Source organism: Halichoeres trimaculatus, unplaced genomic scaffold, assembly GCF_033239565.1.
Source record: "Halichoeres trimaculatus isolate MK-OKI-2021-1 unplaced genomic scaffold, fHalTri1.1 fHalTri1_scaffold_4, whole genome shotgun sequence".
In the NCBI taxonomy this organism is placed as follows: domain Eukaryota; kingdom Metazoa; phylum Chordata; class Actinopteri; order Labriformes; family Labridae; genus Halichoeres; species Halichoeres trimaculatus.
In genome coordinates this window covers 19,950,849-20,087,455 of record NW_027437182.1, presented here as the reverse complement: position 1 = coordinate 20,087,455, position 136,607 = coordinate 19,950,849, and the positions used below count along the sequence as shown (strand labels likewise).

The window sequence follows — 136,607 nt, the reverse complement described above, 5'->3', positions numbered from 1 at the left end:
TAAGAGTGGGTGGGGGCTACTTTTACGTAAAGCACTTTTAATGTATTAAAAGTGCTTTATAAATGAAGTTTGATTAGATTTAATATTAAGAATAATTTTTTTTTAATTGAAAAAAAAAAATCCGTAATCAGCTGTCCAAAAAATTGCAAAATAATTCAGATCAAGACAAAAACAGTCATATAAAGACAGCTCCATAACTACTTTTTTTTTTTTCATTTACTGTGATTAAAAATGCCTCGGTCAATAATTTTGCTGTGCTCAAACTAAAAAAAAAACACACATCTTCTTCTGTAACCCTAAATCACACACGGTGTTAGAAGAGCTCTGGAGGCTCCTGTTATATTATTCCTCAGGGATGAAACCACAAATAAATCCTGCTGACAGAGGGGGCAGCAGTCTGAGGGGGGAATTAATCCTGTGGACTCTCTGCTACACAGAGTCCAGACCATAACTTTTTCAGGACCCTGACAATTCTTTCCCATTTCAGTCCAGTTAGAAAAAAAAATGAACGAATACACATTTATTCGTTTTTTTAAATAAAAAGTGTTTATTCATAAAAAGATTTACAATATTTATTCAACAATCAAAAATGACTTATCGTTAGCATCTGTACCATTGCTTCATTGTTTACATCATCACTCTCCACTCCCCGCTGTGATGCTCATCACAGTCTTGCTACAGTACCCTGGTGACAAAGTGCTTTCTCAGTTTTAATCTGGGTTAACTGACACAGTAAGAAATCTGAAAATAACTTTTCTTATCTTCTTGTTTGGTGAAAAGAGCTGTAAGAAAAAGAGGTTGAACTGGTTCTGAGTAAATCGTAGTCTGTTTGTTTAGTGTGTGACCTGGTTTTAAAGCTTTACGGGCGTATGTGGGAAAGTCAAAAAGAGAGCACCTGAGAGGACTAGATCTTTGCCCACGAAGTAGAAAAGATTCCCACCAAACCGGTGACAAACTAAAGCACAACCAGCTCTACACTAACAGTCAACATGAATACGTGAGTTCCATTCATTAACAAGAAACAAACGTTGGTGAACATCTGACAGAACTGAAGTAAACTTTGGTTAATAAGAAGACGAGTATGATAATGCACTTCTGAATGAACACTGGTGAGAAAAATAGAGTCCGACGCAGGAAACACAGCTTCGAGTGTTCTATTCATCATGCAAGTGTGCCTGAAACACTGTTAGATGCAAGGCTGCCACTCTTCATGCATAGATCCTTCTGCCATTGATGTGCGTCACAGGAAGACGTCAGATAGCCAGCAGATTGTCAAAGCAACCAGCAGCAGGAATCATTATTCATCATTATCTGAAAAGAAGAGACAGAAGAGGAGAAAGAGGGAGAATTATATGTGAGCATGGAGTTCCTTTAAGGGTCAAAGGTGATTGGTTATTTGTAGATCTTTTGTAGAGAATGTGTTCGTCAAATCGTATAAGATTCCACAAGACTGTGACACCACACCTATTAAACGGGATAAATGTCTTTGATTCAGGACTGGGGAGGCTTTGACACAATAAGAGCAAAATAGACCAAAAACTAGAAGCTAATTTGGACAAACAATCAGAAAAGAAGAGCCCTGAAACAGGCCATGACCTCTGATCACAGAGAGGGAAAATTAGGCCCAGTAAAAAGCCTGAAATGTAACAACGACCCATAATGTAATAAAGGCTGAAATATAAAAACTGGTCCGTAATGTAACAGAAGTTCTGAACCCGCAATGTAATCAAAAAAATGTAATCAAACCAAAAATGTATTAAGTGACCCAAAATGTAACAAGCTGTTAAAAAGTCATTACATTTTGGGTTTTGTTACAATTTTTAAAAAAATTTTTGGGTGGTTGTTACATTTCAGGCTCTAATTGGCCCAAACCCATAATCCTAGAGGAGCTGTCTGTAGTCCGTCATTCCTTTCTATGTCCAGACCTAGTGAGATACCCCTTGTTGAGTCAAAGTAAGTCGCCGCTTCACTCCTGGTGGTGACCTTCCATCAACTTTTCTTCAAGTTTCTGCTTTGCAACCATACTCCCCTGAAACCCCAAAACTTGATTTCCCAGTGCGCTAACAGAATTTGTCTTTTAATCTTTGTTGTTTGGATGGACTGATGCTGTTAATATTTGAGTTTTATAGACCTTTTTTTCTTTGGAAAATGTCCTCCTTTGTTTTTCCTTAGTAATGTTTCCTAGTTCTGGTTTAAAATTGTCTTGTGTGTTGCAACATTAAGTTTCTGATAAAATCACAGAAACACCCTTTCAGAAGCAGACTTTCTTACAAGGATGGCTGTGTTTTTTTTTTTTCTTCGTAATGCTTTTAAAACCCATCAGTGGGCTCTGATTTTACTAGTGCTCTTTGAATTATCTCAACTCCGTCAATTTTTGGCCCGGCGAGAAAATTCCAACAGCGTCTCAAAGAAGAAAAGACAAGCTTTACGGTGATACCTGGGGTGTCACAGTGCTGCATTCCTGACGTTTCAATCACAGGGAATATTTGGTTCAAGCTGTTCTCATTACTGTAACTGTTCAACCATATTGACAAGAGAAAAAAAATCAAAGCATTCCTGAAAGACAAGAAGATAAGGTTCCTGGGCGTGACCCCTGAGTCTTAAAGGTAGGGTCTGTAGAATTTTCATTAAAAAATAAAATGTCAGCTTTTACAGTAATAATCCAGTTTAATCGTCTCCTATGGGCTTCTATAGATGTGCATCAGTATCTGTGTCTGCTTCAACCCCCTCCTCACTCTGTATGATGATGTTTTGGTTATTTTGGGACGTTCCTGGTCAGAGAGTTAATGTGGTTACATCAGCTAATCATGCCCAGTGTGCAAGTGACTTTGCATGTTGATACTAGCGAGTGGAAGAAGCTAATCAGAGCAGTTAAAATAGTGGATGTAGCACGGAGGAAGAAAAACACAGCCAAAGTGAAACAAAGTGCTAAACAGAGAAAGCTTTTTACTACACAAGGGTGAAGCTTGGCTCGACTCTCACTTGCTTTCAGGCACTTGGAGAGCAGGACAGGAAGAAAAGCGACATTAGTTGGCTTTCTGTAAACCAGGTATGTGCCAAATACCCGTGATTAGCTTGTGCTAACGTGCAAAGTCAGGTGCATGGCTCTCGAGTCTCTACCGCGTAACAATGTGATGCTACAAGGTGGTTGCTAGGCTAGTGAGTATGTTCACGTAAGAGGCTGTGGGTGTGCGCTGCCGCTGGCACTGAGCCAAGGAGGAGGAGCCCAATTTGAATGTTGTATTTACTAACAACTAAAACAAATTCCTGCAGACCCTACCTTGACGGACAAAGTTACACAAAAACAAATCCAGGTGGCCTTTGTGATGATTGGGTTATAAAGGGTTGAGAAACAGTCTGCACACTGCCTTATTCAAAGTGACCACTCCACAGACCAAGAAAGTCATTTTAACTAACAGAACTTGGAAGTTGACAATCTACCACTTCAAAGTATGACACTGACACCTGTTACATTTAGCCATGAATATGAAACTCTCAGAGGCGTATTGACAGGACCAAGCTGTTCCACTGCTGTGCCACCATCAGAAGCAAAAGTTGCTCACAGGGGCTTTAATGTGACTGACACTTTGGTCTGTAACCAGATATTTGTAACCATTACAACCCCGTTGCTATGGCCAGCTGTGGTCCATGATATTTAGAAGATACCAATAAAAAGTTGTATAGAAGATGATGATCACAAGGCCAACATTATTGTTTCTAAACATCATCATCTTGGTATTCTCCTGGCACTTAAAGCACCAGTGTGACTGAAGAGCAGGACTACAGTATAAAAGCTAATTTTAAAATAGATCCAGTGTTTTTGCTGCACAGATGGAAGCTGTAAACTCTATCTATCTATCACAGATCTGGAGATAAATCCTTTGGGGAGATGTGTGACATTTACATCCCCTTTTTCTCCTGCTGAAGGCAGTAAAAATAGAAAACAAAAGAATCTATCAAAAGAGAGTTTATCTGAAGCCTGCTCTCTTCCTCAGGGAAACCTGTCAAACTCAGCAGAAATACTCCCCCCTCCTTCTTCCTCTCCTCCTCCTCCTCCTCTCTCTGTTTCTACTGTGACCTCGCTCTGACTACTGAGTCAGAATCAAGCACCAACATTCAGCTCACAAAGTAGTGAAGAATGAAAATGTATGTTGGAAAAAGTGAGGGAAAAGGTTAGGCTTTCACAGTGTGTGGTACTTCAGACAAATTCAAGAGAAAAATCAACGTCGTAAAGGTTATACTTTAACTATCATCACTAACCTTCTTGATAAGCTCCATCTGCCATCACTAGATGAAGGATGTTAGGATACAGATGCTGATGCTCTGTTCCTAAAATGCTGAAAACCAAACTGGAGCCCAGGTCGATATTCTCATCCTCATCCTCATGTATCGCCTGAAGTTATTAAAAACAAACACCCTTTGATCAGTCGTATGTTTCAGCAGTGAACTGTGTAAACAGAGAAACATCTCCCACCTTTATCTTGTTGTAAGCTTCAATGAACTTCTCAAAGCCCATCTGCTGCTCCAGGTTGAAGCGGAGCTCTTCCAGGCGGCTGAAGATGCTGTCGTGATGTGCAACCTCAATGCCTTGGTCCTCTCCACTGCCATCTGTGAAGCAACAGTTTGTCAGGTAAGACGACGTTACAGTCATCTTTCTGCACAGTCACAATCAGGAACAGAAGCCATGAAGTTGAAGGACTGGCTCGTAGCTTTGCTCTCACATTGGGAGTAAGAGTACTATCATCTGGCTAAAATAACAAACCTTTCAGAAATTCACTTGACCTGACAGGACCACCTTATCTGCTGCAGCTGACCCTTGATGATGACGTTGAAAATCAGTCTTGTGACTTAAAAAGTGGGTCACAGTGTGTACCAGACTCTAGAGAAAATTTTCACTGTTTATCATTCCTAGACTATCATTTTATAATAATTTCTCTGTGATAATTATTTGACCCAAGTAAATGTGTTTAGATCAGAGGTCTTTAACACAGGGTCCGTGGAGGAACTGTAGGGGTTCTGTGACATTTTTGTTTGAATAGGCAATTTTTGGTATTTTCAAGTAATTATTCCCCAAAATTTCAGTTTTTCTTCATGTTACTGTCTTTGAACACACATCAGTGGATACATGGAGTTTAAAGATGTTATCTTTCAGTCAGAAATGAACACATTCAGCAACACGGCAGCTCTCCCAAACTGCATACTGTTCCCTCAGCGTTCACTTCTTGCTCAAGACAGAGGAAGACCTGCCTCTGTCACTGCTCTGCCAATTACGCGGTTGCATGTTAACCCTAGTTTAGATGAAATAAGCATTGATCAATTATATTCAATCTAACTCTATCACATCAATTAACGATTCATAGACAGAATGTATTGTATTTAGTAAAATATGTATTTATTAGGGCTGGGCAACGATTAAAATTTTTAATTGTAATTAATCGCATGATTTCCCTGATTAATCATAATTAATCGCATTGTGAAAGTGCCACAACATCTGTCATGCAAACACTAAATCAGTACTTGTTATACAGTAATAGTTAAATCACATATTTAGTGCAAATCAAATTTACAAAATGTAAATACAAAATTAAAGCTTATTGCCACTGTCAGGGCATTAAAGTGATACTCCGGGATGGAACAAGTTGGGTCCTATTACAAGGTTTAGGGCAGAAATTACCCCTACAGCAGTGTTTTTGTGCAGCAGAAGCCCAGGGCGCTCGCACCAAACACCCCCTCCCTGCTCCTCTGCTGGTTTCCTCTGCACTCAGACGGGGCCAATTTTTACTTGACCAAAAACACAAATAAACGGACTCCCACCGAAAAAATCTGATATCGGTCTGCATTCACGCTTTATTTTAAGAATTTTCAGTGCGTTACTTTCACACAAAAACACCGCTAAATAAGGCTCTAGTTCTCATCGTGTCTCTTCGCCCTGGCAGACTACCTGCGTTTGTTTATATCTGGCACGCCGTGCGCGCGGACTGATACACAAAGCGGCGAGTGCCTCTAAGTTCCGTGGCGTTGCCCCTCTTTTCCATGCTTGTTTTGGTTACTCATTGTGTTTTTCTGCCAATTTCACTTCCGGTTCCACCGCGGTCATCAACAGACATTTACAAAATAAAAGCATGTGAGCAACATGCACTAATGTGCGATAAAATATTCAACGGCGTTCATAGATTGATGGGTTAATGCGAAAATAACGCGTTAGCTTGCCCAGCACTAGTATTTATAGCTCAATCGATTAAAATGTTGGTGTTTGTGTTATGTACTGCTATCACTACTGTACTGTTAATGCCAACAAAATAATATGCATTTAAGCACCGCACTTGATTTCTTAAGACCCTGAGCGCTGTCAATACGCATGTTATCTTAGTGACAAACAAGTGTAACAAGTTTTCTGAGTAGTTTGCTTCAGACCTCATTTGTGAGTCCTGTGAAGTGCAGTCTGACACATTCAGATCCTCTCTCAAAGTGTCAGAAAACACTTCAGAATAAATCCAAGCAGCAACCACAAACTCTCAGAAATGAAGTCCATGCAGAAGTGCTAAAACTGCAGTTCTTTGACAGACCACTTGAAGCTGGCTTCAGAAATACCAGAAACCACCTGCACACCAAGCGAGAAGAAGCTGATGTTACTGCAAAAGTAAAAATGTGTTCACAGCCAGGTTAAAAAAAAAACAAAAAAAAACACTTGGATCTTATTAGCTAATATCTATGCCAGCACCATAGACTGTTAAAAAAATGGACGTCCGCTTGCTCGGCTCGAAGTGAGGTCTCCACGAGAACTGCTCTCCCTGGTGGCTGGCTGCAGTATAGGTTAAAAAATCTGGCCTTCCAGTCATTCCAGATGGACTGCGGTCAAACTTAAAAAATTAATACTCCTCATAGAAATGTTTCTCACGTCCAATTGTTGTAGTGATTTGAAGATATCATTTGGCTGTCTTGTATTCAAGTCCTCTGTTTTCTGAAAAGTTTCGTTTACATTAGTTATACAAAGTTAAAAACAAGGATTTATGTAACATTTAACGATAATTGACAGCTGCCGTTCTCGTTAAGTTTTCCGGGGATTGTAAAATATGTCGGGAGGTAGAGTCAAGAAGTGATTAGACTCTCGAAAGAAAAAAACAAAAAAAAAAATTGTCACCCAGCTCCACTCAGATTCTCCCAGAATCCCTCACACTCTCTACTGCGCAGACTCTGGCTGCAAACTGCTACAATGGCTGCGCCTGTGAAGGGGGTATTTTGGCTTCAAAACCGTACAATGATAAATGGCGGAGCCATGCTGTCCACTCTATATACAGTCTATGGTCAGCACACATTGAACTGGAATGTTTAAAAAAAACAAACAAAAAAAACATTATTTTTGAAGATATCAAACCTACTAGTTAAAAAATAAATAAATAAAATGTATTATCATTACTATTATTATTATCTCTATCAAAGTCTATCATGCCCTTTATTGGCTCCTTTTTGTGTAATTTTGTTATCCTGGGTCCAAATGAACCACTCAAATCAGAACAAAAGTTAAGAAAACTACAAAAACGAGCCAAAGCATCAGCGGGGTGGCAGAACAGCAACTCCTGTGTTGTAAAATCATTACTGCTTACATCAAGGGAGACATTTTTAAAACAGTTTGTTGCATCAATACTAGCATTAAAGCCTTTTAACTAAAGTGAAAGCCTTACTGTTTAATTAAAATCCAATGGAGTAAAAACTCAGAGTGAGCCGGAGGAAGAATAAAAACACTTTTTAAAGCTGACTTCGGGTTGATTTGGCACTCTTGCTGCGAGAGTCCTCTGCAGGCAAAGCAGCCCCTCAGTGGTTAATCTAACTTTATGTTCCTGTTAGTCATTTAGAGCCCAAAAATATGCAGAAGTGGAGTTCAATAAATTCCCTAATAAGGTCTCAATCACTGTGATGGAGCTTATTTTATGACATGTTCCCTTATTAAAGATATAAATCACTGGTCATAAAGTTTTCAGTAATGGTGTTTTTTTATTAGGAAATGAAGTAATTTGCAGTTTCTCAGCTCTATTAAATGTTAGGACTAAGAACCATGGTTATTACAGAAGAAAGAGTTATGTCCCCACAATAAAGTTGTCATGTTAACTGAATTGAAAGAGTTAAATAAGTTTCTCAATCAGCGTACCTGAGTGCCACTCCTCGTTGAGCTGGCTGTGGTTACTTTGGTTCTCCTCCCCCACACCGTTAGAAATCAGGTCCCCTCCTTCTTCATCTCCAGGGCTCCCATTAGAGCATTCCTCCTCCTCATCATCCTCCTCGTCCTCCTCACCTTCATCCCCCTCATCCTCCTCCTCATCATCGTCATCATCTTCCACAGCCATCTGATTGTTGTCCTGATTGATCTCTGCTGCTATTCTGTTGAAGAGCTCCTGATCTTCGCTCTCTGGAGGGTTTCCATTAAAGTCTCCGGCACCCATCTCAGCAGAACTCCTCATCAGGTCTCCTTCTTCCTGCAGGAGTCTTTCCATGGAGGCCCTGATGTCACGCAGGTCTTCATCTTCATATGCACTAGAGCAGAAGGAGTGCTATTTTTAAACACAGCATGAAATGAACTGACTGCTTTTTTAAGCAAATGCAACTGAGCTTTAAAAATAGTTTCACAGAATCCGAGAACAGGAAATATAACAGTTGGTATTAAATGATCAGCCATCCTCAGCCTTCAGACGTCAATGATTTACCAAAACTGTGCAGTACATCTTTCACGTCTGAGATTTTTAATAGTCTTACTCCTCAGCCTCTGACTGCTCGTCATCTTTGGCTGCCTCTTCCAGGTCCTCAATTTCCAGGTTGTTATCAGGGGCCGCATTAGTATCACTTGTCACTGCAGAGTCCTGCTGGGAGCTGAAGAGGCGGCTGAGGTCTGGCAGGGAGCAGGTCCTCAGCATCTGATGGAACAATGCAAGCAGAAAGACACCAAATCACTGTATTGTTTATCAAAATTGTGTTAGAGTTATTTGATACCACTGGAATGGGCCCTGTTTTGGGATATTTCTTTAAGACATTTAAAGCCATACTGTAAAAATTTGCTCTAATGATTTTACTCCACTCCTCTTTGAAGATCACAGAAACTCTATTATTCCTTCAGTTACCATTGGGTTTAACACCGAAAGCACAAACATACACTCCACTTCCTTTACACTTTTGCTTATTTTTTTATTTTCCAGGGTATATGCTAAAATCCTGAGGTTGATTTCAATACCTTTTTAAGACTTTTTCAAAAACCTTTGAAAAAGTTTTAGACTTGATCGCAACTTTCAGTTGTTGTTAGTATCCACTTTTTAACAGTTGTAGTTTACAGTTTTACAGAAATGATGTAAGCTAAGGAGGAATAAAGCTTGAAAGAACAAATAAAACTAAAGGCAGCAGTTATTCGAGGCCAACTTGCTGAAGAAAATGAGAAATTATTTAATCATTTTTAAAATTTAGGACATGTGCCCGAGATAGTGTGATTAGCTTTAGTGTTGTATTTAATTTCTCTTTATGAAACTAGAAATGACATTATTTATAGCTGGTGTTTATACCGCTCATAATCCTTATTGTTGTATTTTATTGTAACTAGAGTCTTTATGTATTTTTTTGATTCTATTCTTTTTAATTTTTGTATTTTTCTACTGACTCCATCTATTTCTGCTGTTAACACAACATTTTTCCAGTTTGGAATCAATAAAGTAACTCTATTCTTTTCTATTCTATTCTATTTTAGAACTTTATCGGCTGAATCTTTAATGTCCTAATAAGGGGACAGTTGCAAGGAGGAAAATAAATATTCATGGATATTTTTTGGGTCAAAGCTTGAATACCAATGAAACTTAATACCTCATAAAACCACAATTATGACTTTTTAATACTTTTTAAGGGCCTTCATTTTCCCAAAATTGATTTACCAACTTTTAATACTTTTTAAGACCCCGCAGACACCCTGATTTTTTCATATTTAGAGTTGGGATTTCAGTTCTACTGTGACACAGCTCCATGCAACACATCTATTGTCACTGGCATGTCTAAATGTGTTTGTTTTGATGTTTTTTTAATGTTATATGGTCCCTCTGGAGTAAAATTAGCTGTCCAGATTTGAATCCTTCACAAATCTGACTCCTATTTGTAGTTGTTGTAGTACTGCTATTGTAGTGAAATTTAACAAAAAATACATTACCCCATAAAGAAAACAAAAACAAAAACTATTTGTAGAGGGTTATGAGTCGTAACGGCAATTTGGTCTGAACCGCAGACGTGTGAAAATCCCTTGCGACCCTGCTGCCCCCTTCCTCACCCTCAGAGGTTTATTATCGACATTAACAGGTAGGGGTGTGAATAAAACAACGTTGAAATAAATTTCAAAGTTGCACAAAATAAAATCAAGCAAAAAAGAAAGTTAAAGGGCTCAAGTTTAGCATGTGACTGTGAGTACTCTGCACAAAATATTCACTTTCTGCAAGCCTGACACTTATATGTGGGATACATTCATCATCTTCTCATTAGCTTACAGTCGTGCCAGCTGAAGCCAACGTACTTGTGCTACAGAATTGGCCCCATCGTGTTCAGCGCTGGTGTTTAACAGGTGGTTTTTTTTGGTTTTTGTTTCAAGTTGTTCAGTTTAATTCTGAGGGTCTGAACATGAGATAAGGCAAACTTCCTGGTTAACTGCTGATTCAAATCAATCAATCAAGACATTTCTCAGCTGTTTGGGGCTATACCTGCTGAGTTTTTCATGCAGTGCTACATCAGACTGAAAAGCATCAGCCCTATTTCACTGTGGCCCAATGGCCTAAAAAAAAAAAAAAGATGTATAATATCCCTGAACATAACATAATGAGTAGGGAACACCACATTGTGTCACTGAAAAATTAATAAGCCAGAAGAGAGGTATAGTTGGAGAGTTAAGTCACAAGTTTGTGTGAAGTTTCTAAGATAAGGGGAACAAAAATAATAGTATATATCAAAACATCAAGTTAGATAAATGTACGTGCATTTGGAAATTTGCCCTCATCTCAAACTTCTTCAAACAAATTTGTGACTTAAATCTTGGAGTATTACCCTTCCTCTGTGGCCCTCTAATCTTGCTTCATTGTCAACTTCATAGGTTTTTATCAAAACAATAATTCAAAGCTTTTGTGAGAAAGTTTTAGTTGAAAAACTGACATTACTCATGATGTTTTCTTACGAGTGAAAAATGCAAACACGACCATCAGTGACTAGACCAGGGGTGGGCAAACTTTTTGATTCGTGGGCCACAATGGGTTCTGACATTTGACAAAGGGGCCGGATCAGGAGCAGATGGATGGAGTGCTTTGGTAACTATCAGGTAGGGCTGCAACTAACGATTATTTTTAGTGTCAACTAATCTATCAATTATTTTTTCGATTAGTCGATTAATCACGATTATTTTGAGTTTCAACCTAATTTGGCCTTTAAAAGGTGCAGACCTTTATAATTCAACCTGTGTTTTGCATTTTCACTGCATTTACCCAGAGTTAGGTTCTCACCTCTGATTGGTCAGCCCTGTGTCACGTTTGTTTGTTTGTTTGTCTTTATTTCATTCATGATGACGTGAAAAATATAAGTACTAGGCTATACAAAAAATAAATAGGCTAAATCTCAAACTGAATGAAGCAGGTAACAGGGAAATTAAGTTGTTGTACGCAGTGTTGGACAGACCGCTTATTAGTGACTTTGGGCTTGTTTTCTAATGTTTATTTGCTCATTGGGGCTTTGCTCTCTGTATGATCCCGTCTGACTCTCCCCCAACTCTCCATGACAACGCGTTAAGTTTCGTTTCTCTACATGCGCTACTTCCACTTCGCTCATGCACACTCCGCCCCTCCTCCTCCCCGCTGAGTGTTACCGCTGCAGTGTGAGCTTGAGAGTGATAAATTTCCTCTCTTTTCAAAAGTTAGGGGAATTTTTTACACTAGTTTGTGGCTCAGATCCTGAAAAACTGTTGGTAACAGAGAGTGAAGGAGACTCTCTAGATCACATAATCAGACGCTAAACTCCGGGAGCTGACAGGCTCCGTCAGAGCGTCCGTCAGCGCACAGCGCTCTCTGGAAGTGGAGATTTTTCCTCATCAATATTCCTCACGTATGAACTTAGTGATCTTTTCCCATAAAAGTATCCAATAACACAGCACCTCATGCTGTGAACTGAAGTTACAAATGAGTATTACCCCCTGGTATTTGATTTCACCATGTGACAAAAACAATAAAAACAATAATACGACGCGTCGACTATTAAAATTTGCGTCGATGAATTTTTTTCGTCGACGTAGTCGATTATGTCGACTAATCGTTGCAGCCCTACTATCAGGGTATCATTCGTTCATTCCATATCCGTTTTATCCACTCCATCTTATCCGCGCACTTCCATGTGTTTCAATGAGTTTTGTTTTGTCCACTTTCCTTTTCTGAGGTCCGTTCATCTTTACAGAAGGGCTGATGGGTCAGAGGGTAAAGTGCAAACGTGGAGTAATAGGCCTACGGTTCACATCAACAAAGCCAATGTCTCTACAGTGCGCCATCTAGTGGGAAAACATCAGAATTGCAGGGAAAATAAAACATTAACAAGGTTTATTCATTTAATTTTTTCAAGTTTGGCGGGCGGAATTAAAACGTTTAACGTAGTTTGCCCATGCCTGGACTAGACTGACCACTTCTTTAATGTAATTTATGATGCCTGTAACACCTGCTACTGCTAAAGGGCCAGTGTCTGACTAGATAACATGCAGGATGCTGTTAAGACAGCTTTAGTTTACCATTCCATATCAAAATTTGACAGTAAGTGATAGGATTGATTGTTTACAGAGAAAAAACAAAACTTACGCATGAACAGGACAATATCTGCAAGAAGATAAGAGTCACCACTTTGTCTGTAGGGGTCACAAAATAAAACCAGAGAGTTCCTCAAAGAAGCTTTAAATAGATTAAATATGGCAGGGGTGTATGCTTGGGAGCCTGCAGGAAAATATAAAACAGGAACGGGACAGACATCAAATTGACCTTTGCCAAAATCTAAGCCATGCATCCTCGACAGCGTGTGGAGTTCTGAGCCAAATTTGAGACACCCCCCAGGCAGTGCCGGGTTTATGGAAATTAAATGGAGGAACAACCATAAATCATGATGCTCTCGCCGATGGCTGTTGCTGGTACAGAGACATAAAAACATGCTGACATATCCTCGCCCATTCATATTCTACCAAGCTCTTTGTTTGTCACAATGTAGAGCCAGCTCTGTGCAGTCCTCGGTGTCCCTGATGAAGGTTATGAAAGATATAGGTTGATGGATGCTCTCTCTGTCCTATCAGACCCACTGCAGGTACAGAGCATGTGATTAATGGCTCTGGCTCTATTCCAGACCCCCTCATTAATAAAAAAGACGAAAGTCTTACTAAAAATACCTCACAAGTCCCGACACGTCACCAGGCATAAGAATAGGTCTGAATTTCCTCAACCTCTGCTACAGCTGTTGTTCCCTGGTTTCCTGATCAATTAAATAAGGTCACAGATCACGCACTGTGGGTTTTAAGCTACAGTTTAACTATTCCTCACATACTGTCCTTTTCCGTAAATGAAGTGTGTTTCAAGTCGTCACCTTGGGGTTGTTGGCGTCGAACATGCCCGTGGAGAGGCCGATGAGGAGGGCGTCGTGGTGTTTGGAGCGCAGAGGTGAGACGGAGCGTGAACGAGAGGCCAGAGAAGAGGATGATTCATCCATGGAGGACTGAGCTGAGAGCATCGCCAGGGCAGCAGTACGTCTGTGGGCCGGGGAACACAACTTGGTGAACAGGGGCTCCTCGCTCTGTGCTGGACCTGAGAGGGGAGGGGGAGAGCAGATTTAATTAAGATAAAGTGGAAAAATAAGTGCTTTTGACTCACTAAACATGAAGCTCACCGGAAGACTCTGTCGGTTTCTCTGCACTCTTCTCTGCCTCCTTTGCTCCTGCTTGTCCTGTGACACCCTCTGGTGGCCTGCAAGAAAAATACAGTTCATCTTTAAAAACATTCATGGTGCCTTTAAATATTCTGAAGACTTGTTCTGCCTGACTAGAGCTGTTACATGACTTTTAACTTAGAGTACGCTGAGCATATTGGAGACAGATATTTGTGAGTTCAAGTACAAAGGAAGATAGAAAATACATTTGCTGCTGGGCTTCCTTCTCCCATGCCTGCTGCACACCAGCTGGTGGAGGCAAGGCCTGTTTAGTCATCTCGTCCAAAACCAGAGACTCCAAATCTGCTGGATCTGGGAGAAACCAGAACAGACAGGATTGTATGACACTAAAAATAGTCAGACTCAAAAGTGAGAGGCTGAAACATCAAATCAGACTGACCCTGAGTCTCAGTAAGGACAGGTGGTCGTGACACTCTTTGTATCACACCATCCACAGTCACGCCCTGATGTGAGGCCTCTGCAGTGACTACACTCTGCTGCTGAAGGTCTGAGTCCTCATTGTCAGCAGATGGCGTTGGCTTGCAGGGTGATGCTTCTTTAGGCTCCACAGTCTCAGCTGCTGCTCTCTGGATTGGCTTATCTGGGAAATCAACATCATCATCAACACTTAAATAAGAAATACAACAGTCCACACATTCAGTGAATCAGCAAGTTTAGAGATAAAAATTAGAAATGATTCTTTACCATAGTTTGCTTCCAGATAAGATTAAATGTTAATGCAAAAACACTCACAGCTACCACCTAATTTACCTTCATTCAAATGGTGAAAACAGATCACAACTCTTTGCTTTTGCAGCTGACCTGTTAGAGAGTTTAAAGCAGTTTTACATGTAAAAGCTAAGGAGTTTTTCTGAGTTAGAGTCTAAATGTTATTAAAATTTCTAACCTAGTAAAAGGTCAAGGTGTTTTATTTTTAGACACAGTAGGTGGTTTCATTAAAAAACTAGTTTGGTATAGTTTTCTGTTAAATTGATTTACTCTTCACTACTGCCTTTGGTATGATCATTACTTGAATCTATTGTAGGTATATTTGGTGCATGGCAACATCATATACTAGCTCTAAATATTTGCAGAAGCATTTGCTCATGTTTTGTTTAATCTGTCTCAGGTGGTTGCACATTTCAAGACAAACAAGGATACTGTGACATTTGAAAACCATTTCAGCATTAATGATCATACTTAATAGCAGAAAACAAATGATGACCCAGAGATACTGGTTTCATGTTTCCTAAGTCAGCACTATGAATAAAATTAGATCAAAACCAGAGGAAGGCTCACAGCCGCGATCTCCTATCATGTCTCAGTGCACGAAGTGATCAATAACAACGATCTTTGGGCAAGTGTTTATGAATGTACTTGGTGCTAAAGCATTTCCCACTTCTTTGAGTGGCTTTTATATGCTATGAATTAAAGATGCTGTGAGAAGGATCTATTTTAATTGGACTGCAGCTCCACCTTTGGGTCAAGAGGACTTGCACACACTGTCGTGAAGACGTCACTTTTTACAAGGTGTGTGTTTTATGGATTTAAACTGAGATCAGATTGAAACACGTTTTCTTTGTTCAAGACAACTTTTTACTGGATACAATGGGCCGAGGAAAGGTATTTATCAGTACAGTTACGTAGCGCTTATGGTTTGAAACGTGACATCAAGCAAACGTTGCAGCAGCTGGCTACATGTTAGAGACATCCTCAGCTCGGTGCTCTGATATAACTTTAGGCTAACGTGACAAAAAGTAAACACTGTTAGTTTGTAAGTAGTTTAGTAGCTGTTTATACTTAGCGCAGCTGGTAGCCTCAGTGCTCCAAGACATGTCTGTAATGTGTAACGTTAGTAAATCCTGGTTATGTTCTGCCAGTCATCTACCAAGCAGAGCTAACGTAACCTCACTCTTCATTTTATTGATAGACTCTCAAGTTTGAACAGACCACTGCAGAATAACTGCTGACTGTGGGTTGGAATGAACATTATCACAACCAGCTTAGCTCATGTCTTATAGAGGGATACAGCCCGAGCTAAAGGCTAATTAGCCTTTAGCTCGGGCTGTATCCCTCTCCCATTTAGCTTTCTTCTGCTTTTCTGTCCTTTCTGTGTCTGACAGTTAGGCTCCAGTGTCAAACATTACTACACAATTAATTACAGAAATCGTTTTTAGCAGAGAAAAAAAACCATATCTCTTATTTCCCTACAAAACTTCTGCTGGCGTGGTGTTGTCATAGAGATTTAAACATGTCATAAATCAATCGTCCTGCTCAACCTGATTGAGAAGCTACAAAGTAGCTTTTTCAAATAACCTTTATTAGCGCTGATAATTTAATTTTAAAGTGTGGATTATGATCAGGCATATATCTAGAAGGGAGACTTTTTCAAGATCACATAAGCCGCGTTTCCACCAAGCAGTCCGGGTCGGTTCAGTACGGTTTGGGACGGTTTGGTACAGTTAAGTCTGATCCCGTTTGCGTTTCCACAGCAAACTGTGCCCTCTCGTGGTACGTGGCGTGTAAGCTGGATGCCAGAAGCCGCAGCTGTAGCGTGACGTTGTAGCAGCTTACCCAGCTATTAAATCTAACAAAGAAGAAAATCGTGACACAGTAAACAAAGAGCAACGATGGAAGACATGCAGCATTTCGTCCTCTATGTGATTGTCATGTAGCTCTCTGTTACAAAGTGCAATCAAGCTTTGTTTCAGAGAAGTCTGTGTGCCGCCAGGAGAAATGCAGCCGCTGTGGGGGTAAGTGACGATTCTTTTGACCAATCAACGGTCTGCAGTGTTGTAGCTCCACCTTCTGAGAGCAGATTGGTTCAGTCTGGCACCCATGCGGAAGGGTCCCAAAAAAGCAGGCCAGCTCATTTTGGTTTTTAGGGATCTGTCCCGGGATTAGTCAGTGGAAACACTGCAAAAAGCGCGCCGTACTGAGACGAACCGGTCTGCTTGGTGGAAACGCGGCTTTAGAAACTCCTCACAGCCCCTTTAAAGTTTGCATTATTTTTTTGTGGTTATTAGATGAAACCTTTTCTATTTTATTCAAACCTAATTTTGTTTGGCTGTGGCAAAGAGGTCTGTTAGTTGCCTCCTTTGGTTGTGAAGAACAAGAGAAGGTAAAGAAGACTAACCAGGGCTTGAGAACTCCACGTCAGAGATGGTAACGCCCTCCAGCTGCTGAGTGAGAGGCTGCAGCTCTGCTTCCTGAAGCACTCGCAGCACTTGAGAGTCTGGACTCGCCCCCCACATCTTCCGAGCAGCTTCTTCATGCAACAGACCCATCTGTATGACCTCACCTGCTGTTTGCTCTGAGATGACAAAAACACATGCAGAGAGAGAGGGAATGAGAAAGAAAAACAACTTAACAACATTTTTTAAATGTCTTTACTGTCGGCTGCAAATCAGCAAATCTTTAAATGAGTTTTCACTCACCGATGGTCGGGATGCTCGTCTCCTCCAGAGTTTGTCGGGCTACAGAGAGGACAAGTGGAACCCCAGCTTCCCACTTCTTCCTGTCTCCAGCAGAAGAGGGTCTATCATCTGGAGACACTGAGAAGGCTGGGGAGAAGATGTTGGACAAAGATGAGCAGTTTCCTTAAAAAAACCCCAAAAACTTTAAAGAGGAAAGATGCAGATGTTTACTTTTCTTGAGAGGTAAATTTCTGTTTATCAAACTGTTGTCTGTCCTGCAGACGGCTGGACTTACTGCTTGTTGAGACACTGGTATCAAAAGTTTGCTGAGCAATAGCAATTACAGGAAGTTCTGCTGCATCCCACTTTTTCCGGTCTTCCTTTGAGGATGGACGCTGATCTGCATCAGCCTGGTTCTGCTGAGGGGCAGGACTTGGCTCTGCAGGCTGTTGAGGTGACTCCTCCTCCACTGGGCTCTGGGCTTTTAAGTTCTGGTTTAGTCTGCGCAGGATCTGCTTTTTCTCACTCTGTGACAGTAGACAAAACAAGTATTATCAGACTAAAATGTAATCAGAGGAGCTGTTACTTGACATGATTTGACACAAACTCACCTGTATGGCAGATGCAGGCTCTTGCTCAGGCAGGTTTTCTTTTAGAGGAGACATCTACAGGAGAGAACATGCAGTACATAAATAAGAAAAGAATTCATCCCTAACATACGAAAATCTTGGGTTTTATAAACTTTAGACACTGACGGCTCCGACATTCTTCAGAGCAGCGGTCATGGATATGGCTGAGCTGGAGGGTTTGGTTTCAGGCAAGACTGGAGCTTTGGCAGGTGGGTCTGGCTGAGAGGGAGTGGGCACTGGGAGAGAACTCTCAGAGGTAGATGATCCTGTTTCTGCTGCTGCTACCACCGCAACGCTTCCTGCTGCCATGCCAACCTTCATCCCCCGAGCCACAAGCTGAACAATACACAATAACCAGGAGTAGATTAAACTTCAACCAACGCGCCCGTATGGTCGTTAAGGAGCATTAACTGGTGAGGCTTACGTGTTCCTCCCACGCTTTCTTTTCCCTCTCATGTGCTTCTCTCCTTTTCTTCTCTAGCTGCTCTTTGAGCACGGCAGCTCGGGCATTGGCTTGGGCCTGGCAGAGACAGAAGAATGGAAGGTTAGGAGTCCTAACCTACTGTTATTAAAAAGTCCCGTTTGGCTGCAGTGTTAGCCACATGCACGACTACAAATAATCAGCCACTTTACTTATTACACCATGAAAGAGACGCGGGTCCATATTACGTCATAATTCCAGGAAACCTCCTGGAAAATCCCATCAAACAAAGTTGAATTGCGCATTTCTACCTCTCATAGACAGCAATAAACCTAGCAAGCGGTAATGGTGTGACTGAGAGAAGATCAAGAAAAACTTTTTTTTTCAGCAGAATAAATGGACACTTAATAGCAAAAATATAGTAACAGCTGTTATCAACCAGTCAATCAGATAAAAAGAGAAAGGGAACATTTAGATTGAGATCTCAAACTGAGGAAATGTTAGGGGTGGGAGAAAAAAATCGAAAAGCGATATATCAGGATTTTTTGTTTGACAATATCAAAATCGAGATTCTTTGTAAAAAAAAAAAAAAAGAAAAAGTTTTCTTTTTCTTCCCACATCCAGATTCTTGATTTCAGTCTTTGTTAATAAACTGGATTGGATAAAAAGTTACCACTTTTCCCCAGCTGAGGGTGAAATGACTCTTGTGATGTGCATTTTGGGGAAAATATGGCTCCTGATATAGTCTGTAGACATCATCATTTAACCTTTTCATGTGGTCTGCTGTAAAAAAAAGCAAATCAAAAATCGGCATCCCAAAAATAGCTATTTAAATTGAATCGCAAGAGTAGCATATCGGCCCAGCCCTAGTAGATGGTGTTTCACAGTAGAAAACCTCAAAAATAAAATCAGTAATATGAAAGCTGCTTTGCGGAACAAGCACCGTACCAATGCCTCGGTTCCCCCTATGAAAAACTCTACAAGCAGTTTGTGAACTCCAACATTTCACACATCTTGCAAGGAACCAGATGCAGAAAAGTGAGGAGTGAATCAAACTTGTTAAACCGACAGCAGCGAGCCTTGCTGGTTTGAGACTTTGATTGCCTTCCCTTTCTCATCTGGTAACTGAAAAATGTTGTGTCTCCTAAATCTTTCATTTGCTGTATGGCTACACATCTCCAACTTTCCAAAGGATTGTCCACTCTCTTTGCAAATTTTGCCATAAACGGTAATGCATTGAACGGTTTCTGCCTTTAAACATCCAAACAGGCGCTGTATGCTGTAAACTTGCCGTTAGTGCCTGTAATAGTGAGGTCTACCATCATTTGATTTAGTGCTCTTTAGCTGGCTCATGCATACCGCTAATCTATATTTTATTTGCTTTAGTACAAATTAAAGGTCGACCGATATGGGTTTTTTGGGGGCCTATGCCGATGCTTTCCAAATTTGGGCAGCCGATGCCGATATGCATAACCGATTTTTCCAATTTGATATTCAGGCCGATTGTTAAATAAATATATATTTATCACATTTTTGTGAAACGCAGCAATTTCTGAGCAACTAAAAGAAATCTATTACAACAAGTCGTGTCCAGTCCTCTGAACATTTATTCAGCTTTCAAAACAATGAAATATTTTGTCTGAGTAAACACACAATGGAACAAGCAGTAGTAAACATTCACACTCTTCTTAAAATGTCAAAAAAGAAATTTAAACTTATTAATATAATTTGAACAAAAGTATGTAATGTATCCAAGTGGTTCCACAAGTTTGAGGTACTTATCTTTTTTGTGCCTGATCAAAAATTGCGTCATTTCATACAACAGATCAAAAATCGGCTTTTTAAAAGAAAATACGGCCGATGGCCGATAGGGACAAATGTCCAAATATCGGCCCGATATATCGGCCGGCCGATATATCGGTCTACCTCTAGTACAAATGGTCCGTTTTCCTCACCAATGGCTGGTCATGCATACAGAAAAGACCTGGTCTTTAACTTTGTACTGTTTAACAGTAGATCTACAGGTGAATTTACCAGGGACTGACACTCAGCCCACAGGGATTACATTGTGGTTATTGTGGCAACCAGGTACAAGCTGGAGCAGAATGCAGCAGCATGGACATGGTCTCCCAAAGATGCAACAATAGAATCACTGTTTTTTTTTCTGGTTGCCAGGTAATTGTAGAACTGTTTTTTTGGCTAAAGAGCACATTCTTGTTGTCAAACTACAACTCTGACTAGATTAGATTTACAAAAAGAGGCTAAGGTAGTGTGAGGGGAAAAGGTAGTGTCTTTTTCTTTGCTGTCATTTCACACCCTGCACTGCAAAAAACTGAAATCTTATCAAGTGTTTTTGTCTTTTTTTAAGTAAAAATTGTCCTATTATACTCGATATGAGCCACTTTCAGCTTATCAATCCAGAAAAATGTCTTGTTTCAAGTTATCAGAGTACAAAAATGAGGTTTGAATCGCTTGTAACCAGTAAAAAAAATCTGCCAATGGAACAAGAAAAAATTGCTTGAAAATTTCCTTGAGACTAGAACAATGTCTTAATACAAGTAACTTTTCTCTTGTTCCATTGGCAGATTTTTTTACTGGTTACGAGCAATTCAGACTTCATTTTTGTCCTTAAATAACTTTAAACAAGACATTTTTCTGGATTGGTCATGTGAATTTGGCTCATATTGAGTCTAAAAATGAATTTTCTACTGAAAATAAGACAAAAAACACTTGATAAGATTTCAGTTTTTGCAGTGTGTCCAGTTTCCTCATTTTGTCAAGAGTTTCAGGTGATCTGAGCGTATGTTGTGTGTCATATTACAATGCAACCTTTAATCCCCCAAACACTCACTTTTAAGGCCTCTATCTTCTTCCTCCTGAGCTCTGCCTCCTCGCTGGACTCCTGGCTGTCAGAACCATCACTGTCGTACTGAAACACATAAACAGAAACCAGGAAACCACATGTCAGACAAATGTGAGAACAATGTAAAAAGCTTTGTTCAAAATAAGAAAGAAGAGCATTGCACCTTCTCTCCTCTGAGTCGCGCTTTGATCTGCTGTCTCTCATTGAAGTTTTGCAAACGGATCTGCCTCAGCCTCGACAGGTATTCCTGAGAGTGAATACAGAAAAGTTAGAAACTGGATTGTAAAAAAACCTGCACAGATGCACACAGAAGGCTTTGGTACCTGTGCACGCAGGGAAAAAAAAACATACACAGGTAGAAGTTTTAAAAGACAGCTTTACACACAGTTTGATGGTAACCCATGACATCAGCAATTCAACAAAACAAAACCAAAATATTTCTATGTCAACATACTTCATATAAAGCAAATAATAATCAGTAAAACACAACTTAAATCCAATGTAGTGACATTATTTGAAATGGAAAAATATACACAAACTAAATGTGTAAATAAAAACAGCCATTATTAGGAGGAAAAATAAACAACAGAGCAGCTCAGACTGGACAGTGGAACACCACACACGTTGTGCAGGGGGTGGGCATGGGATGCTGGGCTGAATTATGGGAGTGTTGGAGGGATTGTGTGCAGATATGAAGGAGGACCAGCCAAGCCAGACGTGCGGTGAGTGTAAGGCTGGGCATCCAGGCCTAAGCTCCTACCTCCTCCTCTTTGTTGGCTTTGGGCCTCCTGCAGCGAATCGAAGCGGCACGACTTCCATAGATAGTTGCCAGGTTTTGTCGAGTGCCCTGTTTACCGTTCAGTTTAACCACATTATGGAAGGAAAAGAGCCCTTAAGTGTGACTGCCACAACATCAGGAGCAGGGGCGGGAGGTTAAAGGGATAGTTCAGCTTTTTTGAAGTGAGGTTGTATGAGCTCTATGTGACCACTAAGGACATTAGATACAGTAGAAAGGTGTCTCCTCTCCCTCAGTAAGACACAAACTGTAATCGATGGTGATGAGGAAATAGACGCTAACAGGGAGAGACCGTACCAAATTCAAAGGCTATTTTCTCTGCCTACAAGAACTAAAATCAAAAAGTAATACCACAGTTTAAGAGTACGCTATATAAAATAATTTTTAAGTGCATTAAGTCTTCGGAAATATAAACATTTATCCGGACCTAACTAACTGGTCATGTGTCCTTCCGCGCAGCGCTAGTGCGCTCCGTCCCCCTCCTCCTTTCAGCTGTAGGGAATGTAAACAAGCTATGCTTCGGGCGCTGGTTGTAGCCTCGTGTAAGTTTGATTAAGTATCGTAATTCTTTTGTTTGTACTCTAAGGATTGTGAGGCAGCGTAGGAAATTCAAAATGAGTGACTATGACAGCGACGATGAAGTTCCCTTCACTTTGGAACCAAAAGGATACCTGTATGAACCGGAGCACACAGAAGAGGAGCTGCTACGGATGGCGACCGAAAGGAATACAGAGGAAACATCCACGGACACTGGACACCAAGATAGATTCGGAAATACTCAGTGGTGTAAATGTCTGAGCTGTGACTCAATGCCCACAGATGCTGAGTGTTACTGCTGCCACGAGTGGAACTTGGTTACAGACACTCTTCAGGATTTGTCTGAGGACACTGCTGGCTCTCAAGCCGTCTGTATAACTCATCACACAGATTTCCCTGCTCTTCTGAATTCTGGAGTGTCCTGTAACAGCAACAACAACAACAACAACAACAGTCGTGGCAGCAGTAACACTCAGCATCTTGATGTTAGCGCCTATTTCCTCGTCACCAGCGATTACAGTTTGTGTCTTACTGAGGGAGAGGAGACACCTTTCTACTGTATCTAATGTCCTTAGTGGTCACATAGAGCTCAAACAACCCACTTCAAAAAAACTGAACTATCCCTTTAAGGTGCATACCAGGAGTAAACCCTCAGAGCTACCAACTTCAAAGTTCGACATCGTAATTTATTCCTTACGTTTTTATGGCACACAGATTAACTCTCTGATTATTTGACTTCTGCAGTAAATTAAAGCTCAGCACTGTACAGTAGAAAGATAAAGTCAGCAGATAGCTGGCAAAGAGAACTTGTCGTATTATGGAACAAGCCAAGCCAATAATTATTGGACTAAGAGCCCGTGGGTGGCCAGAAACAGAAACCTCAGTGGGATGCAGCTCAGTGTCTGTGAGCATCACAACACATTAGCTCCAACAGCTTTGTCAACTTCTGTTGAGCTATTCAGCAAAGTAGCAGCCATTAATGAATAAATTCAGTGTTAACGCATTATTATCACTGTACATTAACTTATTTTAATGACAAAAGGCTCAACTTTATTCACTGTAGGCGTGATCAGAAGAGTTGTCATCACTGTGCTGGAAATAATTCAGCAACTAGATTAAAAACTAATCATCTTATGTTTTAAAAACTTATGCGAGTCACACTACATACCAGCTGTCCTTCAGCACGAACTTTGTTAAGCATGGCTTCCCTCTTCCGCTGGAGAAACTCCTCCACCTGATAGGCCCGTTCAGGAGCCATCTGTAGTCGCTGCCTGTAGGACAGACGGTGGGGATCATTAATCATACTTTGTTCAGAGTGGAAGGAGGAGTTTCAGTTCATTGATTAGAGAAAAACTGTGCGGCTGACCTGCTTATGTGGGCATGTTTAGAAGCATGCTGCAGCCTCTGTAGTTCCCTCTTGATAACGTCAGGGTTTAAGGGTCGGGATGGCCCGTTGGGCAGCACTGGGCCAGCAGCAGGTGGTACACTACTCACACACAGAGGCAGAGCCATTAAGGTAATTATCTACCATCCATAATTCATAAAAAATCTAGAGACATCTGAACACACCGCCTGGGACTGCCTGGTCCTGATGTGGAACCTTCTCTGCTGACTGCTTTAGGCTGGGGTTTACACATTTGGTCCAGAGCAGCGTGGTAGTGTTCATATGGGCTTTTACTTGGGACTGGAGCTGGACCCTGAACAGAGCTTGGGACGACCCTTTTTCCAACACCAACAAAACACTGATGAAATAAGAAACAATGGCTGTAAGAGGAAGGAGAGGCCAAGTACAGAGAGAATACAGCTGTGGGGGTGTACCACAAAGCGAGTGCCACGTACCCCAGCTTTCTTTGAATACTCATCTGTTCAGGGAACACTTATTGGGCACTTAATCTGACCCATCTCCTCTTTGTCCTCAGGAGTAGAATGAGTCAGAAGGTCTCAGACCCAGCTCTCAGTGAATATTTGGCACTGATTACTGAATGTTGTTGAAGGTTGAATGATATTGTTTAGGTCGATTTTTAATTGTGGTTAGCTGTGGCTACATTATTTCAGAGGAAAAAAACAAAATAAACAAACACACTTCTTTTTGCTCTTGATGGCAGCACCTACAGCCAAATAACTTGAAGCACTTTGTCACACTAACTAAGGTTTCCCCTCTAAATTCTTACTTGTGTTGTAGGTAGGGATGGGTACCACATTAGGTACTTTCATAGCTACTGACCAATTTCTGTCAAAAGTACCCAGTATTGATTCATGTAAAACCAAAAGGTACCATGTTTAGGTACCTAAATGCATCCTTGTGACTGTGAGGGAGTGGAAGAGTAGGTGATTTTCCTATACTGGACATGAACACAGCATTGCAAGGTTATATATTGAAGAACAAATTTGTTAAATTGATTTTTTTTAATATTTCATTATTAAACAAATTGATATTATTTACCACATAAACACAAAAAAGTGAAACAAAAGCATGTAGGCTCTTGTGATGTAATGTACTAGTTCAATACTTCTGTGTGACTGAAAATAAGACAGTATGGTTCCACACGAAAATTACATGAGCTGATTACCTACTGTATTACCTACGAGAGACATGATCAGATGTCAATAAATGAAAGAAGTTTGAGTTTTAGGTGAAGTGTCCTGGTAAAGAGAGAACCAGCTTCATGACACTGTAGACTCAACAGACCTTACCCCCTGGTTTGACTTTGCAGTGACTCCTCCTTCCTGTATCTCTCATAATATTATAATTTATTCATAAAACCATGTAATAGCTTAAACTGCACAAACACTTCCTATTATTGAAACAGGAAAATGAGCATCTCTCACCTTCCTCTCTGGGCTGCTGCCTCCACTAGAACTCAATACATGCTTCCAGCCTTGTTCTCTGGCCTGGTTTATTCGATTGATCTGTGGAAGACATCAATAGTCCTTTTCAGTTTCAGAGACACACAGTACAAGGACTTCAAAGCTTAATCACTTTGCAAAAGGTGAAAAGTAGTAAAATGTAGTAAAATGACACCTGGAATCAAGGGAAAATGTGCTCACCAGTGCCTTACTGCATTATTCTTCATACCAGCACCAGATACAGTCTTTAATCATCTCCAAACTCTCATTTAACTTTTTCATTTACTAAGATATTTTACTAGGATTTTAGTCCTGGGTTTGATTAGCTGTTCGTTGAAACCAGAATACTCAGAGTTAAAACTGAAAAGGACAAAGCAGTGCAAAGGTGATCTTTTTTTTTTTATCTCATCCTATGTAAAGACTACAAATGGAATCCAAATTTTTATCTTCATTCTGACACTACAGAACAGTATGAGCATATTCTAAGAGACTAGCAGATAGAAAACAGTGAATCATGTGAGTCATCTGACCTGCTGCTCATTTCTGTTACTTGTCTGGATGGTGCTAAATTTCAGTATTTTTACGTGGACGTGACAAGTGATGGATGAGAAATGACTCAAATATTTTTCTTTGAGCAGAACAATCTCAGTTAAATTCATGGGAGACACAAAGCCAGGGTCAGTGTTATTGCTGTCCACGGTTCCAGCAGCTGCTACATTTGTCCAGACAGGTACCTGTGCTTTCATTTTGGATGGACAAGTTTGAGGATCTTGAGGATCTTAATCTGGGAATTTGGTAGGTAATCCAAGTCAGGTGTCCTGGTTGTAATAAGAATCACAGTTTTCTCTCTGGATAACTGAGTATATAACCCTATTTAAGCATTTGGCTCTGAAGCTGATGCATTTACTTCAAACAGATACATTTGTTTTGGTGTGAACACTTCAATAGTTTCAATAATTCATGCTGGATCCTTTATTAGGCCATGTACTGACGTAGCCGGGTATTTACAAAAACAAGTGTCCCCTTCCTCGTTCGTTTTTAAAAATACTTTTGTCCAGACGAAGCGGGTAAATCTGCCGGTGAGTGCAGTTCGAAGCATGCCAAACCCATAATGAGCAGTGTTTTTCAGATGTAACACCCATGCCAGCCAGTCAGAATGAGCCCCCGTCATTCAGCTGTGACATTTGAGAACCAAAAACTCCATTTGCCGGCATCCACACAAAACCATGACACCAGAGTTTTCCAAACTCTTCACTTTGGCCGGAGTTTTCAGAAAACTTTGTTCTTAGTGACATAAAGCTGCGGTTTCGTGTGGACGACTGGCGTAAAGGTGTAAAAGTACATGCCGTTTCCCAAATACCCGGCTACGTGTGGAAATGGCCTGAATAGACTTTAGCGCTTCTAAACAGGCCCGCTATCGTCACACCTCTGTTCATTGATCCTGCATCAACATGATGTTGGTGCCCAAGCCTGTATTTTCACATTGCGTCACACAGCCGGGGCCTTGAATACACATGCAGCTATTTTCTATACTGCATAGCAATAATCTGCCCCACTTTAACAACTTTGAGGCATTGATCTTAAGACATGAATTTATATGGGCATAAATTTTACGCCTTGTACTGGAAATTAGAAAGAGAGCTCATGTTTTTTAAGTGTTAAAAACATCTTGGAAAGGGTTTTTTTTTTTTGCTATGCAGGAACAAGTTTTTCTCTTTCTCTGGATTTTTGAGTAGTTACATTTTGCTAGGGAAGCACCAATACTGATCCAGGTATCGGGTATCAGTGGATCGGTGGTAAGGAGCCGATCCATGGTGTCGATCCAGGCAACCAGCTTTCTCCCTTTTTTGTTTTTACCAGCACTCTTGGACACTTGATTTGAAATGTTACCTCTGATGCACTTTTATATTTTTTGCTAAATTACCAGTCTACAGGGTAAAAACATTACAACTGAATATAAATTTCTGCACATTCTGAAGCATGGTTTTTACCAAACTGATGGTAAACATTTGAATAATTTATAGTTAAAATAAATATGAACTTCAGTAACTCTGTATACTTTTACTTTTTTTTTGTCCTTTACCTGAAACATTAACATTCTTATACCTCAGTAGGGCATGCATGGTATTATCAAACACTTGGTAAAAAATCCCAGTATTTCAGACCTACTTTTTCCTTTTCGTATCTCTTCATTTGCTCAGCTTTTAGCAGGAACATCTAAGGGAAACACAGTTCAGGAATGCAATTAATTGTTGTTAAATAATCAACAACAACAACAACAAAAAAAAACACTACAGTGAACATTACAGTGGGACTAAAGGGTGCACCCACCTGCTCTCTCTGTTTCCTCTCTTTCTCAATCAGCTCCATCCTTTTCTTTCTGACGCCTTCCTGCAGGAAGAAGTAAAAGCATCACAATCAGAGAGGGAGAGACATATCTTTAAGATCTCCACGTTGGACAAGAGGCAGCAGCACTACTGTCACCGGACGGGCAGGTGAGAAGAAGAAATGAGGCACGACACTCCAAAGGGGCTAAGAGCCGAAGATGGGTGTGAACCGAGATCGAGCGTTATGAGAGGGAGGAAAACTAAAATTGCTGGAGGGAAGGGACTTTTACGTTTGAGTAAATGTGGAGAAAAAATGTAGGAAAGTCTGAGAGAGATTTCAAATTATGTGAGGCTCTCAGCTGTACCTCGTGTTTTTTCCTCTCTTCCTCCACTTGACTCACTCTTCTCTGGGGGGCTGCTGGGAGGGGGGCCTGGGCGACATATGACACTGGGGTTCAGAGGTCGCCAACACACAATGACATAAGCAGCACAGACTCACACAGACAGATGGAAGAAGCTTCTAACACGGCTGACCGGGAACTCAACAACAAATACAGAAAAAAACAGGTCATGAGTGGAGCACAACAAATATCTACAAACCGGTTTATGCTTCACAGCCGGTTTCCTCTCTGCCAGCTTTTTGGCTGCATCTGGCACCTTCCTCACAGTTAAAGGCACTCCGTATTTGCTGGCTGGTTTGGTGATCTTCTGGGCTGGGGTGAGTGGTATGGAGCCAGGGGCAGAACGCTTGGCTGGCCACACAAGAAAAAAGCATTTATCCAAGTCAGCAGCAGAGACAATGTGCAAATGTGCAACGCAAACAAGTATTCTTGGCACAGAAAGTGGTTTCTATAGTATAATGAAAGCTTTTAGCATGAGATTAAATTCGGTCATGCCAATTAAATGCATTCGCACTTCAGGCTTCCAGCATGCATTAAACCAAAGGCATTGAATTAAGAGTGACAAAGGAAGCAAATGAAGAAGATTTGAACTCTAAATTTATCCGTCAAATAAGAAATACCTTGAGTGCTTACAGAGAGTATTTACAGTACATTACAAGGATTTTACTCACAGTAAATCACTAGGATGCAAACTTCACATAGGCAATAAACTGAAAATTTCTTTTACTGTTGACCTTTATTAGTTCACATTTTTTAGTAAATCTCTAACTCTGAAGTGGTAATAGGATTTTATTCAGTTCATCTCAATGTAAGAATAGATTAAATGGTTGTGATACTCCCCAGAACAGATTTACACAACCATAAATGGACATACTCATTCTGTGCTGTTTGGTCAGTCATAAATATTGCAGAAAGGAAAAGTACAGACACACTGCACTACTGTCTGTCTGGCAATATGCTGCGGCCTGTGAGGACAACAGGGTAAACTCCTTGCCTTTGCGTGCATGGTGCAGCTTGCTTCTATGAAAAAGACATATTTACTGACCTGGTGGCCCCTGAACTGCACCCACTTTAGGCTGCTTGTGTAGAAAAGTTTGATGGAATTCCTGAGCAATGATCTGGAAACAGTGTCAAATACTGTAAGTTAGACTGAACACTCTTATAATACCAGAAAAATACCAACAACATTTCTGTAGTGTACCTGTGGTGTAAGAAATCTCTCAATCCTACAGGTCAGGAAAGGTTTGTCCAATACGCTGTTGACTGAGGGCCTCTCTCGAGGGTTGCGTTTAAACAGTTGAGCCAAGAGAGAGCGCAGTTCTTGGGAGTAGTGCACAGATACAGGCGGGTATGAGCCACGGATGATCTTCAGGACCAAATTCTTCATGTTGCCAGCCTCAAACTGGAGGTAAATAAATGTCAGAGGAATTATTAAGTCCAACAGCATGGTCATAGGGAAGAGCAGAGAGAAATGCGATTAGTCTGAACCTGGATGCTTTTTTTGTACGTACTGCTGTGTGGATGACTGGTGTGCTAATATCATATCAGAGCTGCTCTGGTGGCTGCTTTAGTCAGACTTCGAGTGGGCTATGATGGCAGCAATATAATCTTCAAAGGCCAATACCCTCTCCCATGATACACGTAGGCCTGTCACGATAATCAATAAATCAATTAACCGAACGATACATAAAAACGTCCTCAGTAAGTTTGCCAGCCTCGATAAACTGACACGTGCATGCATGTTTGTTTTCCTGTGCATAGGTTCTGTAGCGGATTTAGCAGATTTTATAGCGGAGTGAGCATCTGTCAAAAATGCGATCTTTGGGGTGAAAACGGGGCTGCTTGCGCGTACACACGGAGAGAGCTGAAGAGAACGTCCTGGGGGGTAAGGAGGAAACACACGCTAATATGAGTGATGGCACAAAAGATACGGTTCTTAAGCCGCCTGCCACAGTCCCAGTGTGGGAATATTTCGTTTTTTATCAGAATGAACAAAGTGTGAGCTCATGAACACCAACGAGCTGATATGTCGCATTTGTTTGAAAATAGTGGCGACGAAGAAGAAGAAGGGGAGGTGCTGCGGAACCTTGTTCTTTGACAATCCGCTCTTACTGAGGCTTTTGGTCTGCAAAGTGAATAGAAATAAAAGCGCCAAATGGTGGGCACTCAAAGACAGATACATTGCCAAAGAAATGCAGCCCTTCAATACGGTTGAAAGCCAGAAATGTTAAAAATGTTTGACAGACAGTACGGATTGACTGGGAGAATGTACATGTTACAAACAATTCAGGAACTGTATAAACTCCCTTTTATTTAGGCAAGAGTTTTTATTGTTGTGTTTTTTTTGGGGGAGTTTCATTTTTTCTTTAGAGACAGGGTCTATGTTTCATTGTTTTTGATTAGTATTAATTATTTTCATTGACATGTATTTTTTTTTCTTTCTTGTTTGTTAAATTTATTATATTTTTTGTTTAATTTATTTAATTCAAAAGATCCTGACCTTTTAATTACAGTTAAATACTCTTAAGAAATTAAAGTTTCTTGCTTTTGATATGGTGTACTCACTTTATTATCCCATTTATCATAATTACGTCAATGAAAAAGTGGGAAAAAAAAACCCAAAACAAAAACTAAAATTGACAATAATATCGTTTATCGGCAATAATATTTGGGGAAATTATCGACTAGCAAAATTTGTTATCGTGACAGGCCTAGATACACGTACTTCATATGATTGTTTTGGCCACTGCCTTACATTTTTCTGGGATAGGATCCTTTTTGCAATAATGTCAAAGCCTAAGAATAGCAATTTAAGCCCATCTGTGGTACCAACAAGCCCTTCCAATGGGAGTTCTTTGAGGGGTCCAGTCACTGTGAAGGAGCACAATGCAGCCAACACAGCCAGTTTTGCTGCTGCATGCCTAAGCAATCTAAAAATGCAACTCATAAACTTCTTCCCTGTCAGTCTTTTAAAAACCCAACATGTCGAACATATCAATTCATTCAAAGATCACTCCCTGTTAAACCCTTCCTTTAATCCTCTGATTGTAGGGTTGAAGATTTCATTGTGAGGCCCCAAGGAAAATAAAATGCTTTGAACTTAGTTTGTCAACATTTTTAGAAAGACAAATTACAGTAACCAGAGGGCAAACATTGAAATCAGTATGTGAGAGTGCATTGCAATGCTGCATAGGAAACACAAAATCTACACCAATTAGAAAACAGCTCACATACAGAATACTTACTGCATGCTTAAGAGTGCACATTTCATACAGGACACACCCTAGGGCCCAAATATCACTGCAGAGGGAGGTAGAGTAGGGAAAATGAGAGGAGTGAGCACACTAAGACAGAGGAAGAAGGGGATAAGTTATTGGGGTAGACTTGTATTCACACAATGATTAGTCCATGGTCACATTCACTTTCTGTATAATTGTCTTTCCGAGAAAAACTCGGAACACAACATGTACACGTGATGACATTCACTCCTTCAGTTGCTATTAAAGTGGATTAGATTACATGCGTACTTAACATAGTTAAAGAAGAAATCAATACTTGTTTCCTGCTGTAGCGACAGACAGGCAGGTTCACTCAATAAATGAGGACACATGATATCTTTACATCACCCACAACCGAATGCTGCATGTTTTACAACTTACCAGGACCTCTATATGTCTGAGAAATAACAATTAACATCACAAACAAGACGAGCACTCACACTATCAGTACCTTTTGTTGTTGTATGGTTTATTCTCGCAGATCTCTGGTGAAAGATAATATGGTGTTCCTATACACGTTCTGGCTAATTCCACAGTGCTTGAAGAAAAGAATGAGAATTGTATTATCAATTGATATTCACAAGTCATGACTTATTGTGATCTGTAGATGTACTTGGATGATTTTTAATACCTATTTAGGACTCTTGCAATTCCAAAGTCTCCAAGCTGCACAGTCCCGTCTTTTGTCAAAAATATATTCTTAAAACACATTACAAAAAAAAAAAAACAGTTAGCAAGACAAGAAGTGGCAAAAAAACGTCTAATAATCATAGAGTTGCATGAAAGAATACCTGTGATTTGATGTCCCGGTGGAGGATTTTGCGGTCATGAACATGCTTCAGGGCAAGACAAATCTGGACAAACCAATCCAAGATCTAAGAAGAGAAAAAGAGTAAACCCTCATTACAATATGTCACTTATGATACAGTTCATTGCTTCTTGGTTATTGGACACATTTGAAATATGCTTTTCAATTTAACAGAATGTGTGGTTAACAAGGTTATAATAGTTTTGGATTTGTCATTATAGCTTAGTTTTAGTTAGTTTTTACATTTTATTTTCCATTACAGTTTAGTTTTAATTCGTTTTTGAGCAGGCATTCTAGTTTTTATTTAGTTTTGATTTTTGCAACAAGGCTTAGTTTTAGTTTAGTTTTTTCATACCTTATTAACCAGGTGCAGGATTCAAAAAGGTCAGAGTAAATATTTTGTCATACTGTTTATTTTCAAGTCCAACATAGTGCTCACTGCTCAGTCAATGCTGATACTGAACTGTTGCCTGCTGCCTTAAACACATGAAAATAATATAAACTTAGCATAAAAAATATAAGCATCAATTATATAAAATAATGTTGACATCAATTACGTAAAAATAACATTAACATAAATTATAAAAAAACAATATGAGCTTCAATAAATAAAAACTTGGACTCTGTAACAATTAAACTATTACAGATGCTCTAATTCATTGCTCCACTACGTTTCGTTGCAGCACAGAGCACAGCCAGTCAGTGCAGTAAACAAGCTCGTCCCTATACGCCGCTATGATAGTGCTGTACGGTGCTGACAACTGCCGAAAACTGTCTAAAATTGATTGGGGAAATGTGTCGGATTACTTTAAATCCTGAAGGCTATTAATATTGTCAAAAACTATAACTAAGGGAATTTTGTCTATCATTTTAGTTAGTTTCAGTTACTTTTGTGAACACAGGATACAGTTTTAGTTTACTTATTGTTTTTGTTTTCTTTTCTAGTTTTTATTAGTTTGAGTTAACTGCAATGTATTTTAAATTTTAGTTTTCGTTTTTAGTTTCGTTTTAGTTAACTATTACAACCTTGGTGGTTAAGGAATAAGATCTTTGCAGAATTTGTCAAAGCTGGAAATGTCCAGTTACAGATTTTATTAGTAAGATTAGGTGTTCCAAAGGGGTCTAGGTCCTGTTTTATCTAAAGTTTACATCAGTGAAGTTTTCTCTTTAATACCAGAGCGATATAAACATCTTAATAAAGATACTATTTTGTATTATTTTACTGATTCTCTAAAGGATGCTGTTTCATACCATTTTTTTCTTGCGAAGTTTTTATGATAAACCTATTAACCTTAACATGTCCTGCATGCAAACATTAAGTTTAAAGCGAGCAAGAGAAATTAAGAACAAAATGGTCCAAAGAGAACAGCTTCACTGAGATTCACTAAGATATAAGTAAGCATTTGGCCAAAACTAAAAACAAAACATCATAAAAGAAGAAAAACATCAAGTATTAAAAACAGTTGATGTGAACGAGCTGAATAGTGTCATATGGATGTCAAGTATATAATTTAAGGGACAAATGACTTACTTGCTGCTCTGAGAACAGTACTCCTTTTTGAGAGTTGATCTTCTTGAAGAGGTCTCCACCCTCACAGTAGTCCATCACAATATACAGACAACCCCCCTCTAGAGGAGTTCAGAAAGCATTTTAATAAGACATAACAAACACCCTGCATACTGTAGTCTCTGTTTGTGTAAATACCTTCAAAAGACTCCTTGTACTGGACGATGTTGGGATGACTCATGTTGGCAAGGACTGCCACTTCTTTCCGAGATTCCTGCCTCTCTTTACTTGACATCTGTGAAAATCAGGAGCAGAGAATGTTTCAGACAAGCGTAGCAAAAAAGGGGCTCACATCTAACCGAGAAATGGGATAAATTATGCATGAGAGCTTACTCCAGATATGCCAATCTCCTTGATGACATATTGGTGTCCATCTTCTTTGGATTTGACAAGCACAGCCTTTCCAAATGACCCTTCTCCTATTTTCTTCACCTTCTCGTACTTGTCCATATTAGTAGAATGACTGGATCCTCATGATGGTTCTGCAAAAAGACCATTGAGAATATGGAAAAGCTTAGCTCGGGCTAACTTGGTTTAGTAGATAGTGTAATGTTTTCTAACCAGCAATGATATAATCTACCACGGTAAACTTCAGTTGTCGTGTTTCTTTCTAATACTATAAGTGCACAGAAACGCCAGCTCATGTAAGGAAAGACGACAAGCAGAAAAGGGATGTCTTGCCTCAGACGGGCTGATGCTGAGACAACACACAACATAGCTGGTAGCAGGATAGCTAGCTTTACCGTTACATGACAGCTACACAAAGATGTGAAACCAAGAGCGCACAAAATAAAATAAATGTCCCGTGGGTCGACTCGACAACAAAACACATTAAAACCTTCTAGTGGTGTGTTAAAGTATGATGTCGGTTGGCTGACACTTTGCTTACCATTAGTCTGTCTCGCCGCTGTCTCGCAGAGCTTCTGCTCCTAGCTGCTGCCCTCGCGCTCTCTATCTAACTAGAGGGTCTCTTTTTGCTACGTTCTGATTGGCCACCTACATATTTATCGATCGCTGATTGGTCAATACTGCTGTTCGTCATCACGGTTGCTGGCGGCGCGAGTCTCCGCCCTGGTAGGGCTGTTGCTGTGGACATTTTTCCATAGCAACCACAAGCCCATCGACGAGGGCTGGCAGTCTGTGCAGACAAGGGTTTAATCCGTCAACGATTGCTTTTGAGCCTTTTTTTAATCAACCAAATACACTGTACTTCATCCCTTTTTAATCATCAATAGAGCTACTTGCACCTTTTCAAACCATTTTACTGCATATTTTAGAGAATGAAACTTCATGGACAAATAATAAAAAGAGAACAAACTCTCTAATATACTGTATTGCAAAAATAAATATGATTTTTTTCCCAAAGAGATTTATATTTCAATTTTTATTTCAAAGCCAGAAGCACGTTTCATAGAAGTTTGGATAAAGGCATTTTTCACCATTGTGTGTTGATACCTCTGCTTTTGACAACACTCTGTAAACATTTGACCGGACAAATTTGTTTCTGAAGTTTTGAAAGTGAAATGCTTCCGATTTTTGTCTAAAGGAGGAATTCAGCTGCTCAACATTTTTGGCTCATGACAACAAATGTTTAGTATGTATTAGATCATATCAAACTGAAAAAAGAGGTGAGGTCAGCATTTCTGTGAAGCCAGTGCTGGATGCTGAAAAGCCGAACCCTAAGCCTCTCACCCTAAACAGACACAAGTCATATTTATAACCCCAGAACCCATTATAACATCATCAGCTGTGTGATTTCCATGGTGGTAAGGAACTGAGCTGAACTCTAGCACCAGTCCTATTAACAACCTCTGTTTAGAACCCTAAGCAAAACCCCTCATGTTTGTTTCACAGATATGCTGGCCCCATCTTCTAGTTTCAGTTTAGTAACAAATTGTTATTGGTGGCTGAAAATGTTAAATGAATACCCTATCAGCATCCTTAGAAAAAAAAAAACTCTAAAACCTTTTTTCACATTGAAGATGACTTCCAGGCTGAAATACTATGCATCCTAGTCTGTCTCTTATCAGATAGGTTTCCATTCAAGTCAGTGTCAACTAACACTAGATCCACCTCTTTGTGGTCCAGCTACATGACTGGATGTCCAGCAGGTTGCAGCTAATATGGAGCTATCCCATTTTTGATGGCTGATGGAGCTGTGATGTATCAGTTTACTGCAGAGAAGATCAAGTGGGAAAGGAATGAGTGCAACACCCAGTGACTTTCAAAACAAAACAAACCGTGTCAGGATCAGAACGTCATTAACTTGACTGCAGCAACAAATGGACATGACGAGCGGATCAAGGCCAGGAGTCAGCAGATTTGAGGTTTTACTGCCCAACATGAAGGAAGAGAGGCTTTTCAATGGAGTGGGAAGCAAAGGAACTCTTAAGTCTCATAACTCCACCAGTCTGTCAGTCATACAACCTACCAGACTGAATACATAGCTGATGTAAGTTGAGGAACACAGTTAAGAAGCAGCAGAGCTGAGCTGGACTGCAGACATCTGGTGTATTTGAGGTGTTAGACTGGTGTTTTCTAACACCAGGTGCTGTTCCAAAGAGCATGCCTTTATCAGACTGACGGTTGTATTTTTTTTTATTGACAGTTATTACTTAATGATTACTATTAATTCAGCAGTAGGGAGAAGGACCTTGAACTGCTTTAAATGCTTTAGTATGTTATATGACTTGGTGAGGGGGGGCATATGTCTTAAACAAGAATGTCTTTTTTTTTTTTTTTCAAAGAAAACTTGTTAAGCACTTCATCCTGCAGTTTTAACTGTATGAAAACGAATTAAGTTACCTTGATTTTATCTATTGGTACACGCATGTGTACAGTTGGTGGCGGTAAGCCTCTTAGTTGTTTGCAGTCAAAGAAGAGGCAATGATCCGTTACAGTCAGACCATGTATAACTTATGGATGTAGTCTCAGCAACATCACCCGTCTGTTTTTGAAACAAATTTCTAAAGCAAGTTGGCTGGCGCAGCCATATTGGAAATGATGCAAGCTTTCAGTCTCCACACTAACAGCTATAGAGCACTGTCAGTCACATGAGATGAGCTGTGCCTCTGATTGGGCAAACTCACGATTGTAATATCTTCTAAACTAGAGAGTTGGAAAAAAAAATCAGGTACCCTGTACAGTGTGTGCAGATGAGACCAGGCTGTAAATATGTTTATTTCTGCTGTAAAAACAGCTTTTTTGGCCTGGTGTGTACATGATCTCCAGTACTTCCAGAGCCAGCCTCAAGCGCACACTCGAGAAACAGCAGATTTTTGCACTTCTGCATTGTCCCATATTTGTAGACCAGAGGTTGCCACTTGACTCAGACTGATCACAGCTAAGCTAACCAAGTTGATCAACCGCAATCATCTGTTTACTGTAATATTAATACTGATATTTCAAAACACTCACTTACACTGTACAGGAAAAGACAACCCAGACAAAGGTTTGGTCATAAGAATGTCTTCTGTTTTCTCCAACACGTAAACACAAACCATGCCAAAAGGCCACATACATACATTTGTTTTCATTACTTCTAAAATTATATTGTTAAAGAAAACAAAATGCAACTCAACTTAACTCAACTTTATTTATAAAGCACTTTAAAACAACCTTAGCTAAAACAGAGTGCTGTACGTAAAAGTAGTGCAGGAATAAATAAGTAAATAAAACAAATAAATCATTAAAACAAAGGTGCACATAGTAAAATAAATTGTGACATTGTTCTAAAAATAATTTTAAACAATGAAACAATTGATAAAAACTAAAACAAACTAATAAACAAACATAAAACACTAAAACATGAGCAGAGTCTCAAGCTGGATTAAAAGCCAAAGAATAAAAATGGGTTTTAAGACTTGTTTTAAGACTTGTTTTTAAAAGCGGTACATCCCTCTGGTCTATGCCGTTTTCTGGCTCTTGTTTGCAAGAGCCAGAAAACGGGATATACCAGACTTAGGCTATGGTATACCACTGATGGAAAGGGTTCATTGGAATAAAAAAAAATGGAATATTACAATAAGCATTGGCATATTCCAGTCAGCTGGTACTATGCCAGATACTACTTTTTGCTCTTGCTGTTTTTCGATTTAAATATTTTCTGAAGACTCTTAAATCATATATGCTGGTTGGAGTGCATATACCTTTAATTCTCAGTAAAAAAAAAGCCTAAATGATTCACCAAAAAATTATACTCAGTGTTTATTGCTTTCCACTCTTTCTCATATGTGACGTGTGGTCACTGGTCACGTAGCTCGCTCGCGCACGCCTCCCTGTCTGATTGTATCGCCGCCACAGCAGATGACGCACTGAGCCTCAGTGTGTGAAGATGGCCCCCTTTCCGGACGAGGTGGATGTCTTTACTGGCCCACATTGGCGAATGAAGCAGCTGGTGGGCCTATACTGCGAAAAGGTTCGTAAAACTAGATGTGGATTGTGAGTTTGGCGTTTAACATCAACGCCGTGTGCCCAACAGACGAACGAACGACAGTTAGCATGTAAGCTAGCTTGTGGCTGTAGCACTGAGTGTGAGGCAGCTAAACTGTTGTACAAGCCTCTCACGACTTTAGTTAAATAGTTTTGCAGCTCTTGTGATTATTTTTTTTTCGTTTCAAGATCATTACTTCGATGGTATTAGTCATGGTGCATGTAGCGGCCAGATTGGATTTTAAAAACTCGTCTCACTCGTAGCAAAGGCTTGCTAACTGGTTCAGCTAGCTTAACTAACTAGCTGTTTTGCTTGTTATGCAATATTTTGTAGGTGTCACCATTATAATTCTAGTGTTTGCACTGACCGTATACAATCATGGAATTTCCATATTTCTTCCAAGTCTCCTGTTACATCTCATATCTGCTCAGATGTGCTGTTTGATTATATAAGGAGGGTGTGCTTGCTAGAGATACGCAGCTACACTGTGACGTCGGCGTGTTGTTATGTTAGCTGTCTGGGTTTATTTTCGCACTGCAGCTCTTGCGCTTCATTGGTAGAGAGTTTTTACATCTATCAATGAAAAAACAAAAATAGAGGTGTATTCAGAAATAATGATCTGTTCCATGGTGACAGCTCTTACTTTTTTCATTTTATCCTCCTACAGTTGTCGAAAACCAACTTCTCCAACAACAATGATTTCCGTTCCTTTCTGAAGTCCCTGTGTGCCACCTTTAAGGAGTTCAAGATGCATGAACAAATTGAGAATGAGTACATCATTGGGCTGCTGGAGCAACGTTGCTGCACTGTGTACAATGTGCACTCCGACAACAAACTGTCAGAGATGTTGTCCCTCTTTGAAAAAGGCTTGCACAACGTTAAGGTAAATATGCTAACACTTCACAGAGGTAGGAAGGAACTAATTACATTTACTGGTGTTACTGTTACCAATCATATATTTGTGACACTATTACAAAGTGCACACAGGACTCAGGAATTTTTGGCGAATGACCAATGCAGTGCTTTTTCTTTTGACTTAAGTTAATTCACAGACTGGAATTTCAGTATTATCAAATTAACTGCATGACTAACTAAGTGAAATATTTTGTTGTTCTTTCTTTATTAAGAAAAGTTTGTCATGTTTCCAGGTTTTGCTTTGCATTAGAACTTGTTTGTCAGATGTAACAATTTGTGTTGTTGAAATGTCTAAGTATGACCAGCTTTAAAGCTACTGGCTTCAGTTTGCATGCCAGCTGTAAAGATGAAAAAAAAACTGTCTTTTAAATGAAGGGTCATTAATATCAAATCCTGTTTCTCTGAAGTTTGGCGTTACACCTCAAGATTTTATTTCTTCGTTTGAGAGACCAGATGCAGAAAGAAGTGGGCTGAGTTATTTGACAAGGGCAGGGTTGTTTTTGTGATCTGCTTAACAACAGAGAACAGTTATTGTTCTCTCTGAACCCAAAAATGGGCTTTCCAGAATGATGCAATTATGTAAATCCTAACATCCACCCTGTTGCCATCAGTTTGTGAAACAGAAGAAACATTTTGTTTTTCAGAATTTGATCCTGCTTGCTGTTCTTTAAGACAGATGATTTCCTTAAACTAGAGGCATAGTGAATCATTTTCCTTTTTATTTACAGCTTGATTTTGGAAATTTCACAAAATTTTACGAAACTTGGGCAGAATATGAAGTATGATGTTTTTGCAAAGTCCAACAACCATTTCTAAAAATCTTATTATGTCTGCAGTAAATGACTTGTTGAAAGACTGCATTGCTCATTTTTTTTTAATCCAAGAAGTCTAAACTAAAATGGTTGATTGTGATTTAATGAATAAAAACATGTTCTGTGTTTGTAGAGCGAATATGAGCAGCTCAACTATGCCCAGCAGCTGAAGGAGAGACTGGAAGCTTTCACTCAAGACTTCCTGCCTCACATGAAGGAAGAAGAAGAGGTATAAGATGTTTACACTTCTTTCCTTTTTTGCAAAAAAATGCTTTCAAAGTATGATTTCCTAAAGATGGGTAAGACTTCTTGTCCTTGGAAAGAAATGAATGCAAGGAGAACTTTAAAAACTTGTTTCAGAGCCAAGTTCACTGCTCTGTATGAAGCTGTTAATAACCTAAAGAGATTCATTGCAGGTGTTTCAGCCTATGCTTATGCAGCACTTCACCTATGAGGAGCTCAAGGACATCAAGAAGCAGGTGATAGCACAACACTGCAGCCAACAGCAGTGGGACTGTGCTGCGGAAGTGCTGAAGGGCTTCAGCTTGTGGAGCCAGGCTGAGGAGCTGCACAAAGCTTTTAAATACGCTGATCATGAGAAGACTGATTATGGTTAGTGAGTAAAGCCTTACACGTTTAGTTGTGTGGATATGATCAGGACAGAGGGCATAAAGCCATTTGTTAAAAGGCTGCTTGCTCCTACCTAACACTGTGTAATCCTGTTGAGATGAATGTTAACTACGCCAGAGAAGGCCAAAATGATAATCGTTTTCTTCTGCATATTATCTTGATGAGAAGTTGTTCAAGAAACTGATGTGAAAATGTTAGCTGAAAGGAAACGGTTACACAATTTTGATGTTGTTTCCTGACATTTTATAAAGGTACATTTCACAGTTTTAGTGTTTTACTCAGTAGTAAGTGAAATTCTCCTGTGACTCTCTTCAGAGCTGGAAAAAAACTGGAATTCCTCCACTCACATCTCCCAGCTTCCTTCAGAAATCATGTTGAGGCTGTTTCACTATCTTGGCCCTGAAGACTTGTGTCGCTGTAGTCAGGTGTGCAGCCCATGGTCAGAACTGACGAAAACTGGCTCCCTGTGGAGGCACCTGTACCCTGTGCGCTGGGCCAGAGGTGGGTGATGTTTAAAGAAGCTCGTGTTGGATTTTATTTCATTAATTAGAACTAGTGCTGTCAGGTGATTAAAAAAATTAATCCAATTAATTACAGGATTTGTAATTAATTAATCTAATTACTTGCATTTAAATCTCATATCTGCTTAAGGTCCCCCCCCCAAAAAAAGAATTCCAGGACATTCAAATTACATTAAAAGACACTAAAAAAATATTTAAAAATAAGGTGGGAATTTATACAACACATTTTAAGGTACCCTGATGCATAAGGAACACATGAACAAAGTTTTATGGTTCTCTCTTTACAAAATCTACACAGTCCTGCACCTAAGATAAGCTGATTTGATTTTTAGGACGGTTTTTGCTTCTGTCACATTTTTACTCGATGTGGACTCAATTTTCACTGCAATATGAACTTCTATACTTCTATGAGGTCAGGAGAACCAGGGCTACAGGCTAAAAACTGTGAGGAACTATGTACAAAACACTTAATTCAAGTCTTGGATGAAAGAAGAGTGAAGTATTTTCAGTTTTACATGCTCTGAACACACAAACTGTTGCTCATTGGTGCAGAGCAGCCCCAAGCTGAAACATGACACCAGGAAGATGGAAGAAAATTTTCAAAGAATTCTTTAGATTTAAATACAGATATATATCGATCATCCAGGGCTTGTTTAATGCAGTAAAGAGTATAGAATTATCTGTTTTTTACAGAATTGAGCTAGAGCAAACGGTTGATTTTCTGCAGATTTTCAAAAAGGACGTATGAATAAACGCAATGTGGACGGCAGTCACAAATCCCTCTCGCTTCCCTCCCTCCGGTTTAAAGCATGTTGCTGACGTCACGTGTGATACATTTAAGGAACGTCGGAAATTTGAAAATCTGACGAGAACGCCTCTTTTTCCAAGTAGGACACACGGTTTGTAAATGCCAGACATTTAAAACTAAGTGCGTCTTTGAACGCCTCGCGGGTTTGGGATCCAGATTAATCTGCGTTAATTTTTATAACGCGTTGATTTGCGGTGTAATTAATCAATCTAATTAAAGCGTTAAAATGACAGCCCTAATTAGAACATAAAGAGTCAATGCACTTGTGATAAATGGTTGTGTTGCTATTTTAGGTGATTATTATAGGGGTCCCCCTGAGGATCTGGATCAGGAGCCGGATGAGGAGTGGGTGAAGAGTCGGCAGAATGAAGGTCGGGCTTATCAGGAGTGGGATGAAGATGCTGATGTTGATGAGTCTGGTGAGTGCTTTGCTAAGTTAGCAGCTTCAGCAATTGAATTTGTTGTGTGTATGACGGTCTCAGAAGGAAGGCAGTGAATTAAGAGCAGCTGGTTTGAGCTATAACACTTCAGGCTCTTAGAAATGCGAGGATCAGTGCTGTTAATGCGGCAGATATTAAAGTTAGAGATAAAAGAAATTAAAACTAATTAATCCATTATCCTCCTACTCCATATTTTCTTACATGTGCTTTTTGGTGTCAGTTAATTCTTTCAGAGTTTGTTTTTGCAATTTTTAAAGTCCTCCTTCTAGGTGTAAGACAACTTTGAGGGATACAGGTAGTTAACAGACCTGTAATGCAGCCTTGAGCTGTTCTTTCCTGGCCGCTCTTTCTTTAAGGTGAGGATTAAAATGACTCATGTTCCTCAACAGAGTCTTCTTGTTTATTTCTCTGTCTGTTTAGAGGTGTCAGGCAGTAAGCAGGGCTCTCAGGCAATCAGCATGGCGCGACGTGAGAAGAGGCTCCTGAACGGGATTATTCAGAACCTGCTGCCAGCTGTGGGTCCATCTGTCAAGTCCATTGTTCTGGCGTACAGTTCTACAGTCTCAAGTAAAATGGTACGCAGCCTGGCTTAGTCTTCTTACGCTGGAACTGAACACCTGGTTGTAAGCTCAATGCCAACTCTCTAATGTCAAACTTTTCAGGTGCGCCAGATCCTCAGTTTCTGCCCCAACATCACTCACCTGGATCTGACCCAGACTGATGTCACAGATTCAGCATTTGACAGGTTACTATCAAAAGCAATGACAGAGATTTCTGCGTCATGTCTTTATTCAAGTGGGAGGATTCAGCACTGATCCCCGTGTTGCTTTCCCTTTCAGTTGGTCACCTCTGGGGGCGTGTCTCTCTCTGGAGCATCTGGATTTGTCGGGATGTGAAAAAATTACTGATCACACTCTGAAGAAACTTTCTGCTGGATTAGGTGACAGCACATTTTCTACCTGCTCTGGCAAACGATCAAAGATCCTTAAAAGCTCTCCAATACCCATCACGCTCATGGAGGAGAAAGGCCTGCATCCAGTGGTGCGGAAGCATCAGGCTCTCATTTTCAAGCAGGGGACTGGCCGATGGGGCGCTGCCTGCACCCCCACACAGGTGTGGGTTCTTGACTCTTCAGACCTGGCTGATATTGAAGATGCTGCAGAGTGGAGCCGTCGTGGTGGGATGTCAGTCGCTGCAGCAGAGAGCTTTGTAGAGACTCAGCTTGTGGGAGGTTCATGCTGCTGCAGGAGGAGCAAGAGGCGCGGGCACAGGACTAGCTCAAATGCTTCTTACCTGCACCAGCAGTTAACCATGTCTGGGGAAATGTTTTGTGGTCACTCCACCTGCTGCTCTGGTGACATGGCCCTCAGGACTTTTACGGGGCCCCAGAGCGAGTCAGGCACGTTCAGAAGCAGCACTGCAGAGTTTCGGACTAAGTGCTCCTCATTGGGGGCCCTGCAGTGTGAGAAAAGGACTGACCAGTCGGAGGCGAAACGCCCTCTGAGGTTTCTCAGCCTCTCTGGATGCTATCAAGTCACGGATTTTGGCTTGAGGTAAATACCACCTGGCATAAATATCAGTTGCTTAACACTGAGAAAGAAGAACTTCACAAAATAAATGAAGATATTTAAATCAATCAGACAAATTAAATCAATTCAGCGTGGCTGAATAAAATGTGAGGGCAATGAAGAAGTTGATGCTCCCAACAAGTCACTGATTGAGTAACAGTTTGAAGCCTTGAGTTTGATGTTTCAGTTGGCCCACGTTGTTTTTAGGTTGAGAGGCGAGAATTCTTCCAGTGCAGGATAGATGCACCTTGTTATGCCTCATTTGTCAGCCATATCGCTATGGTGACCACCTGCCAATCACAGATGCCTACACCTTGGAGCAAAGAGCCTACTTTATCTCTTATTTGATTTCAAAGTGTATCAGCTACAATGATAAAGTATTACAAAAGACTTAAAAGTATTGATAAATACATGAGAGAGTTAAACAAAAGTACATTCCTTTAAAGTTAATAAAGTAAAAATAATGAACATGTTGTGCTACAGAGGCAGGGCTTACTTGTGTTCAACAACATAGTTATCTTTCAGAGATGTCCTGAGTGATCTATTGTTATCCGCCTTGTTGTTGCTATAATGGTGTGTGTGTGTGTGTTCAGGGCTCTCTCGCAGCGTGGAGGACTTCCTGTCTTGGAGCATCTGAACCTGTCGGGCTGCCTCTTCATCACTGAGGTGGGGCTGCAGGAGCTGGTGTCAGCCTGTCCCTCCCTCAATGATGAACACTTCTATTACTGCGACAACATCAACGGTAACGTTCACAAGGGAAACGTTTTTTTTTCTTTCTCTGATTGGCAGAAAGCACATGCTAATGGTTTACAGTACTTTTTAAAGAAGCTCTGCTGTTGTAGACTCTGTGTGAAAATGTCACAGAGAATTTATTGTGATGTGTGGAAACTTTGAAACATGACTAACCCCACCTGAAAGCACCTGAACTTACCTGTCCCAGTGTAAGTAACAGATGACACTGAGGTCAAAGGTAAGTAGCCACTGTAGTAGAAAGTTGAGACGTCTTTAGTATTCACTATATGTCATAAACGTGTATTTGAAGCACTGGGATAGAAAGTGTATGAAGAGCTTTCTTACCTTGTGTATAAGAAATTAATATAAGGAGCCTTAAAGTGATACTCGGGATGGAACAAGTTAGGTCCTATCACAAGGTTTAGGGCAGAAATGACCTCAACAGCAGTGTTTTGTGCAGCAGAAGCCCAGGGCGCTCGCACCAAACACCCCCTCCCTGCTCCTCTACCTGTTTCCTCTACACTCAGACGGGGCCAATTTTTGCTTGACCAAAAACACAAATAAACTGACACCCACCGAAAAAATCTGATATCGGTCTGCATTCACGCTTTATTCAGAGAATTTTCAGCGTGTCGTAAAACGGCGCTACCTCCGCTGCAGAGCCACAGCTGGCTACAAGGCGCTCGCCACTTACTGTATCAGTCCGCGCGCGCAGCGTGCCAGATGTAAACAAACGCAGGTAGTCTGCCAGGATGAAGAGACATGATGAGAACTAGAGCCTTATTTAGCAGTGTTTTTGTGTGAAAGTAATGCACTGAAAATTCTCTGAATAAAGCTTGAATGCAGACCGATATCAGATTTTTTCGGTGGGAGTCCGTTTATTTGTGTTTTTGGTCAAGTAAAAATTGGCCCCGTCTGAATGCAGAGGAAACCAGCAGAGGAGCAGGGAGGGGGTGTTTGCTGCGTGTGCCCTGGGCTTCTGCTGCACAAAACACTGCTGTTGAGGTCATTTCTGCCCTAAACCTTGTGATAGGACCCAACTTGTTCCATCCGGGAGTATCACTTTAATTTCAATACAAGGGACAGAGCAAGAGGGGAGCTGAGGGGTTATCAGTTTTCAAAAGCACTAGATTCATCCATTCTGTAGTTACACAAAAATATATTATATATCAAGCTCCTTACAGGGCCTTGGAAAAAGTAGGAGAAGGTATTTCCTTTGAAAGCATCATTTTACTTTCTATGAATCCTTAACTTTAAAAATGTACATCATGCTTGACAAAGACAGACACCTTAAAACAAAGCCTGAAGGATGTTAGATGTGACATTAAATTGTTTGACATTGTAATAATTCAGTGAGTTAGATCAACAATAACAAACATTACAGGACTAAGTGTTTGCAGCATGTCCCTCCTCAACCCAGATGCATCCCAAAGCATTTCTTCATCACAAAACTGGCCTTAAGTTATCACAGTGTTTTCTACTAGTTGAAGAGTTCACATGCAGACTGAGAAAGGGTTGAATAGTTCTGTAAAATATTTTTTATTTATTGGGTAAAATTCAGATTTTCATAGGTTTTTATGTGAATACTCTTAAGGTCTGCACACTGTGTCTGTTTTTTTTTTGGGGGGGGGGGTCCATAATCCAAAAAGTCACGCCAAAACACCTTGCACACTGCATCCAGTATGTTTATTTTTGTATTAATTGCAAAATGACCCAGTATAAGAAAAATGGAATCATCAAGCAGTGATCAAGCAATTGAGCCTGAGCAGCAGCTGTCTGTATGTTTGAGGTATGTGCACACACAGACACGGACACACATTACCCAAAAGTACAGAAAATGTGACGGAAAATGTGAAAGTTTATCGTTTTAAGATGGGTGGACGCAAAAATCAAACCTGTTCCGAAAAAATAATGATGGATGAAAGTTTCAGCGTGAGTGTGCAAACATAATTAACATAACATGGGATCATCCTTTTTTTATGTGTAACAATTTCAGATGAAAAAAAACTGACTCAGTGTGCAAAGACCTTAATGAAGATGCTAAAATAACTATAAAATGTTCATTTTTTAGACTTACAGTCTATACAGACTATGGACTTATGTTAAAGTCATTAAGTAATAAGAACACTTACTTTTCATACCCAGGAGGTTTCCCCTTTGCTGTCGTTCTCTATCATTTTCCTTTACCATGCAGTTCATTGGATGACCCCTGTGTGGTGTTTCTCTGCAGGTCCTCATGCAGACACAGCCAGCGGATGCCAGAACCTGCAGTGTGGCTTCAGGGCCTGCTGTCGCTCCGGAGAGTGATCCTGCCGAGCAGCACTCTCTTAAATTGTTTAGTCTCCTTTTTACTGCACTTTATCCTGGGAATACCGGTTGCTGTAATTTGTGTCACTTCAAAATGTTTCTGGATGAAACAGTAAACTGCTCCTGTTATTTCCATCTCCATCTCTATATATTCAAAGGAAATAATCCTTGGAAGAAGTAAAGGGGTGATAATGGCTTTGAAGTGTCTAACAATTTATAAAAACATGGTTTTGGTTGTTGAAAATTAAAGAAACATTGATAACAGGAAAGACAGAGTCCTTCAACTTTTCTGTAGTATCTTTTTGTCACTAAGAGTTCACAGATTTACACAAAACTTCTCCCTTCTCTGCTGTGTTTTTAATTGATCTGTAACAAGCATGGTGAGTGACAGTAGCACCCAAAGGATGTTTGTCTGGTCAGCCCAATATAATCTGCATTCAGATCCACTCAAAACTTCTCAAAACACCTGGATTATCTGACCCACTGATGCTGGCACAGCCACCTCTCCTTTAACTGAGACACCAGTACAGGAGGAACAGATGGAGGAATCTTTACACGATGTTTTTGTGTCGTCTTAACCTCATGTCAAACATTGTGAGACCACATACTCACCGTCACCACACAAGATTCTCCTTCTTTAAACATTCTTTATGCACTCCAGTGTCATGGGCAGAGAAACGGACCAATGCTCATTGAAGAAGGATTTAGGGATTCAGACTGGGAGAAGCCTACCGTGTCGATTTAATTTCATCTCAGCTCTTTCTGCTGCAGGATTTAATTGCTTGTTGAAAAATCTTGCATGAGGAGCTTAAATGGAAATGTTCATAAGTGGAACAATAAAAGTGTCTTGGGGTTTAAAAAAAATCTGTTGTTGGTTTTGATTATTGTGGGAACACAGTGTTGGAATGGGGGATCAAAACAGTTTGTAAATGTAAAGTATCACAAAACAAAAATCACTACAATAATCAAGGTAATTAAAATACATAAAGTGAAAGCAGACTGGGCTTTTTTTGAAGAACCAACCTTTTCCACCCTGAGATAAATCATTTCATTTTTAAACATTAACTTGTTGCAAGGTTTTTTTTTTTATTGGATTTAATACAAAGATATCAAACTTGTGAAGTTTCCTCATTTACACAATTTACACCAGATATATAAAAAAGTTCAGAAAATGTTTTTACGTGTACGTCTCTGAAACAAAGTTTAAAGGTCAAATAAATAAAAACAAAGCACTGACACAGATGTATCTGTGTTTTCTGTGTTACGTACGCACCAGTGAGGCCAGGTACACCCACACAGAGAAGACATTATTAGGGTAGGGGTGCACGTACACGGCCAGGGCAAACTCCACATTTGAGGCATGAACATTGTGCACTCCAGTGCTGTACACGGCCTCTTCGATTGGACGGATCTCAGAAAACGGAAGATTCAGGGGAAAACCGGAGATCTGAAGAAAGAGAAGTGTTATTCTCAGCGTTATACAGACAGAGTACATGACATTAGTGAGTCAGTCAAACCTTTTTTCTGGACTCACCCTGTTGTCTCCCAGCAGGCTTTGCAGTTCAAGGCGATGCCCCTCAGTCATGTCCCGTCCCCCACTCAGCTCCAGTTTAGGCAGGAACTGTTTGAGAGTGGTGGTGCAGTAGCGGTTCCAGCGGGTTGGGTGACGAGGGCGCCACTCCATGATCTTTTCCTTAAGGATCTTCTCGATCCTACAGAGGAGAGATGGGAAATGTTTTTTTCCCTTGTAAGAGGAAACTGTGGCAGATAAAAAAAACTTGACTCTGTGTGTTCTTGCCTGTCCTGGAGCTCTGCTGCAGCAGCTTTGTCAATGCGTCGGTAAACCAGCTCCTCAGGCTGCAGGAAACAGCATTCAGATGAACAATAGAGACTAACCACTAATGTTGCTTTAAGACGACTGAGAGTTTCTGACACCTACTTGTACGCTTGAGAGCCCAGGGTGAGAGAAGGATCGAGAGAAAAATGGCTTCCACAGATTAGCTTTGGTAGTGTCAAAAATCATAGTCATCGGTGAAGTATATTCTTGAATATTGAACCACACCTGAAGAAAAATGTGCAGATATTTCATTAATCTCTAAAAGGAATGACCTAAAGCCACGTCACATCATGAATGCAGCGTCTCCCTCTCTTACATTGTCAGCATTGACGAGGCAGCCGACTGTCTGCAGCGGGCAGAAGGTGTCGTATTGTCCGTAGAACTGACTGCTGCTCGGATTCCAGATCAGGTAGCGGTTCTGCTCATGAGTCAGGACGTAGGCTGTAGGTCCCTAAAATAAGACATTAATGATCAAAGTGTAGCTGTGGAAAGTAGGATTGCACGATTATCGCAATCGCAATCGCAATCGCAATCGCAATCGCATTGTCAGCACATGCAATTACGTAATCGCAAAAGAGGTTATCACAATCGCAATGTCAGCACATGCAATTCAGATTTTTCTCCATGATAACCAAGCAAGTCTGTAGACTCATCATGACACAACTTTTTGTATCAAATCGCAAGCACAATCGCAATCACAATATTGTCCACCAAATTGCCAATCACACCTTTTCCCCAAATCGTGCAGCACTAGTGAACTTGTGAAAGGCACAGCCACAGGCTTAAAATGTTTATAATGCTGTGTTCAGTTCAGAGGCCAAGAGATTCATTTATCAGCCAGAGTTGGAAGAGTTTTCTTCATAAAACTCATTTTCATAGTCATTATAAAGAGTCTGACATTAGTGAATAATCCCTTAGAGGACAGAATCTTCACATGTGACCGAGCTAATTTTCTTGGATGTCAAACTTAGTGCAGAACAATAATTTTTTTGCGTTGATTTTGGTGCTTCTTTATGTGAAATCTTCATGCAACAATTTTTCACAATTAAATTTAACATAACAGAAAAAAACACATTATTTCCTTTACGATAAACTGTTTAATTTCAGGATATTAAAAGACAAAATTGATACTTCTTAATATTAATTTAAAAATAAGTCTACCAATGAGGTAAAAAATGTACTTGTTAAGTTTAATGTTGCATTGTGCAGAATTTGTCAGCATTTGGCTGAACAGAAATGACAGAAATTAGATATAATGTTTACATATGCAAGTGAAGTACATTAAAATAAGTAAACAATAATCCCCATAAAACTTCTTTATATGAAGTTAGAAAAAAAGCTTTTTATGTTTATATTACTGTGAGTCTTGCTTATGGAGGTAGACATAACAAATGGCCATGTTTGTCTACGGCAGATTTTGGGGGACAAAATGAGTGAAATATATTTTTTTATACAAGCCTGGCCCTGGTCCTTAAATCTACCTGGAAGTCAGGCAGAGAAGAAGAGAGGGGGCGGTTGTACTTTTTAAAGTAGAAGAAGAAAACAGCAGTTGTTGTTGAAGAAGGAGAAAGAGAAGATTATATTTTTGTTGTTAAGCACAAAAGAATTCGTATTGAGAGTATTTAATGGTGGAGAATTACAAACATGCATCAAATGAGTGTAAATCAATCACATTATCAACCAAAAAAGATCGGGAAGAAATGAAGTGAAACCGGGACAGAAGACAACTAAAAGGAGAGTAAACATCAGCTGGGAGTCATCAATGAAAAAGTTAGGTCTGAAGGACAACGCTGAAGTTTGTTTTCTGCTCGACAGGTAAAGGTAAACGTATTGTTATGTAACGTTTCTGTAGCAATGCTGCATTGTTTTTTGTTTATGATATATTCTAACAAACATAATCATTTCTATGTTTGAGAGTTTTCTATTTGACAGTCAAAGGTGTATTTGTGGTTCATTGTTAAAGGCTAGCACTGTAAAACATGACAATGAGCTATCAGAGGGTTATCAGGCTGTCATGGAGCTCTCTGCCTGTTGTTTCTCCAGTTATGTGACATGTCCTGCAGCATTAATACACATCAACATGATGACAAAAATAAATGATGCCTTTAGGATCCTATTTGATCTGCAAAGGCTTCTGTCACTTAGTGATGTGATGTTTTAGCAACAGATGGGCTCATTCTAAAATCTGAACGCTCAATGTCGCAAAATTCTAATTTCTACACACTGCACCTTTAAAGTATTAGGACATTATTCTTATTTCAAGAAAATGTACAAGTTGTACTTGAATAAGACTTAATAAGTTTCTCAGATTTTATTTTTTGCATTGTGCCCCTATATTTCAGATTCACAAGTATTTTTTGTCATGTTTCTTAAATTCTGCTTGATGTACTTCAGGTTTTTAAATTGGTTATCTTGTTTACTCCCTGTTTTTCATCACATGTACATGTGATGTCCATGTCTACACAGCGCTGCAGTCTCATGCTCTTTTTTTTTATTAAAGGCAGGACATAATCCAGAGCTTGCAATGAACAGTGAGGCACTTTTAGATTAGAGACATCACAGTCAGCTGCATAAAAATCAGAGGTTTAAAAATGCATAAAACAATCTGGACATAACTTCTTTTTGGACCCTTTTGCAAAACTGATTATGTCGGTTAAAGAGAGAAATAACAGCATCACATTCCATGAATCTAGCATGATTCCATACGTGACTGATACAAACCTCTGGAATAGCAGTGCCAATTATGAGCCAGGCCTTCTTGCCCATAGACAGGAAGTAGTTGCACAACAGTACAGCATGTTCCTCTTCGTCTCCAGCCAGCAGGGTGAGGAATTGCTGCAAACAAGAAGAGGAAACAGGGCTCTGTAAGATGGGTGTATCCATCCTCAAACAACTACGATAAATCAGAGAGTTTCCTCACATCGCAGGTGCTCCACAGGTCACACACACCAGAGAATGAAACTCTATCCGGCAGAGAGGGGATGAGAGAGACGAATCGAGCAACCAGAGCCTGAAAACAGAGAAACGGAGCTTACAGGAATGTCCAGCACATCAGACGCACAGCAAATCACTCAAGAGGGAGCATGGCTGACCGTGGCCTCCTGGGGGTTGTTGGGGAATTCGTCCAGAAGCACCTGAGGGGGGTTGAGAGGTCTGATATAGCGCGTGATGAAGACCGTCTTCCCGTTGAGGTCTATGATGGTGGTGATGCAGGGTCGGTCTGGGTAGCCCTGTGCTGCCTCTCTCTCAAACCTCTCTGACGCCTGCAGCAGGCGCTCATCCTCCTGACTGTCAAACTAAATAAACCAGGGGCAAAGGTCAGAGAGGAGGAACACTTTGCAGGGCTTCATTAAAGATGCTGTGAGGAGGATCTGTTTTAATTGGACTGCACTGGAGTCTCACACACATTGTTGTGAAGACGGGACTTTTAACACGATGTGCTTTTGTACTGGAATTAAATGAAGATCGGATCAAAAAAAGTTTTTCTTTGTTCAAGACAACTTTTTACAGGATACAACGCTACAAGCTAAGGTATTTATTAACAGTTATTTAGTGCAGTTGTTTGAAACATGACAATAAGCAAACTTTGTTGGTTTGTACTGCAGCCCGGTGCTCTGAGACATGTCCATAATGTGTAACTTTAGTAATTCCTGGTTATGTCCTGCCAGTCATCTACCAAGCAGAGCTAACGTAACCTCACTCTTCATTTTATTGATAGACTCTCAAGTTTGAACAGACCACGGCAGAATAACTGCTGCATGTGGGTTGGAATGAACATTTTCAAAAACGGCTTAGCTTGTGTTTTAGCCTTTAGGTCTTGTTTTAGCCTTTAGCTCAGGTTTTAGCCTTTAGCTCAGATTTCAGCCTGTTTTATTTTTTTGGCTTATGTTTTAGCCTTTGGCTCGTGTCTAGGCCTTTAGCCTGTGTTTTAGCCTTAAGCTTATGTTTTAGCCTTTAGCCTATGTTTAAGCCTTTGGCTCTTGTTTTAGCCATTAGCCCATGTTTTAACCTTTAGCCTGTGTTACAGCCTTTAGCTTATGTTATAGGCTTAGACTTGTGCCCTATCACTCTACCATTTATTTAATCACAGAAATTGCTTTCAGCAGAGAAAAATACAGCTCTCTCTTCTCACTACTAAACTTTGTCAGCCAGTGTGGTGTTGTCATGGAGACTCATACGCGCTATACATCAATCAGGTCCTGCTCGACGCAATCTGGAAGCTAAAAAGTAGCATTTCGAGTTGGAGCTGAAAATCTCATTTTAAAGTGTGGATTAGGATCAGACTTTTTTACAAGATCACTTAGAAACTCCTCACAGCCCCTTTAATGAATCAAAGGTAGAAAATGATGCAGTTATGGATGAATGAACATAAAAAGGATGAGTGTTCAATGTACAGTTACCTTCATTTCCTTTATCTAGCACATGCAGCCGAGCAAAAGCGAGCGACACAACAAAATGAGAAACACAAAAACTCATTAATACACTGATAAATAAATTCAAACTATCTCCTTTTAACAGCATGATCAGCAGAAGCAACTACAATGAAGCACAACTTTCATATCTAAAAAGATCCTGTGAGGAACTTTTGATTGAGTTGATTTTAACATCCTCTGTGGACAAAGCATTACAAATTTGTTGATATTGACTTGTGGTGTTTTCCCTCAGTCTAATGTTTCTCTTACTGAGTACTCGCTGTGAAAACTGTAAAATGGCTTTTCCAGCTTTTTCTTCAGGCACTGACCCTGTGGCACTGGGAAGAAGTGTTAAAAATTAAAATGGAGTAATATTCTGTCTCGTCACTCCCATCAGGTTTGCTTGCATCCATCATAAAAAGGCAGTGGTATTCATTTCAGTCTGTTATATTCAGTGTTGGCTGATCACTTATTCTCTTGCTTTAGTGAAACATGTTGTTACATGTTTTACATTTTAATGAAAAACAAATGAATATTAAAAGTGCTGAAGTAGAAATGCAGATGAAATGATGTGAACAGAATGTAAACGTGTTTATGGATCTGGTATGAACACACACATGAATACACAAAGACAAACCTCCTCTTGGTGCAGCATCATCACCGAACGGGATCTCTCCCTGAGTCTGACATTTAAACACCACTAACCTTCTCTCTGATAGACTCTCCGGGCACCAGCTGCGGTTCGATGGTGATGAACAGTGTGATGAACGTTCCCTCGCTCAGACTGCGTGAAATATCATAACCGCTGGTGGAGCTGTGACTCCGCTCTTTACTGTAGCCCAGCAGCACAGCCGGAGTGTTCACCTTGAACGTTCCATCAATCTAACAAGTGGAAATGAAAAATAACAGCTCAGTCCACAGTTTAGGCAGACAGCTAATAAAACACAGCTTCACACAGTCTCACCCTGGACTGAGAATAAATGGTGCTGAAAGGAATCTTCACAGAGCCGAGCCAGTGCTTCTCCACCCGAGTGTGTATGGACTTCCCTTTGTCTTTATCATTCTGAGGAGAGGAAAAGGTTTTAATATGAAGCAGAGGAAAACCCAGGGAATACTGTGTGATAAAGAAAGGGTGTGACACTCACCACCCCAGTTTCAAAGATGACTTCATCAAATATGTTGATGAAGACTTCATCTTTGACTGACTGTAGGCTGGCAGCACTATAGTCACCATTTGGAGCGCTGTAGAGCAGAGGATCGAGGTTTGATATGGTGATTTGTGAAGGGAATATATAGAGCACAGTCACATGTTTTAAAACACAGTTTTGTGAAGAGCTCTGTAAGTTTAAAGACCATAACATTAAATGGCTTTTTTAAAACTCCTGTGAAGAACTTTCAGTATATGACCCCCCCATTCATTTCAGAAAGTGGATTATGAAAAGGCAAATACATAAAAGTGAGACTATTTCAATATCACTTACTGAGTCCTCAAAGTACTTTTAATGCGATTTAATTACATACATGTATTTGAAAATATCCACAACCTTGTTCGAGACAATTAAATGACCTAAAACTTTCAGAAAGAAGCTGATTGGAAATGTTTACATACACAACAGGAAAACTCAGAAGTGTAGGCTGACTTTGTGCTGTGTTAGAAATTGTTTGATTTGTCACTACTAAGGCCATGTCCACACGTAGCCTGGTATCTGGGAAACTGCATACATGTCAAGGCCTGTCATTCACATGAAACTGCAGTTTTACGTCACTAAAAACTATGTTTTCTGAAAAATCTGTCCAAAGTGAAGATTTTGGAAAACTCTGGTAGTTTTGTGTATACATCAGGAAACGGACTTTTTGATTCTTGAACGTCAAAGCTGAATGACGGGAGTATCTGAAAAATACTAAATATGGGTTTGGCATGCAGTTTTCAGTGGATTTGCCTGGTGCGTGTGCACGAAAGTATTTTTTAAAATGAATAAATCTGGGGGATATTCATTTTGGCAAATAGCTGACTACGTGTGCACAAGGCCTTGGTAAAATAAAATTAAGTAGGCTACAGCTGTCAACACAAAACCTTATCATTATCCTGCATCATGACAACACTGTCCCCTACTTCTGGTTATAAAAGAGTGGTATTTTTGTTGATGTCACTGACTAAAGCTCATTTCAAAGCGAGAAAAGACATAAAACTTTAAACTTTGGTCAGGGAGGTGAAGTTTCACTGTTTAAACACAGCTGTAAAATACTCAGTGGTCACCTGAACGGCAGCTGCAGCTCCTCGTTCCAACAGGGGTTTGGACCATCAGCTGTGGTTGTCTGAAGAACGGTGCGCTGGAAGGAAACTTCCACAAAAGGCCTCACCTGAACCTGAACCAGAGAAAAGACACAAGCACAGAGCAGTTGGAAGACTTTCTAAAAGTTATATGAGCCACTTTGAAACAACACAGTAGCTCCCTTCATGTCCTCTGGATCTCAGTGGGAAAACTTCTCTTCAGATTTACAAAAAGGGACTGTGGCTTAAAAAAAAACAAAACTAAACAGCTGAAAAAAATCAATAGAGGAATTTTAACACCTTTCTTTTGAGTGACATTCACTTACTCTCCTAAATACTACGATTATATGAATAATATGTCAAAAATAAGCAAATGACTCTATCCAATAGATCTTGCAGTAGAGGCAGGTTGTACCTGGTTAAGAAGCCAATCACTGGCCTGGATGACAGTCTGAGACGTCTGTCCTGGTTTACTGGAATAGAAACACATTAAACATTTAGTCAGGTGTCCAAAGACTTAAGTCTGAGGATTTCACAGTCACCACTCACTTGCTCTGAGGCCTGCGGACAGGGATGTCATACGCCCGCAGGATGTTGATCAGCAGCTTGATGTCTCCGTCAGACAGATTCTGAGCTGTCACCTTCTTTCTTTCTTTCCTCTGAGGTTTCAGAGGTCGCTTGGGTTCAGCCAGTTTGAAGAGGTTCAGTCCAAGAATGCTAATCACCAACATAGAGAGGTTAACATCTAGTTAAAAACCAATGAGAGTCTGCAAAGTGATCAACCAAACTGATCAAAAACTGAACAATTGTTATCAGAGGAGTGATTAAAGATGGGTTTGATCACATGGGGAGATTATTCTTCAGTACTCCAGGTTTTCTGCAGACTGATAATCAGAATGTTAAAGTAAAGGTTAAGTAACCTGTATTAAAGACAACTTACCTACAGAATATGGGTTAAACTAAAAACACCTTATTGCTATTTCATGTAAGTTGCTGTTAATTTTGTAATAAAGTTCTCTTTAGGCATAAAAGCCTGAAAAGCTACAGTTACAACTTACATTATTTAATTTTATTTCCAGATGCAGTCATTTTATAAAAGAAAACATAACCGTATCAAAAACAACCACTGTGTTCAAAGATTTTTTTGTTCCAAGGGAAAAAAGGAGAACACCGGTGTTTGAGGTCTGCTAGTCAAAACAGGAGCGTAAACTAGAGGAATAAGATTTAAAGCTGCTGTACAAAAAATTGCATTAGTAAAGGCCCATCTTTAAATCTGATAGTCTTTTCAGGGTACAGACCAATTTATTGTCGACGTCATAAAAAATATGCGCGCGCATTTTGGTGAGGAAAGTCGCGTTTGGCTCCGTTCGTTCAGACAAGTTAGCGTTCTTTGAAAACCAAATTAGAGCTGCACGCAGCTTAAAAATGTCTGCTTCTTCTTTGGTGTGTAGTATAGTCTCTGATAACTGACCAGAGTCAACTTCCATGTAAGTTTCTACCGTTACAGAGCAACCGGTGTTTTGGAGTAAAGAGTGACCGTGCCAATTGTTGACTCCATACTGAATGTAGAAGTGATTTTCGGCTGATACGTCACCAGTTAACAGGGTCACACTTTACCGCGAAACACCGACACCGAGCGCGAAACGCCGAGCGACGTGTTATTAAATGTTTTCTGTATTCAACCTCACTTAACCGGATTTGGGGAATAACTTTTACTGCCGATATTATAAATCCAGTTTTAACGTTGTTTATATGATGAAAAAAAAAAACGTAAGTTATAGACAGAGGTTATGATGACCAAACATGGACTCATAATGAAGGGTAAATTCAAGTGAACCTATAGAGACAACTCAAAGTGAAACTGAATATTAACCAGTCATCTTACATACAAGCCAAAATGTTCTGTTTTATTTGGTGCAGTTCTCCATCTGTTTTCTGACTCCTGTATTAAAACCAAGGTCTCAGAGGTTTTCTGGTTTAGTGACACAAATTCATGCCTTTATATTTAATTCTGGTAAGTGTTAATGGATAATGAAGACTGACTTGGGTGTTTAAACTCCTCTCTGGAGTACACAATGCATTTGTCCACTAAAAACGTCTGTCCACTGGATGATGTCATTCATCCACCCACTAATTTCCACCAACCTGTAAGATGTTACCATCCTTTAAATTGGTGTTATCTTGTTAAAAAAATGTGTTTTTTTGAAGGTTAACTCCCTCATGTCACTTAGCAAACCATTTTACTCCACACTGCTTCTGTTGCCAAGATGTGCACGGAGCTGTAACTGTTTACAAACAGTAAATTGGTCTATTAATCCTGAATAAACTGTAATGTCACATGAAACTGAAACTGAAAATCCAGGTACCCTGAGGGAGATTCACAGTTATGATAAAAAATGAAACACTCTTTCTGCATTGGTAGGAATGTTCACTTTTTCTAATTTAGGCTATTTTACAAAAAAAAAAAAAAAAAGAATTAAGTGTCATAAAGATAAAATTACAGTCCATGGTTAAAGGAAAACACTTCACAAATCCTAAAAGGACTCAAAACTAGGTCAACAGTTGCTACAGTACTGGCACTGAGGGTTCAAGCTAAACACAGAGGGTTGGGAGAAAAAGAGATAAACTGAGAGCACATACCCCGGACCTGCACCACTGTTTACAATGAACAGCAGAAGAAATAACAGAAACATTAAACAGAAGAGATAAAACAGTCACACAGACAGATGAAGAAATCATGCAAAATTAAACACCCACCAGCCTGACTGCCATGATAGAAATCATCAACAAAAATCTGCACATGTGTAATCAGGGACTTCTCACGTCCACATGTTGTAAGACATGAAAACAAAGATCTGATCGCTTCCAGAGGAGAGTATTTATCAGCCAGGGGAATGCTAAGTTCAAGATCAAATAAGCCGAACACAGCAGCTGGCCAGGACACAAACTTACATCAGGAGATTTATATCAACCTGACACTCTCTCTGATGAGTTGATTTGGACCCAGTTTCTTCACTTTAAATCAGTCCAAGTCATCTGACCTTCCTTTACAAATGGAGAGGAGGCTCTTTGTCATTTTTTAAAGCTGGATGAAGTAAAGATTCCTTTAGAACTGGAAGTCAGAGTGTCTATAAAAGCTTGAGTTTCTAGTTTGTGATCAGGAAATATTTCAGGCAAGAATTAAACATGTAACAATGTGAGTTGTAAAAGATGGAAGTGAGATGGACTTTATCATCAATTTAAAATGCCTGTGAGAGTGTTTACCCGATGCTCGGTATCTCCTCTTCTATCACAACATCAGACAGGAGGTAGTGATGCTTGGCAAGAAGAAACCTGTTGATGACGGATTCGCGGATCTGCAAGACACCGAATCCAATCAGCATTAATCATTCAGCTCAATATCACAAATCACAGATTCTCTGCAGCGAGGCTTTAACACCTTTACAGAACTCAAAAACAGATATGGAAACATGAAACTACAGAGCCAAAAACCCAAACTAAAGTATTCTAATGATCACATCTTTTCTATAATAATAAAAAATAGACCATTTCTTCTATGGAGGTTTTGGTTCAATCATCTTTTTGGTAAGTCTAAACCTGTCAGATCTTTATTCTTTACAGCTGCAGCGTGAGGTGAGCTCCTTTCTCTGCTGGAGAAAAGTGGTAACTTTTTTTACGGTCCGGTTTGTAAACAAAGACTGAAATGAAGAATTTGAATTTGGAAAAAAAACAATTTTTCGACAAAGGATCCAGATTTAGATACTGTCAAACAAAAAAACCCTGATGTATGCTGATTTTTTTTCTCCCACTCCTGGTGAAAACGCTACAAAAACTGATCCACTAAGATTGAAAATAATGGCACACTGATATCTTGAGAGATAGAGAGATGGAATAGATGACAAATGTTGTTTGCCACTGCAAAAACTTGAAACAAAGTCAGTGCTTTGTTTTGTTTTCTTCTGTATTTCTTCTACATCATGGTATCTTCCCTGCCAGGTAAGTATATTATATATATATATATAAAACTTGACACAGCGTTCACATAGGAGACAAAAACATGCTTTGTTGTGACAGCTATAACCTTTCCAAAGTGAACTCAACCATAGTGATCTATAACTCCTTTGAGTTGTGATGTGTTTTAGGCAGTCCTCACACTTTGCAGGCAAAAGCAGGTGAGAAATGTTGCACAAATCAAAGTTTATAGAAAGCAATGCCTCTTTAAAAGATTTTGTTGCTAAAGACAGAAACATCAAAAGGTCTACTCACCTTCTGGAGGTATTTGGCCACTAAGGCTCTGTGTGAATCCAGATGTTCTTTAGTGTCAATAATCTCTCCTTCTTTTAGCCTTTTCTCATAATCCTTAATAAAAAAGAAGAAGAAAATAATTAACTTCATAGCAAGCTTTTTAATTATAACTCTGCCTTATCTTTCATATTTTTTCATTTAGTGATTATCCGGAGGGCTGACCTGGAACACCTTATCAGTGACTTCCCTCTCCAGAGCAGGAACACACTTGTAGTTTCGAAACTCTGCAACTTCCTGGTTTCTGAGCCTGAGCAGACGGAACCTTTTGGACCTTTCCAGCTCCTCGTCGGTGACAAAGTTAAACTCCTCCTGCAGCTGCTCCAGACGGAAGTAGTCAGGAGCTGTTACCTCTCCACTGCGGGCCACCTGGTGAGCAACAAACACAAAGACATGTCGCATGTTTTTAACCCATGAACTAATACCTGAACCTACTTTCTGATTTAAATAACCCATGTAAGCAACACCTCATCCACATGCATTGCTTATTCTTGATGCAGATCTTGCTCCACATGAGGAAAGTGCAGCATGCCAGGACAGGCACACAGGAGAGGGGGCCCGCTTATCATCGCTCATGGTTTTAATTCTTCTATAAGATCTCTTCTCCTGCACACTTACCTTGAGCAGCTGCATGATGGAGGCATTTTTTGGATCATTAGGGTCCAGTCGGGACTGTGTGGCCCACTCTCCAATTTTTTTCATGTCGTAGAGTCCAGAGGCTCCGATATATGTGACAGCATCAAAGTGGTCCAAACCACTAAAAGCACAGCAACAGAAAGGGATCAAGTTTGTGCAAAGACAATATCTGGCTATTTACTTAGCATGAGGACAGCAGGTGTTTTGTCATAGTTAGGTCCAAAAACTTTGATATGACACAGAAAATCAAACACTGATGATACCAAGTCTTATAAATATCGAGTGATATTATCCTCATGTCAGTGTGTTTGAAACACTCAAGTGGTTTCTCTTTCTATTTCCTCTGTTCTTGGTCATTCTCATGCTGCTAAAACCTGGCTCTTCAGAAGGACTTAACCAAATGTTGGTGTTTTCAGATCTGTGAATGAGATCTGTTTGCAGGGTTGGGGCTGTATGAGAGAAACGGGTGTGGCACACTGACTGAATGATGTGCAGCTGCAGCTACACACAGTCCAGGTCCCTGCTGCACATTCGTGCCAAGGAGTGGGCTTGTTTATCAGTTCTGGAGTTTAACTGATGGGAAACTATAAGAAAATATTGAAAGTCATTTTTCCTAGTCTATCTGATTGGTATTCATTAGCGGTGCTCGCTTGACTACTGCCGCTCACTCTTTTGCTGGTGGCAGCTTTTGATATATGACTGTAAATCTGTTGTCTTTCTCTAGCTTAGGTAGGAATTGAATACTTGTGATTTATGAGCTACGTCTCAGTGAAACAAATTGGGGATGTTTCTGGAATGGCAGCTTTAGTAAAGAGTTACGATCTACTACTCTGCTGTTCTGCATTTCCTTTTCCAAGACAGAGTCACTCTGCTACAAAACCTGTCACACAATGGAAGGAGCAACGTTTACATGATTGACTGCCTTTACTGAACACGTCATGTCTGCACAAGCTGCCAAGTTTCTGTCATTGTGACATGCTTACACCACAGGATATCTGCAGGGTATGAATTCATTCGTCAACACCTGCAGCGTGCTTTGGAAGTGGTAATTAGCAGTGTTGGGGATAACAGCGGTAAAACTAACGGTGATGCTAATGCTGTTACTTTTCCCAGTAACAAATTATCTAATCAATTACAACTTTGAGCATTATAACGCCGTTACCGGTACTGACAGTGAAATGAGGCGTGTTGCTATGTATCTGAGCTGGCTCGCTCAGCCAGTAACGAGAGAGGAGCTGCAAATACAATGTGGGGAAAAGCAGCAGACTCATAAGAAATGATTAGTCTAATCGTGTTGACATGTCTTGTAGCAAAGAGCTGATGCTAAAATAAACTTTTCAGCCACAAATATCACACAGCCACCTGTGTGTGTAACCTACAGAGAGAATCTCTGTAGGTCTGAATGAAAGGCACAAGTAGCCAACTTATTTTGACTTGAAAACTATGAGAGATGACCATAGAATGTATAAAACATGGACGTAGTCACCCATCTGTTTCTAAAACAGGAAATGAAGCACATTAGCTATCACGGCCATAATGGTTGTGGCAAGGGCTTCATGTACAGCTAAAGGGCGCTTCTCGGTCACGTGACACTGAGCTGTGCAGCTGATTGGGGGAGCTCATGATCTTAATACCCTCTGAACTGCTGAGTTAGAAAATAATTCACCTCCCGGTACAGTGTGTGCCAAAAGTAAAATTAGCGACAGGAGATGTTTTTGAACCAGGCTGTAAAAAGGTTAATTTCTGCTTTGAAAATGGCTTTTTTTGGCTTGGTGTGTATGTGGCACCCGGCACTTTTGGAGCCAGCCTCAAGCGGACACTCGAGAAACAGCAGATTTTAGCACTTCCGCATTGTCTCGCATCAGGCCGATTATGCCTGTCACCGATTAATCAACATCAGCCAAAATGTAGCCAATTATAAAAATTTGTGCTCCACGGAGATTCTGTCACTCCTGCTCCTGTGTGTCTGTGTGTTGGGCTGCACACTGCCCGAGTGCCCGCCCCCTCAGTCCACCATTATGTAATGTAAGACTTAAGAACGGAGTTTTAACATCGTGTTAGTTGCTTTTTTGAGAGATAAACAGAGATAAATGCTACTGTTATTTCACACGTCCACCATTATCTAATGGAAGACCATAATACGTTGTGTAAGTTGCTCATTGTGTGTTTACAGTTTGACTTTTTTTCTACTTACTGTGTTTAAAGTTTGACTTCTTTAATTTAACAGTGTTCTGTCTCTGTCTTGAACCATATGGGTATTATAATAATTTGTGTTCACATACAGTATATATCCTGTGTATATCAATGAATTTATTATATATATCAGCCGATATATCAGATATCGGTCGATATATCGGATATCGGTCGATATATCTGATATCGGTCGATATATCGGATATCATTTTTTTTTGCCCCCAGTATCGGTATCGGCATCGGCCCCAAAAATCCCATATAGGTCGGGCTCTAGTCTCATAGTCTTAGAGCAGAGGTTGCCACTTGGAGATGACACGACAATCCTTAAAAATAAGGGGGTAATTGGGAGAAATCAGAAGTAGGGAGCGGGGCGAGAGACAGGATCAAAAAGTGGGAGAATCCCTCCTAAATCCTTCAAAGTCATAGATGTAAAAGGCAAGAACATACATGTGAACATTATGTCACCGAGCAAAACCTGCTCAAAAACTTACTTTTTTTTCAATATTAAAGGTTTTTCACAAAGTAACACAACAATAACTTTCCCTGGTAACTAACTACTTTTATGAAGAAGTAATTCTGTTACTAATTCAGCTACTTTTTCAGGAGAATAAATAAAATAACGAGTAGCTATGACTAATTACTTTCTAAGTAGATTGCCCAACACTAGTTGTGAGTGATGTGAGTCTTACAGGATGTGTGGTTTTGGGCTCCTACAGGTAAAATAATCTGTAAGTATCCTTTATTACCTGTGTCTGCCACCAGGCTGTTGGAGTAAAGGAGGCGCAAGTGGCACATCATCCTCTCCAAGTCCCCAGGAAACACAGCAGGACATCTTCCCCGAGGTCAACAGTGTCTGTTTGTTACTGCCGTCAGCCTCAAAGGAGAGCGGCACATCTGAGGAGGAACACAGAGATAACAAATCAAAACGAATCAAAACAAACGCATCGCTCATGGAAAGGAAATAGTGATTTAGTGTTTCAGGCATGAGCTACAGTGAAATGAAGGTGTTTACCACTTCCTACTCCCTCATGATCAAACATCACTCTCTGGTTGCTGCTGAACTCAAATTCTTCCACAGGAGCACCGCCCGTCAGCACTGTGGGCTCAGGCACTGGGATGAACACTTGAGCCAGGAGAGAGGAGGAAGTGCCAACTTCTTCAAACACCTACACACACACACACACACACACACACACAGCTGAAACGAGGGTGTAGTCATCGGTCAAGCCGACACGTGGATTAGACAGAGTGACAACGCTATAAATAACTCTGGGCTGTACCTGCAAATTGATGCTCTGGGGGCAGTTAACAATCTTGAGATTGAAAATCTGGCCAAAGTGCACTCTGAAATCAGAGTTCAGTGCACGGCTGTCTGTTCTGGAAACTTCTTTGTCATTGTACAGGATCTTAGCGAAAAGAGAACGCCTTGCTACATCCTCTCGGCGAGCTATTTCAGCCCTGCAACAAGGAGAAAAGAAATGATGGAAACACATCACTGTAGGCAATCATCACCAGAAGGTAACTTTCCTCAGAATAATTCCAGCTCCTCTCAAAGTCAGTGTCATCCTGCTCATACCTGGGGCAGAGTTCAGTGGCAGTGATGTTCCCAGAGGCAGACAGGTCAGGTATCAAGATAGCCTCTCCTGGTTTCCTGCGTATCCTGGAGGCTTTCTCTCTGACCTGCTGCTCTATGAAGTCAAACTCAGGCTTGTCTGGAGGCTCTGGCTTCGAGGGCTCGTCTTCAGCAGGTCCCTCTGATTCACTCACATCCTGGTCCTCATCTTCTTCTTCTGTGTCGTCCTGGGACTGTCCTTTTGTCTTCTTTTTCTTCTTCTTCTTTTTGGCCCTCTGAAAAACAGTCAACACAAGATTTAAGTGAATCTGTATGGATATGAAAACAGACACACGACACATAATTTTCAAGATTTCTAAACAAAATTTTCATCAAAACTAATGGTATTTTCTTTTCCCTATATTCGCTTAAAATAAGACTAAAAGCATGAAATTAGATATTTCTGCATCACTTATTGTGTTTACTTTCAAGCATTTTAATCTAAAACTCAGTGTTTTCTTATTGTTTTAACCCTCTGGAATCCTTATCAAGGCCCACTTATTTCTACGCTGTCGTCAAAAATGCTGGAATAAAATATTTTCTACACTTCTAGTGAATAGATTGTGATGCTCAAAGGTTAATTGTAGTTCAATTTTCACCGAGGTATGTTTGGAAGAGATCAATCCATTAAGTTTGAGAAGATACACTTTCTCTAAAATGAAAAAGTAACACTGTCACATTTCAGGAGAAGAGGTGGAAAACATTTTATTCCAACTTTGTGGGTGACTGTGTAGATTAAACATTCATATTCTAAAATTTCTCATCTCATCTTGCTGCACAGACAGATAATTTCACTATTTTTAAGCAACTTTCTCGCCAAATTTAGTGTTTTTATCTCATTTTTATGCTCCCTTTTTACAGTGTAGAGAGAAAACATGATACCATATGGCAAAATCCTTACAGACTTTGCTTGTCATACAGTTATGAGACTGATTGTTCCTGATCTGGCAAGCCATTACTGACTCATCTGCAGTAAGATAATATCTGTCTTGTAGATTGATTCTCCCAGCCGTAGTAGGTACCTGCTTCCTTCTCCACAGTTTCCACTCCTCCAGCTGTCTTTTGTACTCTGCCAACTTTCTCTGATAGTCTTCCTCACTCTCTGCTTCCAATTCCCTCATTTCTGCCAAGATTTCATCTTCGTACTCTTGCTCATCTGTTTCCCGGTCCACATTCTCTCTGGAGCAGAGTAAAGACAAAACATAAAATATCAAGAATGAGGGAGTGTATCGACATACAGGAGGGTTTCTACTCAGCATATGTTTGGTGCAGTGCCGAATGTGGATTTAGTTTATTGCAATATCTACGCCTAAACACGACTCAGATGTGGGAGGCGTAGGGTCTGTTAATAGATCTTTTTCAAGGCTTTTGTCTGCATAATGTCTTTTCCTGTTATCAGCAGTCTCAGATTGTTTTTCTTAGAGTCTGAAAACATTACAGATAAGTAGTCCTAGAGATAAACATTTTCTTAAAAACATGATCCTTCTTTTGAAACCACACACAGCGGATGCATTGCTCTTCCCAAATCTGCTGCTCTGGTTTACTGCTGCCTCGCTCATCAGTTTTTTTAAGTTAATATGTGTCACAGCCAGCTCAATATGAAACACTACATTGGAAACAAATTACACAGTTAAAGAAAACATCACATAATAACAAATAAAGGAACTAATCGCAGCAGAAATAGAGCTGCGTCTGACAACTTTAAAGAGAGGAATGAATCCAATGTTTCTGTGCAACTTTATTTGAATTAAACATGTTTGCCCCAAAGACCACGCATGGTGTTTAAAATCTGTCTCTATCAGTCAAGAATATTGAAGGGCAACTCTGGTTTTTTGACACCTGGACCTTATTTATAGGTGTGTGCATGCTCATATACTCACGCAGACAAACATTGTGCAGCTCAGAGTCCTTCAGAAGTTATTTAGATCCAACAGATTTTAGCAGCACTTAGCGGGGTCCACGGCAAGGGAGCTTCAGCGCGGGACGTAATCTCTGCAGAATCGCTCATTTCGGCTATATTTTTTCATCCATCGCCAGTGTTATCATAAAGTCAGCTCGTCTACCGTCTTCAGACTTCGACTCGAGTTTGACGATTGTCCTTACCGGTTTGAGCCTGAGTACACGGACGAGGAGCTCCATGAAAGAAGGATGCAGAGAGAGACGAAGAGCTGGCTCGAGAACAACAAACAGGAGCACGTCCACGACTCAATGCGAACTGGTGGTGCGCTTGTGGACAGTGTTCGCCTATGGCAACAGAGGAGGAGGAGTGTGTTTGTGATAACAATAAAAAAAAAATATAGCCGAAATGAGCGATTTTGCAGGGATTACGTCCCGCGCTGAAGCTCCCTTGCCGTGGCCCCCGCTAAGTGCGGCTAAAATCGGTTGGATCTAAATAACTTCTGAAGGACTCCGAGCTGCACGATGTTTGTCTGAGTGAGTATATGAGCATGCACACACCTATAAATAAGGTCCAGGTGTCAAAAAACCACAGTTGCCCTTTAAAGAAATATAAAAATTGAGTCATTAGCAGAATTAAATCCCACCTTTAAGCTCTAGGGAGCAGCACCAGTTTAAGTGTGACTGGCTGATTATCTAAACAGATTTACCTTCTGAGGAAGAGCTTGTAAGGAGTGTTTGTGTACTTCTGAAAGTCCCTCAGGGCTTTTATCTCCTTCCACACTTTAACGATGTTCTTCAGCAGAGTCCTGTCTTTCTCCTGCTCGCTGTCCCGCAGCTGCCGAGTGTTCCTGGGGAGAAATTCAGCACTTGTCATGTCACTGAAGGTGCCTGATTGTGATCTAACCAAAAATAGGACAGGACACGTGCAGGTAACTTACCTAACCTCCAGACTGTACTCAGATATCCTCTGCTGCATGGCCTGACTGAGGCTCTGCCCACCGTGGATGTTGAGCATATTTCTCAGGGCACTCCTCAGTCCATGCAGCTGCAGCACACATCAGATTTAAAAGAGGTTTAAATTAGTTTCTCAAATGAATTTTATCGTGACAACTTTACAATTCAGAGACCACATGCAGATGAATCCTACCTTGTCGGTCAGGTGACCTGTAAGGTTATTGTGTTGCCTGGTGAGGTACTGATCATACAGCTGAGCTATGTTGGCTCCCAGGACATGTTCACGACTGAAGAGCGGGTGATGGGAGAAGATCAGCCCAGAGACATCAACGTCGAGCTGGTAGTCCCCTTCAGGGTCGGCTGCACCGCTAATATACAGATTTGCATACTTTGACTTCAGAGCCTGAAGGACAGAACAACAACATCCATCATGCACTGCTCTGGAAAATGATATGAAATATGCTAGGGCCTTTTTTTGAGTGCATTTAAGGATGAAAGGAAGCATGAAATGGTTGCTAAGATGGATTGCACCATCAGGGAGTGGTGTAATGAAAAGTCATGCATGGAAACAGAGAACCATGAACAACAAATTAAACCTCAATGAATAATGTTTTTTTCTGGATGATCGCATACAGCAGATGTGTCGCTAGACTAATGAAAATACAAGAGTTCTTTTGAATCACTGATTATATCCACATTTGTTTCTCGCTCAGACACTCCCAGCCAGTGAACCACATCTGTGTGACCTGCATTGTTATTTTTTTCAGGGTTGGTAACACCTTTGCAATATTTGAGATTTATTACGCTGCGCTGCTTCCAAGAAGCATGCAGCTGGGCCGTGCAATCACAAAGCTGTCATCTGAGCAGCTATCATCACTGGATTCTTTATTCTTAGATCACAACCATTCCTTTCTTTGGAGGATTTGAAGACTGTGTTTTACGCTTTTAATCTTCTGTCTGGACTTCTTCAAACCTCTCTACCAGGAATCACTTTATCAGTCCTATCTCGTCTGCAGCTGTTTCAAAATGCAGCAAGACTCCAGGCTGGTACCAAGAAGAGAGACACCATGCCTGTGTAAGTACCCACTTCTGTGAACACGTAATTCACACAGTGTGTAAGTCTGACAGAGCTTACTGAGGAACATTTATTTAATGAGGATATCCTGTAGCTCTCACAAATAGGAGCTGAGACGAGTAATACAATTAATAAAGTCATTACATTCAGTTACCCAGTAGCACGCAGGTCTGCTGTACGTTTTACATGTCCTGATAGTTTTGTTTGACAAATCTTTAAAGGGTGGAGCATTGGGATGGGTACCTTTCACATTTCAAACGATTTGGTACTGATGTGCAGTACCTGGCATTTGGTATCGGCACTCAGCATTACCAATTTTAGGTACTCTTGTGTGCATTTATGTGGTAACAAATACTGATTAGTTCAATTATAAAATTTCAAAGTTTTTTAGTTTAACACATTTATTTCTCAATATCAGCACACAAACTGTCTTTTCTTTCATTCTCTCACAGTCACCAGGATGCGTTTTGGTCCCTAAACATGGTACTGCTTGATTTTTTGTGAATAGGTTCTTGGTACTACAGGCAGAATTCAGTTGGTACTTATAAAAGTACTGAATTTAGTACCCATCCCTAGTGGAGCATATAAGTCATTGACAAAGAAATATAAACAATAAGGACATATGACTGCTGAATATCAGACAGGTTGAAAATACCGTGTGCTAGCACTTTGCTGACTTTTATATTCTTCTTGTTGTGCATGTCTGTGTTGATTGTCTAAGGAATGGACGTAAAGTCTGCGATGTCCCCCGCCGGTTTCTGAAACAAATCAGCTGGTGTGGCCATGTTTGAAGTGACATGGGGTGCGTCTCAATGTGTTAACTTCGTGCTTCCTCTGTCCTATCTCCTCTGCGGCACCGGAAGTACTTTCCCAGTCGCCATTTTGAAGACTGTCCCAAAGCGATAATTGCACTCAGAGGAGAGAGGAGAGAGGAGAGAGGAGAGAGGATGGAGGAGACTGATTGGAGGAGCGATGATCGAGGAGACACGAGAGCCGGCTTTGCGGTAGTCTTTTCACTGACAGACACGCCCCTATATGGAATATCACTCTCTGATTGGACGCTGCAGCGGCTCAGACTTCTACACATGAAACTTCACAAACACAACGGAGTTTAATGAAAGAAAAGACGAGCTGAGGACATGCACTGAGGATCATTCAGAAACTGATCATAAATCCGGTAATAAAGTGTTCGCTGTGAGTTTAAAGCACAAAACACTGAACACAACCATCATCAAATCAATATAACATAGGATTAATACAGAAAACTGACTGATAAATAATATCTTCCAGAGACACAATAAGGTGGCTTATATTAATAAGCTTCAGAGTTCACGATCAGATGAGCTCTGGATAAAGAATAAATAATTCATCAATAATCTCACAATTATGCATTTTACCGGTAAAGCTGTTAGAGCTGACTGACAGATGATCCAGAGGTGATCAGCTGATGCTGTCATCAATGGAACACGTCGCTTCATATGACACTCTGGAGGAGAGGATGTCCCATTGCTCTAAAAACGAATCTCCTCCATCCTCTCTCCTCTCTTCATTTCCTTGCGTCTCTTCCATGCATCTCTGGTGGGAGGGACTAAGACGCAAGTGAACGACGCAAGTGGTGGGAGGAAGGGTGGAACTTTGGAGCGCACCCATAGGCTTGTCTCCACACTTAGCCATAGGCTACTGTCAGTCATGTGAGCTGAGCTGTGCCTCTGATTGGCTGAACTCAAGGTCTTATTATCTTCTAAACTGCTGAACCAGGAGAAAAAATCCACCCCCATACAGTGTGTGACGATAGTGACGTTACTTATCCAGGCGGGAAACTTTTTTTTTTTTTTGCATCAGGCTGTAAATATATTTATTTCTGCTGTAAAACATCTTTTTGGGCTTGGTGTGTATGTTAATTTTTAGTACTTCCGGAGCCAGACTCAAGCGGACACTTGAGAAACAGCAGGTTTTTAGCATTTTCGCATTGTCTCATATTTTTAGACTGGAGGTTTCTGCTTGGTTAAGAGATACATTTAAACTTAGCAGAGAGAGAGATGCTTGTCTAATTCTCTTTTTTAAAAATAATCTCTCAGCTTGACTTTTTTAAATACCCACAAAATGCTCAGTCGTGGTTTAATAAAATGCTTCATCCCTCCTCTACCCCTCATATGCTCCCTGTTTCTCATTCTTAGAAGCCAAATTGCTCTTTTGCTCTTCTTCAAAATGGGAGAAAGTTCAGAAAAGCTAGTCTGCCGCTATAGATTTAATTTATAAGTAAGCTCGGACAAATACAAAGTGTGATGGAGGTGAGCTTGTGTCTGACCTTTCTGTATACAGTCTGCAGCGCAGGGTCCAGGTCCTCCTCCATTTGGAAGAGAGGAGGTCGAGTGGAGGACTCCTTTATGGGGTCAGGTAGAGCCATGATCCTGCCGTCATCTCCAAACCACTTCTTTCCCTTCATGAATAGTTATCAAAATTTGATACATTGTTTGCAGGATTTCTGCAAGACAGTTCAGAAACATTTAGCATGTTGGGTAAGATTACCTCCTCCATTTTTAAGATGCGGTTCTCCAGAATGTTCTCATTAGTGAGGGACACAGGAGGCCTCTCTCCTACGTACAGACCCTCATCCTCCAGATAACGAGGCTTCATGTTAACAGGCAGCTTAACGGAGGTTGGGACTGTGAAAATTACAGATAAAAACACTTTCCTAAGCAACACATTCAAACATTCAGTTATAAATGTGATGTTCAATGACATTGTTTTAAGAAGAAGAGCATACCTGTTCGAAAGCTTGGCTTAAAGAGGATCTCACTGTCTCGCTGAACAAGCTTTTTGTATCCAACATACTCTGCTTTCCTCATTTCCAGGAAGTCATAGGACGACTGTTCAATGACGAATAAATCCTCTCCTTCATCTCGCACAAGAGGAGCTTCTTCACCCTGCAGTGGGACAAAGAACAGGAGGTACTCTGTTGACAACAACTGCAGATGGAAGCAATAATGACACGCAAAGTTCACAACTGGACCAACAATAATGAAGTCTTACATGGTCTTCAATTTCATCTTGGTTGTCTCCTTCAGCATCTTCTTCCTCCTGCTCCTCAGCTGCCTCTTCTTCTTCTTCTTCATCTTCATCCTCCCCCTCTGTTTTTTTCTGTTTCTGTCTTTTCCTTCTGGTCTTCTTGGAACTTACTTCTGGCTCTGGCTCAAAGCTAAATGTAAAGAAGTTGTAGGCCTCTTCAGCAGTGGGTATGCCTTTTTCTGTCTTCATTCAAGGAAGAGAAAATAAATGAAATACACAGATTTATTTTTTCATTTTTGGAAAGTGATGATTTGTGTCTAGCTTTGAGCCTTACTCGTCTTGCTGCTTCTCTGAACTTGACCCTGGTACCGAGGGACAAGGGGGCATCGTGCCTCCCTGCTCTGTCTGGATCAACCTGTAAAACACTGAGGGTTCAACAGAAAACTCTGACAGGGAACTCTGTTGTCACTTGATATGAAGTACATGCTCACCTCTGGATCAAACCTTGTCACAGTGTCTCTGTCTCTGAGTCCTTGAAGGCGACTTGGTGGCTCCAGAGGAACCTCCCGCTCCTGAAGAGTCTCACCTCTTGACTAGAGCACAGATGTACATATTTATATGTCATTACTTTGCATTTTCAGAAAGAAACATTTTCACAGGCAGGAGAAATCTATGTTTACCCTGGCTGCTTTCAGTCTCTGCTCTAGGCGGCGGGTCACAAAGCTGTCTAAATGCTGAGAGCCAGGAGAATGCAGAGTTTTAGAGGAGTGACCTGGAACACAAAAGGCACAAGAGAAATCCTAAAAACAAAGTGGCCAACTTTTTTTTAGGATTTTTACTCACTGAGAATTCAATTTTATTCAGCGGATATCACATAACGTTTCTTCTCTGATAAGTCCCACCTCTGGAATAGAGAACTCTAAAACTTCTACACTTTAAACTACACAGATTACTTGATAATATTACTGAGATCTTTTGGATGCCATAAAGCAACCCTCCTCTGACAGTTTAACTGGGTAAAAGATGAAAAATCTTTTGCCAATATGATAGGCAAGCTGTCCTAAAACCAACGGTGCTGTCATTCAATCTGTAAACTGTTTTCGTGAAATTATCCAAATAGGGAAAATCTTGGTTAACCTCATTCATAAAGTAAGCACAGAGCCTTTTTGATTACTTTAATAATTTTTTTCAGAAACTGCTGTCAAGCCGTGTTTGTTTCAAGTTATTCGAATTGACTTAACATGTTGACTGACTATATTTTGAGCAGTAAAGGTGATTCTGTCTGAGTAAAAAGTGTCCTCCACTAAAACTCCCTTGTATGCTTTAGGAAGGCACTGTTTATATCTGTAATTTATCATGTATCTTCACCCTGGAAGAGACGGAAATAAGAGGGGATGTTGTCAGGAAGACCTGGACACGAACCTCTCAGAGAACCAGTGGGAGGTCTTGAATGAGTTGTGGCCTTTTCAGCTGATTCCTCATCTTCATTGTGGTGCTGAACTGACAGGACCTCCTCTACACCGTCATCTTCATGAGTCTCCTGAGCAGAGGACTTTTGCAGCAACTGATAGATACAAAGAGATGAATCAGTTATGACTAGATTCACAAAGAGCTTTAATTAAAGAGGATGCACAACTTCAGTCAGCGTATCATTATGACCTGTCTAATACTGTATAGGGCTGAAACAGCCTTGATGAGACAAGGGCCGTTTTCGAATTCGCGTACTATACTGGCAGTGCCTACTGATTCGACCAAAATGTAGTATGCAGTATGCAGTATGCAGTATGCGAACAAATGTCAGAGTTGTAGTATGAGAAAAACACCAGGATGACGTACTGAATCGGGAAAAATCAACAGTATGCATCGGCTTAGTCTGCTTCACCTACTGTTACCCACAATGCAACGCGCCCGGTCCCATATCAGAAGTGAAAATGGCAGAGAGCGGAGCAACAACAACCGGAGTAGCAGAGGAATATAAAAGTAAGAGACATTTCTTTTTTTAACTTTAAATCCTCATCATCTCCACCACGGAAAGTTAATATAAAATGCTTTCTCTGGCAATATATTTGCAGATAAGTTACTCCTGGTTTGTTTATTTTGTACATTTTCAATAAAGTTTTTTTGGGAAAAAAAGTCAGCCGTAGCCAACTTCCGTTTTCTTCGAACTGAAGAACTAAAGTAGCATACTACAAAATTTACCCAACTGAACAGTCATACTACATACTGCTTATGAAAGTAGTATGTAGTAGGTAGTGCCTACTACATACTACTTTCATAAGCAGTATGTAGTAGGCCAATTCGAAAACAGCCAAGGACTCCTTTAGACCTCTAAAAGTGAGCTGTGGTATCTGGCCATTTCCTTGGTGTTGGAAAACTGTTTTTTCCTCCTTAAATCCCTTTAACTAGGCACTGACCAGACCAGGAACACCCCACAAGAGCCGCAGTTTTAGAAATACATTGATTTGGTTGCCAAGCCATCACAATTGTACACTATTGTACTGAGACAGTCAGTGTTATTCACATCTATCAGTGTTGACAGTATTATGGCTGATTAGTGTATACAACTGTATACATAGCTGTTAATGGAGAGGGTGCAGTGGTTGGCATACCCTTTTCTTCCTTTCTCTTTGAGCCCTAAAGCTGCGTTTTAGAGTCTCTCCTGGATCTTCTTCACTGCTTTGAAGTTCCTGCTGGGACACAAGCAAACTGTTATAGAAAGAAAAGCATCAACATCCTGACTGCACACGCAAACTGTATCTCTATCAATGCAACTATTTAGCAGCTGGAAAGAGGCAAATTTGGAGAGAGAAGAGAGCAAGAAAGTGGTGTTTAGCGGCCAGCAACACACAAACACACACACTGGTGGGTAGCTACAGTCTACGGGCTACAAAACACACACCAACCTGCTTTGTAGTTTGTAGTTTCCCCTTACTCATTTTGGTAGAAGGGACCAGAGCCTGTCGAGTATAATAAGATTTACTGCGGAGCTCTTTTTGCATGTGTCCCCCTGTGCTCCTGACTTTATGTGTGTGTATACAGTGAGCTAACACGCCTTCAAGTCGTGCTGGGTCTTGTTAAAGGAGGGCTCTCTGAGAGGCTATCATCCCACAGAAACAACTCAAGATGTCTTTTTTGTATCTGTAACAACAGCCTTTGCAGCTTTAAAATATTTACCTGAATGTCATCCTCATCGCTGTTCTTTGCCAGCGTTTCTTGCAGTGCGCGACGTTTCTTTTTCAGTTTTTCACGAATGTCACTGAAACAGAAGCTCTTATTACCTCCGAAAATGCTCTATTCCTTAAGAAACGTATCATCTTTCGACATTTCTAGTGGTGAAAACAGAGGGAAAACATTCTCACTTACCCTGGAGAAGCCATGATGGTTTTCTTAAGAATAAAACAGTCTGAGGTGACCTGACTGGACCCACTGGTGCTGTTGTTTAGTGTGTATTAAAACCAGCTTACTTAAAACGAACTATTCATCTTGAATATGTCGCTCGTGCATAACTTCATATTTTTTTGGAGAAAGATCTCAATAACTAAGCGAGCGCCGTTATCGCTGCCTAGTAACGGTATAAACTACTTTTCAACCAAACTAGGAAACTAACCCTCTTGTAAAACTGGTTTTCAATTTGTATTGGTCCAGCGGGCTGTCAATCATATATCAAGAACGGATTGGTTCCTCCTACTACGGAATCCGAGATGCCGAAAATGAGCGCTTCGTTTTTGCCGCCTAAACTGTTAAACAGCGGTGTATTGCTTATCCAAAAAACCTTTGACTAAAGATTAAAAATATGTTTTTATCACAGTTTTTTTTACTTTTTATTTTAAATCGTTTTGATTCACGTTTTGTTTCATTTTTTTTCTCATTTTTTCTTTTATTCATTTTAATGTTTATTACAATATTGAATGCATTTCAGGGGCATGCAAAAAAGAAAAGAGATTAAATTCTTTGATAAAAAACTAAAAACAACATTAAAAAGCAGGTATTTGAAACACCATAGCATTCCAAAAATGACAAACTATAAAGGATATGTGTCAGTGAGGTAACTCATTTACACTGAAATAGCAAAGCTTAAGACACTTAAAAAATATAAAAAAGATTAGGGTATTTCATTTTTCTTAACGTGCCACTGTTTTTTCAGCTCAATTGTTTTTTTAATCATTGTTTTGTGAGGCCTCACTATTTTTTCTTTAACTAATAAAATTACCTTATTTCTTGTTTTATAGTTTCATTAGTTGTTAACAATAACAATCTTTGTGTCTCTTTTTGACTTCTCATGATTTACAGTCGATCATTCTTATTCTTCTCTGTATCATTATCATGATAATTTTATTATTATTTTAGTAGAATTGGTTGTAGTATTAGCAGTAATTTGAGCTGAAAAATAAAGTGTATTTTTTTATGCCATCAACACATTTTTTAGAAAAAAAGTTTTGTCATGGACAACAAAACAATGAAAACGTGTGGAGGAAAGAGACAATTTGGCTTAAAAAAAAAAAAAAAAAAAAAAGTATTCAAGGAGGTATTAGAAGTAGAAGAGAAGGATAAAGGATGAGAGGCATATCTTGCTATCTATTCCCACACATGTCTTAGTATTGTTGTACTATGGAAGAGAGAAAAAAAATCAAGCTCTGACTTTGAACAATGTTTATTTATTCAATCATTTATTCTTTGGCATCCATCTTTGAAAAAATAATCAGAGACTTATTCAAGCTTATCAAACTGTATAACTGTAAATCAGTAGATAAGTCTCTATAGTAATAATATATTTAGCAATACAAACATTTGTACAAAAATATAGTTTGACTGTTTCATATACAGGTAATTTATATAACAACAGTGACTAGCAGTTTAGGTTCTATATTTTCTTTCTGTTTTCTATGAATAGTCCTCTGCAAGTGCATCAAAGTAGTTTGTGTCTGCATATAGAAGAAAGCCAGAGAATAAGCTGTCAGCCCAGCCTGGGTCTGCAAATAAACCATTCTGATCATTGAAGAAGATCTCCATCCACACCTCATCTTCAGGATTCAGGTACATCGCGGTGGACCCTGAAGCTACGTCGTGGTTCCCTGTGTTGGCATCGAAGGTTTTGATGCGGTACTGACCGTTCTGCACCAGCCCAATGGCCAGATGTTTGTTGGCTAGCGTGATGTCATAGGAGAAATAATAAATGCCTGGGTATGCACAGATGAACTTGCCTGTCTGAGGGTTGTAGTGCCCACCCTCATTGAACAGGATCTTGTTGAACTTGATGGGGGTTTTCTCTTCAGGGTAGCTGCTGGTGATCCCCACAGAGAAGGCAGATTTAGGCAGCAAGCTTCCACATTTGCAGATTCCTGCAGTTCCCTTTGGCCCTGGAGCACCTTTTTCCCCTTTCTCTCCCTCATGACCCAGGGGACCGTGTAACCCCATGTCTCCAGCCTCTCCTGTGGGGCCTCTTTTACCTGCAGGGCCACGTTCACCTCGAGCTCCGATTTTACCTGTTGGACCGACTCTGCCCTTTAACCCTAAAACAGAGAAAGATGGAGTCATTATTATTATTTCCTCCCAGTGGTGTAAAGATGTTGCTGCCAGTCAATGGAAACATTAAACCCCACCCATTGTTATGCATTAAGTCAACCTTGGAGCACAGCCACTCGATTGGAACAGCACTTTTGGCTCAATTCATGCAAACTATTTTTTATCAGCTCACAGCAAGGAAAATTCCCTGAAGCGAGGAAACAATTTGACTCATATACTGTTTGGTTGTGCAATTTAATAAATATGGAGTTTTATTTCCGTATCAAGGTGTGTAACTAAATTCCTGTTTCCACACACAATGGAAAAATGATGTGCCTGAAGTTTATTTTTCACTGACAGATTTACTGTGCCTCAGGCTGCACAGATGATACAGTACAGAACAGCTGGATGGAGCAGCTCTTCCAAGTATTTCCACACATTATGGCAGCTTTACCTGAAATAAGACTTTTGGCGGCAGAAGAATACAATAAATCTTTTTGTATGGCACAAAACATTGATGGTCAAAGTGCTCCTGGATGATTCTACAAAACCTGAGAGCTTCATAAAAACATTTTTTGTAGCTGCCCTGATGTATGGGTCATGGAGGAAAAAGAGAAGAAAGATAAATAAATAAATAGATAAATAAACAAAAAACAAAACAAAACAGGGTTTAATTCCCAATAATCCGTAAATATATTAATATAGGGTTAAATGAACAATAAAAAAGTGATCAGAATACATGTCAGCCTAACTGAAGTGCTGCACTGAGATGTAATTTATTTCAACAACTCCTTTTTTTTTTTTTCTTGACTTTTATAAATTTCAAATATGTATTTAACTGTCAATAACTGCAGGGGTTCAACTGATTATTTGGATGATTGATGAGAACTGTGCAGAGGTTCACAGTGAAATGGTTCCTGGTTTGAGTCTCTGCTGCGGCCCTTCTTTGAAGAGTTTTCTCCCTACCACTGGCTGTATCCTTGTTAGGTGTTTCTAAATCGACAATAACTAAGTGAATCTGGTCATTTGTCTCTATGGTCTTGTGCGTGGTCATCATTTCAATTGAAAACGGTGAATTATTGTTGTGTTTCAGCTGTTCATTCACATAGGAAGAGGCGACTGAAACAGAAACTTCTGCAAATGGGTTCAAGAGTGGGATTATTTTTACATTGGGCAGTGTACATGCTTTTATTTTGTCTGTTTTTAGTTACAACAAAGTTTAGGATAGTGTAATTTTGACCCAGCCTTAACCACCAATGCAAGCAGTTTCTCTTTCGAGCCCAACAAGGAGCTGGCACTTCTCTGAAACTGTTTTTTCCTGGCTTAGTGCCGGATCATTGGCAACAAAACAGGTTTCAGACTGTCCACCGACCCTGAACTAGTCCTGGAACTGACTTTGTGGAAAAGGAGTGATTGAAAACGAGTAATAACAGGATCCTCTAAGAACAATGATGTCATAGCCCTGTTCACACATGGGTATAACATGCCCAGTCAAACAGAAATGCATGCAACAGTAGGATGTCAATAACAATATCTGAACACTGAGTTGTGCTGACAACTCTGCTGAGTTTATCAACACTTTTGCAGACAAAGGTAATAGCATTTCTGCTAGGTTTGCCATCACTGTCTTTTTTGTTTGCAGTCATGACTGCAGAACGTATAATACTTGATAGATAAGTTTCGAAAACCTCCAGCTCATCAACATGTTAAAATGTTAAAAAAGAGTGTCCTATTCCTTTGAGGATTATCATTCTGAAGCTGAAGTTGTGATAAAGTCCTTTAAAATGACTGTTGCTATGAAATCATTCACACATTTTATGGTAATTTTCAAGGAGCTGCAGTACTACTGCAGCTGCTTGAAAAAAAAAAGTTACAACTTAGGTGTTATTCTTAGTAAGGATAACATCTAAGTTGTAACTTAAAAAAAAAATAAAACAAGAAAAAGTATTTTCTGCAGTGAAAGAATGCAGATTAAAAAAAAAAAAAAAAAAAAATCAACTAAAAAGTTGCCCGAACCACCCAGCTTATCAAATGTGATATAGAAAATGTATCATAAACAAAATCATATAGTAGTATTATTTGTAAATTTTCTGAAAAGGTTTAGTAAACATCTCAGTCCCAAAAACTTAGAATTTTCTCTCTTTTTTTTTTCTTGATTGGACAAACTTCACAGGGATATAAAACAGCTTTGTGCGTGGGCACATAGTGTTCAGAGGTTTTTCATTACAAAGTCAAACTGTCAACTGCTCTGGCATGGATACTACAGTTATTTAATTTGTTTTGCTTTGGGATCATTTATGAAAAACAAATGAACATTTTTTTCCATTTCCAGTTTTCTATTCTCTTGTAAACAAGAGCAATGTGTTATCCTCGTGATTGGTGGACAAACTGTCCAATTTGTTAAAATAATGTACCCTCTGTGTTTTCGATGTGTACCTTAACAATATCATTGAAGTATTCACTAAAGTAGAAGATTTTTGTTCAAAGCATAGAACATAAACGCCATCTTGGTGATGTAGCCAGATGAAGAGAAGTTTAAAGTCTATAGATGGTGGTCGCCATGTTGGAAATGTTGATCCCACCTGACCTTTGATTGACCTTATAAGAGGCAGAGAAGTGCAGCAAGGAATTGTTATTAAGCGCAGCTCGAGTGGCAGCTTGTTGCAGCAGCTCTTTTCGTTTCTTTTCCTCCTTTTTTCAGATTTCAGCTGTTAGCAGCCCATTGTATGTTGATGCTAGCTGGTGCTAGGGTCTATGTTCCCCACAAGCTGAGTAGGAGGAGGCGAGGACAACTTGTTGGTACTGCCGTATGGGCTAAGAGGAGATGACATCAAGCCATCGTCCTTCAGTCCATTGTTATTGGGAATGTAAGATATATCTCTTATAAGATGGATGAACTAGCCATGCTAACCCAGCACCGGGGAGAATATCAGAGGGCAGAGTAGCATCATGCTATTCACAGACATGACTATTGGAGCTAACACCGTACACCAACGCCACATTGAAGAACTTCACCTGTTGTGAGACAGGAGACAGGAGAAAGAGGCTGATCAGACTGGTAAAGAAGTCCAGCTCAGTCCTGGACCCTGAGGAGGTGGAGGACTGGAGAATTATGGCCAAGCTGTTGTCTCTGACAGACATTTTTTCAAATGTTTTTTTGTTGACACTTATTATATTATTCTATTTCTATACTCTTGAACTTTTTGGGTCGTTATACTTTCTTGTAATGTTGCTGTGACTCTAAATTTGGCTCCCTTTCCTGGGGATTAATAAAGTAATTTCTATTCTATTCTATTCTATTCTATTCTATTCTATTCTATTCTATTCTATTCTATTCTATTCTATTCTATCAGCCCCACAGGTAACAGCTACAGGGTGCCCACCATAGTATCCAAGAAAAATGGCCAAAACCACTTTTTTAAATTGAGATCTTTGGATAAAAAGATGATAGTCATGTGTGTGAGAAATTTGTTAGTGGCTGTTTAGCAAAGCAAAGGAGCCTTGAAATCACATTAAGATCTCACTGAAAGCTATACTGTCTTTTTGTGCATTTACTATGAAAATATTAATATCAGTGACCCTGCTCCTTGGGTTAAGTCTGATATTTGTGGTCTGACTGTAGAGATTTATCCTGAAACTGTAAGCACCCATTGGTGCTAATCCAAACACTTTTAGCATAGTTTACTTGCAGCATCCACTAACTATGTTTTTAAATATTATGAGTGCATCTTCCCAACACCAGCTTCTTCTCCTGCTGTCTGCCAATAAGTCAACTTTCCATTGCCAGCTTTTCTTGGGCACAGATTGGTAATTTATTTATCAACACATTATGTTTCATTTTATACCTGTGTCTCCCTTTTCTCCCTTTTCACCCTTCCTGCCATCTCTGCCATCTCTTCCTGGGATACCCACATTCCCATCCGCTCCGGGGGGCCCGCTGGGACCAGGTTTCCCCAGTGGGCCTGGTGATCCAGGGACACTGCAGACCAGACGCGGCGCTCCTTTCCCTTTGCTGTCAAACAGCTGTCCGAAGACACAGTGGCACAGGCAGACTGCTCCCATCAATGCCAACATCTTCACATCTGAAAATACAAACAGAAACAAAATCACAACAGCGTCTCTCTGTGTCGATCAAACATATTAGGATTGTTTTTTGTGAGCGTGAGCTTCTCGTTTTGGATTTTGATGTCATTTCTGTGGCGTCAGACAAACACATCAGAGATCTAATTTGTGATCAAGTACAGCGTGATACCAGATGTGATTCTTATAACTGGAAGCAATCACTGTATAACTGTCTCACACTGATGTTCTCATCCACCACAGGCTCACATGTGAGAGCCCTCAAACTAAAGCTTGTCTCTGTTCCAAGTCTTCTTCTTTTTTTGCCAGGACATTCCCAAGTCATGACATAACATCCATCTCGACCTGTGTCAGGGGAACACAATCATGCAACACTTGAGAAACAGAAACATCATACATTCGCCTTCAAAACAGACGACAGTCTTCCCGTATCACCTGACAGGAAATAATGATGAGGTCAGAGTAGGAACACAATGTGGGCAACCTTTCAGATTTTTCCCAAATTCCTCAGTGATGACATAGATCAGACCCTGACACATAGGATTAGTGGGTTTGATTAATGCACGTTTGTTCATTGCATATTTGCCCATGTGGGCGTGAGAATGAGAGCTGTGCATCTGCTCTTTGGCCGGCTGTAAGAGGTTGGTGGGGGCGTCAGAACATGTGTGTCAGGTCTGCAGAGAAAAGTTCATCCTGTTGTCTGTTTTCTAAATAGCTGCACCTCCTTGTTTCAACATGATTTCTTTGCCGGTGCACATTTGGTTTGTCTGGCAGCACGAGATGCCAGCGCGTCAGACGAATGTTGTGCTTACTACGAGACAAAAAACACACAACGAGATAAACAGGAAAGACTCACACACACACACACACACACACACACACACACACACACACACACACACACACACACACACACACACACACACACACACACACGCGCACACAGAGTCCCAATGCACCATTTAAGCAGCATGTTTTTGGTTTTCAAGTTTAGTGAAGTGGTCACAGAGCCAGTGTGAGGTCCTGAGAGAAACAAACCCCACCCGCCTGTTCCACTCTCTGACTGCAGCAATGATGTCAGCATTAGTAAAGTGGCTATTATTAAAGAATGGTGCTGGTTTTAACACAGACTGGATGCAGACAGAGGTGCGTGCATAGATGTGTATGCACACATTTAATGAACAAAACTCCTGTCCCAGCAGAAGCTTTGCTAGAAAATGTCATTGCACTTCCAGGGAGCAGATGGAGCACAGATCAAAAAGATTGACTCTGCTCACTGAAAGAAAAAAAAAAAAGTCTGTGTCCACTTTAAAAATGGCATCTTCCAAGATGGCCTTTGGGTGTTTGTGATTCATGTCATGCACAGGTCTCTCAAAAGTTCCCAGTGCACTTTCTCAGACATGAATGAAGCATATAAAAGAGGATATTTTTCAGACACCCTTCTTCTTTCAGAGAGTTATTTCACCATGTGAGTATATTTTGATGCATAAACATGGATTAAAGTGTCCACAAACACTGACACACTCTCTGACAGGTTATTTAATCTGCATGTTTAGCTGGAAATTATACAGCCAACAGAAAGCTGTGCATCCATTTGGTTAACTCAGTGAATAACATGTTTTGTGATGGACAATAAAAAGACAGCTGTGTGATCATTGTTCTTACCCAACAGTTTGCAGCTGTTCATCTCCAAAACTGATCAGAGTTATCACCCTCCAGTGTCCTCCTCCTAACTGCACAGATTCTGCTCTTTTTGATGATAAGTCTCCTTGGTTAACATGTTCCTCCTTCGTCTGCTGTCCTGTCAGACATCTGCGTGCAGAGCTCAGCTGTGCTGCTGCTGACAGCGTCTTGTAATGCAGAAGCTGCAAGATGCACTCCTCAAGATCCCTCCCTCCAGACTCCCCCACACTCCGTCTCTCCACTCCCTTCTCCCAGCCTTGAATGCTTCCCAAAGGCAAACAGCGATCACGCAGCCAAGCGCAGTGTGCGTATACAGAGTCAGCTCCATTATGTCATGCATGAGGACTGCTGAAGTGTGAGACACCCAGCGTAAAGTCAGCAGCTTGGATCTCTGTGGCACTATGAAATCAGGTTAATGAATAACAGAAGTTTTCTGAACTTTGTTGACCTCAGTGAAGTCTGACTCTCATCCCTGGATAAAGCCAGAAGTGATGGGTGGGGAATTCTGTGATTACTTTCTCCCCACATATGTTTATTTTTATGGGTACCATATGGAAAATGTGTCTCCAGCATTAAAATCATGAATCATCATCCTTAAGTTTAAGACACAAATAAGCACAGATATAATTTCCAATAATACAAAATGATTATTTTGAGCCCTTGGAAAATACAGATTCCAGGTTGTTTTGTAAATCTGCCTCAGGGGAGAAAGAAAGTATGGAGAATATTTAATAAAGGCACTTGAACAGCTTTTTAAAATCAGCAGAGATCAGATGTAGAGCTTCAGCTATATGAAGGGACCCAAAATAAATGCAACCGAAGTTCCTTTTGTTGTATTTAACGATGACAGACGAGAAGATAAAATTAAGTCCTTCTTCACTCATTTCTAAAGGTCAGCTCTTCTGCTTTTGTGAAGAGGTTTAAAATAAATGGCCTCAGAAATTATTTAACAGAAACTATCTGAGAAAGGTTAATGAGTTAAAGGTGTCTGTAGTTAAAGTGATAGATATCTAAAATACTATCAGTAATGGGGCCTGATATACTCGTTTACCGTAACATTGCAGGCTAAAACAACAGGCTACACGCAGCTAAAGTTAGCATCCTGAAGCTAACACAGAGACAGGGGGACACTGAGGATAAGCTCTTACATCTGCTCCACAGCACACAGCATTTAAAATACTCACATTTCCAGGGCGCGAGGTTTGTTGGTGGATGGTTGGTAATGCGCCTGGATTCAGGTCCAGTCTATTCGCTAGCCCTCTGTTGTACTGTCCAAAGTTGGAAAAGCAGTCGGACGTGAAGTGACTAGCACACACATGCACAGTTTTACTGAGTGTAGCTGGCACATTTCCTTGATAAATGAACTCTAGCCACTTAGTGTTGTCTTCTTCCGAGATAGGAAGCTTGTGCATGGAACTATGTGGCCGTTTACAGCCAAAAACAAAGCACTTGTGGCAGTGTTGGCAGAGGGGAGGGGGTTCGGGGGTTCGGGGGGAATCTGCTCCGGTGGACCAATCAGGTCGGACTTGCTTCTGATTGGTCAAAAAAGGGAATAGCTGACATCAGTAAATCCCCAAAATCCAAACAGCTCATTTTAGGTCAGGATTTTACATTCACAAGCACTACTAAGTACAGGTTTTGTCATTAAATATCACATTCTGTGGGCTGGGAGGAAAGCCAAAGACCCATAAATTTCACTACTAGACTTAATAAAGTGATTTTTGCGCAATATGGGAGCTTTAATGTGTTTCCTTGACATGACATGAAGCAGCAGCCGTGTTGTGTCCAAACAGAATGGGTCTTTATTCAGGAAGTGAAAGAAAAAAAAAAGATTGTAATCAACACCCCATTTAAATACAAAACCAACAAAAATAAAAATAAACATGATATTCATTTTGCATATCAAAGAACCATTCAGTAATAATTACAATCCAAACACCTCATAAACCACTTTGTGAATCTATACACAAACTCTGATTTAGAAATTAGTCACTTTAACAATAAAATTACAAATATTTAGCTTTAAAAATAATTAAACTCAAAATAATATCTTAGCAATTAGCATCTTAAATTTATATATAGTGTATTTCCACATAAAAATACAAAATAATACCAATGACATTTAAATATGAAAAATTATTCCAAGAAATCTGCTACTATTAAATGAAAGAAAAGGTGGGATAAAACAAGATGAAATGAAATAGAAATATGCATGAAAAAGTCTCTCCTTTTGTTAGCAAAACACTATCCAAAATAACTACAATCATTTACATCAGTACAAAGATATCTGGATTTAAAAATAGTTGCAATGAAAAAACGGGGTTTTATTTTTCTGACAGTAAAAAATGACACTGTGGATCAGAAATCTGCAAAATATGCAATGAAAAAAATAAATCTGCATTAAAAAGGTTTACACTGTAGTTCTTACTTTTATACAAACATTAGAAACAGTATTGCACATCACAACACAGATTCGAGGTTAGTCAGCCTTTCAAAATGTGTTATATTCAAGTTTCAGAGCATCTACGAGGACAGGCAGCCGAGGCCTCGATGCAACAGGGGAGAATCTCAAGTGTCTTCCAAGAATAGAATAAAACCTTCATGTTTCCTTCCTTCAAATGAAATGTGTCATCAGTGTGTATCAAAAGAAGAAGTTATCCAACAACGTGGATGTGAATGACGTGATTCTTTGTCTTTGAACAGAACTTTTGGACAGAACTAGCACAAGAGAGGGGAGGGGGGGAAATAAACTGTGTAATAGTCTCATTTAAATAGAAAAATACAATCAAATCAAATAGTTTTTTCCTCTACAAAAATAGTGAAATAAATATGATTTTTACAAAAACAAAGACACATACAGAACAAAGTAACAGTGTTCAACATAGAAAATAGAACCTCACAATAAAACAGCACGAGTCAAGTGTTACAGGTGACGATATTCAAACATGTTCGCATCATGAGAACAGAAAGCCACGAGGGGACGACGGGAGCTCCTTCTGTTGTCACACGCTCTGACTCCCGGTCCTCACAACATCCAGACTACATCAGAATATATTAGAACATATCGGATTCCTGCTCTACTCATACAGAATATATAGATAACTTAAGACCACTGCTTCACGCTACATCTTAAATAAGTAATCATGAAAAAATAAAAATTTAATAAATCATCTGTAGAATTATAAATAGGTGGAGGATTCTGCACTGAAATCACTCAGGAGGGTGGAGAAGAAGTAAAACAGGTGGGAGTATAGAAAAGTAGTGCATAATATATATTATAAAAAACATACTGTAGGGCCAGTGATGGGTAAGTAGTTGACACCGACAAATTCAACTAGAAGTAAATAAGTTTCATTAAGGTTTTGTAACAGTACACTTTGACGCCTGAACACAGACACAGAGGAGCACACAGCGGGGGCGTGGAGCACAAAAAACCACGACGACACGAGAGCGACACACTTTTACAGTACCAAACAGACGGCAGGGTCTCCGTCCTCACAAAAAAGATTGTCCCTAAATAGTTTTAAAGAGAAGTTCAGGGGTGTAAAATCCGACAGACCAACAAAGAAGAGAGAGTTTTATCTTTAGTATCGTCCATGTGGAGATCTGTCAGGAAGTGATCCAGACCTGTCTCTGGATTTTAACAGCATCAAAGTCGGATTCTTTTAACTCATCCTCACAAAATAAACAGTTTGATGGACAGGGAAATCCAAACCTGGGGTTTGTTTCATGTATTCTGAGGTCTGAATGAGTTATTAGTCGAAAGGTTTGAAGCTGCTTCAGCTGTCAGAAGAACAACAGGCTGACAGGGCTGTGGTGTTAATTTTAGGGACAACTCAGCCAATCAAAGCACTTTTATTTAATGTTATTTCTCCTGACTGATAAGCCCAGACTGTCTGGACAAAAACAATAATTTCACCGTAAGGAACATGAGCGTTGCTGCCTCATTCTGTCAGTTTAATTGTGTTATTGTGTGAATTTGGTGTTGAAAAGCTGTGGTTACCGGTCAACTGAGTATTTGTGAAACACACAATGACACTAACAAATCCAGTTAGCAGCAGACCAGCTACTCGAAGGCTCTGCTTGGACTTGCAAATGTCAAAAATAACCTGAACATAGATATTAAATCAGGTCAATTTGCAGCCATACACCCCTCTGCCTGTTGACACTGTGGTAAAAAAGGTTAGTTTCTGTCTCAGGCTGGTCTTCAGGATAGGGAAATCATGACAGATTAGATGTAAAGGCAGCCTAAAGATCTACAGGACCCCCCCAACCATCTCTGGTAGAGAGAAGAAGGGTAACATCCTGTCCTGCAATCTGGACACAGACATTCAAGCTGGTGAGAGCACCTCTAAGCTGCTGATCTCTACAAAATCACTTTAGGTAGAGATTGCAGCAACACCGTTCAAAGGTGATACATTTGGCTCATTTCTGTTTAAAGTGAGCCAACGTTGAAGTGACGGAAACACCAAAGATAAATTAAATCTGTCTTTTGTTGGTGGGGTGATAACATGTTGTGAACAGATGAATCCCTTCAGGATGAGACTCAAACACCCTTTTTGCACCCTGTGGGAATCCAAACAAGCATAACCACCCATTCACTACACATTATCCTCTACATAAAGATCCTTTTTGAAATTAACAATCTGACTCAGTGCCACAAAAAAAAAAATCACAAAAACATCTCAACTTGCCAGGTCACATTTAACACATTTTTTGTGGCATTGAGTAAAGGTGCAGATCACCAACCTTCTTCAAACTTTGACTGGCTTCTCCAAAGGAATACACTGGAGTCATGACAGCCAGTGCCTCAGCTGTCAGCCGAAGCAACTTAAAAACTTTGAACCAATAATTATTTCAACCCCAGATATCTAAATATAGTGCCTGTGTTCTCAATCACCCTGAAGTGTTGTGTTTGCATTTGCTCTGTCAGGGCGATGCTACATCAGATTAATCTTTGGAGCTTTACAGAGACGAAGGAGGGTGAAGGCAGAGTTATTAGGATGTCTGAATTCTCCTCTACAGAATCAGTTGGTAACTAAACTAGAGCCTCAGTCTACGCTAAAAAACAGTCACACAGCACGGGGACGACACCGACACACACCACTGAACACCACTCTGCTTCTCCACAAGATTTTTTTTTTGCCATACGAGCCATCGTGTTACAAAAAGATGGCGTCTGCTAAGTCTACAGAAGAACTGATATCACTTTTTTAGTCTTTAAGTATGTAAACGGATCAAACGACGGATAAACACCAACGCATGCAAGTTTAAATACGTCTTTTTTAACTTATTTGTCAGATTTTTTCCCTCTTAGGCAATTTTTTAATAGATGATCATGCTACTCACTAAATTTATGTCATAATTTATTATTTCATTGGTTTGTTTTTGTTATTTTTTCTCTCACACATCTCTCCTGCATGCTATTTGTGTAGCTAATCCTAATGTCATTACATGCACTTTCCACGGCAATGGGGGCCATTAGTGGTTGTGCATACTGCATTTCATTTCATATGATTCTGGTTTATAAATGGCATTAATATATAATACCTACACATTTATTCGTATATATGTATATATAGCAGCAAAGCTTCTAAAATAGCTTGTTAGGTATAAATGTTGAAGAGCAGAAACCAGATTCAGTATTTTGAGGTATCACTCAAAGGGTCAGTATGAGCGCAGAAATAACCCTATCATCTGTTTTTATAATAAACCCTCTAAAAAGAAGAAAGAGCCCATGGCAACGTTAGAAAACAACCTTTTGTTTAGCGGCAGAAATTGTGTCAATTTGATGCTTCCTACCTTTTTTTTTGCTACCTTTGGTTAATGACCTGGGGCAGGCGTAGTCAACGTTAGAGAATCAAGATTTTCCCAGAAACAAGTGTGCACTACACGCACTGTAGGGTGGCTAGCAGCAGACAAACAGACAGACAAGCTGCCCCCATGCAAAAACATTCCCATATCTACTTTGAATCTCACATACAAAAATAATAATAATAAAAAAACCTACAAAAATCAATCTCTTTTTAAATCTCCTCTTAGAAAAGATGAAAGTACCACAAAAGAGTTGTAGAGTTGTCAGAGCCTGAGATGTGAGGGGGGTTTTGGTGAAAAACTGAGGCTTGTGGTGTTTGGCTGCTACAAAAGATATATAGATATATAGAGTATATACTGTTTAGTGTTACGTACGTTGGTTATACTGATAGCTTAGGAGAGCAGGAGAGGCAGAGCGATGCTCTTCCTGTTAGCCAGTGTTTTGTTTCCCTTTCCCCCGGCCGTATCCCCATGGATGTGGTTGCGTCTTCAGTTCCAGCGGAAGTGGATCTGGCGCGGGCGGTCGGCTCCCTCTTTGACCAGTGGCTTGTGAAACTCTCGCCCGGCGCGGGAGTGGATGTTGGCCCAGCAGAACTCGCAGTAGTACTGCAGACAGGTGACGTTAGCGCAGAAGAAAGGAGCGAACTTCCCTCCACAGCGGGCACCCTGACACTCATCACACAGCTGATCATCCAGGACGTACGGCTTCACCTCCACCTGAACATACACACACACAAAAAAAGAAACACAATGTGAGTGTTCATGAAGGGCTCATGGCAGCAGAGACTGGGAGCAAAGCTAATTCAATCAGGCTTACTAAGCTTTTAACTGCCATAGGAACAACCTACTTTTACTGGTGATGCTCACTACACACACACACACACACACACACACACACATACTCTCAAACTCAGAAAACAGTGAGTCACCTTCAAGCCTTGCACTCGGCTCAGAGACTCAACATGTGATGATGTCATGACTTTTAAATCCAATATTCTGGATCATTTTATGATAAAAGATTCACAAGTGACCTTGTTTGGAGTTCAAGGTGAGCTGGCACATTTTTACACGTTTCCTCTGAGAAGTTTTTCTATGGACACAGTGTGATGGGATCATAAATCAATGGTGGCCATTCTACAACACTTTGTGCCACCGTCTCAATTGTTGCAAAACACGAGCTAAAGTGCTTTTGTGGGTGGCAAAAACCAAGTGGCAACCTCCACTCTAAGAATAAGAGACAATGCGGAAGTGCTAAAATCTGCTGTTTCTCAAGTGTCAGCTTGAGGCTGATTCTGGACATACCGGAAGTCACAAATACACCAAGCCACAAAAAGCAGTTTTCAAAGCAGAAATTAACCTATTTACAGCCTGGTTCAAAAAACAGGGGGTGAATTTTTTTTCATAATGAGAGCCAGCTTGCGATAAAAAGATCGCAAGCTGGCCCAATCAGAGGCACAGCTCAGGGTCACGTGACCGGCAGGCGCCCTATAGCTGTACACGAAGCCTTTGCCACTACCAATATGGCCGCAATAGCAACAATCATTTCCTGTTTCAGAAACAGATGGGTGGCGTTGGGGGGGGGGGGGCTACATCCATGTTTTGTACAGTGTATGGAAAAAAAGCATGCTATAGTGCCCATGAGACAACACAGAACTGAAGCCTCATTTTCAACAAGCAGTCTGGTTTGGATCAATACAGCTTGGTCCAGGTTGGAAGGAAGAGTTTAAGCCTGATGCCAATAGCTGTGTCAGTTACATGATGGTGTGAGGCCATAGCAGCGCGACTCAGAGTACACCAACAAAAAAAAATGATGGAAGACATCCAGCTATTTGTCTTCTTTGATGATTGTCGGGTGGTTCTGTTAAAAAGCACAATCAAGTTTTGTTTCAGCAGAGTATGTGTGCCCCATGGACATATACAGCCGCTGTCGCATAGTAGGTGACGAATCTTTTGACCAATCAACAGACTGCAGTGTCTCTATCTCCACCATCTGGGGTTGGATTGGTTTTGTCTGGCACCCCAACAGAAGAATCCCAAAAGTGGGACGGCTCGTCTCTGTTAGTTGGGGATCTGTCCCAGGATTAGTCAGTGGAAATGCCACAAAAAGTGTGCTGTACTGAGGCCGCCTGTGTACGCCACTGTCCTTCAGGTACAAACACTTGAAAACAGTGGAAAGGAAAAAGTTTCCTTTAACAAGTTAAAACCCCAAGAAAGAGGTGCTAGATGCCTGAAAGTAGACTTGCTGCACATAGATCTGAATTACAACACCGCGGTCAGGAGCATGTAGTTTTTCTGTTTTGGGAAAATATAAGGCTGTCCATTTGTTCAGGTTTTGTTTTCCACTTTTACAAGTCTCCTTAAAACACTTTAACCATACATTTAGTTTGATTTTCTTTCCAAACATGTGAAGCAAGCTCTAGCCTAGCATTCCAGCTAAAGAGAGGAGACTAAGGCACTGCTTACATGACGTTTCATCTAAAAAGGCTAAAACACAGTGAAAAATATCTGCTTTAACACAGAAACGCTGAGGGACTGCAAACGCTCGTGCCAAGTGGAGTGTGAAATCAGCGTTTCCACTGAAAACGACGGTTTATTGTTTTGAAAGGCAACGGTATCAGCAGCGTTTCAGAAAAAACCCACTCTGGAGATCGTTGTCAAAAGTTTGCGTTTTAGGTCGGCTGGACCGCCATTTCTGTGTAAGCGCAACGCTGAAACGCAAAAAAACTTTTGCGATTCACCCTAAAACCGCTGTTGTATTAACGGCCCCTAAATCAGAGATTGTGACACACCCTGCTGACCATACACTGCAAACACACAAGAAAGAGAACTCAATGAAGAAGAGGCCGTACTCGTTTGTCGATGTCTCCGTGCTGCAGCTGGACAAATCTGGCACTGATGGCAGCGATGTAACTCTGCTGATTGGAGAAGGCAACTCGCCCCGCCCCCTTTGGGTACTTCAGCTCTGGATCTGTGTCGATTCCTGCGTAGCAAACTCCCCCGTACAGACGATCCATGATCATGGCCAGCTCAACTAGACAGAGGGGAAAGATTTTGATGAATGGCAGAAGAAAAAAGTCTGAGGCAGTGTTTTTTTTCTAATATACAACAAACTGATGCAAGATAATTTAAGAAAGACAAAGGTTTGTGTAATTACTGGCTCTCAGTGGACGAGGGACTCCTCCCACAAAGATGGTCTTGCGGGGATCCAGAGGCTGAGATCCATCCATCACAAAGTCACTGTCGCTCAGGTTCCACGGGCGAATTTGCACCTGGAGTTAAAGCAGTCAGAGTGAGCTTTAAAGTCCACTCCATGACAGCACTTTGTTTTACAGAAGCAGTTAAACTCACAGGTTTATCCTTGATGGTAGGACTGGAGACACACAGGTAGAGCTTCCCGTCCTCCTCCATGCAGGCTTCAATCAAGGCCTGAACAGAGGTCTCCTCCTGGAACAACAGGAACGCGTAACCTGGGAACGGACACAGAAATCCACAGCCTCAAGCTTCATTCACACGTGCACATGTTTTATTTTATTGCTAGTGCATATATCTCTGTCATAGCATTAAGTGTTTTTTTAAGTAAAATGGAGTGATGGATTTCAGTAGGCAGGCACATGACATCAAAAGCATGCTGTACATAAGTATGATAAGAGTTTCTTTATATTGGTGATGTGTGTTAGCAGACAGATGTGCTGACATTTTTGTTGTTCTTGTGTTGAAAATGATTCTCTGGGGCACAGATGGCCAAAGAGGTCTAGGTTGTGCTCCAAGAGTTTCACCCTTGAGCAGGTGGCCCAGGTTCAAATCCAGCCCGTGGCCTGTTTCACATTTCATTCCCCATTCTCACCCTGTTTCCTGCTCTATCCCCTGTCCTTGCGTAAAACCCCCCCAGAAAATATAACTTAAAAGAAAATATAACTTTAAAGAAAATAATTCTTATTTTTTCAACAATGTTTTTTTCTTCATCCTGTAACTTGTTGCTCCTCTTGGTTTACATCAACAGGCAACATCAGTTTATAAGAAATGAAACCTATGCAGAAGTTTACTGTGATCTGGATGAGGCTGGCTGCAGAAAACTTGAAACCACGTACACACCAAATTAAAAAAACTAACTTTTACAGCATCAAAAGACACATTTACAGCCTAGTTAAAAAAAAAACAGCTTGGGTCTGAATTGTTAATCTCACTATTGGCACACACTGTACGGGGGGGGGGTGATTTTTTTTTCTAACTCAGCGGTTAAGGAAAAATTAAGACCACAAGTTTGTCCAATCGGAGCTCTGGCGCCCCATAGCTGTAAGTGATGAGGCTCAAAACCCACACCCCTGAGTCAGTATTTCCAATATGGCACCATTTCCTTCTGCTTTCTCACATCGACTCAACCCGACTTTCTACAGAAGTATTTTCAGAGAACTTACAGGAAAAATTCAGTTTGATTTGGGAGACAAATTTGCCTGTTTGCATCTAAAAAGTGTATCTCAAACATTTTGGAAACATTTAAGAAGTTTAGTGAGTGTGTGAATAGCGTTTCAGAGTTCATTTAGAGGGGGTTCCAGTTTCTTTTTTTAAAGATGCTGCGAGGAGGATCTGTCTTAATGGGACTGCCTCGCCACCTCCTTGCTAAGGAGCTCATTTTAAAGTGTGGATTATAATTAGGCACATAAACAGAAAGGAGCCTTTTTAAGAATTACTCAGGAACTCCTCACAGCTTCTTTAAACCCGGGATCAGTTTTGAAGGGTCTGAACAGACAGATTATTTATGCATACAGACTGCAGCGGCTTTCAACATAATCAAAAGAAATCCATGTGAAGTGTTTTCTTTTTGTTTCAGAGGTTCAGATTGTTCTTCTTGTTACAAAAGGATATGTACAGGAAGAATGTCAAAGGACTGTTTTGTTTGTTTTTGCCAGTGAAGCCCGATGGATTTGGAGAGATCCTCAGATGAGCTTCACAGCAGCCACAGATGTCTGGTGAATAAAGAGGCGCGTTGCCTTTGTCAGTACCTTTAGGTGGGAAGTAGGATTTGCTCTCTGCTTTGTGAGGCCAGTCCACCACCAAGTGACCAAAGCGGCGGAAGCTTGATGTTATTTCATCTGAGGAAGGAAAAGGAGGTCAAAAGAGACGCATGAGGGGGAATGAAAGATTTCTGAGAAATGTCAGTGAAACATTGCTCTAAAGACAGGGCTGTTATCATCCTCACCTTCATCTATGTCAGGGGGCAAACCTCCCACAAACACCTTACGGGAGAAGCGCTCGATGCGTTCCCCGTTTTGGTGGGGGTAACAGTTTGGGGAGCCGAGGACTCCTGGGACACCCTGGTTGCCGTGGCCGTCATCGAGGAGATTGTCATCAATGGGGAAGAGGGAGGAGCGACCTGATAGAGGAAAGAAAGATAGATCATGTTACAGCAAAACCAAGGATGGACAGCAACACGCAAATCACAATCATGTATGTAAACCCGTCAAATTGCTCATATCTGCCTCTGCTTTATGAGACTGTAACTCTCTGCAGCGACAAGGGCACAACCGGAGGGGAGGCCGCTCGTAAAATCAAACCATGTTTCTGCTTTTATTACAGCTTCACAGCAGGTGACTGTGAGACAAAGCACCAGATTAAAGTGAGGGATTGTGAGCTCCCTGAGCGGTGTGGAGGAAAAAGCAAGCGTGCTAAGCAGGCTGTGTGGAGCCAAGCTGTTAATTCACAACACACAGCTGTACGGAGGCCCAGAGTGGACAGAATTCAGGAATACAAAATGTAGAGTTATGAAAAAAGGCATATATTGTTCGAAATATTTTTAAAAACAAATTCTCATCACGGAACAATTTCTTTAAGAGCCTCGTTTCAGTTTTTCACGATTAGGGATCGGTTGTTTGTGTGGAACGTCTGATGGGACATGGAGGAAGAAAATGGGTTGGATCATGAAAAATTTTCTTCAGATCCTGGAAAAATTATCATAAATCCTGAGACTTTTTTGAGATCTTGCAACATGTTTGTTCAGGGGAATTGGTAGTTACATTCAAGTATCAAGCAATTTGTAAACGGTCCCTGCACATTGAGTCACAGCTGTCTGAGCACAGTGGACAGCTTGTTCTTCTGTTAAAAATCTGGATGTAGTTTTCATTTGATGAGAAAGCCAATTCATTTATTGGCTGCATCTGTGAAAAACTTTTTGGAGCCATGACCTAAATCAGGAGTTTGATCTGTGAGAAATGTCTGCAAGATCTTGTAAAAGTTTCCCAGGATGTTGTGAAAGTTTTAGAGAAAGTTCCCAGAATTTGAGGAAATTTGGTCAGGATGTTGAAAAAGTTTTTCAGTTCCAATCTCAGATGGTTTTTTTTCTCCGTGGCCCTTCAGGGGGTTCTGTATGTAAGAGATAAATAGTGAAATAAAATGTGTCATAAAATATGACTACACCTAAAAAACTGCATCTATGGGCAGTGAGAAATCATGGGACAAAAAAAATCAGAAATTTAAGGGCATTTTGTAAAAAAAAAAAAAAAAAAAAAAAAAAAGAAACACCATTTTAGAGCTGCAGGATATTGGAGGAAATGATATTTTTGTGATATTTTTTTTCCTGCGGTTTATATTTGATTTTTTTTGTGATAGAAGAATAATGCTTCACTCTGTTCAGCTGGATTTTCCCTAAAATAAAGATGACACTTTCACCTAACTGCCTCTGTCTCTCTGTGCCTCTGTAAACATTATTTACAGTAGCAAAGAGTCTTAATTTTGTTGATATCTGTTAATTATTGATGTGATTCTTCTCACATCAAGTCAAACTTTTTAATAACGCTCTCCTGCATAGAGGTTCCATCATTAAAGTTTTCCTCTCTGTCCAAATAATGTTACATTGATATATATTAGATAAGTCAACATGCTGCGCCCCTTCAGCCTGTGTGAGAAAATTAATGTTTAGAGACATTTCTAAAACAAGTACAATGTGTTTGGTAAAAATGGTCTGCCTAGGAAAGAGAAAAAAGAAAATCAAACTTTAAGCAAAGAATTACTTCAACATTATACTATGACTTTTTCAAGTTTTACGGCAGCTTATAAGATCACAAGATCTTTTAAAGAAGACATAAAAAGAAGACTCAAAATAGACAATAAAATGGGCTGTCAGCGGATTGAAACTTAATCTTAAACCCAGAGCCTGTTCTGACTAAAGTTGAATGCACAGATCTGGAAGATGCTGCCTTTATAACCACAAAAACAGTTAAATAGCACCTTATGTGATATGAAAAGTGGTGAAACATATAAATGGATGCTCATTTAGATCTATTAGTAAAGTGACTCAGATTAGACAGGATACATAAACTCAAGTGAAAGGCCAGATGGATCTTTTTCTTCACCTTGCATAATCTTGCAATATGAATATTACACATGATACCTCAATGACAATACTGAAATGACGTATTGTGCAGCCCTAAATCGTTTCATGTAAATCATATTAAAATTATAATTAAACCATTTGTTTCTAAATCATTTACCCAGTGGTGTTTTTCACACAGTTTATGTTTCCATAGAGCACAGACAAACACGACACTGTGTTTCAAATAAACACACAAACATGAAACCTTTGATAAAATGCATGTTTGGTTACTGATAACATGCTGTGTCCAAGGATTTTTATTCAATATTTGACAGCCAAATTCAGCTAGAAAATTAATACCTCACGATAGCAAAACAAAGCAACATTAAAATGTTGACGTGTCCCTGTGTTCAAACCCAGAAACCCCTCTGGCTTCAGACAAACAGCCTCTGTTTGGTTTCCATTCAAGCACAAAAGCATGCCACAAGAAGCCACAAGGAAAGAGACAAAGTTTACCTCGACGTCTCCCATAGCTCCTGGCTGCATGTGGGAAAGTAAGAAATTCAAGTTTCAGCTGTGCAGACATTCCCAAATATTAGCATATAACCTCTGCTGAGTGTGCAGTTATCATAAACCAACAACGTCTCAAAAATACAATGTCAGAAAAATAAAAAAAAGATTTCGCTTAAATGTAGCTCACTGTGTTTGTTGCCTCATTTATCTCACATTTTACTCCCGTACTACACTTTTCTATAAACTCTGTTGGATCTGAGGAAAGCCATTTTTTAAAATCAGGAAAAGCTCCACGTATGTTACGTCACTGAAAAGCTCTCAGTGTCCTCTGTCAGGGACAAACTGCAGCTGCATGTTCGGCCTCAGAGACACGAGCCACAATCTGTCTGGAACACGGGGCCAGATATGATTTTCTGATTGCTGGGTCTCAGGAGGAAAAGACGGGCTCCAGAAACAATAAAAAGCACCATCACAATTATTCACTAAAGCTCCCTGACCCAGATGTCTGTCCTGCTGAGACAGTTATCGAATCAGATTTCATGTTTGACGCCAACAGGACTCCTGTCCTCATGTTTTGCGTAAAATAAAGTGTGTGCAGGGCTAAAACTCTTCTAACCTCTTCAGTTACAGCAAAAATGTGGACGACGTGGACACAGGCCCACTCTGTTGCAAATAAACTGTGTGGATTTGTCAAAAAACTACTGAAAGCAGATTAACAGATGCGAATGTCACCTGGTTTGACCCCATTGTGCCACAGTGAGAGTGCAGAGTGTGCCTAATGAGGCTAAAGATTAACAGAGGAAGCATCATGAGAACGGTTCTCCTGATGTTTCCATTGTTCCTCAGAGAACAGACGGTGCAGAGAAACAGCTGGATGGAAACGACCAACATTTGACCAGAGGGAGATGATGCTGAGAGATAATTACCATTGAGCATGAGCAGACCGTCAGCCCCGGGGTTAGGGCATCCCACACGGCCTGACATGAGAGAGAGGCAAGCAAGCAAACACACACACACACACACACACACACACACACACACACACACACACACACACACACACACACACACACACACACACACACACACACACACACACACAGACACACACACACACACACACACACACGGAAAGGGATGAGACAGAGCAGATGGAGAGGACAGGGTGAGGCTAGTGTGAGTACATGGTAGCAGAAACACACACAAACAAACACACACAGATTGAACCACAGCCTGCGAGTATGTCACTGCATCCTCTCACATGTCTGCAGTGACGAACACAAAGAAACAAAGCTCTTCTTATCCCTGATGATAAAGACGATTTGAGCGGGTAAACAGAGGAGAGTTAGCAGAATGAGACACTAACTCTGTTTTATCAGAAGTTTCTTGAAGCAGTGCTCATTTTCTTCTCTGCTGGAAGAATCAGACTCTGAGAGGTTGGTGCTGACTGAAGCAGGGTATTTTGTAGGGATGCACGAAATTGTATGTTTGCCGATATCCGATATGCCGATATATTGAAACCCCTTTTGGCCGATACCGATACCGATACCAATAATCACAAGTTTGTTTGTTTTTTTCACTGTAAAGAAAGCTAAGTCTATCCTGTACTGGAATTTATATGTTACTCTTATTGTGACGTCTTATTTGTTTAAGAAACACACATAAAACAAGACAAAAAACATTTGATTTTACCATAAATAAGAAATGTATTATTTTTTCAAACTCAAGACATTCAGTATTGAAATCCAGAAAAATAATTTCTTTAGATCACATGAACTTTAAATGTACAATGCATTTTTAAACAAGTTGCATTTGATTATTTTAGAGCTACTGTAACAACCTGGTAACAGACACAGAGCTCTGCAGTGCAAATAAATAAAGTGCTACATTTTATTTAAGGAGCTAATTTTTCAGATGGGAAATAATAATAATAATCCTAACTGAATAGCACCTTATCGGCTGTGCATATCGGCAGAAATTTTCATATCTGCTGATACCGATAAACGTGTTTTTAAGCTTTTATCTGCTGATACCGATATTGTGCCGATAATATCATGCATCCCTAGTATTTTGTCTTCAGCACTCATACATTTATGCCATACAAGTTGAAGTAAATCAGGTTATTAATAAACTTTAAAAATCTGAAATACGATGCATAAATTCAAAACCAATCAATCACATTTAAGACATTTATCCAGAAGTGTTTTAAAAAACACAAACCTGACTTAATACAAACTGTCTGTTACAGTTGGTTAAGGGTGGAGCATCTTCATATGTCTGAGCATTTTTCTGCACTGAGAAAAAATTTTAATATGAAAGGTATGAAATATAATCCTCCAGTTTTTTGGAGTGTCACTTGGTGACTTGGACTTTTCTAGCACACCAGGATTTCTTATTGGTACCCTTTCCTATCCTCTCTGTGGCCTTGTACACATGTAGCTGGGTATTTTCAAAGACAATACCCCCCTCTTATTTTATATTATTATTTTTTTAAATACTTTCATCCACAGGCAGCAGACAACCCTGCCAACAAATGTGGCTCGAAGCATGGCAAGCCCATAATTTGCAGTGTTTTCCAGACGTGAAACCTGTGCCAGCCAATCAGAATCAGCCCCCATCATCAGCTATGGCATTTGAGAACCATAAACTCAGTTTCCTGGTGTACACATGAAACCATCAAACTGGAGTCCTCCAATTTCTTCCCTTTGGCCGGAGTTTTCAGAAAACATTGTTTTAAGTGATGTAAAACTGCAGTTCCATGTGGACAACAGGCGTAAAAATATAAAAATATAAAAATATATGTGGTTTCCCAGATACCCAGCTACATCTGGACATGGCCTGTGTTACAGTTTATTTTGGTAATTCACAAAAGCACCTGAAATACATAACCCATCGTGCACTGTGCATCCTTTCTGGGTGTTAAATCCACACAATAAATGAACGTAGCCTCCGTGATGTCATCCATCTATTTCTGACACAGAGTTTTGAGGCAAATCGTCGACAGAGGCCTCCAATCTTTATTAACCATGGACACAAAAACTGACCAATAGCGAAATCACATTGAGCTAACGCTAACAGAGCATCAGCTACAAGCTCCTCATTTTAAGACAAAGAGCATCACAAAACACTGATTTTGAACATAAATCTAATTTATCTAGTGTCTGAGTTATACCTTTGATAGTAATCATGAGCAGCTTTTGGAAATGCAGGTGTTTTCGTTCAGATAAAGCATCAGTGCTGATATTTCACAATCACCTGAACATGCTCATTATTTCACACCAGGCATTTCTATATCAAGCTCATTTTCATTAAAACATAAAAGATCTAAGGTTAAACTTGAAATGTTCATAATTCCTCAAATTATTAGAAGCCTCCGAAATACATGACTGTACAGCGGAGGTCACTTTTGAAGAAAGGTTTGTGCTCTCAAAACACGGTTAAATTCATCGACCTTTAGTTTTTGACACTTCTGCATGTCTTTTTTTACTTAACATTATTTTATCAGGACTATTATCAAAAATAATTCTCTTTTCTGGGGGGTCCTGGTCAAGACAGCGGCATGATGAAATGTGTGTTTAGCTATCGATACTATTAACTTGTTCCATGCTGTTCAGACATTATAATAACCTAAATAAAATGATGCTGATTTTTACTTAATGTTTCAGTAGACCTACTTTTTTTCATCCAGCTCTCGTGTTTTGGAGCTCTGATACTGTTTTGTTAGCTGCAGCAGAGCTATAAATGGCAGAGCCCTGCACCCCTGTAAGCCCTCCTTCCCTCTCGTCTCCTCTCTTGGCTGTCATGCACAGTGAGTGAAAGTGCGATCACATCTAAAATTAGTTCAGATCCCCCCTTTCTCTGCTGTGCACACTGGCCCATGTCCTCTCCATCTGCTTGAGCAGGAAAAACAAGACACTGGCCAGACAGGGGGGTGGCTCAGGTTGAATTCTGAGGTTTCAGAGAAGCCTGAATGGAGACTCGTACATCCAACCAATGAGATGCTTGAGAATTGTGACGCTCCATAGTTTGATTTATTCCTGGATCATGCATTAGTGTGAAATGAAGCTGCCTTCCTGTGAGGCTGTAAATGAGCTACAAGCAGCCGTCTCTACCAGGGGAGGGGAGGGTTATTTGACACTGCTCCTCTGATGTCCAGCAGCTGAGCCCGGGAGGCCGCGACAGTGTCACACTACAGTGAACTCTCTCCTCACAACTGCCAAAAGCAAAATGTGTCATTTAAAAAGAGACCCAGGAGTATTTATAGACCTCTTAGTTGAGAAAAGTAAAGCTAGTGTGATGTGCTCAGCCTGACAAACACTGTAACAAGTTGGAAGTATTCAGATCATTTCTCTCCTGGCTCCATGTTTTGTTCAGGCTAAGTAGCACCAGGAAGGTCATGTCAATGCGCAGCTGGTGGCAGAAGTATTAAGCTCTCAGCAGGGAGAAAATAAGCTTCTGCGCAGAAAAACAACACAGCTCTGGGAGCAATGGACCTGTCACTTCCCTGCACCAATGTCATGCTGCTGAACCGAACACGATCGCCTCCCTTTGACCCCCCGCAAACGTAGATGGAAAGGAAAGCGCCGTCTTACCTTTCATCGGATCCTGCTCGGCTCGCATGATGTCGATCAGAGAGCTCTCCAGAGAGTGCATGTTCAGGCTGTCGTACATTCTGGAGCGGTCCTGAAAACACACAGAGGTTTTTATATCATTTGGAGTCCGAGCTGAGCAAACAAATCATGATGCATGTCTAATTCTGCACGTTTCTCACACACTTCGCTGATTTGGCTTATGCAGAACAAAGCCTCTGAAGTGTGGGTATTTGGCTTAACATGTAAGAGATTACAGAGAACGAGTAGCTCACACTTGGATTAACATTCTTTCCATATTTATGCACTTCATAAGTCTGATGGTATACTGAGCTGCCTATGGAGCTGATTCTGGGAAAGATCTCAAGTCCTTTTCCCAGAAACTGGCTGACAGAAGTAAAATAGAAACCAAAGGCCGGAGCTCGAAGCCGTAATTGAATACGATTATCAGCTGAGATTATCATCTGATCAGAGCAATAGTTCTTTCACTAAGAGATATTGCTGAGTCCCAACAAGATACTGAACAGCTCTTTGTTGTGTTTGTGTAAAGTCGATCAGATACCGGAAGGCTAAATTCTCTGGTCTTATATCTCAATTAGAGCTGAAACGATTCCTCGAATGATTCGAGGTACTCGATTACAAAAATTACTCGAGTAATATTCTCCGCCTCGAGGAATTGTTTAATTTTAAAAAAGATCAAAGAGTGGTATTTCAAATAGAGCTGAGGCCATATTAAGAGAGTTTTCAGACCCCTCAAGCTACCTCTTATACAAAATAGCAACTAGCAACAAATCTAGCTTCTTTTCTGGAGTTTGGAGACCAATGGGTCATTCTACAAAACGGGTGCCATTTGGGTCCGCAACATTTGATGAGATGTACAAGGCACAAAAAATGTGTCAAAGTGTGTTTACAAATTTTGGAGCTACCAAAGCAAGTGCTCTTATTGACATGCTGGATCAGAGAATTCTATTTCTTAAAGAGAAAAAAATTCATTTGAAAAATAACTGCTCTTTAACTAAACAAAAATGTATTTTATCCGATTACTCAATAAATCGATGGGATTTTCAGTAGAATACTCGAATACTAAAATATTCGATAGCTGCAGCCCTAATCTCAATACATCAAGAAATGATACCAACAATTGAAACCTGACAGTGGAGTCTGCAGGATTTTCCTAAAAAATTAAATGTCAACTTTTATAGGGATAATTCTGCTCAATTGTCTCCTACGGGCCTCTTTACATGTGTGTCAGTGTCTGTGTCTGCCTCACCCCCTCCTCTGCCTGTATGTTGATGTTTTGGTTGTATCAGGATGTTTCTGGGTGGAGAATAGGCATGGTTACATCAGCCAATCACAGAGCGCTCAGTGCACAAGTGACTTTGTGTGTTGATAATAGTGAGTGGAAGAAGCTTTTCCAAGAAGCTACAATTGTTGATGTAACACTGAGGAAGAAAAACACGACCAAAGTGAAACCATTGGCTTTCTACTGAGCAGGTATGTGGCAAATACCTTGTAGCTTCTGTAGTAATGGTCAGAAGCTGTGGGTGTGCACTGCTGCAGATACTGATCCAAGGAGGAGGGGCCAAGTTTAATTGTTGTGTTTACTAACAAGTAACAAAAATTCTTGCTGATCCTACCTTTAACGATAGGACATGAGAAACAGTCTTTTTTTTTGTACACAAACACCAGACAATCTGGACCTGACATTGTCCAGACTTTTCTTCTCACACGTGGCACACAGCAAAAGATTGTCTATGAAAAGCACATCATAAAGCTGTGGAAACGGTCCGCTGGGTCTGGGCAGCTGATGAGAGGATTCTTCCTAGTGAGTTACTCTGGGTTCATGTCACTACAACCACCTTCATGCTGTCACTCCTCTAAGTTTTGTTCATGTGTAAAAAGGGCTTATTTCAGTTGATTCCAGCTAACCCGCTCTGACTCTCAGGGTCTTTAAAATTTTATTTTAACATTACGTCACACATTTCACAATTTAAGGCTTTATTGGGTGGATTATTGTTTACAAAGCGCTTAATGGTTTAATGGGAGTGACCTACATCCCCAATTCTTTGTTACAGAATAATCCTTGAGCTGGTTTTTGGAATACAAACTGCATGGACACATTTCCCCAGGCTTTCAGTTAAAGTGTGTTTGTTCAACAATGACTTTAACTAACTGTCACTTTTCCTTTGTTTCACTCATTGCTGACATATTCCATTGTTCTCAGCTTAAAGCTTTTCTTGCTTTCTGTGTCTCTGTATCAGTCAGTGTTTGTTTTAATGTGCCTGCTGTGTTTTATTTTTCGATTTCTGTGAAGCACTTTGACATCTGCCCGCTGTATGAAGTGCTGCATAATCATTCTCATAAATATCAATATGTGGTGACTCGCTTTGAGCGTAAATGTCAGGTCTTCATGCTCAGGCAGTGACGGGTTGTCGGTGTCTTAGAGTCAGACTGAGTACAGATCTGTTAGTTGTTAAAGAAGGGAGAGTAGTGAAAGTGTTGCATCAAACAGAGGATGAAGAGCTGCTTTGTCTCTGCCATAATGTCTCTGTGAGTGTGTGTTGGTGCAGCAGGGTGAGAGCGGTGGATGCCAGCAGGATGAATGAGCTCATCAGGAAGGCGGGCTCTGTCTGGTCCTCTGACTCTCAGACTCTTCTCAGTGTGAAGCACACACAGCAGCAGCTTTAGCTTTCGGCCCCATTTACACGACGTTTCATCTGAAAATGCTAAAACACTGAGGGACTGAAAACACTGTAGTAAGCATGCCAGGCCTGTGGGTGGCGCTATTACTGTCTTGTCCAAAAGACGCTTTTGGGAGAACACCGAAGTAGAGTTGAGCCGATCATCTGGTGTATAGGAGAATACTAAGCTCAAAAGTAGAGCAACTGATGCTCATTTTGTTGAAAGACAGTCAGCAGACACAGCAGATTGAGCAGCGCAAGCACAACACGGCAGTTCACGACGACTGACGGTACTGTTGTCCTGTTGTATGCGTGAACCGTGAAGCGGGGTGTGACGTCATCGTTTCCACTGTAAACGCTGGTTAAGTCGGCAGCGTTTCAGAAAAATCCCACTCTGGGGGCTGTTTTCAAATGTTTGCGTTTTATGCCGGCTGAAATGCCGTTCCTGTGTAAACGCGAGGCTGAAACGCAACAAAACTTGTGCGTTTCGCCCTAAAACCGATGTTTAGGCCCCTTAGGCTGTTAATAGCAACATGCACAACGAGAGACTATGAAAGCTGCCTTCACACAGCTGTCAAAGTGAAAATGTACTTGTCTTTATGCAGCTCATGGACAACAGAAAAACATGAAGTGCTGGTGTGTCTGCAGCATAGACTACAGCCTCCATCAAAATCTTACCCCTGACTTTTTTGAAGATGTTATGAGCAGGATCTGTTACACTGTCATAAATTACTTCTAGCGAGGTGAGTGTTTATTTTGGAATTAAATGGAGATTGGATTGAAACAAATTTTCTTTGTTCAAGTCAACTTTTTACTGGATTTAATGTGCAGAAGTAAGTTATTTATAGGTGAAATGTGACATCAAGCAAACATTTTAACAGCCAGCTTTATGTAAGCAACATTGGAAGCCTGGTGCTCCAAAGTATCTGTAGGCTGACATGTCAACAAGTAAACACTGTCAGTTTTTATGTCGTTTAATAGCCATTTATATTTAGCACAGCTGGCAGGCCGGTGCTCTAAGACATGTCTGTAATGTGTAACGTTAGCCAATCCTGGTTATGTCCTGCCATTCATCTACCAAGCAGAGCCAACTCGCTTTTCATTTCATTGATAGACTCTCAAGTTTGAACAGACCACTGCAGAATAACTGCTGCATATGGGTTTGAATGAACATTATCACCAACAGCTTAGCTCATGTTTTAGCCTTTAGCTATCTCTCTCCCGTTTATCTTTCTTCTGCCCTTTTGTTCTTTTTCTGTCTGACAGTTAGGCTCCTGTGTCCCCTATCATAACAAAATTAATCACAGAAATCGTTTTCAGCAGAGAAAAACACAGATCTCTCTTCTCACTGCTAAACCTTATTACCCAGCGTGGTGTTGTCATGGAGACCTAAATGCGCTGTAAATCAGTCTGGTCCTGTCCTACTCAACCTGATTGGGAAGTAGCATTATATTAGTGCTGATGATTCTCATTTTCCTCTCCTCTTAAGGAAAGACCTGACATAGTTGAATTTTTACAAACCTATAAAATGATGATTATCCAAGGAAGCTGAAGTACTGTTGATTGTAAAAAAATTTTTTTGAAATAACGTAAACAGACAGCTATCTAACTGGCGCTGCTCAGAGTATGTGGTTGACAGAAAAACAGGACAGTGTTTAGTTTACAGATGATAACATAAAAAAGCAAAAAGAAAGAATAATTTAAACACTGACTGCCGGCTTACAGCTGAATTACTGATAAGCTGACACCCATTTCCAGAAGCAGAGTGCTGATGATTACAGATGGTTTCAATAATTTTTCAGGCTGCAGCTGTAGTTCTCTCCTTTACAGGCTGACATGCTAAACATTAGAGGTGTCCCAGTCCGATACTGATATCGGATATCGGTCTGATATCAGCAAAAAAACAAGTATCCGTATCGTATCGGAATGCATCTAAAATCTCCGATATAAGCAGTTTCTGTTACCCATTGGTTAATATGAAATGGGTCAGTTTTTCCTCATACCTACTGTTGCTGACTACTGTTCTTTGTTTGAATAATATCACTTCATCAAGCCTTTTCTAACATGACAGACATACTACAAAATAAGTAATAAAAGTATGCATGTTTAATGCTGACATCATATCGGATTAATATCGGTATCGGCCGATACTCAATGCTGCAGTGTCGGTATTGTATCGGAGGTGAAAATGTAATATTGGGACATCCCTACAAAACATGAGCGCAATTGTAACTTATTTGTAGTCTTTGTGTTTTATTTGTGTCTCTTTCCTGCAGCTGCTGGATAAATCTATCATATAATCTCTTATTATAAGCACGGCAATGGTTCAGATGTTAAGAAGAAATAAACTGATACAGGAAAACAGCACATGCAGCTTTTTCTACTGAATGAATGATTCTCTCTTCTTGTTAAGACCTGGGGTGCGTTCAATATCAAATACAATGTGCAGCATTTTCAGATTGAACATCCTGTTCCCACAGACAGCAGGCACCAGGCTCTGCGTATGATGTTTCTTGGGGTTTTACCAAATCAGTGGTGAAAACCTTTTGTTTTAAAAAGGCAGAGCTCCTCAGCAACACATGTTCATGACAGGATATTCAAGAAGCATTTCTCTAACTTCCTGTAAAGGTAGAGCACACTGGCAATTATCCCTCTCAAGAAGACACACAACTTAACTCAAAGTCAGATATGTTATGCTAGAGGCTAATGTAGCTCAAAGCAGACACCTTTTCACATTGCAATTACACAACAGTGCTGTAACAAGATCTCACCACTGCTACAGTATGTCTCAGTACTTCTAAACTGATCCTGCAGCATTGCCCTCCTGGAGCGCCAGAGTCAGATTTCTCAGTCGTGTTGCAGAACTGAATGAGAGTCGGCGTCGTTTAGCAGAGCAAACACTAGGTTGGCCTTTGAATAGTGTGTTCTGTAGAAAGCACTGGGCTGCTTTTAGCTGAAGGGGGCTATCAGCTGAGAGTTTGTGCCATCGACAGGACTCATATTCCCTCTATCTCCCTAAAAACTGAGGATTAGTTAAGGCCCTCTGAGGTCAGGATTGATTTTAGTGTGAGGACAACATGCAACATGATGTTCAATGAAATGTTTCTGCAAAACGAAGTTTTGTCTCATTGGGTCAAAAAGTCTGAGTTTTTATGAAATTGGACAAAGGAAGAGTAAATTAATATCTAGGAAAAATTGAACTGACATTTCTTCCCAATAAAAGAATTGTTTAGGATTGATTCAAGGAAATATTGACTGACAGAGTAGTGTCACAAAAACTCAACCCTCTCCTCTCCTCCCCTCTCCTCTCCTCTCCTCTCCTCTCCTCTCCTCTCCTCTCCTCTCCTCTAGCAGCAGAGATGTGTCACTGACTGAACATTAAACAGAAAGGAAGGAAGGAAAAGAGTTGGAATCTGAAATATTCTTGGTCCTACAATGTTTATGGAAATTAACAATCCATGGAGTCGGGCCTGTTTCCTGGAATAGGAAGCGCTGTGCTTCTTGGCACTGATATCACTAATAAAATGAGCTTGGAGCAACAGTCAAACCATGCGCTGACACCATTATATCTTTATTTCAGCCTGAATGACTCAGTGTGATGACACCCTTTCCTGTAAGGAGCTCTAACCATGAATGGATGGATTTAATAAACAGAAAGAGTTATTTATTCATCATGATTCTGTTTTTATGCTCTTTTCTGTTCCATGCTCTGCTACTGAAAATAAATACACTCTTCTTTCTTCACCTTAGACTGAAAATCTGTAGCTTTTTCTGAATTTCCTGATTGTGTGCTCTGTCTCCTTTTAATAAATTAAAAAACCCTCAGTGAACCAACACTATCATCAAAACTCATAACGTTCAGGAAGGTTGGATCGAGTAACCACCACAGACTCAAAGCAAGGAGTAGTTACAGTTGTCAAGACTTCTCTTGTTGTTTGTTGAGTACTTGTTTGGTGTTCTCATGGCTGTTTTGTTGGGTTTGTGAGGCCAGTAGTGTTTAAACTGCAAAAACTGAAATCTTATCAAGTGGTTTTGTCTTATTTAAGTAAAAATTGTCTTATTACACTAAATATGAGGCACATTCATCTTATCAGTCCAGAGAAAAGTTTTGTTTCAAGTTGTTTAAATACAAAAATTAGGTCTGAATTGCTGGTAACAAATAGAAAATTGAATTTTTAAAAATAATTTTTTTACCAATGGAATAAGAAAAATTGCTATAAAATTTGCTTTGAAACTAGATAAATGTTTTAATACAAGTAAATTTTCTCTTTCAATTCAGACCTAATTTTTCTCTTTAAATAACTTGAAACAAGACATTTTTTTGGACTAGTGAGGTGAATGTGGCACATATTAAGTCAAAAAATACATTTTTACTGAAAATAAGACAAAAACACTCGAGAAGATTTCAGTTTGTTGCAGTGAATATCTTACAAAGAGTGTGGTTCTACAGAGGATCCAAATCCTCACTAAAGGAGACTTGAAAACATACTTTTTTTTCTTTTCTTAGGGACACACAAAATGCTTTAAAGGACAATTTCAGTTTAATATTGTAACAGCTAATTAACCGCTGGTTTCCGGGAAGATGTTTTGAAGCCTGATGCTAGAAGACATAAAGTTAAAAAACTGACCTAACGATACTTTCTCAACCCCTGAAAAAAACAGGGGGGGGGGGGGGGGGGGTTGAGCTGAGGACCTCAGGGGGCCTTCAGCAAATGAGTCATCTGAGCTGCGCCCGTGGTTATGCAAATTTATGCAAAGCCTTGAACAAACTACAAGTCCATGTTTAGTTCTCATCTCATTTCAGTATGGGATGCTATAGAGGGCCCTGTGATTCTGGGGCCTGCCCCAAGTGGGCACTTGAAGAATTGCAGTTCCATGCCTTTTTCCGCAATAATGTCTGAGCATGCCGGGCATGTGTTACTTCACTTCAGACCACATGTACATCATCCATCATGAAAATATAAGTGGATTCATCTCCTGATGACTGCTGACATGCAAGACATCTTTTCGTAGTTGAGTCGCCCCCTATTGGCCATTAGAAAACATGCAGGCTCATGCAGGTTTTGGCTTCACTTTAAGACCCAAAAGCAGCATCCATTTCAGTCTGTCTGCGGGACAAAGCCATTTAACTGACAGGGCCTGCTTCACCACATGCAAATGTTCCAACCTGACTCTTTCTACCCGGCGATTTATCACAGGAAGGCTGTCACTGCACATTTGACTAAGTGCTTTCCAAGACAAAAACATCCATGGTGTTTATGTTTTATCTGTTGGTACTCCATTATTATGGGTTCAATCTCATTTTCCCCAGTTTTGATCTGTTGGGAGTGTATATAGTTTGATCTAGGTGAGACTGATAGTTATCTGATGTGATATTCTAGCTCACTTCTGGTTGACTTCATCCAAAACATGACTCTGAAACCCACAAACACCAAACTAATGACACAGGGACATATTAAGGGGTAGCATAGATTGATGGAATAGAAATCACGGAAGAAGACAAAGACTATGATAACTGTTTTGTTCAATAAAATCTCACTTTGAAAACCAAACAAGCCATGCAGGAGAGAGAAAAGGGAAACAGTGAGATCTGATCCAAACATGACCAGAGATGGACCATGTAGACCTCACTGCATGTACTCTGTCAAGTTAAACAGTTTGTTATAAAAAACAACAAAGGGGTTTACCTTATAAGGGCTCCAAGGGATAAAAATTGAGCTTTGGTTGATTAAAAAAACAACCCTCACCTACAAGATGAAGATGAAGCCACCTGAAGAGGAAGCTGCCCAGCCCCCACTTTGTTACACCTTTACTAAAAGCTGCAGAGCAGATCAGCTCAAACTCCCCCATCTGTTTGAAATGCAAACCATGGCTGACACTTTTATGTTAATTTGCATCTACAGACAGAAGAATCCACTACTCTGAGTTTCTCTGTAGATTGGAAAAATCTCTCCAAGTTTCTCTTTCTCACACACAAACGTCTCCCCTGTTCCCTTTATTTCAGCTCGGGCTCACATGATGAGGTATATCTCTGTTTCTGGGTCTTTCCCTCCTTCACAGCCTCTGATTCTCACACAGCACTTTGCTTACAAACAAACACACACTAATCCTCCAACACCAACCAATGCATTAACAACCCAAAGCATTTACCTGCAGGGGCAACAAGGTGTTGCTGTTGCTGTCCGTGCGAAACATGTTCTCTTCGATCCAGGACTTAGGCCCCAGTGATCCTGCAGAGCGTGGGAACTTTGGAGGAGCGATGACGTTGCTGGAGAAAGGCTTCTTCATGGGGGAGACGTGGCTCACTGAGCCAGGTACGCCCATGCCACTCCCTCTGCGGTGGTCCCGGCCCCAGGACATCCCCCCGGAGCCCCAGCCGTTCCCCTGATGACCCCCCCAGGGAGAGGGCTTCACCATTGGCTGCAGGGAAGACAAAGAGTAGAAAACACAGAAGGTTAACCAACCACATTTAATCTTTCCTCTACATTTTTTACATCTGTGTATGATATTATTTCCATTTCTGTGTCTCCTTCCTTTTTTTCACACAGCCCAGCTTGATCTGCTCCTGTAGTGGGGGAGTGGATAAGAAGATTTAGGGCTTTAAGACTAATACTAAGTATCCCGTGCGCTGCGACACCACCAGTGTAAGTTTCACACACACTCTCTCTACCTGGACCTTGTGTCCACTGTTAAGCATATCATACATTGAATCGCATCAGGCTTAATCTTGCGTGCTTTCACGTGAAAATCTTACACAGAGGACAATCGACTTTCTGTTTCTCACACGCTCAAAATTTAATGTGACCTAAATTCTCCCCCGTTTCTTTCTATGAACTGCAGGCAGCTATCGATGAGCTGCAGTTTACAGGCAGGCAACAGAGGAGGGAGACACATAGAGACAATGTTAACTGCGAAACAAAATAAGTTAAAGCTGTGTGGAGAGATTAGAAATACTCAGAAGTCATTTAATTTTTTTCATTTAAATCTGATACTAAAACCAAAGTCTGATTATTCTCAACATTTTGAAATTATTCTCACAATAAGGAATACGTAAAACGGTAACACTTTTCTTTAGAGGTTTGCAAATTTTATCCCAATTAGGTAATAGTTAGACAAAGTTTTTTCCTATTTCTTTGAAATTACCCCTGAAATTTCATAAGAAATTAGTGAAAATTAGCACATAACTTCTGGCTAGATTCTGTTTTGCAGTGTGCCTGTACTCACAGTGTCTATCACAATCAGGTAAGGCCAATTTACAACCCCACTCTTGGTGAATATCACATCTGAAGCCTTCAGTTGTATCATGTAAAACATTATAGTCCTAATCATTAAGGTTTATCATTTTGAATCTGATCTCAATTATGCATATAAACAAACTTGGTACTAAAGAACTTGGTGAAATTAAAAAACAAATAGCTAACGATCAACTGCTTATTAGGAAATTATATTATTCACTTAACATTTCAAAGGTAATTATCAGAGGAAACAATGAACCTAACTTCTGTATTCAAGAACTAAGCAGCTATTTATCATCTGCTCCTCTGGAAATGGCAGGAACATTGAGATACTTAAAAAACATTTTGTGGTGAGTTGAGATATAATTTCGAATAAATTATTTGCTATTCCTCACCTTCTTACCTTGCAATTTGGAGTAAATTTCAAAGAAACTGGAAAAAAAATGTAACCTATCAATTGTGACTTGCGACAATAAATTTGAACATTATTTTAAAGAAGTTATGCACTAATTTCAAAGAAAAAAAAAAGTTAAGTGTTATCGTAAAAACAATTACAAATTTGTTGACTTATTTTTTTTTCTCAGACTTGGCCTTCATTGTTTTTAGCAAACAGGGCATACTACAATGCTAGAAATGAATGCTTATAACCTAAAATAAGATGGTACGTAGGCTGTTAAAGAAAATACTTTTTTCCAGATTGATTGTGAACCTTGTTTGACATCATTTCAAAATTTCTGTTGTACTCTCAAATGTTTTTCCATTATGAAACAAATGTGCTAAGAAACAGTAAGACCTTTGTGGCATTTTTGTTAAATAAGCTTAATTCCAATCTATCTAAACTTGGGTTTATTTAAAACAATATAGTGATTAGAACTCCATAGATAAATGCATATTTACAATGATACTCTTAGTTTAAAATGAACCGTGTTATTGTGTCGTACACTGAAATGAAAAATCAGCGGTGCACTGTGCTCTGCTTGAAGGACAGGGACCAAAGAGATAAAAAAAGCCTCATGTAGTATAAAACTTAACATACAAAGTTCCCATGAAACCCAGACATGGGTAGGGTTGAATTACCAATAAGGTCATTTATCAGGTCGGAACCATTAAACGTGACTGAGAGTATCTTTAAAACCTGGGAAGAGCATCTAGAAAGATCTTTCTTCACTATAGGAAGGACATCCAGAGGGCCCTTTACTCAGGTTTTATTTACTGAATGGGCATCCAGTAAACACTCAAACATAGATCTCAGCAGCAAAGACATTTAGAGGGCACTGCTGCAGATTTCTTATGGACATGACAGCACCAAGGCACCTCTGAGAAACAAACAGCGTTTTGCGTTTCACCAAACATCTCTTTTATTTCTAAGTGTTTTATTCACAAAGACCCAGAATCAACCTACAGGGTCAGAGGTCAATGGGGAAAACAACACCACAGCCTTTAGGACACACCCAGTCACTCACACACACACACACACACACACACACACACACACACACACACACACACACACACACACACACACACACACACACACACACACATTTGCATACACACCCTGTATGCAAATCACCTGAGAAACCTGAAGCTGCTGACACGTAAGCTCCAGGAGGACTGCACCATTTGAGTGCTTGTAAAAGCTGCTGCTGGTGTTTCAGCTTTAATGTTCTGTATCTCAAACTTTTCTCTTTTACTTAAGACTTCTGGGTAATTCTTTTTCCACCTGAGAGGCTCCTGATAAGGTTTTTATATTTTTAAACTCCTGTCTGTCTGCTGCTGATCTTATATTCTAGCTCTCACGATGTTTCCAGAATCGATTCATTTTTCTAGCAGTAACAAAACCCTCCAGAACATAAAGTGAGCCTTGCACCATGCATTAAAGAAAAGTGTTGCAAGCAGCTCGAGATAATATAAAATGAAAGAAAAGTAACGTATTAAGAAAATCCCCCTTTTTGTTTTTAATATAAGACAATAAGAATTGGTGTGACTGATGTGTTTGGAATTGATGAAATAAAATAAATCAAAACTATCTCAAGCAGCCATTGCAGTTATCCAACGCGCCTCTAGGAGTACCATTATGCTCATTTGAAAACCCAGTCTGACCAGTCTGCAAACACACATTCACACCACCAGTAACACACACCATACTGACATACTTCATGTCCTCATTTCATCTAAATAAGAAGCTTTCATTTAGGACAGCAAACCCTGCAAGCCTTTGTGTTCCCACTGACTAAACCACAAGACAAGGATGGTCAGGAGTCATGTGACCACATCCCACTGCTGCTTCAGGAGAGAACAACAGCCAGATTCAGTGATGCTCCCTTATTCACCCCTCCTCCTCCTTTCCTCCTTATCCTCTCATGACAAATGGATTACAAAAAAAAAGGAGTATTTATTTTCCAAAGATTGGGAACATAATGTTCAGACACTCACAAACACGCGCAAACACGGACACGCACGCTCACACCTTTTTGGGTTGAAAATTATTGGCAGACGCTCCCTAACCTCATTTCACCCCCAGTGTGGGCCTGCGCTGAAATTTAAGGATGAATGGAAACCTCTCCTGATGGAGAGCTGTCAGGAGGAACAGAGGTGTGCTCTGCCTGAGGCCTAGCTCCTGTCATGTTACAGAGGGATCACACACACATCCAGCTCCAGTGTCAACCTCATGTGATGAAGCCCTGCAGCACCAGCTCACCTGATGTTGGTTGTAGTTGTTCCTCTGCTGCAGGAAGGCGCCCTGCTGGGGGTGCATCTGCGGACTGACCGGGGACCTGCGGCTCTGCGGCTGCTGAGGGACGTTGATCTGAGGCGAGAAAGGACCGCTGAAGCCCTGCACGTTAATCCCGGCGCACGGATTAGCTGACACCGGTGAAAAACTCTGGAAGAAGGCCGGGTTGATGGAGGAGGGGATACCTGGGTAGAAGCTGTTGTCAGAGTCCGTGTTGGGCATCTGGTTGATGGCGTTGGCGTGGATGGGGTTGATGGGTGCGGGAGGGGGCGAAGAGCTGGTCTGGACGGACCAGGGGGTGCCAAACCCCGGGAGGGAAGGTGAGGACGAGCCTCCTACGCTGCTGCTCTGCAGCTCCTGGGTGGGGAGGTTCGGGAAGGCGGCGCTGAGACCTCCGGACAACATGTTGCCGGTGCTGCTGCCATTGCCATTGATATGGTGGGTGATGGGGGAGTCCATCTGGAGCCTATTTGGATTCACGGAAGTAGGCGATGGCGACGCAGCATCAGCTTCAGCCTCCTCCGATGGAGAGCTGCGGGAGTCGGCAGCGCGCTGCTCGGGCAGGTGACTGAAGTGTCCCTGGGGTGGGGGCGACTGTGAGGGGCTAAACTCAGTGTGCTGACTGAATTGCTGATGTATTTTTCGGTTGTGCTGAAGGTCACAGAGAGACTGCGTTGGGATAAAACGCTCTGTGTTGAATTCGGTGAAGGCTGCCTCCTGGTTCTGGTTATAATCCGGACTGAATGAGCTCAGCTGGCAGCCCTGGCTGTCGCTTTGGCTCGGTTGGTTTCCGGATTTGCTGACCGTGCTAGTGTCCTTTTCGTCGGTTGACGGGGGTAATTGCGTGGTTGTCACCCCCACAGGCTCATCCTGCATGTTTTGCTGATGCGCAGCAGCTGACAGGAACAGCGGGGACGCGGCGAAGCTGCTGAAGGGCGAACCGGGGCGCAGGAAACCGGCAGGACAAGGCTTCAGATCCGTCAGCTGGATGAAAAATATCGACTTCTGCTATCGAATAAAGCCTCTACATGGGTTTACAAATGTATTTTACTACCGTTTGGTTACGAGGAGAATGTCAGTGAAAAGGCTCCAGGCAGCAGCAGAGAGGAGGGGGTCCGGCCTGTGCGGATAGTCGGCTCGTTCCAGTCCTGATCTCGTTTTTCTTCGGTGATATTTTCATCTATCTAAAGACCGAGCTATTTCGGCCTTGCAGTAGGCTAGCCTAGCCTGTGCGGTCCATTCCTGTCCGACCGTGCTACCCCCTCCTCCGGTTACCGGCTGTGCTGCTGCGGCAGAGGATTAAAGATCCCCGACTGAATCTACGTCACCGCCGCATCACGCCTCGCTGCGCCCGCCCCCAGCCTCCAGCCCGAGCTGCAAAGAGGACCGCATTGTTTACGTCATTTTTTCATTATTCATAAAGTGCAGTAGGCCTACACCCTCCTCACGGAGCCTACACCAAAGCAGGGCTCTGATGACAGAGAGCCAGACCATTAATATCTCTCTGAGGCTCTGTTCTCTGTAATGAGATGACCCCGGCATCATTTGAAGAGCTGTAAGGTTAAAGAAGTTTGTTCAAGTTTATATAAAAATGTTTCTCTTGAATTTGATTATTTTGTCTGACTTTAATTAACATCACGAGTCATTCTATAAGAACAGACAAGGACATTTGGAAAACTGACGTCAAAAGATGAATCAGAATATTTCCCTACAGATGAAAATAAACCAGTTTTGAGAGTTTACCGAAATAAATTATGAGAGAGCCTTTAGGCACAGAACATTCCTGTAAAACTTTCTGACTATCACACATAATTGCCTGTCAGTGTTGGATTCTGCTGGTACTGAATCAGTATTCAGTCCACAACCATTGTCCGCGCGTCTGCGCCAGCGTCATTTTACGCACGGACGCCAGCAGCTAAATATAGTTTTCTATGTCAGCGCGTGTCAGGGGAGATGAATCTTCATCGCCCGTTCTGTACTCTAAGCTGACAAGCGACCCTGCCATATGATCTGCCTCATAAAAGCCCCCAACAAGCAGCACTACTACACGGCTAATGGCAAATTATAGCTTATAGGAAAGTGTGTGTGTGTGTGTGTGTGTGTGTGTGTGTGTTGTGGATACGTCACCACCTGAGTGTGCTCAGACTGAGGAGTAAAGGAACAGATGGTTTCAGACTGACTGTTCCCTCTGCTCATATATAGCAGGACAAACAGAAGTGTCAGCTGGGATCTTGGGGATGAAAGATGTTTCACTTCAGTTTGACTTTCTTGTTCATCCAAACCCAATTACACCAGTGCTTATGAAATAAGTTACACTTTGAGGTACACTACAGAGAGATTTATTAGCATAATAAGACCAAAACAGCGAGGGGATATTGCATAAAGCTGTATTGAGTTCTTTTATTTTTTCTTATGAAATAAATGACATAAAAACAAACATTATCATTCTGCATCAAGCCATTAAAGCAACTCTTAGTTCCTCACTCACTTATTTTAAAGCGCCAATAAGTAATTTTTAGAAAGAGAATCAGCGAGAAAATTATTGATTTTCCAAAACTTTTCAACACAATTTTCAGCTGCTACAGAGTGTCGGTTGGTCATGTGATGTGAGGGTGTAACCACCAAAAACACGCTCATTACCTGAGTAACAACTATTTGATGGGTGTTAAACGACTCCTAAAACCTCAGCCAGAAACCTATGTTTGCATTAAATGCAAAAAGTAAAAACTGGATTTAAAATATTGTTGGTGTTCCAGTGTTAAGTGTGACCCTGATAACTGGCGACACTCAGTGGACAACAATCACTGACACGTCCAGCTTAGCAGTTAGCAGTTAGCACGGTCAAATGTCAGTTACTCTGTAACGGTCAGAGCTTGATAGGAGCTGACTCCATGGTGTAGTATTGTTTTTGGAAATTGAACACAGAATAACTGGACATTTTTATGTTGCTAACAGTTTTGATTTAGTGTTTGAAGAATGCTCAATTATTTGAATGAACGGAGCTAAACGCTGCCTTTGTTGCACAGATGCGTGTGCATATTTATGATGATGTGAATCCAAAGGGCAACATCCAGTTTAGAAAAATGAAGTCCGTGCAGAGGTGCTAAAAGTTTCTGTTCACCGAGAATCTGCTTGGGTCTGGCTGCAGTAAGAATGGAAGTCATGTACACACCCAGCCATATAAACAGACTTACGGCATCAAAAAGCATATTTACAGCCTGGTTCAAAAAACAGCTTGGGTCTAAAATGCTGATTTGGCTATCGGCACACACTATATGGTGGGTGAATTGTTTTCTAACTCAGCGGTTTAGAAGTTATTAGGACTGTTTGATTGTCCAATCAGAGGCACAGCTGTGGCTTCGTCCATGGATTGGCTTAATTTCAAGGTTCTAGGAACAGACGGGTGACGTCACAGAGACTACGCCCATATTTTATACAGACTATGTGTGAATCCTGTTTTTACAAGATAGTATGTGGTGGTGTTATTATCATGCATCTTGGGTCGACTGATGGGATCATCTCTGAGTATGAGCATTCAAACGCTGGAATATCATGTGCGTCCAAATTCATCTCCAGTAACCGTTGATCACCTTCAGAAGACTTTGAAAACATTTGATAATCAGAAAACTGTGGTGCAGGGAGATGGAGTACACCAGGGAGGACAGAGGAGCAGGCCACAGAGAGAAGTGATCACATCATGTGAAACTTTGTTGGATCCTTGCAGTCCTTAATGTGGCCTCGGACACACAAGTGAACACACTGCCACACCCATACCAAGTGATTGGATCTCAGCTGATCCTCAGAACACACTGAGGTGTGTTCACACCTGGAGTTAAAGCCTGCATGCTTGTGATCCAATCACCCAGGGTGGATGTTGATACCAGGTGTAAACAGCCTCTTTGTCCTAAAAGCACCCGGCAGCTCGGGCACACCAGGTGATTCCTCATATGGGCAGGAGGGGACAGGATGGGCAGGCACTGGGAAGGGTCTAGAAAGACCGCAGGCTCCATTGTTCTTTGTGTGTTTGCCCAGAACTGTGAGAAGCCTCATACTAACCCAGACAATGGCCTGATTTCTCTCTGTGTAAGACTGGACGCCAAAGTGCCTCTGTAGCTGTTTGATTTTTCTGTCTTTGTTGTAGTTGGACTGAAGAAAAACCTCTGCTTCAACCAAACTGTGCAGCTCTCAGGTCTTTGTCCATGCAGTGATCTCATGGATAGTGGGAAAGCAGTGTTTTTAAGGCATGGGTAGACACAAGCATGTCAATTCGATTTTAGTTAAAGTGGAAAATTAACAAGATCATTAAAATTCAGTGTGTTTGGTCAAATTTAAAACTCAGTCGTGAACTGATAAAGGTACATTTCTTCAGACTGAAACTGAATAAATCACCTCATGCAGTATCTGTGAGTGAATGTGCTTTCTAATGAGGAAGACAGATACCGGAGCAGCTCAGTAATGTGCCTGATCAACCTACCATCTGCTCCCTGCTAATGATGAGGGCTTATCTCAGCACAAAGTACTCACAGATTTCCGCCCTGCATTGTCATCCATACAATGCTTTTATTTTGAAATCATCCCACCTGATTACAAAACAAAGGCACCTATATAACCTCTCCCTAAACCAGGGGATATTTCAGACTAAGTGTCATAAAGGTTGTTGTTGTTGTGACTTCTGGGAGCCTGCCAAGTGTGCTCACAGGAGTGTTTCCGAGCATAAACTCAATCATGGTTATGTTCTGCAGAGCTAAAAATGTTTCCTGTAAAAGTTTGAATTCCTGTAGTTTTAACTTTGTGTGAACCTAACGGATGGTTTCACCTTATCTCCAATCTCTGACGTTTTGATTTACTTTTCACTGGAGCTGTCCTGGAAAGTAAGAAGACACCTCCTCCCCTCAGAAATTCCCAGTCATAAGGTCCCAGATGGGACAGTCCCACAACCAGCAAGAGGGCAGGTGTGGTGGCTGGGGATGGTGCTGCTGAGCACCAGTGATTAGCCAGGCCCGGTGAGTGCTGCGGGGAGTTAAATGGGGCAGGCTGCCAGCTGCTGGTGTCTGATGATGATGATGAGGGGCTGGGGGAAGGGGTCATTTGGAAAAGGCGGGGGGTGGTGTTAAATGGAGGCAGGGGGTGCATTCTGTGACTCCCAGCTGCCCTGCAACACACAGGCGGTGTCACATCAATCCAAAAGTCTAGCCTTCCAAAAGTTCTGCATGGCACCCAAAAAACATTTTCTGTGCATGCAAATTAAAGCAGATCAAGAAAGACTCAACCTTCACTGTGTGCCATGAGAAAAGGGAAGATCAGATCCATTTGTTTTTCTGCTGCTCACATGGTGCACATTTGGAGACTAACAGAGCTGATGGGGAAAATATTCATGATTGAAGAAAAAAAAGGAGCTTGTCTGAAACTACTTTAGTTGAAAATAGTTGCATTTTTTAAATAAAACATAAAAAAATACTGAAAAAACACAAATTCACACAAAAAGGGAAAAAGCTCTTCTGATTACTGAAGAGACTCTAACACGTTTTTGGTTGGTCTTATTTCTATTTTCTCATCGCAAAGGTAATATCTGTGTGTCTAGTTAGCGCTAAATATGCTGTGAGGAGGATCTGTTTTAGTTGTGCGGCAGTGTCACCTTCTGACCCGGAGTCGCACGCACACTGTCGTAAATATGTGACTTTAAACCAGGCGTGTTTGTTAAGGAGTGGAATGAATGGAGATCGGAGCTTGTTTTTTTTAAAAAAATTCTTTGTTCAAGACAACTTTCCACTGACACAACACACAGAGGTAAGGTATTTATCAGTATAGTTACGCAGCTCTAATGTTTGACACAACAACAAGCCAACATAAGTTTGTGTGCTTTAGTAGCCGGCTATATTTAGCGCTACTGACGGCCCGCTCTCTGAGACATGTCTGTAATGTGTAACGTTAGTGAATCCTGGTTATGTCCTGCCAGTCATCTACCAAGCAGAGCTAATGTAACCTCACTCTTCATTTTATTGATTGATTCTCAAGTTTGAACAGACCACTGCAGAATAACTGCTGCATGTGGGTTGGAATGAACACTTTCACTAACAGCTAAGCTCGTGTTTAAGCCTTTAGCTCGTGCTCTATCACTCTCCTGTTTAGCTTTCTTCTGCTCTTCTGTCCTTTTTCTGTCTGACAGTTGGCTCCTGTGTTTACCATCCCTACAAAATTAGTCACAGAAATCATTTTCAGCAGAGAAACACAGATCTGTCTTCTCACTACTAAACTTCATCGGCCGGGGTGGAATTGCCATGGAGACTAAAGCCCCGTTTCAACCAAGCAGTCTGATTTGGATCAGTATGGTTTGGTACGGGTTGGCCTGGTTAAGCTTGGTCCTGTTTGCATTTCCATAGCCAACCGCGCCCCCTCGTGATAGGCGGCATGTAAGCTGGATGCCGACAGCTGCATCAGTAACATAATAATGTGCTGCCATTGCAGCGCGACACAGTGTACCCTGCTAATAAACAACGAAGAAGAAAAATGTGACACAGTAAACAAGGAGCAACGATGGAAGACATCTAGCATTTCATCCTCTTTGTGATTGGCATGTGGCTCTCAGATAAGACTGTGTGCCGTGAGGAGAAATGCAGCCGATGTCACATGGTAAATGACTATTCTTTTGACCAAACAACGGACTGCAGTGTTAAAGCTCCACTTTTCGAGATCAGGTCAGTTTAGTCTGGCACCCCAATGAAAGGGTGCCAAGAAGTGAGATGGCTCGTTTTGGTTATTTGGGGGTCTGATTAGTCAGTGGAAACACGGTAAAAAGGGTGCCGTGCCGAGACAAACTGAACTGAACTGCTTGGTGGAAACGGGGCTTTAGACATGCCGTAGATCAAACCCGCACTTCTCGACCGGATCAGGAAACTAATAGGTAGCATTTAGAAATAACCTTCATTGGTGCTAATGATGTCATTTTAAAGCGTTGATTATAATCAGGCATATATCTAGAAATTAGACTTTTTCAAGGTCACTTAGAAATTCCTCACAGCCCCTTAAAGTAAGCTTATACAGTAATGTTAATGTAAGTTTTATTATGTTTAATATGTGCCTGTGATTAAAGTGCAGTGTACAGACCTACATGGAAAGATCCAAACTGCTGATGGAATAAATGAGGTGTGATATCAGTTTGATTTGTCCTCTCTGGTGTAAGTGAGCCTCCTCCTTGTTGGCAGACATCTAAACTCTGCATGGAGAGTCCTGCATGGCTTTGACTTGATGAACGAGGCCAGGAGCCTTCAGGTTAATGCCAGTATTCCTTTAGGTGTGTTAGATGCTTGCTGTTGTCTGAATCACTGATGTTTCTTTAAGGCTTCGTCCTTCACACTTTCTGTCTGTTGAGAGAGGAGTAGTACAAGGACTTATAACTGGACCCAGGATCTTTTCTTACTACCTGTTCCTTAGATCAGTTCATGATTGTGATTGATTATGGAGGCCTTAAAGGTGTTTTCCTTATTTGATGGAACCTATTACAGTCATGTGTCTTTTATCGTGGTTGTATGAGCTCAGCTGCTCGTTGATTGTCTGACGCTGTAAACAGAACTGCTTCCTGTCTGAGTTAGGACACTTTGAGGAAAGAGATTTTTAATCTTGAGTAGTTTCCCCTTGTAAAAATAAAGATGAAATGACTCAAACAAAAACTGTGTGATGGTGAGCATGGGGCATGTATGGTATTAAACTGTGCAGACATCCTCTCTCCTAACCAGGTCAGTGCTCCTGTTGGTTATTAGGAAGCACCTGGCCTGCTCACAAATATCAGATTTCTCTGTGCTCGCTAAAGCTTGCTCTCTTCATGTCTCTGTCAGAGCCTGCTGCTGTCACACCACAGCTGCAGTAGTCATAGCAACAGGTAATCTGCATTCCCCTTTTGTGTGCTTGATTAGTCTGTTTGACTGGAGTCTCACTTTGTGTGTGTGTGTGTGTGTGTGTGTGTGTGAAGGGCTGGGCGGGCGGGGAGCATTGATCAGCTCATCCTGTTTGACAGACCTATCCATCACCACTGATGACTCTATTCTGGGATCTATGGGGTGTGTTCATCGCTCATAATCTAATCTGAGCAAACAGGAAGTGTGTGTGCCTTCAGTGTAACACTCAGCTCTGGTGTCTTGTTTCAGAGATGACATCAGGCAGAGCGGCATTACACATAATCTCTGAGCGTAAACTACGAGATTCAAACAGTGATAGTAAGTTCAAATCAATATCATGACGGCATTAAAACAGCTGTGATCAGAAAGCTGTTTGATGCAGTACACACACTGCTGAGGAAACGTTTGGAGACTGTAGTGAAATTTGGTTTGTGTTGCTGAAAGCACTGAAAAAAGAAAATTTTAAAATAAGAGCCTCAAAGACTCAGATATCAGGACACTAACTGGGACAACTTTGTATGCACTGGATAATCAATTTTGTATAGCTCCCTTTAGGTAAGTTTTTAAGTGCTTATCAAAAACAGAAAAAAAGAAGGTGAGACAAAATTCAAACTAGTGCAAATAAGTAAACAAAAAACAAAACAGGAACCACGCACAGCAGATAATGACTAAAACATGCACAGACAAACAGGTAAAATAAAATTCAAGAAGAGCTTAACGCAGGCATTGTTAACAGACACATTTCAAACTGTTTATTTCAAAGATTCACAGAGTGAAAATCTCTTAATGTGTCGAAGAAAACAACTGTGAATCCCAGCTGTGTGCGATGTTATTGTGGACAGCAAGTGAAAACCCCCCCCCAAAACACTGGTTCTCCACCAATCAGAAATATTAAACATTGCAAGCCCCAACCTCCAAAGTACCCAGATCTATGGAAAGTACTAACCTCTGAGCAGGAACTTTGCAGAGAAGATATCAATGACCCAGGAACTAAATCCAGATCTTGCTCCCTGTGGTTGAAAAGCACTTAATTAAAGACTGTAGCTATAAATGTTACAAAACAGCCAAGAATAAGTCTTTTAATTTGACACTAAGTCACTCAGAGAAACTTGCAGGAGAACTGTAAACTCAGTCCAGTGCAGTAAGATTCACATCTCTTATTGTGTTGTTCTTGGTGAAAGCCTAATGTGGAATTGTGAATGAATTTAAACTGATAAATTAATACTTTTGTAATATCTAAAAGAAGAGCACCACCAGAGGCTTTTGTATTAAAAAAAGGAGTCTATGAGTGCCTAAAAAGAAAAAAAAAATCTGTGAGCTACAGAACCAATAAAAAATATAAGAAAAAATAATCCACACCAGTGTTTTTACCTGTTGATACCCATTTAGACTGATATGAAAAAATTAAAGTATACCTAAGTTTTATCTGGTATATTAATTACTGTGTGTAATGTTATTTTTTATCATCTTTTATATGATGGTGGGTTAGGCCAGCTTTTAAAAAAAGTTAATTTACAAAATTAATCTCATAATTTTACGAGAATAGAGTTGTAAATTAATAATAAATATATATATATATATATATATATATATATATATATATATATATATATATATATATATATATATATATATATATATATATATATAAATCACCCTATAGCAGGGCTTTCAGGAGGAATTATTTCATCTTTTTGCACATCAGCATAACACCAGCATAAGTATGAGGACCCTGAACAGATTGTTAAGAAACTTGGGCTTTGTTAAGAACTACGGTAGAGTCAGAAAGGTATTCACGAACTATCTTTCCACCATCAATACCTCATCTGTGGAACATCGCTTTTACAAATTGACACCTCTCTGCAATCGACAGCGAGGTAGTCTGCGAGCTACAAACATATTTTCCTCAAACAAGCCGTCCTTGGCTCTGGGGAACCTGCACTAACCTCTATGCAGAGCCGGCTGTTGTTCAAATGAAACTTCTTCAAATTGCAGTGCCAATAAAATATGATACAGAGATATCAAATAACTTCACACAGGAGAGGTGTAGCATCATCATTATCATTTTACACATTATCTCACCTCTTTTATGCTACATTTCTTAGATCTTCTGATAGCCTATGACCATAGACTAAGATAAAGAGTTTATTCTCCTTAATTCATAACTATCTTCTCGTAAATTTATGACTTTTTTTTCTCTTTAATTCATGACTTTTTTTGTAAATTATTCAGATTAATTTTGGATATTTTTTTCTTAACATGGCTCTAATCCTCCATTGTATTTTTATTTTTTAATTCACCTTTAGTTATTCATAATCTTTTATCTTTCTTCAATTAACTGGCTTTGATTTGGACCTTTTGTGCTTATATGAAAATAAGGTTAACATTGATTAAAAAAAAGAAACCAATAAAAATGACAAAAGAGACCCCCCCCTTTTTAAAAAAAAAATGTGTCCTTCACAAGTGTTGTCTTGGCTTCAATTAAAATCTTGTTTGTGACAAAAAAGAACAAGGCAACAGAACAATGCATATGGATGTATTTAATTCCTTGTGTTTAGTCGTCATATTTCCAGTTCCAGTTAACCACCATGCCTTTGATAAAGCTATTGTTCAACCAACTAATTAACTGGCATAATTTCATCTTTCAACAGCAATGTGGGCATAGTCTCACAAGTCTCTCGGTTTCTACAGAGGTGTAATAGAGCCTGGTGATGGTTGACACCACATGATGCTGATTCAGGGCCCGCACACTTCAGATCAGCTACACCACTAAATTAATTATGAAAAACTCAAAGCCCAAGTGAACATAAATGACTAAATGACTGAATCAATTTAGCCCCCTACAGTTTGTAGAGAAATAAGCTTGTTAGATCAAAACATGTTTTTGGTACTGGACTGTAAACATGTTTATCTCTGGCTTCAAAATCTGTTGTTTAACATGAGTGTAACTGGGGCTGTCTTTACTTTTGGAGCCAGCCTCAAGTGGACACTTAAGGAACTGCAGATTTCTTCACTTCCATATTTGCTTTGTTTACATCACTGTCGTAAAATCCAGAGAAGCAGACACACTTCTTGAGAGTGAATTCGATTTAATACTCATCTCTGAACCTCTTCCAAAAAGTTAAACTAAATCAATCTATCTTTCTAAACTCTTCTCAAATAAAGAATGTTTTGTTGATTCCCCCTATACTTCTGTGAGCTGTCATTTCTCTTTGCCATTGTTAACTTACAGATGGTCCTGATATTAGCTCAGGTCCTGCATTAACTGGCAGTCTGCTGTTTTTATGCCAGCTGATGGGAGCTTTTTTGTTCAGATCTGCACCCAGCATGTCCTGCAGGACGGAGGTGTCTTTGTTATAGTAAATTGTCCCTTTGTTGCGTCTCTCTGGGCCCTGAATAGCTCTTTGTGTTGCTGACTGATAAACCCTCTGCAAACAGTCATCTCACCCACACATATGCACACACGATCACACACACGCGCACAGTCAGAGGTGTCGGTAACGATGTTAAACCCTCATCAGATCACAAACTTACAAACACATCTATGAGCGGAGTGATGGTGGACGCCTGTATGCTCTTATCTCTTATCTTAAACATGCCTCATACACACAGTCACACCTACCACCCCTACTTTACAACACTATAGACCACATGAAAATAGGCTTTGCTGTTTAAAACAAGTTACTTTCAAAATGACTTTATAGTATTGTTGTCTGTGATACACTTGAAATATGCACTGCATAAGAAATACAATACACCCAATACATTAAAGAATGCCCCTTTGATGTTATTTATTTATTAATTCATTTATTATATTATATTTTATTTTATTTTGTCTTGTTTTATTTCATTTTAATTTAATTTAATTTAATTTAATTTTATATGATATAAAAGGAAAAATCCTGAATATTTGTAAAGGTAAATGGAGCTCCATGCAGAGATGTAGATGCATGAAGTAGAAATATACCTGTCATCATTCAGAAAATAAAATACTCTGCATTATTTTTTAAAACCACTTAGTTTTAATCCATTTTGAAGAAAAAAAATCTGCACATTTAAGACATTTAATGTTTGTCTTTGTTTTGATCATGAAGCCACATATGATTAAATGGGATGCGTGAACCTCAAATCATTTTCTAAATTATTAGCTTTAGTTTCCTGCCTCAAAGCTTTTGTGAGGTCTTGTCTCTTTTATTTTAATTTTAATTTCATAATTTTTTAAATTTAATTGTTTTTTGCAAGGAAACACCAATTGCACTTGGGCAACAGCAAAAAAAGAGATACACGATCCAGCTTTGTCCACAGGGGGCACCAAATAAAGTTTAAAAGTTTAAAACTCCTCACACACATTAAAATCAAAATCACTTTCAATGGTGACATTTTTTTCCAGAAACAAATGAGATGACTCCAATGTTATTATTAATGAACATACACAGAAATGTGTGCATACTCAAACTCTTGGAAAAGTAGCTATGTCACACCATAGATAATTTTTAAGTAACTGTGCAGATACTTTAAACCATGAAACCATTTTCCTATTCCCCTGATTTTCACCATAAGCTGCTGTAACAAAAGAATTCCCACTGCTGGGAGATGAATAAAGTTTAGCTTAGCTTATGTTGTCTTAGCACAACAAGGAACCACAGCATTAAATAAACACTCGAAGGTTTACTGCCACGAACATTAGCACATAAATAAGGTGCATTTAAAAATACTGAATGGAAAACAAATACAGAGCCTGAAATTAATGGAGACGAGTGAGTTTACACAGATATTTTTAATACATGCAATCGATTTAAATGCATTCAACACAGTGCCCGGAAATGTCTGATTTGTTCATTATCATACATACACCTGAAATATTTCAAACGATAATGAGTCAGTAGTGTAACAGTGAAGGGTGTAACGGCTGCCAAATGATGGTTTATGAAGTTTTATTGTGTTAAATGTCCTGATGTTCATATTTTCAGGCAGGATTAAAATGTGTAAAACCAGCATCATGTTTGGAGAGGCATCCTCTCATGTATGATGGGTCTTATTTTGAGAGATTGCACGAGCAGTTGGTTGCTAACAGAGTGGCACATATTTGCATTTTATGGCCCACTGCGGAGGGCTGATTAGGTGGTTTGTGCCTCTGCGGCTGGAGCCCTGAGAGCAGGCAGACACATCTGTCAAGATTTACACACATAATATGAGTAACACAAGTGATTTCCCTCATCAGATGTGACTATATGCAGCCCTGCAGCGGTCGTGTTAACTCAAAAGATCAATCCAACACTTGGTTTGTCTCCGCTTTTCATCATCTTTAATCAGCGCTGTAACCCGTGCGCTCTCTGCTGACTGAAGCTCCTCTTGTCTCTAATCCTATTCCCAGTATTCCCACGAGTGCTCTCCAGTGATTGTGTCCACGTCACATCTGTCTGCTCTTCTGTTTTCAGCTTGTGTGTATGTGTGTGTGTGGGTGTGTGCGTGTCAGAGAAAGACGCGGCATTATCTTAATGTCAGAGTAAATTTCCTTTGGTTGTTGCACAGAAGCCAGAGCTCTGTTTTAACAGCAAACATTCACAGGAACAGATAACAGCCTGCAGCCTTCTGCTTCCATAGATCGCTTATTTACACACAAATACACACGCACACACAGGACACACACGCATACACATACAAACACACACACTCTAATATGTCAGGCAACATTTGGTCTCAGACTTACAGGGATAACTGTGATGCTGTTTAAATGAGTAACAAAGACCCCCCCCCCCCCCCCCCCCCCCCCCCCCCACACACACACACACACACACACAATGTTTTCTGACCCAATGTATGACAGCACCTGTCTAGTGTATTGCATTATTGCAGGTAATGTGATTAGTTGTTGGTCTCATTGTGTGTGTGTGTGTGTGTGTGTGTGTGTGTGTGTGTGTGTGTGTGTGTGTTTGTATGCTTTTACATGTGCAGTCTGTACATTGTAAGAGGGCAGCTCGAGTGTCCCCAGCACAGAGCTGCAGCTGGGGGTCAAAGGTCAGTGATGACAGGTGTCCCTGGACTCCAGATGCCTGGCGGGGAGTCAGTGGGTGGAGGAAGAGCAGAGATGTACATAAAAACAGATCAATCATTTCTGCATCTGTGTTTGTCCTCCAGTAATACTGAATGGAGTCATAAGAGTGACTACATACTGTAGAGAGATAAATATGTGAAATGTAGAGTTCTCTGTTTATTCATGTCACTTCCCTTTTTGGGTGTTTTTTCTCTCTATACCAGTGATTTTTAAAAAAAAAAATACAATTCTGTTAATTTGAACGGTGCAGTTGCATAATTTGGATGCACACTTATTTCTCCTGATGATACGTTTTATTTATTGTGTTTGGATTCATTTCTCTGTTTTTTTTTGTTTGCTCTGATCAAAAAGTGCTATTAAAGTGTCAATTTCTTAGTTTGATACTGACTTATCTAAGTTTTGATTTTCAGTTCTACTTTCTGAAAAATAAATAAAAAAATGAATGATTAAATAAATAAATAAATAAACAAATAGATGGCAGTGTCTTGAAACTTACTTCTAAAAACACAAACTTTGTATTTCATGCTTTTTTTCCAACACCCTGTTGTTTGGTTATTCATTTCAGATTTAGATCTTTATTTTTATAGCTTTTTATATTTGTTGTGGTATACCTTATCAAAAGGGAAAAGTTGCATCACTTTAAAGCTCCTTCAGGGAACTCTTGGTTTGGGATGATTTTGGCACCTCCTGTGGTCAAAGTGTTGTACATGATCAGTGGGTATTTGATGACAAAACACATTCTGCCATCTTCTAACAGTCAATGCATCACTCGACCCCGATAGACCCTACATCAGTGGTTCCCAACCTTTTCCAATCAAGGGCCCACTTCTAAGTCTCAAAAGTTTCCACAGTAAAATTAGTGACTCAGACTGGAGACATTTTTTGAACCAGGCTGTTAAAGGTTAATTTCTGCTTCAAAAATGTTTTTTTTTTTTGCTTGGTGTGTATGTGACTTCTGGTACTTCCAGAGCCAGCCTCAAGCGAACACCAAATTTAAACACATTTATGTCAGTTTTTACCTTAACCCAAGCTTGCTATCAGCTGAAATCATAATATTCAGAGATCAGCAAACTTTAGACAGTCCTCCACACTAACATCTAATGCCACTAATTTTTTACTTTTAGCATCAGAGTAAGCTGCACTGCCATGTGTCTTTTTCAGTCCAGGTGACAGTGGTGGAGCTCAAACAAACTGAACCTGCTGTATCTGATACACAGTAAACAATCCCCTCCCCCGCACGGCCCTCCTCTGGCTTTGTTGACTCGTCTGCAGCACAGCCTGACGGTTTGCTCATTGAAGGCTCAGAGGAGGTTGGAGATGGTTAAAAGGGGACAGGCAGCTGGTCCAGATGGTCCCTGAGTTCATGAAGGGGTTGGTTTTTAGATGCCAAAATGAAGACAGAGAAAGCTAGCTCAGGTGTATGTGTCTCAGCCTTTGATGTCAAATATTAAAGTTTGATGACACGATGATGGACACTTCTAGCCTTTTCTGTCACTAATAGAAAATGACCATGGTTGCTTCTTGTTTTTTGTAGTGTTTCATATTATTATAATTTGTGTGTGTGTGTGTGTGTGTGTGTGTGTGTGTGTGTGTGTGTGTGTGTGTGTGTGTGTGTGTGTGTGTGTGTGTGTGTGTGTGTGTGTGTGTTTTGTTTTCTGTTGAGATCGAAGATGAATCTGAGGAGAAGGTTTGAAAGTTTGGCTGGTTAAAGACAAAAAGCAGGTGTCGAGGTTACAGCTGTCAATGGAAGCTGAGGTTTACAATAAAAAGCACAAGAGATGATTGAAAATGTGTATTTAACTACACCATAGAGCTGATGTGTGTGGGAGTAAGAGCTGTTGTCCCACAGACCAATGATGGTTCCTGGTTTCATTCTCAGCTGGACCCTTTCTGTGTGGACAGTGTTAGTTCTCATGGTCCTCTTGGTAGTCCAACCTACTTCCACACTCCTTTGAAGAGTGAGGCTGTTTCCCAAACCACCTAGCAGTGCATACTCACAGATCTGACAGATTAACTAATGTTGAAATTCTTTTTGTGATTATTACTGGTGGCACTTAATTTTATGTACATTACTGCCCCCTGCTGGAAGGAGGTAGCATTAAAAGTACAACACTAAAACAATGATGTCAGATGGTCTGTGAAATAAAAGTGAAGTGATGTGAAAGAAAAATCTCTGTCTCTTGTCACTTCTGGCCACAAAAGAGGTGACACCCATTTATTTATATATTTTTTCTTTGATACAGTTTGTTATTGCATGTGATGTGAGGCTTTTTTTTAGGAAATAATGCAACAAAGCATTGAATTCTTAGATTTCCAAACTGACAATAGATTTCATATGGTGGGAAAGTCTGTTTGCTTTTCTTTTAAATGGAGCCACATTTGTAAGGAACATACATTTGCACGATGAGCAGCAGAGATGAGTATTGCGGTTGTGCCCATGGAGGATTTGCCAAATCTTCTCTGTCAATGCCAAACAGCTTATTCTACCATTGACTCTTGTTTGATCTTTGGTGAATTGGATGATTGTGAGATGCACAGAAAATATATCATCACATTTTGTGGAATTTGCGCATATTTTATTTTGATCAAATGGTATGTCTGTAATTAAAACAGTTAAATGGAAGTGTAACCCACTGTTACCCACTATATCAGGTAAGGGCCCCTAGATTCTTAAATATTATATTCAGAACTTATGAAGAGATACTGCTTTATCTATGTTACTGTAACAAAACCAAAGTGTCCCTTTAATGTTCGAAAACCATTCTTATTACGATCTAACATGCAGAGAAACCAAATCACTGTCACACACTCTTAAGATCAGATGAAATGACCAAACTTTTAAGTTAAATGCAAACTTCCAGTTTACTGAACATTCATAAAATAAACGTTATAACATTTAAACTAACAATAAATCATCATTTCTCCTGAAATATGTCTTTTCTCAGTTTCTTAACTTAAAATAATAACCAATGTAAGGGGCCCTCTTACCATTCACACACACACACACCAGCCGGCTCATAAAGCTTAGAAAACCCTATGGTGGCAGGCCTGAGCGATGCTTGGAAGCGGTGAGGCCCAAAACTTAATAGCCGCTTCACTTTAGGAGCAAACCAAAATATTGTAGTTCAGTCGGTACTCACAGCCTCCAGTCCAAGTTCACTTGAAGAGAGACCCAAACCGTGACCTAAGAAGGTAGCTTGATCCTCCCTTTTTAGGAATCCAGGAATAGGTGATGTCCAGGAAAGAAAAGATAAAATCCACACTCGGCACTTTTCCAGCAGTCTATTAGGACTAAGAAAACGACTAATCTTCCTATTCAGTCCGCAATGATGAGAAAGAAGTCTTCATAGAAAGCTGAGTGAGCAAAACTAGTCTGTTGGCTGCGCGACATCCGCGAGACTAGCGAATGCTACATGCTACGGTGCTAAACTGCTTCAAAGTTCTTTAAACAACCTACTGCAGGGCAAAGTTCGGGGAGAAATTGTCAATATTTAATCTAAAAGTAATAGACGAGTGTTCATTGACGATCATTGAGTTAGCAGTCCAGAAAACTCTTCTAATTACTCAAAAACAGCAGCCTCAAGGCGGATTCATCTTGCGTCTCTCGAGGTCAAGCTAGCGCATATCACTTCCGGTTTCATTTAGTAAAGCTAATACAAAACTGATTGGCAAGAGTTGTGTACAGAGCACTTCCTGTTAGCTCTTTCACAATTAAACCAAAATAAAATACATGAAAACATTTTGTATTTCATTTATGTAACTGATTCTCATCACTCGTTTTTAAGTGATACTCGGGTACTTTTAACAGCTTTTAAACCTTTTCTAAAACATACGAAATACCATTTAATCATATTTACACAACTTTTAACTTATTAATACCTTTAAATTGTTTGAATTGTAACATGTCTTATGAACTTATGAACTTTTGTATTCATTTATTGACATAATTGTCTGAGTTACAGAAGCCACAATGGCAGATGTATGCCCTTGGTAAGGACTTCAGAGTTCATTGTTACATGATTTGTGCACCACGCCAGCAGGAGGCAGTGTGGCGCTGTGCTTCTCCCCTGGGGCTTTCTTTGATAGCGGACTCTCGCGCAGCTTCCTCAGTCTAGTCGAGCGATGCTGTACTGAACAGAAACACGGTTGCCTGCCTCATCTTTCCTCTTGTTCACAGGTTTGTAAGTTGTTCATAGATGGGTACATGCATAAAACACAATTTTAACACTAAATGTGAGTGTCACAATGGAGTGTAGCAGTTTAAGTGTATAAGCTAATGAATGATAAAAACCTACTCTCTATATGTACTGCTGCCGGGCTAAAGTGGCACGAACGAGTAAAATGTCTTCCTGACAATCACGAAAGTAAGTGCTTAGTTTGGCTCCAGAACATTCCCTTTGGTATAAAGGTATTGTTTAGGATGTGATGTTTTGTTTTAAAGACTGATTTCTTCACTATCCCAGTGATAAGAGTGTGTTTTGAGTGTTGTGAGTCTTAATGGATGTCAGTTTGCAGTCTTCAGCCCTGATACTTTAATATCTGAATCGCAGCATGCTAGTAACGTGTTTTCAGTATGAATAAGCTCAATAAGTTTGTCAGTTTATGGTGGCTTAAACAGAGGCAGAGAACTGTTGTTTCATTGTAAAAATCTGAAGCATTTTGACTTATATAGTTTTGTTTTTATGATGATATTAGCTTGTGGACTATGCTGAGCTGAAGTACCTTTAGGATACAGTTAGAACTGAAATTGAGAAATAGGAAATGTACATGAATTTTGTATGTAGAAGTAAAGTCTGTGGAGCGAAGCTGTCTGAACAGAAGCACATGCCTGCCTCATCTTTCCTCCCGTTTACACAGGAACCTTATGTGTTCATGGGACCCCGGTCTGGGACCAGTAACAATTGCAATATGAAAAAACAAGACATGTGGGAAATTTAACAGTTTATACATTTAACAAACACGAGCCAAACACAGCCATAACAGCCTGGCTCCTCCTCCTCATGCTGCTAACCAGCCTGGTCATACACTGTTGTGGGATCGTATCACATTCTTCATCCAGCATTTAACACAAGTCAGCCAACGTGTTTGTGTTGGTCACTCTGGCCCAAGCAGATCCCAGTGTTCAAGTGTTCAATGCAATTGGGATCAGGACTGGTGGCAGGCCAACTCATCCATTCCACTCTAAAATTCTGGTGGTAGTTTCTGAAAAACCCTGTTCTGTGGGGGCAAGTGTTGGTCCCAGACTGTGGGGATAAGGGATTGAGAATTAAGATGAGATACTGGTAACAGAATGTCTTGTCAATATCTATGCATTGAGATTGCCTTTGATGATGATGAGCCTTGTTTTCCTGTGGGGGATACAAGTGTGCAGTCTACTCTGTTCTGAGTTAGCTGAGCAGAGAGCTGTCGGTTGTATCATCCTGAAGTGGTGGTGCCTCAGCATTGGTAGTGTGAGGTAACTGTCCTCTCAGGACGCCCACTTTGCAGCTGTCTCTGACATCCTCTGTGTTATGGAACTTAATCTTCCCTGATGATGGTACGAGCACTCACTCCAAATAATGCTGTAAAGTGGTTTTGTGGAACACAGTGAATCATTACATGCCCATTCACACCTACTGACCATTGTGGTAGGACCCATGTACACAGGCGCTGACAGTCAGGCAGTAGCTTAACATCAATATTTTTTCGGTGACCCCGCCCCCTCAACACAAGCTCACGCATGCACACGGTTGGTCAAACATGCACAGCCACTCAAGAGAACTGCTACTGCCACCATGTATGCTAATGTTACTGGTGACTGGCCACACACTCATTGTGCAAACCACCCGCCACGTCATTGCGACACATCATGACCGACAGGTATCACAGTGAATGAACAAATGATAATAGCCTCCTCCCATACTCCTCATTCAGAGTTACCTGAGCCACCCTGAGCTATTCTGCTCACAAAATCATGGGCCTGTGGCAACTCGAGACAGCTGCTTATTTTTTCCTTCATGGGCCCCCCACCACTGAATCAGGTGTAAATCAAGCACCTGATTGACAGTATCTGGGGGAGCCAGAAGCTTAAAACAAGATTCAGTAGTAAGAATAAGGCCCCGTTTATGAGACAATGTTTCACCCTGAAAAGCAAAAAATGCTGTGAAAAATACTGCCTTTACACAGAAACACAAAGGGACTGAAAATGCTGTAGTAACTATACCAGGCCTGTAGTTGGTGCTATAACTGTCTTGTCCAGAAGACGCTTTAGGGAGATCTCTGCCAAAGTAAAATTGATCTGATCACATGGTGTATTGGTGAATGCCCATTTCTGAAGTGGCGCATCCATAGACTGTAAAAAAAAAAAAAAAAAAAAGGGCATCATCTCGCTCGGCTCAAAGTGAGGTCTCCACAAAAACTGCTCCCCCTGGTGACTGACCGCGGTATAGGTCAAAATATCTGTCTCTCCAGTCATTCCAGATGGGCTGTGGTTAAAATTAAAAAAATTATATTCCTTGTAGAAATGTTTCTCACATCTGATTGTTGTTGTGATTCGAAGGTCCACATTCTATTATTTGGCTGTCTTGTATTCAAGTCCTTTTTTTTCTCCGAAAAGTTTCATTTTCATTAGCTATACAAGGTTAAAAACGAGGTTTAACGTAACGTTTAACAATGATTGACAGCTGCTGTTCTTGTTTACTTTACAGGGATTAGAAAATATGTTGGGAGGTAGAGTCAAGAAGTGATTTGACCCTCGAAAGAAAAAATTTATATATCATTTTTGTCACCCGGCACAGACTCTCGCTGCACAACTACTGTCAATGGCGGTGCCTGTGACGGGGGTATTTTGGCTTCAAAACCGTACAATAGTGAATGGTGGAGCCACGCTTCCACTCTATATACAGTCTATGGGAGCAAAAGATGCACATTTTGTTAAAAGACAGTCAGCAGATTCAGCAGATTGAGTCATCACAGGCACAACATGGTAGTCTGCGACAATTGTAAAAATGTTATTGTTGTACTGTTGTACGTGCATGCGGAAAGCGGAGCGTGATATCGGTGCTTCCATTGAAAACTCTGCCTTACTGTGCATTTACTGGCAATGGTGTCTGCAGAATTTCAGAAAAATTTCACTTGGGAGGCCGTTTTCAAAGTTTGCCTTTTAGGTTGTCTAAAACACCGTTTCTGTGTAAACAAGTGGCCCCTGAGATGTTTGGCACTGACAGACAAGATTTGGCAATTTTTTTATGGATGCAACCCACATACTTAGCTCTGCAGCTCATCCATGTTCCCATCCATGTTCTTGTTCTTCACAAATGTGGCACCGTTTTGAAAAGGGAAATTAACAGACAATACAGCAGTATAAGATCTAACTCCCCACAGGAACTTTAAAGACTTTTATCTTACACTAGGAGAAAAAAATACTTTGAACTGAGTAAAAGCTCTGTTATCTATCATTTAAAAGGATCTGTGGTTAAACAAACTTAAGTCTCTTACTTCACTTTTAAGTGTTTCAAGTTATTTGCACTTTTTCTGTTATTGTAAAATTTTATATCAATTTAAATGAATTTCTCTGAGACCAACTGTATTCTGTGGAAGATTATTTACATTCTTAATTAATCTTACCAGCCCTATTCCTGTAATCTGGAAAACTTTTAAAGAGCATGTACCTGAAAGGAGAAAATACCCTCTTTAAGCTGAATCACTTGACTCCTAGGAGCAATGTTTGTGTCTGTAACTCACGTTGAGAGCGTAACTCACTCTTATGAGACTTTTCAATCTCGTGAAAACTGCTGGCTAAGTAAAAGATTTCCTCTCCATTAAGACATGAAATGCTAAAGGCTGTTTTTCTTGATCAAACCAAATGTTTGCAGTGTCTATCCCCAACCAGCAGGGTGCAGTGTTTCCTTTCCTAATGTGCAAATGTCCCTGGTATTTCCTCCACGCTCTTGGGAGTGAGGAACTTGATTCTTGTGCCTTTTTTAATACCATTTGTCTCTTGTGTCCGTGTTAAAGTCAATGATCCGTCTTTTATAACGCATTTAATTTATTTGTTTCTCACTCCAGTAAACTGGGTTTCCATGTGTTCAACCTTCTCTCCAGGGCTCAATATATGTGTGTGTTTGTGTGTGTGTGTAGGGTAAACCCATCCTTCTCCAGCGGTTCATATCAGAGCTATAAAGTTGGCTTGCTCCAGCAGGCTGTGATATTGTTGCTGGAATGTTCTCTGAGAGGATTTTATGGTCTTTTCCTGTAAAGTCTCTTCTGGGACCCGCTGAAAATCTTCCTCCGCACACACTCAGGACGTTCCACTGGTTTGGTCGAAATTCCCCCTGACATCCAGAGAACAAATCTAATAAAGTCTGAGCACCTCATTGGGCTTCCTCCGCTCTCTGTGATGATTGCAACATTTTCTCTCCTGTGTGATGAAACACGGATAGACTCTGGTTATCATATTAAGAGACATTTTGCATAGTCATCATTTGTTTTGCACAACATTATGAGAAATGTAGGCTGCTTTCTCAGCTCTCATAAACACTGAGCAGATATGAAATAGCTACAGCTGTTTTGCTGTTCAAGTATTCACTTTTGAAATGCATGATTTACACTTTATGTTTGTGTCCAGCTTGCACTGTTTATTTTTTCTCCCTGGACCATAACTTATCAAAGTAAACCCTGTCTTTGAAACTTGGCAGAAAAATGAGAAAAATAGACTCTAGATGTTGCTGTCATGAAAATGATCGCTTCCCAAATCATCAGAGGAGGCAGTGTGTGAGTCTTTGATAGAGATTGCAAAGGGACTTGTATCTTTGTCACTTAAGTGGGAACTCAAACTCCAGCTAACCAACAAGCGTAAAGGTAAAAAAAACACACACCTGGAAAACAGTCAGAACTGAGGAGAATTTAACTAGCTTTAACTCGCTTAATACAGGATCACTGAGTCTGTGGGTGAACAAGTCCAAATTGGTTTGCTGAGTGTGGTTAACCCTAGCAGAGCTATCTATCTGTGTATGTTAACGTCCACATACCTGTGATGGTTCCTCATCACTCTGGTTCAGTTGTTTTTCCATATAGATCTTTTTTTGAGATCAATCTTCAGAAAAAAAACTCTGACCAAAATTTACTTTGTCTAAAAAAACCCCAAAACTTTATTTAATTAAAAATTCTGAGAAAACCAGTGAAGTAATAATCAGAGACTTCTTTCTTTTTAGGCTTTATATAAAATCACCAAGATCTGTGTTTCCAATGTACTTCTGATGACAGATCTGGCAATGAACATGCCTTTGTTACTTTCGTTACAGTTCACATTTTTCAGACGGTCTTTTTGGACGTGGTACCTTCGG

General features: G+C 40.4%; 5 protein-coding genes across 13 annotated transcripts; 1 reads left to right on the top strand and 4 right to left on the bottom strand.

Annotated features, from left to right (window-relative positions):
• Positions 1–562: 562 nt before the first annotated feature.
• Positions 563–34,799, bottom strand: nek1 (NIMA-related kinase 1). Of its 3 annotated transcripts, XM_074668901.1 has the most exons (36): positions 34,724–34,799; positions 34,168–34,316; positions 33,973–34,069; positions 33,799–33,896; positions 32,251–32,334; positions 32,091–32,158; positions 31,911–31,997; positions 31,427–31,481; positions 29,383–29,583; positions 29,227–29,299; positions 28,381–28,532; positions 28,146–28,211; positions 27,785–27,844; positions 27,623–27,670; positions 25,436–25,516; positions 24,176–24,348; positions 23,973–24,092; positions 23,775–23,877; positions 22,034–22,120; positions 21,437–21,520; positions 21,262–21,339; positions 18,414–18,509; positions 18,116–18,325; positions 17,972–18,025; positions 17,656–17,887; positions 17,382–17,507; positions 17,081–17,257; positions 14,345–14,545; positions 14,151–14,256; positions 13,906–13,982; positions 13,606–13,823; positions 8,749–8,906; positions 8,147–8,529; positions 4,475–4,608; positions 4,261–4,393; positions 563–1,311 (listed from the first exon to the last, which is right to left on the bottom strand). In XM_074668901.1, exons 2-36 carry the CDS (start codon positions 34,282–34,284, stop codon positions 1,298–1,300), a joined length of 4,251 nt encoding a protein of 1,416 aa, XP_074525002.1. In that variant the 5' UTR covers positions 34,285–34,316; positions 34,724–34,799; the 3' UTR covers positions 563–1,297. The 3 variants fall into 3 exon arrangements, with proteins under 3 accessions (XP_074525002.1, XP_074525004.1, XP_074525003.1); XM_074668903.1 differs by lacking the exon at positions 22,034–22,120; XM_074668902.1 differs by lacking the exon at positions 28,146–28,211.
• A 3,278-nt stretch (positions 34,800–38,077) lies between these two features.
• On the top strand, positions 38,078–47,947 carry fbxl5 (F-box and leucine-rich repeat protein 5). The gene is made up of 11 exons (XM_074667709.1): positions 38,078–38,251; positions 38,934–39,149; positions 40,127–40,222; positions 40,410–40,605; positions 40,939–41,124; positions 42,246–42,371; positions 42,813–42,967; positions 43,055–43,137; positions 43,232–43,945; positions 44,554–44,702; positions 46,923–47,947. Exons 1-11 carry the CDS (start codon positions 38,168–38,170, stop codon positions 46,997–46,999), a joined length of 2,082 nt encoding a protein of 693 aa, XP_074523810.1. The 5' UTR covers positions 38,078–38,167; the 3' UTR covers positions 47,000–47,947.
• A 160-nt stretch (positions 47,948–48,107) lies between these two features.
• Positions 48,108–74,813, bottom strand: cc2d2a (coiled-coil and C2 domain containing 2A). Of its 4 annotated transcripts, none has more exons than XM_074667705.1 (38): positions 74,564–74,813; positions 74,375–74,456; positions 74,104–74,157; positions 73,810–73,890; positions 72,623–72,764; positions 71,881–71,972; positions 71,692–71,793; positions 71,535–71,615; positions 71,225–71,443; positions 70,959–71,118; positions 70,721–70,857; positions 70,500–70,631; positions 67,310–67,519; positions 67,101–67,207; positions 66,870–67,010; positions 65,286–65,442; positions 64,228–64,499; positions 63,932–64,109; positions 63,664–63,817; positions 63,398–63,545; positions 60,441–60,579; positions 59,988–60,191; positions 59,787–59,879; positions 58,785–58,876; positions 56,070–56,237; positions 55,936–55,993; positions 55,506–55,615; positions 54,394–54,490; positions 54,213–54,311; positions 53,954–54,130; positions 51,929–52,132; positions 51,757–51,846; positions 51,558–51,671; positions 49,153–49,287; positions 48,939–49,061; positions 48,798–48,856; positions 48,534–48,711; positions 48,108–48,446 (listed from the first exon to the last, which is right to left on the bottom strand). In XM_074667705.1, exons 1-38 carry the CDS (start codon positions 74,575–74,577, stop codon positions 48,261–48,263), a joined length of 4,989 nt encoding a protein of 1,662 aa, XP_074523806.1. In that variant the 5' UTR covers positions 74,578–74,813; the 3' UTR covers positions 48,108–48,260. The 4 variants fall into 4 exon arrangements, with proteins under 4 accessions (XP_074523806.1, XP_074523807.1, XP_074523808.1 ...); XM_074667706.1 differs by having other exon boundaries at positions 73,810–73,887; XM_074667707.1 differs by lacking the exon at positions 74,104–74,157.
• A 1,071-nt stretch (positions 74,814–75,884) lies between these two features.
• c1qtnf7 (C1q and TNF related 7) lies at positions 75,885–82,648 on the bottom strand. Its single transcript, XM_074668624.1, has 3 exons — positions 82,448–82,648; positions 80,548–80,784; positions 75,885–76,710 (listed from the first exon to the last, which is right to left on the bottom strand). Exons 1-3 carry the CDS (start codon positions 82,467–82,469, stop codon positions 76,082–76,084), a joined length of 888 nt encoding a protein of 295 aa, XP_074524725.1. The 5' UTR covers positions 82,470–82,648; the 3' UTR covers positions 75,885–76,081.
• Positions 82,649–84,594: 1,946 nt separating this feature from the next.
• On the bottom strand, positions 84,595–114,665 carry cpeb2 (cytoplasmic polyadenylation element binding protein 2). Of its 4 annotated transcripts, XM_074667806.1 has the most exons (11): positions 113,305–114,664; positions 109,519–109,788; positions 100,691–100,781; positions 97,025–97,075; positions 96,102–96,125; positions 93,477–93,650; positions 93,280–93,369; positions 91,628–91,746; positions 91,434–91,548; positions 91,129–91,310; positions 84,595–88,996 (listed from the first exon to the last, which is right to left on the bottom strand). In XM_074667806.1, exons 1-11 carry the CDS (start codon positions 114,211–114,213, stop codon positions 88,769–88,771), a joined length of 2,253 nt encoding a protein of 750 aa, XP_074523907.1. In that variant the 5' UTR covers positions 114,214–114,664; the 3' UTR covers positions 84,595–88,768. The 4 variants fall into 4 exon arrangements, with proteins under 4 accessions (XP_074523907.1, XP_074523908.1, XP_074523909.1 ...); XM_074667807.1 differs by lacking the exon at positions 96,102–96,125 and having other exon boundaries at positions 113,305–114,665; XM_074667808.1 differs by lacking the exon at positions 97,025–97,075.
• Between the last annotated feature and the right edge of the window lie 21,942 nt (positions 114,666–136,607).

Bases quoted from the DNA above. Each gene is read 5' to 3' on its own strand.
- nek1 (XM_074668901.1), bottom strand. From the start codon at position 34,284: ATGGACAAGTACGAGAAGGTGAAGAAAATAGGAGAAGGGTCATTTGGA. The intron at 34,070-34,167 runs GTAAGCTCTCAT...TGATTTTCACAG, and splicing joins AGGAGATTGGCATATCTGGA to ATGTCAAGTAAAGAGAGGCA. The intron at 17,258-17,381 runs GTGAGTGAAAAC...TTGTCATCTCAG, and splicing joins GACGAGCATCCCGACCATCG to AGCAAACAGCAGGTGAGGTC.
- cpeb2 (XM_074667806.1), bottom strand. From the start codon at position 114,213: ATGCAGGATGAGCCTGTGGGGGTGACAACCACGCAATTACCCCCGTCA. The intron at 96,126-97,024 runs GTAATTATCTCT...TCCCACATGCAG, and splicing joins CGGTCTGCTCATGCTCAATG to CCAGGAGCTATGGGAGACGT. The intron at 93,370-93,476 runs GTGAGGATGATA...TTCCTTCCTCAG, and splicing joins GCCCCCTGACATAGATGAAG to ATGAAATAACATCAAGCTTC.
- cc2d2a (XM_074667705.1), bottom strand. The intron at 70,858-70,958 runs GTATGCTCTTCT...TAATTTTCACAG, and splicing joins TAAGCCAAGCTTTCGAACAG to TCCCAACCTCCGTTAAGCTG. The intron at 54,131-54,212 runs GTGAGACTGTGT...TCCACTTGTTAG, and splicing joins CCATTTATTCTCAGTCCAGG to ATTGATGGAACGTTCAAGGT.
- fbxl5 (XM_074667709.1), top strand. From the start codon at position 38,168: ATGGCCCCCTTTCCGGACGAGGTGGATGTCTTTACTGGCCCACATTGG. The intron at 39,150-40,126 runs GTAAATATGCTA...CTGTGTTTGTAG, and splicing joins AAGGCTTGCACAACGTTAAG to AGCGAATATGAGCAGCTCAA. The intron at 43,946-44,553 runs GTAAATACCACC...GTGTGTGTTCAG, and splicing joins GTCACGGATTTTGGCTTGAG to GGCTCTCTCGCAGCGTGGAG.
- c1qtnf7 (XM_074668624.1), bottom strand. From the start codon at position 82,469: ATGAACAGCTGCAAACTGTTGG. The intron at 80,785-82,447 runs GTAAGAACAATG...TTGTATTTTCAG, and splicing joins GAACAGCTGCAAACTGTTGG to ATGTGAAGATGTTGGCATTG. The intron at 76,711-80,547 runs GTATAAAATGAA...TCTCTGTTTTAG, and splicing joins GGGAGAAAAGGGAGACACAG to GGTTAAAGGGCAGAGTCGGT.